This window comes from Dermacentor silvarum, chromosome 10, assembly GCF_013339745.2.
Source record: "Dermacentor silvarum isolate Dsil-2018 chromosome 10, BIME_Dsil_1.4, whole genome shotgun sequence".
NCBI classification, from domain to species: Eukaryota; Metazoa; Arthropoda; class Arachnida; order Ixodida; family Ixodidae; genus Dermacentor; species Dermacentor silvarum.
The window spans coordinates 78377455-78521633 of record NC_051163.1 but is presented as its reverse complement, the minus strand read 5'-3'; the positions used below and the strand labels follow the sequence as shown (position 1 = coordinate 78521633).

The 144179-nt window shown below is 47.0% G+C and overlaps 1 protein-coding gene across 2 annotated transcripts; it reads right to left on the bottom strand.

Moving 5' to 3' along the window:
- Nucleotides 1-65086: 65086 nt before the first annotated feature.
- Nucleotides 65087-126492, bottom strand: LOC119431654 (solute carrier family 2, facilitated glucose transporter member 12). 2 transcript variants are annotated; one of them, XM_049657767.1, is made up of 6 exons: nt 125895-126492; nt 77088-77291; nt 70751-70867; nt 68180-68370; nt 66839-66942; nt 65087-65236 (listed from the first exon to the last, which is right to left on the bottom strand). In XM_049657767.1, exons 1-6 carry the CDS (start codon nt 125944-125946, stop codon nt 65110-65112), a joined length of 795 nt encoding a protein of 264 aa, XP_049513724.1. In that variant the 5' UTR covers nt 125947-126492; the 3' UTR covers nt 65087-65109. The 2 variants fall into 2 exon arrangements, with proteins under 2 accessions (XP_049513724.1, XP_037555059.2); XM_037699131.2 differs by lacking the exon at nt 125895-126492 and adding an exon at nt 81768-84156.
- Between the last annotated feature and the right edge of the window lie 17687 nt (nt 126493-144179).

Sequence of the window (144179 nt, the reverse complement as noted above, 5' to 3'; positions counted from 1 at the left end):
AGGCCCACAAGACGAGCCAGATAGAGCGACTCAAGCTCACCAGCACGGGCAGGGACACCCTAATAAGACTGGGCTACTCAGTCGAATATGAGTCCAGAAAACAGCGGGTTCCTCTGCCCCTGAGGGAGAAGATCACGGTGGCCAGCATCCCGAGAAACATGCACCCTGAATACAACAGAGAAAGGAGGCGAGCGAGAGTGCAAGCTCTACGTAAGGCCTACGAAGGATCAAAACAAGAGAAGTCAGATACACCGACGCGGCAAAGTACAAGAACAGAGCGGCCCACGCTATCAGCGTGATCAACGGCCAAGGACAAGAGGTAGCAGCAGCCTCGGTAAGCACTTCAGACATCGACTGCGCGGAAGAAACGGCGATAGCCCTGGCAGCCACTACGGGTAAGCGAGAGGAAGATCACATCACAGTCATCACGGACTCGCAAACAGCATGCAGAAATTACCAAAAGGGCCGCATTTCGAAACAAGCCCTGAGCATCCTCGAAAAACTAGACAATTTTCAAGAACTTTACATTGTCTGGGCCCCGGGACACGAGTCCCTGGCGGGTAATGAAGCGGCTAACGCTGCTGCCCGAGATCACATTCTCCGGGCTATCCCACCGGGTTCACGAGCACCGGCAGACCAACATGATAGCGTCCCGAAAAGATACTCCGATATCCTGAGTCATTACAGACTGGGCAGGAGGATCTACCCACCCCCGCATCCCAAGCTAACAAGAGAAGAGGCAGTGATCTTCCGCAAACTACAGACCGGCACATTCCCGCACGGCACCCTGCTACACGCCATGTATCCTACGAGCTATACTCACAGATGCGCCTTCTGCTCTGCGCCCAATACCCTCTACCATATGATATGGGAATGTCAACAAAACCCATCGACACCACCCATCACCGGACCAACCGTCGAGCAGTCGGAGGCCCAGCTGACAAGCCCGAGCCCTGAAGACCAGCATCGCCTGGTGAGCAGGGCCAAGATATCGGCTCAGGCCCACGGCATCCTGGACTAGGGACGCCGCCCACCTCGGACGATTTTAGCGTCTGCTCATTTCCCTAAATAAAGTTTATTCCTCCTCCTTCCAGTTGCAGTCCTGGTTCACACAAAAATAGCTATTCAGATTTTCGTTCCATTCCAGTTCGATAACCTGGTCAGACTAGCTGTGCAACACAAAGCCTTAAAATTTCTGGATTAAGACAGGCTGACATTGGCGACTGAAACTAGCAACGTTCAACATGCAAACGCTATCAAGTGATGTTAGCCTAGCAGGGAGAATTAACAGGCTTTATCAGGAATGTCACTGGGCTTTGTGAAGTTAGGAGAGCTGGTGAGATATATAGTGCGGACTAATGGACATGTGCTCTGTGTGAGTGATGTTCTTGGCCTAGTTGGTGGGGGCAGCTGCAGATGGCGTAATATGTCCTGTACAGAAGAGTAGCTGATGATGTCAGCACAGGTCCTTGCTTTACAGGACACGTCGCGCCCTCTGCAGCAGCCCACATCAACTGGGCGAAGCACATCACTCACATTTTACTCCTGTCTGGATGACCAAGTCCCTTGGTCTGACTTGGCGTCCACAGTCACTCGGGCACGAAGTCTCGTAAGTGATGGCGAAGCGGGTGCACATGGTGTTGAAACTAAGGCTGTGTGTGGTCGACAGTAGTTTCATCTGCTGCTGGAGTGGAGGATGTCTCACCTTCAAGGCTGGACGGCAGGTGTGCCACAGGAGACCATGGTGGTACATGTAACTTGATTTGCGACACGTGCACAGTTCTTGGCTAGTTAAGCATGCAAGTTGTCATTCCCGACACGTACAGAGCCTTGAATGCGGATGCAATCAACTGCTCGGCGAGATGGTAGAGCCCTTTTAAAAAGCACGGTACCATTTTCTCGTAGGGCAGGCACACCGAGTAGTTGACTGCGTTCACATTCAAGGCTGTGCGTGTGTCAGGGATGACAACTTGCGTGCTTAACCAGCCAACAACTGTGCATGTGTCGCAAATGAAGTTTTATGTACCACCGTCATTTCCTGTGGCACACCTGTCTTCCAGCCTTGAAGGTGAGACATCCTCCACTCCAGCAACAGATGATGGAACTGCCGTCAACCAGACACAGCCCCAGTGTAAACAGCGTGTGCGCCAGCTTCCCCGTTACTTAGAAGACCTCTTGCTTGAGTAACTGTGGACACCGAGTCAAACCAAGGGACTTGGCCATCCAGACAGGGGTGGAATGTGAGTGATGTGCTTGGCCCAATCGGTGTGAGCTGTTGCAGATGGTGCAACGTGTCCGGCACAGCAAGTAGCCACACCGAAATCGTCGGCTACTCTTCCGCTTCCCTTTCTGGGAGCCTCGTCTTGTTCTGCTGTCTCCCCTTATCGACATGTTATTCAAGGCGTAGCCACTGGCATATTCAGTCGGCGTTTTTCAATGATTTGTGACCTAAACCCTTATTAAACCGTTCTTTAGCTCAGTGTCATTTTTTCATAGTTAATGTTTCTGATGAAAGGTGTTAACGCTGTTATGTTTAGAGTTTTAACACAAGGGTAGTGGAAGCTGCTCCTAATGCTCATCGACCCGTGAGGTATGATGAATCGCTTCAGTTACACATGTAATAGCAGCAAGCCATGAGCTCTCTTTTGTGTGAGTGTATGGCCTTGTTTTATAAAATTTATAGGACTTATCTACTGAGTTATCTTGAATTACGCGTATAGTTCAAAAATATTTTTACCATATTGAAATCAAGTTTTCCAGAAAATTCTCACTCCCGGTACTTCACAGAATGAATTTTGAATGTGGAATAATTGTTTCCACAGAAAGCATGAATTGTGATTGTGGAATATTTGTATAATGGATTGTGGGAAAAACACAATGCACTTCCCTGTGAATTTAAGGTTTTACAATTAACTGTCAACACAAAGCTCCCGCAACGTGCTCGCGGCGGTTATAAATAGCATGACATAGAGATGTGTGCAGGCAATTTTTTGGCTATTGGCTATAATTACTGCCTGTCCAATTGCTTTCAGTGGCCAGAGGAGCACGTGGTAAAACAGGGAGAAAGATTTGGCTTGTATTTTGGTCAGCTTGAGCAACCACACAATGAAACAGCTGTTTTCATAAAATTCTTCTGTCATTAATCTAAAGGATGCAGTTTGTTACCGAGTCTTTTCTTGTTTGTGTGGGTTTTTATGTGCGGAAACTACGATCTGTTTATGAGGTACACCACTCCGGAATATATTTGATCACCTGAGGTTCTTTAACGTACACCGAATGCATGGTACACGAGCATTTTTTACATCCCCCCCTATCGGAATGTGGCCCCCGCGACTAGGCTCGAACCCATGACCTCGATCGCTGGAGAGCAACATCATAGCCACTGGGCTACTGTGACTGCTTATTAGGTAATGCTGTGCAAAATGATACACGGGGCAAATGCAACATTTTGACTTTTCTGCCATCTATCCCTAAAACCAAGAATTACTTTCTTGGTTCCCTATTTCAACGATACGTGCCGGTAGTATCCATTCCTCTTGATAAAAAAAGTTTGTGATTGCTCCAAGAACTCAGGCGGGGGAAAATGCGCGGTGGTTGTCAGTGAGCTCGCGACCCACCAAAAAGGTGTGAAATTCTGCTCGGTGAAGTTTTTGGAGCCATGCATGAAGTTACTGCAGCGTTACTACAGCAACATAAGTATTTATATTATTGCTTTGTACCACTAGCTACATGCTGCCGAAATTTTGTTTTGTAGTTTAAGTGTGGTGGGTTAAACGGGGAATCCTTTCTTCATTAAGGCGTCTGAAAGGGGCAAAACGCGACAAGGCGTTCAATTGGCGTAATGTGTTTCGTACAAAGCCTGTCGTGTACACGCATTGTATATTATACGTTTTTGTTTAGGGTGGTCCGGATGTACAAGAGAAAGTCATCTAGAGAGTTCCTGGGCTAAAAACGACATGAAAGAAGCACTAGAAGCCCTTCAGGGCCAGACTCGCTCCATTCGTACTGCTGCGATGTTTGGTGTCCGCAAGGATGCTCTCCAGAAACGTATGAGAAAAGGGAAAGAGTTTGAAAAACAAGCGCTTCACAATTGCGTGTTGGTATTAAAATGACTAGTAGTGTTATTTGATGAACAAGAAAATTAGCTCATCGAACAAATCCTACGTAAGCAGAGCGCTTTAATGGTTCGGGATTTCGTTGGTTAGCCACCCAGGGGAATGAATCACTATGGACCACATTGGTGGATTAGTGGCGAAGGCGAAAGATTGGGCAATATCAGCATCATTACTGCGGTATTTCGAAAGCCTGGTGTGTGGCCATTTTCGATTGCTGTTCAAGATGATCCCGAGTTTGACGAGCCGCCGTCCACCAGCTTAACAGGAAATAATGTAGAACAAGATGAAGATACTAATGCTGATTTAGCCTCGTCGAGTAGCCCCAAGAACAACGAGCAAACTGAGGCGTTATTTTCCTGGATATTTCTCGAGTGCCGAAATTACGCAAAGCCAAACCAAGGAACTCCGAAGCTAGCACAGCTCTAACGTTACCGCCTCACGAAGCCAAGTTAACAATGATGAAAGCCGCGAAACGCCCGCGCAGCGCTGAATTTAGAAGATAGAAAAAAAAGGCAGAAAAGGCTCGTGAGGGCAGATCCAGCCTTCATTCGTTGAATGTGTGAATAAAGCGGAAACGTTCAACAAAGTGCAACAGTAACTAAAAGAAGGAGTGGCGGTGCACGATCTGCAAGCAGTTGTGGAGCACTATATAGCGCCACGCTTTGTTTGGATTCTGTGTATCCAGTGTAAGGAGTGGTCCCATATAGACTGCGTGGGTGCACACAGAGGGAATTCGAAGTGCCTCTCCTGCAAGAACTAAACTACTTCCCCCTTTTTTGAGACTGTCTCGTTATGTCCCACACAGCGCCTCGTTTACCACGTAGGTTGGGGCAAAATGGGACGCTTGCGACATTTCTTATTGCTTTTCTTTAACTTTCGAACAGCGGGAACATCGCCATTATTGTGTACCACAAGTCTAGTCCTCAAAAAGTTCCTGTTTTACTGATTAAGAGAACAAGAAATATACATGAACTTCAATTTTTTGTCGCATTTTGCCCTGCCATACCCCTACTCCATCTATTAGTTGCTACTGTTATTCACCATTTTGTCAAAGTGTGGAACTGCGATCACTGCATGGCCAAAATATCTGTAAAGAATATGGATAGATACGCTGCACACATGCACTTCCTAGATTATACATTTCTTGTACTTTAATCTCTGGTCAACTGTGTAAGTGACTGTTATGAACACGTACTGAACATTCTCTACCCGTAGAAACAAAACTCTAAAGGGACCGTGAACCACTTTTTATCTAAATCGATAAATACAGTTGAAGTTAAAATAGACTATTTGAGAAATAGTTTGCGACAGAAAGTACTTCAATGCGTTCACCAGAAGCGGACTTTTCTAAAATTTCATTTTATTTCAAAATACTGTGAGCCATCAATCTGGCCCAAGCAGTAGAGGCTACAATATGAAAATATGTGTTATTGGCAATCAAACACTACCTTGGCGGTGCTTCCGCTCCTTCATGGACTTGCACCATTGCCCCCTTTAGAAGATAACTGCCGTGTGAGCTGAGAAGCTGGTTCTTGCCCCTCTCCTCTTTCATCGTCTCCACCAGGTTATGGTCACTAACCAGGTTAGGCTGCGAGCGCTAGTCGCGGCGGCTGCTCAAAACTTAAATCACGTGGTGCTGCCTCCGAAATTTTAGCGGCATCTGTTGCGACCCCGGAGGCAGGACCGGCGTTATCTCGAGAAGCTATTATTGGTCGAGTGCGCCCCTGCTTCGTAATCGTCACTTCCCCCGCAACATGAAGTAGGGTAGGACGCAAGCATCGTCTCTACGTGACTACCCTGAACCACGGGAACCTCCGCTCCAATTGGAAAACTAGAGACGCGGCAGGCATCTAGTAAAGGAGACATTGCTCGCACTGTGAAGCCTACGGCGGAGCGGCGCGTTAGTACCACAAAGCTCTGCCACTCAAAGTCACCATGGCGTACAGTTCAACTGTTTTTTAGGATGTTCACGTAGACGCCACAAGTTCCGATTTTGGTGCTTATATATACGACGTGCCAAACGTGGTTGTCCTCAGTGAGCTGCAGTGCGCCGAGACAGTGGACTCGTTGCGGAACCCCGCGGCGGCCGCGGTATCTATGCTACGTAGCAGACCGTAGCTACATGCAACTGTCGTGCGTATGCGCAGCGTTTGCTTTGTGCATGACATGGCTTGAGTGCGCATTCGCACTCATGTCCCAAGCAACAACGGATATCCGTGGGACGTCCGCCACAAGTCCGAATGTCCATCCTTCTAAATATCCATCACGGACGTCCACAGGAAGTACAAGAAATGCCCATATCCTGTTAGGATGTCCAGATGACATCTTATTATCCTGTTTTCACCGTCCCCTGGCTGTGCATAAATGTGCATGCCTAGGACATAGTTAGGACATGGATCAATGCTCTAATATGAAAAGTGTATAGTTGGAAATTCTACAGGTTTTTAATTCATTTTATATTTTCATGTTTCTGCACTCTATTGAAGACATAATCTGAGTTATTCTTGCAAGGCAAAACGAGTAGCTGACACATCCTTGCCACTTAAGACGACGGTTATGCAGATTTTAATATTTGGGCAAACCCAATGTAGCATGAAACATAATGGATCTGAAAGGCTATGCGTTCAGTGAGTGCATGAGCGACACATAATAGACGCAATGTAGTGGTAGACCGCTCCGCTAAGGCTATGCTTCTGCTATAATGTTACCTGAATTCAGCTGAAGCGATTTCGGGAGTCGGAAACACCTTATATAGACGCTTGGCGTTTAGTATAGTGAACTAGTTCTCTATAGTTTTTAGACACTGCTTATTTGCAAAACAAGTAATTATTCCACTGCCTAATTTTATATATAATAAAACGTTTCAACACAATTAATCATATTTGCCTTGTGTTAGAAAGCCTTTGCAACGCATGCTGTTCGACGACAGTGTCCTGCAGCGATCCAATCCAATTTACAGTTCCGTCATTTTAAAGGCGGCAAAGCTAGCAAAGCGCCGGTAGGGCGCTTGGTGCAGTGTCGGTTCGTTTGCCGTCTCCACACAGCCTGCCCGAAGTCACCTGCTCAGTTCAGCTATTGAGGTATGACAGCTACATCTATCTCTATTAGAGCCAGTCGAGTATTGGAACGTGTTTTTTCACAGGTGCCAACAAGCCCTAAAGTGAGGGGAAAGCCGCACATAAGAAATACTTCGGATCTCGCGCCGGCAGTTAGCAGTCAATAGCGTATAGGGGCAACATCAGAAGTTAATGCCGATGATTGTAGCATGACGGGAACCCCGACCTTAGGCTTAGCAGCAATACGCTGTAGCCACTCACTAGCGCAGTGGGTATTAAATATTCTTATAGCATCAAATTGAATGCATTTATGCTTAAAGAGGTCAAGGGCAGGTATTTACACTCATGGCGGATGAAGAAACACAACTTGCCATCACTTAGCAGGGGCGCAGCCTTTCGTGCCGGAGCCAAAAGCATGGTAGGACGCTGGAGATGCCAGGTGCTGCTGCTGATCCCAGAGTGCAGCCTGACATGGTGTCATGGTTGCTCTTGCTTTTGTGGCGCCAAGTCAACAGGACAGAAAGATGGTCGGTCGGTGCTCGCAGCGTAGCGTAGTCAAGACGACGTCGGGTGCAGAGTTACGCAGGACGGCGTACGACATCAATACGGGGTTGATGCCTTGGGTCACTGTGCTTTTGCATCCGGGAACGCATGAAGGACTTCAGAGTGGCTGAAGGAGCCATAGCCAAGAGTGGCTTGCTGGGTGTTGTTGTTGTTGACTTGAGTGGTTGTGGCGCATACCCACAGTGGGGGATTGGCCATGAATCGGGTGGTTATATTCGGTGCATAAAAACAAGGGAATTAACGAATAGAATACTGGAGTTTAGAAAGGAAGATTTTGTGAGAGGAGAAGAAAAAAAACTAATTACTAGTAGGTTAAAAAGGAATAAATGAATAAAAGAAAACTATGGTGGGAAAGGTGACAATAAGTTTCGCATGGTAATCGATTTGATTCAATGAGATAATTTTGGATTGCCAAGCAAGCATTTCTGTGGATGAACCCAATAATAGAGGCTCCAAAAGATAGAATTACAGGTTCCGATAAATCTAGGCCAATATTGTGAAGCGGAATTTTCAGTAGTCTTTTCCTTATTGCAGAAAAACGCCTACAGGACACCAAGAAATTGTCTATTGTCTCCAGCTTCGCCACAGAATGAGCATAATGGTGAGCGGACCAGACCAGACCTGTGTAAGTAAAAGTTTAACCTAGGGATACGGCAGCGCAGCCTCGTGATGGCCACTTCAATTTTCCGGCTGGGTGCTAGCTCTTGTGCAGCGTCTCGTGCAGAATCGAATGCAGAAGGGCGCGTCTTCTTTTATTCGCACATAATCCTTGCACGCACGCAACAGGCATCGCTCTTGATTTTTTTTTATGAATGTGTTCATTGCTAAAAGCAACCGCACTGAGGCACTATAGTTCTCCACATATACCTTGGACAAATTTCGCACTTTCGCGAACCCTCTACGCTCGCTCAGTTGACATATATTGCAGCCGGGTGCTGAACAATAGAGGAAACTGTATTTTACGAATACAGCTTCTTTCATCAGCATTGTGTCAACAAGGGCGCGAAGATGGCATTTCTGTCGCAGAATTGGCACAGTTTCTGGTTTTTCATCTTTCGTGAGAAAGAACAAAAAAAAAAAAAACGGAAGCTGTGCAAAAGAGAAAATAAAAAAAGGTAGCCAGAAATAAATGACAGCAGATAGAGGGAATGTCATACTGGGCGGAGATCCATGATTCTCTCCGCCTCTGATGCCGATGCAATATGACCCTACGCCAGTGGCGCAACGACGGGGGGGTTCGGGTGTTGTAACCCCCCCCCCCCCCACACGCGTCCAGCCCCACCAGTCCAACCTATACCTACAGCGCTCTTTTCACAGTGTGATACAAGTCAGGAGGTGGCTTGAGGTCTAATTTTCCTGATTAACAAAACCCTCTATTATTGTCTTGTATTTACTCATTCACTCTTAAATTACTTTGAGTAAAACGCTGAAGAAATAAACATCGTCATCATCTTTGGTGTCATTACAATTATTAGGCATTTTATTTGTTGTTGGATTCCTCTGGCTAAAGCAAGGGAATTGCATATTATGCAAAGTGCTTGCTTCCCCCCCCCCCCCCAACACAATAATTGACCCCCCCCCCCGGCACTGATCCTGGGTGCGCTACTGCCCTACGCTAAGGACCTTGGTAATCATACAATCATCTCGCTACCATTATTAGAAGAGCAATGCTACTGGCAGTACAGATTCACATCGTTTCAAAATACTGTCGAGTGTGTCTCAAGCGCGCCAGCTGCATGTTTTACTTGCTTCGAATCACATACATACTTACCGGGGGTGAGGGGAAAGTATGCCACTTGACCCCCCCCCCCCCCGCACACACAGACACACTATTGAAAGCGGACACTTTTGGCTGCACGCTGGAAAGTCCTACAAGACTACAGCTGAAGCTTAATTTTCTTTCTTAATAGAGTGGCCAGGTAAGTAATGCTTTTCTTTACTATGTATCCCCTGGTTGGGAAGCAAGGATTGTCTTTTGTGCCTTCTCGGGACGCGTTGTAGTGCACGACGCGCGGGATTTGCCATACATGCTCGCATTGCAGAGAAGGCCTAGCACTGGGCAGTTCCCGCCCTAATTAATGTCTTCTTGCGCTGCTTGCATCATGCCTAGTTTTTGGGGGGCCGCTATATCCGTATTTGATGACACAATCTGTTTCCTATATTTATCCCTATCATCTTATCACCATCAAAACTCTAATCAAAACACAGGTCCAATTGTCGAATTTCATTGTGCAATCCCGACTTATCGTAGATATGTTCGTGAAAATGACCGTGGTCTAACGTGCAGAGCCATTTCAATACCATTATAACACTGCCTCGATTTTTTTCTAAAGGCATGTGTCACTGCTGACTTCGTCCATGTCATTTTCAGATTGTATCTAAGAGTTATACCATTACATGCTTCCCGGAAGGAGCAAGAACAACAAATGTTTCGTAGTTTGAAGAAACAAGGACCACATTTTGGTGACGTGTTCAGAAAACCTTTGTTTGTGTAGGTTGCCTATGTGCTCTGAAAGCAGTTACTGAATACTCGCTTTCTCCCAATTTTTATGCATTATACACGGCATTTAGTTGTCTTTTCCCGGTGTGTTCAGTAATCTGCGGGGCACGGTGTGTATATTCAAAGTGCAAAGGCTTGTTCTGAGTGACGAGCGATAAATGTTTATTCTGTATAGGTTCATTACAGCCTTTGTAGAAACTTACTCATTCAAGCGTTCCAGGGTGTCATACTTCCGTTAATCGAAAATTTTCCAAGACTCCTAAAACAGCAGCATGAGGCACGGAGTTGAAAATCCAGGAAAATAGAGAAAACATTAAGCGCTATGCGTTGGCAAAACTCTCACTTTCCTGCTTTAAATGCAGGTGTTGCAGAGCGCTCGTTTCTTCATGTTTGAACAGCGAAGCTGTTTAAGCCAGCCGTAATTGGTGGTTCATATCAAGAAACTATCATTATCAGCAATGAAGAAAAAAATAAAACACTTTCTTGCGAGGTGGATTCGAACTCGAGTACCATAGGTCCCAAGGCGTGCGCCGTAACCACTATAGCTATGCAGCCACGCTTGCAGAAGATGCATTTATGCGAACCATATGACTGCGTTCGAGCGTCGTCTTCTTCGTCCACAGCTGGCATTTTCGCACACGCTCGTGCCAATGCTCTGCGAGGTTAAGAAGAGGTTTTGCGCGCTATGCTCGGGAGAGAGATAAAAAAATGAGAGCGAGAGAGAGAGAGAGAGAAACGCATTCAAGGAGCGGTTCTGCTGGAATGCGTTGTCGGCATCGTAACACGGTAGAACGCGGTGTCGGTGTTGTAAGCTGCGCTAGGCAACGCGCAGTGACGGCCGTAAATCGGAGAGAGATACACGCATTCACGCAGCGGGTCTGCTGGAACGCGTTGTCGGTATTGGAACGTGGTGGAAAGCGGTGTCCGCATTACCGCCAGTTTTGCTGTGTCTTGAGTTTTACGCGGCCTAGTGCAAGCTTTCTGCTTCTTTTTGTGCAGCATACGATATTCGTAGTTGGTTTCTCCGGTGTCCTAGGTGAGCTAAACAAGGCAGCTTGTTTATATCTGGGAAAGTTAGGCGCATTAGGGGCAGAGTGTAGGCAATGTTCTAAATAGGTGGGGTTAATGCGCCTTAAAGCTAGGGTCCCTGAAACAGTTCAGATAAACTTTGTAGACGCGTAGGGTACAACTACAGTAAAACATTCACGTCACAATTTAAGTGAAGCATCTCGTATCAAGAGAGCTCGGACGATTACAAGCTACCCTCCTCCCTAGCCGTGCATTTCCTCCTCAACTCGTTCGCCGAGTGATCGGGGCTAAGCTCCGCCTTCGCTGGCTCTACGTCATGTTGTGACGTGTTGTCGTCTACTTCCGGTTGTCTTGGAGCCAGCGTGCGAAGGCTCTCCAACCTCTCCGCTATCCGCCCGGCCGTCGATCCCCAGCGAGAGCGATCAAGCCGCGTGCGTTGCGAGCGTTCTGTAGCAGCGCCGAGCGTGTCCGGTATTCCGGTAACTACAGGCAAGCTGGGTGTTTCGACAGATAGGCAGCGGCGTAAACTAAGGCCCCTCCATACCGCTGTGATGAAGGAGCTTCGTAGACATACGTGAGCGGCCTGATCGGCTAGAGTCACTGGAAAACATTTAGAGTATCGCATTTGTTTTCCGCGCGCCGCCGCCTGCCGCGGCCACCGGTGATTGGGGCGCTCGTGTCACTGACCTTTTGCCGCCATATCCCTTGCAAGTCCTTTCAGTTGGCACGTCGAACCCGTAGCGTACGCACCGCGCACGGAGAACACTTGGTCGTTTCGTTCAATGTTTGTGTTGCGCTTGCGAACACAGGCGTCAGAAATAACCCATCATCATGCCTGGTTGCTGCGCTTTCGGGTGTAGCAACCGAACGGAGTCCGGGAAGGCATTTTTCTGTATTCCATGCGTGAAGGACGACGGTGAACGACGTTATGCGTGGCTCCACTGAATTGGCCGCAAAAAGTTCACGCCCTCGAAGAACACCCGCTTGTGCGAGGTAAGTTTTTTGAATAACTAGTTTGCTGGACAGTTATTGCTTTCAAGCGACTGTACTTGCGTGTGAACGCTAAAGTTTACCTGTCCGGTTCACGCTAATCGCTCTGCGTGCGGCTATTGAACACTATTTAGCTAGCACACGTAGTTTTGAGTGAGCTGTTCTGTTCTCACGGCTCGCTTTGTTTCGCGCTATTGAAAATCGCCCAGTACCTATCTTTCAAATAAGCTCTTCGGTTCGCGCGGCCCGCTCTGCTTTGCTCTTTTGTTTCCTTTAAACTGCCCGCTCTGCTTTGCTCTTTTGTTTCCTTTAAACTGTTAGGTTTCGTGCTATCGAAAATCGCCCAGTACCTATCTTTCAAGTAAGCTCTCCGGTTCGCGCTGCCCGCTCGGCTTTGCGCTATTGTTTCCAGCAAACTGTTTGGTTCGCGCTGCTCGCTTTGTTTCGCGCTATTGAAAATCACCCAGTACCTATGTTTCAAGTAAGCTCCTCTACTTAGTGGTGTTAAAAACATCGTAGTACGAACTTTCTGGCAAGCTCTCCACTGTTTCATTCGGTTTGCGCGCCGCGTTTGAAGAAAACGTACATACATGTCAAGTAAGCTGCAGTGCTTAATTCGCGCGGTTCGTTGGAAACAACAAACATACATTTCAAGTGAGCAGGTTGTGCTCAGAGGGGGAGCGAAGTTGTTAAAGCATTTAGCGGATTACTGAGTGTTTATCCATTAGATAACTTCAGGGCAGGTACGACAAGACCTGCCAAATATTCGTAACTGAAATACGGCTTAGAATGCACATAAAATACTGATTTGCTTATTACGCGACGTTAGCGTGTGTACGTTTTCTCCAAAAAAATACCGCTGCGTTGTAGTGCGCTGAGCGATAGCCTTGCCACAGTAATAGCTGGTGAGAAACGGTCACCGGAAAGCGACAAACAATGCTCGTGTCAGTACAGTCGTCTGAGCTATTGGGCGATTGGCATAGCTGCATACTTCAGATGAAAACAAGGCGCGAGCGAAAAGCGCTGGTGTTTTTATTTTATCCACATCTTGTAGCCCTCTTACTCGAACTCATCAAATAGCTACAGGGTAAAACGAGACGGTTCCCATGAATAACTTGTTTTAAACAAGCACCAGGTCTATACAGAAAATGTTGCTTCTAAATGTCTTCTATATATTTCCTGACTCTGTTCTTTGCGACTACTTACACTTTGGATATTTTAAGCACTGTCACAGGGTAGGTTTATTAACATTCCTATTTTTATTTGTTTTCTCCCATGGACAAACTATAAGACCATTTCATCCCTGATGATTTTGAGAAACCAAGAGTCGATGGTAAAAAGCAGTTGAAGTGGAAGGCAATACCAAGCATTTTTGCGCATCGGCCGCAGAAAAATCCCAGAAAGCCACCAGTTTCCTAGACTCCAATACTTGCTGCAAGCAAGCACTGTCTCGCAACGAGACTGACGCCAGCCGACAACTGATATCCTGGGAGATGCAGTTGAGGCACCACAACCAACAGGGAGCCAAGGAGCACCTGAGGTCCCAGAAGACACTCCAGGTACCCAGGAAGCACCTGACTTCTAGGAGGGACTGACAGCTCTACTGTGATTGGAAATCCAGCAATGTAATGCACAACAGCAGGTACGGTGTGTATTACGCAGTTAAGCAAATTCACAGTATATTTGAAAACATAATTTCTAGTCTGAAATCCTCTGGATTGCATTTATTTGTGATAACCATTGCCTGAATGTAAAATGCCATCAACTAAAGGGAACACTCTTGTATGTGGCCTTCACTTTGCTGACATTCTTGCTACAAGTGGTGAATAAAGCTATCGCTTGTTTACCTACAGCATGATTAAAACAGACAGGACAGTAAGTAAAGGGTTAGCCGAGCACTGTGGCGAACTGTTACGGCATTGTGGCTGTCTTTTTATGCCTGAGAAAATTGTCCAGTTTTTGCCAGGCTGTGCAATCACGCGCAGATGCCTCAAGTTCAGTATTGCACAGTGCTTGCAAGAACAGACTAGGTAAAGGTTAGTGCCGCGTGGTGACCATGTTTGGAAAATTTCGCTGTCATGTGAATCATGTTACATTGGCTAGATGGGTCGATGTATCAGTAAGAGATAGCAGGAACGCTATTCTAGATTGAAGAATGCAGTTCAAGCATTTGGCTTTGTATTGATGCCTGGCCTCGACCAGAAAGCAACTCCAGCTCTGTTACAGTATCTGAAGGTGACAGACTTGACTGCCAAACTTTAGATACATTGCATCTGGCTTAGTGCATGTCAAAGTGCCATATGTCTTCTTTCACTTCCCTATTACCTTCCCCACATGTAGGGTAGGAAACTGGACAAAGTCTCTTTAACCTCGCTGCTTTTCCTTCTGTCTCTCTCTTTGTATCGGCCATGTATGCTTATTTTTTATTCTGTGTGCATTTTTGGAGGAACAAAGACGAGAAATTTGCCTCTGCCTCACAGTGGAGGCATATTAAATTTGAAAAAGCGCTGAACAATGCACAACCGAGGCATCAGTAGCGCTACACAGAAAAGAAATACACTAGCAATAAACTTGCAGCGTGAGTAAAAATGCATTGTGTGTAAACATTGACTGATGGCAAGTAAACGTCTATCAAGCAGGTTGCCACCAACCGACAACTGATAACCTGGTATGTTCAGTTGACACACTACAAGGAACAGGGAACCAAGGAGCACCTGAGGGCCCAGAGGAAACTCAAGGTATCCAGGGAGCATCTGAGAGCCTAGGAGGGACTGACAGCTCTTCTGCGACTGGAAACTCACAAATGGAATGCTCTACAGCAGATACAGGTACCATGAAGTTAAGCGCTAATTCGCAGTATATTTGCAAACATCAATTGTAGACTGAAATCCTCTGAACTGTATTCTATTGAACCGTGACCAAGCAAAGTGATAATGAGCATTGCCTGATGTAAAGTGCAGTACACTGTTAAAGTGAACACTCGTATGTGCTGTCTTCACTTTACTGGCATTTTAGCTACAGGTGGCAATTAAATCTGTCACATGTTTACCAAAGTTCAGTAGTGCTCAGTGCTTGCAAGAACAGACACAGGTAGAGATTAGTGCAGTGACCATGTTTGCGAAATTTAGCTGTCATGCGAATTGTGCACTTTGGCTAGTCTGGTTGATGTATCAACAAGAAATTGCGGGAACATTTTTTCTAGGTTGAAGAACCAATTTGGTTTTACATTGCTCATGTACACCTGCTTTTTGTTACATCTGCTTTGGAGGAACAAAAACGAAAAAGCCCACATCATAGAGGTGGCATACCAGATTGAAAAACGGTTCTTGTTTATAGTGTTGTTCTATTGTGTCTAGCGGTTTTTTGGGTGGCACTTTCAATGTTATTGGTTTGTGCATATCTGAGTGTTTTCTATTTATATGTGATTTACTCGCAAGAAATAATCTGCCTGAGTAAACACATAGGTAAACGTAGTTGCATAGGCTCACCCAACTAGCAACAGCAAAAGCAGCGAACTGCACATTTATGTAGAAAGGCGTCACTTCCATCAGCCACAAGTCATCTGCTTCAAAGCCAATTTTAGGCTTTCCAGATCAAAAACTTCACACGTGCTTTACATCCACGTAATCACTTGTGTCTTCTAGCAGGTGTGTGATGTTTTTTATCTGGATCACTGCTTTCAGCAGAGCTCTTAATTATGCCGTTAATTTACGCACTTCACCGTCAACTTCAAGATATTGCACAATATCTTGTAACCTGTCTTTACACAATCTTTGCTTCTTGTGCCAATCCAGCCTGACATTGTCTCAATTGCAGTGTTTCTGTCACGATCCAGAACATACCAACAAGCCCAACTCAATATGTTTCGTGATGCTCTTTTTCCTTCAGTGTTATAGAGCCAAATTGCGTATTTCAAGCATTGACCAAATCGCCTATAGCTTCAACCTTATCTTAAATGCTACTTCGAACACCACCTATTATCATAGTTCCACACATTCATTTTAAATCCTTATTTAAGATTCTCGAAAGATTTTATTGTTGGAATTATTTGCTAAATAACGCATTAAATTATTTTGCAGCAGAAGATGACCCAACGGATGAGGTTCTAGTTTTAAAACGGCAACTCAACTTGGAACAGAAAAAAACGAGCCAAGGCTGAAAAAGAATGCAGCAACCTGCGGCAGTCCTTCAACAAGATTTTTGCGGAAGATCAACTGCGTTATCTGCAAAAAAGCGACCATGAGGGGATCTGCGTGGACTGACAAAACAATACAGGAGTCATTAAAAGTGCGACTCGCCTGCGGATCAAGAGGTTATGAGTACCTCCGCGACAATGGATGGCCACTGCCTGCAGAGAGAACTCTCCAAAAAAACACCGTTTGGACAGATTACTTTATTAGTAAAAGTTCAGTTAGTGTTTCTCTTTAGTGTCCCTGCAGGTCTTCCTGCTATTGCAAAAAGTTTATGTTTAGAGGGTTTATATAATTGTTTGCTCTCGAGAACCTCTGGTCATAACGAATACTGTGGTATCAGTGTAGTTTATCAGCTAGAGCTTACTGTGTGAAACAAATGTGAACGTAGCTTAAGTTTTCAGAAGCAAAGTGCAAACTCGGTAGTGGACTTTCATTTCCTAGAGTAGAATGTGACAAAATTTTAAAGTGGAATATAGTTTTATGTATTAACTATGATGCTGCTTACCCAGAGCAATCGACATCTCATTCCTAGCAAGTGAAAAAGGCAGTATCACCATATTTTGCTGATTTATTGAGTTTTTATTACTATTTTAATATTGTTTATTACTGCCTATTTATTTTAATTTGTGTCAGTCGTGAAACGGTAAACCGGACGCTTGTTTACAAATTACACTTGTGTGCAATTGACTATCTCTTACTCTGTGATATGTTAAATTTGTATTGATAGATGAGTATGTCTATTTGTACTAGTCATAGTAGCTTTCCTGGCAATAATATTTGTGTACTGTAGAAATAAGTATAACCTGGAGCGTGTACTAACTCTTTAGTCCCTGCTCGTGACATGGCAGAGATTGAAATGTATAAATTCATTTTCATAACACATTTGCAGTTATTGTGCAAGTCCATAATCAATACATCTCACTCTGTCATCTTTTTAAATCCCATTTATAGACTAAGTTACATGTATTTATCCTAGTCACAGTCGCTTTCCTGGCAAGTTCATTTCTGCATTGTACAAGTAATAACCTGGAGGGTGTACCTCCAAGTTATTAAGTGCCTACTTGTGACGTTGCAGAGTGCAAAATGTATATAAGGTTTTTAACATGTCAAATGTTTGTTATTGTGCGTGTCTATGATTACTATATCTTGCTCTTTGTGATAATTTAAAATCTCATCTTCAAACATGTGTATTTGACCTAGTTACAGTAGCTTTCCTAGCAATTTTATTTCAGTACTGTAAAATAAGTAATAACCTGGAGGGTGTACCTCCAGGTTATTTAGTACCTACTTGTTACATGGCAGAGTGCAAAATCTATAAAGTTTTTTTTTCACATGTCCAATGTTTGTTAGTGTGCATGATCACTGAAACATGGGCGATATTCATGGTACAAAATCTTGATGGCGTGTTCTTTAATTAGTGTATAGTTGTGTCAATAGAGCTTCTAGACTCCCATTGTGCCAGTGTTTCTCAAAAGCATAATTCCGCAGTTCAGGCCAGATGAAAAGGGTAACAAAACATGGAGATTTGCATAACAATGGATGAATAATGGAAGCCTGAAACATTTCGACAAACATTTCGACAAGAGCATGTGTCTTTGTCGGGACCCTGACGAAGATCAAGTCCCCGTGTAGAAACGTTGACTCTAGGATGAGGCTTCCTTTTTTTGTTCCACAATTAAATCTGCAGTTGTAATGTTAAACACAGCCGTCGGGCTAGATGTTTCACTGTCAAATGCCTGCTATTGTGTGATAACTTGGTGTTGCAGTAAAGACTGTTTCTTCAGTGGCGTATATTACTGTTGTGAAATAAATATGTTGCTTGCCTCCACATCTTACTTTGTGACTGCATGCTGTTCTGAAAATGCCGATTTTGCTGACAGCATGAAGCAATTATAGGGACAAATGGTTTGGTGTCCCTTATACAGGGAGGCTGTAAAATAGTAATTTATTGCAAACCTGCTACAGCATGATTATGAATGCTTGTGAACAGGTACAGCACCTCTATAAACAGCCTCATACATCTTTTTATGCCGTGAGTGCAGTGATAAGAGCACCATTTAAAAACGGAAGTGCTCAATGTTACAATTCAGTTTCAGAAACCAAGTGTTTACCGTGTCTTCGCAACTTTTCTTTCGAAAATATCTTTTTGTGTTAATGATCCGATTCACATAAAGGGTATACAATAAAAGGAGCACGATCGAAAATAAATATAGGAAAACCGCACCACTGTTTAGTACTGGCAATGTCAACACGATACTCCAGAACACAGTAACAGATTGGAAATAAGTGCACTAAACGGTTCACGTTATCGAAGGTACAAAAATACATTCGTACACATTCTTTATAGCCGTATGTGGATACGTGCTCGAGTTTCGCGTGAATTAAAAGCTGTTAACCAGTCGTTTACAACGTTACCTTCAGAGAGCTTATTTGACAAATCGATGATACCATTACAAGCACGCATTCGCAAACACGCCAGTAGCCACAAGACGCGAAGTTTGCTTGCAGCGGCTACTGGCGTTTTATCACTGGTACGTGACAGGCAACTTTATAAATCTCCATAAAAATTACTGCTCACACTTCGCTCCGATTATACGGATAAACCAGCACAGCAGTAAGCTGTTTACATTTGCTTGCTTTGGTACTTCGAAAGGACGCGAACGAGCACAATGAAGGCAACCTGAACAACCGCTGCACATTCGGCTGTCAAGCTGCGTTTTTAGCACAAACACAACCTCAAGGCCCAGTTTTCACGTAAAAGACGTTTCAAGCGAATTCACTGGGCGCATACAAGTATGTTTGCAGCAGCTCTGCACATAGCACTTGACGCAAGACGAAGTCCATAAAGCGACACGCAGAGCATCGGTTCGCGAGCATCGGAACCATCGCCGCACATTTTATACGTGCCGTCGCGTACCGCGCTGTACGTTCATTACCGTCGATATCTCGGTGTCACAATGTCACTTGTGACATCCACTTGAAGAAAAACACAAAAATAATCCAGTTTCGTGAAACGGAACGCGAAATCTAGGGGGAAATACGTCAGTTAACTCAACGCTACTCAATGCACGCTAGCACCGCTACAGCGTGTCGGCAGTCTGGAAGGGATATGGACGCCGCCACCCAATATTGCCGGAAGCCGCGTACCTTTGCGGTACTCTGAAAAATTTTCCAGTGACCCTATGATCGGCATGCACGCTCCAACCATCTGGTGGGGCAGAGCTTAACCAGCCAAATACAGAGCTAATCGTCCTGTAACCAAGTGTAAAACATTTTAAACATATAAAAAGACAACATGTTCAAGAAGATTATGCTCCTGCCAAAAATTTAAGCCAGCAGCAAAGTAGAAAAAAAAAACTTCGTTACTACTGTATGAGCTGTGTGTTTGGTTGAGCTTGGTGCCGCCAGGTGGCTGGCACCGTGCAAGCAGTTCACGTTTGCGCCTCTGTTCATCACTTTAAACGTGGTAAATCGGCCAGTACACTTGCGCTTGCGTTTACCTGAATACCGGACCTGCTAAACTCTATTCGTAACTGAAATGAACTGCAGGGGGCGCTGCGAAAACTGGCCGCGTCTGGCTACACTGTGCAACATGGCGGATATACGGAGGTGCCTGCGTTAGGGTGGCTAGAATACCTGCGTCGCCGCAACTATGTTTGATGTGGAGTAGTTCACTGTAGTTTGATGATTGTCGGGCAGTGTGATGCCGATTTGCGCTGTTTTGTGGAAAGAAAGCGAGTAGCTTACGCCGACCAAATTATTTTAGCTGATCTGAGAGAGGCACAGTGGGTAATGAGGCTGAAGTGGTCGCACGCACGGTGTGTGCAAACATCTCGCGTGACAGCGGACCCGCCCGAGATTCTGATGAAAATCACCGATGTATTCTTGAACCTTTTGGCCGTGGAACCGAAGTACTCGTGCACTGTTGGATGGTCGGAAAAGTATAAGCACGTTTCTGCTGCTTTGATTCACTGTTAAGACGCGTATAGATAGTCCGGTGTTTCGAGCGTGCGAGACAGCAGCCGGCGAAGTTGGATACGTCACGCTGGCCTCGCCAGGATTGCCGAAATCTTACAACCTGCTCAGTTTGGCCCGTTTAACATGGCCCGCAGCAGCGCACCGACTTGCTTGATCAGCTGTTCCCGCTGTACATGCGGATAAATGCGCACCCGGCACGCACTTTCTCATTGTTGTTGCCTTAACACATTTTCGTTCGGCGAAGGCGCAAACTCTGCGCGCTCTTTCCAGTCCAGAGAGCAAGCGAATCTACAATCAAGCTTTGCACTTTATCGCCAGCATGCACTACGAATCTGTGGCGAACCTTTCCCGCTACTTTTGCATTCCTGTTGTCTATTTTACGTTCAAGATTTGTGACGTGACGGCTGCTTCGCATAGCTGTAGTTATTGCAGTAGTTGGCGCATTGTTTCTCTCGTAGAGAACAAAACGATAAATAAGAATTGGAAAGATCTGCTTACTACAATAAAAACACATTTGCACACCACAAGTATGGCTTGTGCTGCCTGGCCTGACCATGACTGATTACTCCCCGCTGTCTACGAACATGTCGCTTATAGCTGCTGTGTAAACTAATGCAATAAAACATATGTTTATGTGTAAATTAATGTCAACTAAGCTACGTACTGCATTATGAATCTAATTAATTTTCCATGTTATTCTATAATTTACGTGTCCTGCACATTAAGTGGCCAAAACTGTGTTCACCTCTGAACTGCCTATTTCCTTCAGACACTGATAGGAGATACAATTGCTTTGACAATTACGCATTTTCAAATGAGCGCCTACTAATTTGCACTAGTTAAACGAGTAGCGTCTCCATGTCGCAAGGAAGGCGTACCGCTATGCCACCCCGTAGTTATTTTGCACGCTGGCGCGTACATGTTGTGCTTACATAGAACGATTTACCGACGTTACCCGGGAGTACCTGAAACTCCGATGTACCGATTTTCGCTGATGTACCATACTCGGTAGTTCCACGTTGTACACTGCATGTATCCAATATAAAAGCTTTAATGAAGGAAAGCTTGAGTAGCGCGGCGAAATTTGCATCATAAACTGCATTACCATGCCGGCTATCAGATGAAACTGCATGTTGCAGCACGCATACGCTCAACGTTTTCACGATGGCAGTAACAAACTCAACGCAAATTCCTGAAGTTCGCTGTAGCGCTTACTGCAAACATAGTACAAGCAACAGGTTCTCTGCAGTTCTCTTGCAGAATACTTCAATTTCTCTCATACCGGTGTCACACAGCCACTTTTGATCGCGATCGAGCCCAATCTGGATCGGAATGTTCGACCACGATTGACTCCCTTCCGCAGATCAAGAAAAGAAGCCATTCGCGACCAAGAAATTTAGTCCAGATCGGACTCAATCACGATCAAAAGTGCGCCGTGTGACCCTCGTATTAGGCAATGGAATGAAGTCGTGTTTGAAAGAATAGCAAATGTAGCCTCTGCTCTGCCACTACATACGAGAAAATATTGCATCGAAGAGCTGACAATCCTCGCAATCTATTGGGGAATATACCAAAAAGGGTTTACCAAAATGCATTATTTTTGGTATGTGTGTATTGGTTCATATTAGACTGAAATGATAAGTTCTCAGGTGATGCAGGAAACCGGTGAAGCGTGAACATACCACATCGGCAGTGGTCTCGCGAAGTGTTGTGTTGTGGACACACTTAGTCCCCAAAATCGTTATTTTCCGCTGGTTGTTTGTGCACCCATGAACTGCACAGTGCTGGCCTGTAGCCTTTTGATGAGTATAAGCCATTATTTATAACCGTAAGTAATCCGTGACAAAAATAAACAGAAACATCGAAGGAAAGCTACCACTCCGCAACACAAGCGCAAAGCAAGCTCACAGTCCAGACCGAACAGGCAACACTGACACATACTCTCCACGCCAGACCGTCGGAAGCGCCCTCGTGAAAACGTCTATAGTGACGAGGGCGCAATGCGAAAACGTCTGAACACCACGTGACATCCTCGACCACCAAAGACAGGAGCGTAGGATATATGGACGCCCACACCCAAAGTTAAACAGTCAAAAGGCGAGGAATTGGCGCCGACTTCAAACACACACGCACCCAAACCTACCCAAGCACTTAGTCGTATTCACCAAACACGATACATAGACGAATGCCCGTGGTGCGGGGACACGCCAAAGTTACCGCACATCACGTGGATATGCCCCAAAAGACCAACGCATTTAAAATCCACACAACTAAAAGACAACATTTTAACAGGCAGTGGGAGGAGCGGCTTGCGGACAAGGATAGATGGATGGAAAAACTTTATTATTTATCGAGGGAGGGGAAAAGGGAAATAAGGGAAGTGGTTGGGTGAAAGGGAGCTGGTGGGTGGGTCCTTAGTGCAGGACACCAGTGATCCTTGCTACCTTCTGCGCCTGGTCCAAAAGGCCCCTTTGGGCCTCCAGCTCCGGCTGGGCGAGGAGGATCTCCCACGGATCCCTACTGTAGGTAAGTATGTGAGGCGAGTTTGCTTCCTGTGGTCTATTCGTGCATTCCCACGTCACATGTGGTAGTGACGGCCATGCACCACACCATGGACAAGCGCCGGCATGCAGTGTGGGATTCATGTGGTGTGTTCTTCCTAAGTGGGGGTACGTGTGTGTTTGTATTCTTCTGTATGCGCGGGCTTCTTGTACCCCCAGTTGCTGATGCGGGGGGGGGGGGGCAAGGCGCTCTCTTGTGCGACGTTGGTGCTCGAGGATGTCTCGGGCCGTAATTGAGCTATCTTGACAAGGGCTGTGGTTCCCTGCTCGGTTTGTGAGTTCTCGAGCTAGGGAGTGTGCCCTCTCATTGCCTGGGATGCCCTCGTGTCCTGGACACCATATGATTGCATGTTGTTCTTGGATTGCGTCGCTTATTATTCTTAGCGCGATTCGTGGCAATCTGCCTTGCATGTGCATCATGCGTGCTGCTTGAGAGTCGGAGATAACCAGTGCCGAGTGCCCGGCGCTGTCGCTGTGTTTGATTGCCATCGCGATTGCTGAGGCTTCGGCAGGGGCGGTGCAAGTTGTTTTTATTGAGGCCGTTATATCGGCTCTTTTTTGCTGTGTGTTGCGAACTGCTACTATGACGTGTCCTCTGGTGGTCCGAGCGGCGTCTGTGTATTGCACTTCTTGATTGTTTCCAAAGCTTTTGACAAGTTGCTTGGCTCGGGCTTGTCTTCTGCCTTTGTGGTATTCGGGATTCATGTTCTTTGGTATCGGTGTGGCTTGTATTTGGTTCCTGATGTAGCTTGGGATCTGGTGGATTCGGTCACTGCAATAATGCGGTCTCACCGGGTATCTTAGTTCAGTCAGTAGTTGTTGTCCTGCTTCTGTGAGACATAGGCGCTCCATCTGATTTCTCAGAAGTGCTGCCTTGAGCTCATCAAAGGTGTTGTAAACTCCTGTGTCGTGTAGTCTTTCATTTGAGGTGTTGACCGGTAATCGTAGTGCCGCTTTGTACGTGCCCCGTATGATCTGATCCACCATCTTTGTTTCTGTGCGATTTAAGTTTTGATAGAGTAGAGCCTGCTGTTATCCTGCGGATGATAAAAGCTTGAACGAGTCGTATTGTTTCGCTTTCGTGAAGGCCTCGCCCCTTCTTAGTGATTCTTCTGATTAGTCAAGGATCAAGGCAGCCAATTGGCTCTCCCGAAGCCCAGCGAGCCGCTCGCGCCTGTGGAGCCTTGGACTAGCGGCCCCAACCACGGGACCTCAAATTTTGTTTTATTCATTAAAGTTTCTCTCTCTTTGGGGAGGCTGCGTTTACGGGGGTATGAGACATTGCTCAAGGGGGTATGAGCCATTCATTGCCTTACGTGACGGACACATGTAATTTTGAAGCAATTTAATTTTGAGAATCGCAAGTGGCAATGCGAAAACGGCGGACTGGGGGCATACCGTCAGTGACCTCGTTCTATCCGTCGCAGACGAACGTGTGTGTAACCTCATTAAGAAACACAAAGACGTCACCAATAATTGAGAAAGACTTTAATGAACCGTCGGGATTAACCCAATGATAAACATCGGGGCCACACGTTTCAGCTTCACACTGTAAAAATCGGTCATGTATTGCCCCAAAAATCTATAGCTTGGAATCATTGCGTTTCACTGCTCTGGCGGTGATTTTTAAAGCGACAGCGTTAAGGGCTCCGTGTCGCAGAAAATCCGGCGTCGGTGTCGGCGTGGATGTCGGCGTCCATAAATCATCCCCAACCACCCCGAACGCGCAGGACCTCCATGTGGTACAACGTGTTAGTGAAGGAGAAAATCACCCCGAACGACCTCAACCGACCAGGCCCTCCACGCGGTGCAGGGTTTTGTGAACAAATATTTATTTTCTCTCAGTAAAATCCGTCAGAAAAATGGTAAAGTACGACATGACCACAACCTAGATACATGGTAGCGTCAGATTCTAATTTGAATGTACGAGAAAACATAATTCTATTAGGAGGAAACTCAAACACAAACCCCTTTTCCAGCATTTCTGCAATGCCAACCCGGTGCGCTCGGATAGTTTACTTGCGAAAATGCTATCCAGATGGCGCTCGCATCCTCGGCAGGTCAAATTGGGACTTCGTCTGCATAATGCGTTTTGGACACTCGCGTGCGTCGGGGAAATAGCAAACAATTAATAAAATAATAAAAAAGGTGCTAGGGCATTCACATTTTAATATAAGACGACTTATGTTGCCCCTGGAAAAACGTCTTCTCAGCAATGCACTTCTGTTTAAAAGTGAAGCCGACCTTAAGAGGATCGGTTCAAGCTTAGTCATTGTAAGCTGGCTTTCCCACGTTCTCGGTTGCGGTGAATCTCACTGAAACAAAAATGCAATGCGAACGGGGCCCGATAACGCTATAGCGTTCCACTCTTAAAGGCGAAGCTTAAGCGTCCTCCAATTTCTTTTTACTTGGCGAAAATAAAGGGCGCGTTATGGGCCACGAGTAGGTAAAAATTTCATAAACAGAGAAATAATTATGACATTTACAATAAATTACCCGTGCAAGCGATCCACAGCTTAATGAATGTGTCTTACCAAAAAAGCTGAATTTATCCCGCTAACCTGGGAGAATTGTGAACTCAACCGATATCAAATCTAGTGAAAATTTGGTGGGGGTAGGGAGGGAGGACGCCATGGTAAATGTTCTGGTGAAGTAACGTGTGTTGATGAATTACTGGCTTCTTCAAGATTCCCAACAAGAAGTGCTCCAAAGAATTACAGGCTTGTGGGGTTTAAAACGGAATAGTCATATACGGGCAACTTTATAAGGTGCGTGATATATAATTTGAAGAAACTGAAACTTTTATTGCAACTTTTCTAAAGAAACAGCTTCACTGGGAATTTGTAATTCTCTAAGGTCGCACACATCTGATGTTTTTTTCTTCTTGTGAATATTCAAAATCAGTTATGTTGCAAGTGGTGTATTACCTCGACAATACATTTGTGCTCTAGATTGAAACACCAAGTACAATTCTTTGTTGAATTATTAGAATATGTTTTGGAGCAAATGTGCATTCTTTATGTGCGCTGTACTGCTGCTACTGGGCGGGATCAGGGACCTCTGTCAGGCACTCGTGGCTTTTTGTCCCTGCATCAGCTTGAGATTTTATATAGTTGCAAGAAATAAATACAAATTCAAATAATTTTTCGGGCGCCCGGATGATTCACTATATGTGTAATTTATAAATAGGTCTATGTTGGTAAATATAAAAATAACTGTCAGGCGCATTTCTAGATTGTACTATTCGCAAGCACAAGTTTTGCAATAGAACTGACCCTTCTCTCTCTCTTTGTCTCTGTCGCTCTTTCTCTCTCTCTCTCTCTCTCTCTCTCTCTATATATATATATATATATATATATATATATATATATATTGTACTGTAAAACAAGGAGCAGTGGGGCTGTGGCTAAAAGAGGGAAAACGACGACGAGGGCGATAAACCTTGTTTGGGTATAACCACCCGATTCATGGCCAATCCCCCACTGTGGGTATGCGCCACAACCTCTCAGGTCTACAACTACAACAACTACAACTACTCGATCGGCTGTGTTACCTCTCGCTGCTCTATCGTGCTAGTCGCGAACGCTTACTTCCAAAGTGTTTCGCGACATTTGGTGGAAGGTGCTGGGCCTTTTGCAAAACTGGAACTCCGAAGCCGGATGATCCCTGTCACATCTCCCATGCCTGAGGAGACTGGTCCTCCTGATCTACCCCAGGCTCCGCCTCCGGTCGTCTGTCCTGGCGCGCCACGCCAACGGGATCCTCCCATATTCAATGGCACTGACGATCATGACGTAGATGACTGGCTGTCATTGTACAACCGAGTGAGCGCCCACAACAAATGGACTGAAGCTGACAAGCTTGGTTATGTCTCATTCTACCTTTCCAGGGTCGCCCATCTTTGGTTCCGAAACCATGAGGCTGACTTTTCCACCTGGACAGCTTTCCGAACGGCGCTTCAAGAGGTCTTCGGTCGCCCTGCTGTGCGCAAACTTCGGGCTGAACAACAGCTTCGCTGTCGTGCCCAACAAAAGGGCGAAACCTTTACCAGCTACATTGAAGATGTAGTTGACATTTGCCGGCGTATCAACCCAGATATGACCGAAGATGACAAGATCACGAACATCTTGAAAGACATAGAAGATGACGCCTTCCAAATGCTGTTGGCAAAGAATACTCAGACGGTCAACAACTTGTTAACGCTTTGCCAGAGCTATGAAGAGCTACGCAAACAACGGTTTTCTACCCGCCGAGCTCTCGCTCCGGACGTCGCGCTTTCAGCTCTGAGTGACGTTGTCATTGATCTTCCTTGCAGTTCAGCCATCTTCGACCAAATCAAGCAATTTGTACGAGAAGTGGCACGCCAACTCTCTCTTCTGCAGCAGTCAAGCGTCAGAGTGGCCGTTGGCTCCCGATCTCCGTCAGGTCATACAAGAACAAGTCGCTAACGCCGTACCACATGCTCATCAAGCGCCTCCTACGCCTGTTCCACTCACGTACGCTGCCGTTGTCGCGAATCCAAGGCCCCCATCTGCAGCTGTTCAATCCAGACCGACCAGCGCCTTTCCCTCACCTCCGCACTTAGCTGCCACATATGCTCCTACAAGCAGCTACTGGCCACCACAGCAGCCCGTGCGCCCACATCACCAATATCTCCATCAGTCTCAGCCCGCTGTTCTCAATCCATGGCGCACCCATGACAACCGCCCTATTTCTTATTCGTGCGGCCTGCCTGGGCATGTAGCACGGTTTTGCCGCCGGCAGGGATGGTACCCTTCGGATTCTCAAAGGGCACAAAGCAGCGGTTTCGACTCTCCGTTCCGTTCCGCTCCTGCCGCTCAGCACTTCGAAGCCTCACCTCCTGCTTCCCGAACCTTCAATACCCGTCGGTCTCTGTCGCCCCGTCGGCGTTCTCTGTCACCACTTGTCCGTCGCCCTGAAGCTCTCCGAGAGGAAAACTAAAGAACGCAGTTCCGGAGGCAAGAACTGCGATCTCAACGAACTCCTCAAGACCTCATTTATTTCCTGCGAACGTCGTTGAAGTTTATGCAGAACACTTTGCCGCTCATGCGCTTGTAGACACGGGTCAGCCGTATCAGTGATTTTGGACTAGCTTCGTCTTCAACTTAGAAAAGTCGCGACGCCATATTCTGCCGTTTCCTTACGTACAGCAAGCGCTGTGCGGATTGAACCCTTTGGGAAGTGTACCGTGCGTGTTGTTATAAGTGGCACTTTATACCATGTTGAGTTCGCTATTCTGCCTCGCTGCTCCCATGCCATGATTTTTGGATTGGACTTTCTGTCATCTCATCATGCCGTTATTGATTGTGCCCGTGCGGACCTCGCTCTGTCGCCATTCAGCAACCACGTTTTTGAGGATACTGACGACGCTTCCGGTCGTGTGTTCGTCACCGCCGACACCGAGATTCCTCCATACTCTGCCGCATTTGTACCTGTATCCTGCGTCGGGTTTTCCGACTCCACAGTTCTTTTCACGCCGTCTAAGCTTGTTGCTCGCCGTCATCCCTTCGTGCTTCCTTTTGCCCTTCTTGCCATTCGACAAGGTTCCAGCGCACTTTATGTCTCAAACCTGTTTCCTTGCCCTGCTCGCCTGCTCCACGATGAGTGTCTTGGTTATGCTGACGAAATCGAACCAAGCTTTCTTTATTATGTGCCATAGCGTCAACCTGAGGCTTCGCCTCAGGTTGACGCTATGGCCATTCAAGTTTCTCCTTCGACGCCGCCGTGTGACCCAACATTTTCCAGGTGTATTGATCCCAACCTCACTCCCGGTCAGCACACCCAGATAGTTGATCTTCTTGACCGCTTTCGCACGTCATTCGACCTACAACAATCTCACTTAGGCCGTACTTCAACTGTTGTCCATCACATCGACACCGGCTACCATGCGCCCTTACGCCACAGGCCGCATCGTGTATCCGCCACTGAGCGTAGCGTCATCGCAGAGCACGTTGGAGACATGCTCCAACTCCGTGTCATAGAACCTTCGCACGGTCCCTGGGCTTGTGCGGTAGCGCTGGTCAAAAAGAAAGATGGCACAATTCGCTTTTGCGTGGACTACCAGCGCCTCAAAAGATCACCCGCAAGGACGTTTATCCACTACCCCGTATTGACGACGCGCTAGACTGCCTCCAAGGCGCCGAATTCTTCTCATCTTCAGACTTACGGTCCGGGTACTGGCAAGTGCCAGTGGCTGAGTCAGACCGTCCAAAAACGGCCTTCATCACACCTGACGGTTTATTTGAATTCACCGTGATGCCATTTGGCCTGTGTAACGCGCCGGCCACATTCGAAAGAATGATGGACCACATCTTGCGCGGCCTCAAATGGCAGATATGCTTGTGTTATCTGGACGACATCGTTATTTTTCACCGGACTTTCCTTCGCATTTACTTTAACTTGAACGCGTCCTCAAATGCATCGCCGATGCTGGCGTCCAGCTTAACTTGAAGAAGTGTCGCTTCGCCGCCCGGCAGCTGATCATCCTCGGCCATGTGTCGAAAGAAGGTGTGCTCCCTGATCCGGCGAAACTACAAGCTGTTGCCCAGTTTCCACGACCACAGACCTTGAAAGAACTGCGCAGCTTCATTGGGTTAGCGTCATACTTCCGCCGTTTCATCCGCAATTTCGCCAGCATCATAGCACCTTTAACGCAGCTTCTTCATGGTGGCCACAACCTTTCGACCTGGTCACCGGATTTCGATGCCGCATTCACAAAGCTGCGTCGTCTCTTGACGTCTCCACCGATCCTGCGCCATTTCGACCCAAGCTCCAACTGAAATCCACACTGATGCCAGTGGCGTCGGCCTTGGTGCCGTTCTCGCTAAGAGAAAGGCTTGCTTCGATGAGTACGTCGTCGCCTTCGCCAGTCGTGCACTCACTAAACCGGAATCGAACTATTCTGTAACAGAACAAGAATGCCTTTCTATAATTTTGGCCATAACCAAATTCTGTCCGTATCTCTATGGCCTCCCATTTGACGTGAAAACTGATCAACATTCGTTGTGCTGGCTGTCGTCCTTAAAAGAACCATCCGGTCATCTGGCTCGATGGGCGCTTCGACTGCAGGAGTATGACATTCGAGTGCTGTACAGTTCTGGCCGAAAACACTCGGATGCGGATGCCTTGTCTCGTTCGCCACTAACAGACGACGTTAGCTCCCCGAAGGCCTCATTGTGCGAGTATTCCCTTACTGCCACGGACATTCTTCTGGAGCAGAAGAAAGACCCATGGATTGCGTCCATGCTGAGTTTCTTGTCCACCCCATCGCCACCCACTACCAATCGCTCAATACGTCGCCAAGCACACCACTTCCCCATTCGCGACGGGCTCTTGTACCGTCGTAACTACCTCCCGGACGGCCGCAAATGGTTGCTTGTCATCCCTCGGCATCTACGTTTGGATATTTGTGCAGCATTTCCTCCTTTGTAAGAAGGAAAAAAATAAACTTCACATCACTTCACATCGCATTCCACGACGACCCCCAGTGCGCGCATGCAGGTGTACTGAAGACATACGCGCGTCTACGCGTTCGTTACTACTGGCGGGGGATGTATCGATTCATCCGTCATTATGTCCGCTCCTCTCTCGTTTGCCAACGCCGCAAAGATCCTCCTCGTCGTTCAACCACTCCATTGCAGCCTTTGCCTTACCCAGCACGTGCTTTTGATCGAATCGGCATCCACATTTATGGACCCCTGCCAATCACATCCGACGGCAACCGCTGGGTAATCGTGGTCATCGACCATCTTACGCGCTATGCGGAAACTTCCACTTTGCCCAGCAGCGCTTCTGCACGTGACGTCGCCTGGTTTCTCCCGCGCCGCATCATCCTTCGCCACGGAGCTCCCAGGGAATTACTTAGCGACAGAGGCCGCGTCTTCCTCTGCGACGTCATCGAGGCTCTCCTCAAAGAATCCCGCATCATTCATCGCACCACTTCTGCATACCATCCGCAGACTAATGGCATGACCGAGTGCTTTAATCGCACTCTTGGTGACATGCTGGCCATGTACGTTGCATCCGACCAAAACAAATGGGACAATTTTCTACCATTTCTGACCTACGCTTACAATACCGCCACGCAGACTACCACGGGATTTTCGCCCTTCTTTCTACTGTACGGACGCGAACCTTTTTCCACAATGGACACTATTCTTCCGTACTGGCCTGACAACACAGAAACCACTACCTTGTCTGAAGCTGCTGCACACGCCGAAGCGTGTCGCAAGCTATCCCGTATATTTACATCAGAAGACCAGCAACGCCAGAAGAACCTTCGAGAAACTTCCCATGCTCCTGTATCCTATGCTCCTGGCTCGCTATAGTGTGGCTTTGGGTTCCAGTCCCTACCCCTGGACTGTCACCGAAACTCGCGTCGAAGTACCAGGGCCCATACCGCGTGATCAACCAATCGTCTCCAGTCAACTATATCGTGGAACCCCTCGAGCTGCCTTTGGATCATCGCCGTCGAGGACGCGAAGCTGCATATTCAACGACTCAAGCCGTACTATGATCCGCCGGTGTTGTCGTACTCATAGCTCGCCGGGACTGCTTCCTTTTCCGCGGGGGAGATAACCCTCACTGTAAAATAAGGAGCAGTGGGGCTGTGGCTAAAAGAGGGAAAACGACGACGAGGGAGATAAACCCTCTCGCTGCTCTATGGTGCTAGTCGCGAACGCTTACTTCCAAAGTGTTTCGCGACAATATATATATATATATATATATATATATATATATATATATATATATACATACACGGTAGGTCAAAATAAATCTGCGCTTCTTTTGGTACACCTAAGCCTATATATATATATATATATATATATATATAGACTGAAAGAGAGAGAAAGGTCAGTTCTATTGTTGATTGCCGCACCCCCCCGGGCCCCCCCCCCCCGCCCCGCTCGAGAAATAGTGGGTACGCCACTGCCTCAATCCAACGTCGCCGTCGCTCATGCTCGCAGTTTTCACGAAAAATAAGAGGATGGAAGGGCTCTATAACGGCTTTTCTAGTTGAGGTAATTAACCGTGCAGGAATAACGACTGCCTTCAAGTTTTTTTATATCACAGATTGTCCACGTCCCCCACCGAACTTCCGCTGGCCATTTTCTTCTGTTTGTATGACTAAACAATGCGCGCGATGTCCGCAAGTTGACGCTGGGTGTCAGCTCGAAACTCGAGCGCTGGTTCCACATGGCAGTGAGTGGCCGCAGCTTGTGTGCTAACCTAGTTTACTTCAAAAAATGTCGCAGTTTCACCCGAAAGGGGAAGCATAAATTGCAATAGCAACTTAGTAGAGAGCTATACGGAGTAAGGATAGTAGTTTTATCAGCTGTATAAACTACAACAACGACATGCAACAGCACCAGCAACGCACAGAATTGTTGTCGACGCCGTCGCCGTTTTGCCCGCGTTCGCACCGAACGCCCGCGGCGTTGGTGACTGTTTCCAGGGCCTCTGGGGGCGGCTCGGAGCTTTTCGACCAGATCAGAACGGGAAACTCGTCAAGCAGCGTCGGAAGTCTTTACCACCTTCTCGCCTCACAACGTTTTTATATACATACGCATTTGGTGCCGCAGCTAAACGTCGCTTCCCCTCGCTCCCTCCCTCCCGTCCCCCCATGGCCTTTCGCGCGATAGAAGTCGCGCTTGCTCTATCTATATGGTGATTGTATAGGAGGAAAGAGACGCTTAATTCTGCAGCCCTTCAGGGAGCACGGCGCAGAACGCGCGTGTGTTCTCCGCCGTCCGTTCGCTCCCCGTGAAAGCGCGCGTCCCTTGCCCCCTTTCACTCGCACATACAGCGTCCGGCGCGCGGCGACAATTTCATCGCCGTTGACGTCATACAGAACCTCACGGCGGCGGCGACGCCGACGGAAGAAATCCTCTTTGAGTGTCCATATAATTGCTATCGCAATAAAATGAAATAGTCCTGAATTTATTTTTTCGAAGAGGCAGCAATTCACTCAGAGCCTACTCCTCTTTCTTGGCTTAAAGGCAAATCCACTATAGTGGGTAGGAACCACATACGTCCTATGAACCACCACCAACAACAACTGCATGTGAAACGTAAAACGGCACATATTTGACAACTGTCGAAACATTTCGCATTAAATGTGCTGCATCTCAAAGAAACTGTACAATCTGTCCGGACCCCGTATAGCACGGCCAGACTGGAGCATATGAGCGCGAACACGCACTCAAGCCCGGTCGTGCACAAAGCAAACGCTGCGCATATGCACTACAGTTGCATGTAGCTGCGGTCTGCTACATAGCCTAGATACTGCGGCAGCCGCGGGGTGCCGCGAAGAGTTTGCTAGCTGAGAGCACTGCGGCTCGCTGAGGACAACCGCGTCCGGCTTACCTTTGGCGCGTCGTAGGCTCTAAAATCGGAAGTAGTGACGTCTACGGGAACATCAAAAATCAAATTTGAACTGCACACCACGGTGACATTAAGCAGGCGGAGCGTTGGGCACGCCCCGCTCCGTCGTAACCTTCGCAAGGCAAGGCCTTGAATAAAGAGCGGAAGCACCGCGAATGGCTTGTTTCATTGAGAGCAACACCGCTTAATTCTGCTGAATGCATGCACCGAAGTACTTTTCGCGGCAAAGTCTTTCTGAAATATTGTAGTTTCACTTCATATGCATTTCTTGATTTCGATAAAAAGTGGTTCAGGGTTCCTTTAAAGCGCTGGGCGGAAACAAAATTTAAGTGTCTAGGGCAGGGGTTCTCAGGTACGTTCATCCCAGGGAACCCTGCTAAGCTCCATAAAGTGCCAAGGAACCCCCCCCCCCCCCCCCCCATTTCACCGAATTATCGAGGGTATCAAGAAAACAAACAAATGCTGCACTACGTCAACACGCTTTTATTTACTCAATGAATCGTCAAATCTTGTTTCTATTTAGCGTAAGACCGGTGCGGAAGCTGAAATTCTCTTCATCTCATGACTGATTAGCGCTAGCAGCGGCGAAGGCCTCGCGACATCCTTCGCGGCGCGCGTTTTCATCTGAGACGCGCTTTGCACCAACGGGCGCACATCCCTATTATTTTTTCGCCACTCAGCTGCTCGCCAACAAATTGTCCGTCCATCGCGATGTAGCCGGTGCTTTTTATCTTTGACAGCTTTGCACTGAGTAAAAGCGAAACTACTGCTTGCCGCAACCGCTGTCGACAAAACCGCGGTTGCTATCGACGCGATCATGGACGGCGATCTTGCGGTTCAGAAGGCAGGCGGCTGACGCACGCACCAAGTCAAGACGAAAGTACCTTTCGCTGCAAGAAGTGCGGACGAAACTGCGGTCGCTATCGACGCTGCCATGGGAGGCGACTACGCAGTTGTGAAGGCACGCAGCCGACGCGCGCATCGAGTGAAAACGAAACTACTATTTGCCGCAACCGCTGCGGACGAAACTGCGGTGGTTATCGACGCGATCAGAGATAGCGACTACGCACTTACGGAGGCACGCGGCTAGCCGCCAACGCGGTGTTACGCGCGGCGATAAACGCAAGAATAAAGGCTTTAAAGGCACAATTAGGCACGAAGCGCTTCGGCGTTGCTGTCAGTCACGTGCCGCGTACGATTGCCGCTGAGGACCACGGCGATGCGGACTGCGCCGCTTCGTTTCGGTTGGACGCTACGCTGTTCTTGCTCTTCTGCGGCGCGCATTTGCGGGGCTCCGCGTTTTTTTTTTTCCTCCAACGTATAGGTCAGTGCGCACGCTATCGGCACCTACCCTATCTACAAATAGGAGAAAGGCGCATGGTGGTAAGTTACGGCCTCCGAGATTCAAGTGCGAAAGCTTAGGCGCGCTGCCCGTTCTCAGAGGTTGGGTGGCTACAAGCTGCTTGCGTATTTATTGCGCAGTTCGCGCGTTGCTGTTACGCACTGTGATGTGCTTTTCGACACTCGGGCATGGGTAATGGAGGTTCTTTGGATCAAGCGCACCTCGTGTTCGCCGTTTTAGACACTTGTCGGGAGCGGGACCAGGGAAAATTTATCAGTGGCTCGCGGAACCCCGAGCAGGGGCCTGCGGAACCCACTTTGAGAACCCATGGTCTAGGGCCAACAGAGCGTGCGACGGACCACGCAGGGCACGTTGGACACAGGCAACCACTAAGTCGATTCCATGAGTTCGCCGAGTTGCATAGAGGTACCGTACCTATTGGCAACTCCGGAATCCGTTATTCATGCTGCAGGTGACACTGTCCAAATAAACAAAGATGGCTATAACATCCAGGTTCACGGAGACTATTCGCTAATTGGTGCTGTGCTCAAGCTTATAGTTTTTGATGGCCTTATTTTAAGCGGTATCCGTGATTTCAGCGACCGCGGAAATCGTTGCGCTGTGCGTGCAAACGGCCCGCCTGCCTAGCGAGGCGCACTTTCTTTTTTAAGGACAAAGAATAGTGCTTGTGCGTAGCCGGCCCCCGAAAGGTGTAAGCACTTGTTCGCAGCGCTGCTCCACTGCTACAGGTGCGATGCTCGACTGTTGTCAACCTTCATATAAGCAAGTCCGCACTGCAAATCGTGTTTCAGTATATCACATAGCATCCCACAATTTATAAGAATTGACATCTGTCGTGCTTTCTTTCAGAAGGTAAATACGGATATTGTGCACTGATATAACGAGACGAAAACTTTTAAATTACCTGGTCAGTGTGTCTTTAGATAAAAAAAAATCAGAGTTCAATTTCTGAGTCGGGGTGCACCTTTCTCTTTATATATAGTTAGCTGATCCGTGCGGTGAGGTCGTCTGCGTCCGATGAATGGCGCTTGTTCGTGCTCGCAGTACGCAGTGTTCAAGGTAGGGTCCAGGTAGTTAACACAGCAGACACCCGCCGCCCGTATAGGATTTCATAAAGCCTGCGAAACGTGAGAAATACATAACATGCCGAAAACAGGAAATAGACGCCGACCAAGGTGAATTTTCCCCTCCTAACTGAGGTTTCGGCCCCTACACGGGAGCCTTATTCATAATGGAGAGAGAAGCAGGAAGGGAACGAGGTCATATGCGATTGAGTACATGACGTAAGGTGCGGTCGTAGATCGGATTAAGGTTTTCGTCGTTACGATTCAAAGTGCGTGCCGTTGTGTGGATATGAAGTGACTCAAGAAAAAGCCGCTCACTTAGATTTCTTTCGCTCCTTAGGATGCAGGCGCTGTCGCAGCCTATCTGGTGAACCGTGGAGTCAGCATGTTCTGCAGGGGCGCTGGAGGCCACACGGTGCTTGCTTACATCGTATCGATGCTCTCTTAGTCTTCTTTCAAAATTCCCGCTTTCACCGATATAGTTACACTGCGCGCAGGGGATAGCAGGCACGACGCCAGGGAACTTCTCGCGTTGCAGAGGGTCCTCAATGTTCACGAGGGCATTGCGAAGCTTGCGCGAGAACACGTGGGCTACCTGCTCTTTATATAGATGCATGAAACGTGCAAAGGCCTCGCTGATGTCTGGAACGTAAGGAACAGCCGCCGGTTTAAGAGATTCCGCTGTGGAAGAGTAACGCGGACGGGCCAGATGACGCTGAACGGATGCGCCTCTTCGCTATGTACTCGGGAAAGAGGCTTAGGTGCCGGCTCCGAGTAGCACAATGGGGTATTTCTTAACACTTAGACGATGGCTTCACAATACCCGGCTCTGAAGGAACTGGCTCTGGCGTCTACGGGCGACGGCGTTCCTAGCGCGTTGCAGGGGTTTGGACGCGTCGGTGTCCATGGGCGACGGCGTTCCTAGCGCATTCCTCACGCTTTTCTACGACGTTCCCAGGCAAGAGTCCTTGACCAAAGCTCCGTATATACAACCAATGCTAACGCAAACTCCTCTCACACCCCACTACTCCGTTGACCTACTTTTTTCCTACACCGCCATTGGTTGGCGCGCCGCACGCTCTCCCCCTCCAACGCGACTCCCCCGCACGCTCTCCCCCTCCAACGCTCCGCCCCGTTCTCCTTTTCATTTGCACCCTCTCAAAGCATTCTAACAGGGTTGAACTCTTCTTTTCCTCTCCTCTCCCGCTAGGTCACGTGTCTTTTCTACACGCTCCCACGATCTCCTGGAACCTAACCATGAACAGCTTCGCTGTAAAACTCCCGACACAGCTTTCTGTTTTTCAATACGTGCTTCATAAAAGTGTTTTTCCGAGCGTGAAAGAAGCCCGCGAATGCACGAAAAGTGCCTCGAGCGGTCAGTCGCGCGACAATTTTGCGTGTATTCGCGGGCTTCTTCACGCTCGGAAAAACTCCTTTATGTAGCACCTATTAAGAAACAGAAAGCTGTATCGGGAGTTTTTCACGTTGCTCTACAATTTAGTTATTGTGACACTTTTCAACTAATTATAATATTAGAGAAGATTAATTAATTAGGACTAATTAGGACGATGGCATCATTGAAAAAATGGTCCCAATCTAATCATGTGGCTGTTAATGAGAGAAAGACAAAAGCAGTAATCTTCAGGCCGGAAAATAAACCGGTTTCTCCACGCAAAGGTATTATATTTACAATAACAAATACTAACAACAGTGAAATTGTACTTGTTGACACTGATGGCCTTCCCGTACCTGCCGGGAAGTGTGCAACACTTTTAAATGAAAACTTTACCAGCAATTTTTCAGTTTTGTTGACTAGCACATCTGTTTCTTTGTCAATGCGTAATTATTTACCTATGTCTCCAATAGAGATCGAAGTGCCTGGCATTGTGAAAATGATTTAATTCCTCCGAATGCCCTCTGCTTGCGGTGTGGACAATATTAATTCAAGATTTCTTAAAGAAACAAAACTGTGCTCATCTCTTTTCTTGTGTAAAATATTTCAAAAATCTTTGGATCAAGGTGTGGTACCTCGTGCTTGGAGAGAGGCGAAGGTGGTTCCCCTGCATAAATCTGGAAGCAAACAATCTGTGATTAATTACCGACCTATTTCTCTCACTTCTATACCATGTAAGCTTCTGGAGCACATAATCTTCTCTATTCTGGTCACCTTCCTAGAATCTAACTCATTCTTTAGCAAGTCACAGCATGGATTTAGGTAATCATACTCATGTGAAACACAGTTGCTCTGCTTTACCCATTCCTCACACGTCATTCTAGAACGTGGTTCCTGGGTCGATTGTATCTTTTTGGACTTTTCCAAGGCCTTTGACAACATTAACCACCACCTATTACTCTACAAGCTTAGCGGCCTAAACATTGACAGCAGAATTCTTACGTGGATTAATTTTTTAAAGCAATCGCTCACAGTACATTGTTGCCAATAATTCCACCTCACCGTCGTCTACTGTTACCTCTGGCGTGCCCCAAGGCTCTGTATTGGGGCCTTTACTTTTCCTCATCTATATTAATGACTTACCCGACTGTATAAGCTCCTCAACTCACCTCTTCGCTAGTGACTGCGTTGTTTACCGCGAAATTTCAAGTAACCTAGACGTTAGTTCACTGCAAAACGATATCTCTAATATTGCTCATTGGTGCAGAACTTGGCACATAGAACTTCATACTAACAAATGCAAAGTTTTACGTGTTGCACGCAATAACGGACCCTCTGCTACCATTACCCTAAATAACGCTACTCTAGAATCTGTTAGTTCTTATAAATACTCGGTAATTAATATTACAACTGATCTAAGCTGGAAACATCACATTAACTACGTTATTAACAATGGTAACCGTATGCTGGGGTACCAACGACGTAACTTTAGTAGAGCTCCTGTAAGTGTGAAACTAACAATGTATAAAACACTAGTGTGCTCAAAACTTCAATATGCATGCTCCATTTGGGACCGCTTTCAATCGCACTTAACTTATTCACTTGAAATGATATAGAATAACGCATCACGTTTTATATTATCGAACTACAATCGTACTAGCAGTATCACGTCGATGAAACGCTCCCTTTCCTTGCAGTCACTTGTTTCACGTCGCAAAGCATGTCGTCTTACACTTTTCCATAAGATATATCATCATCCAGTTCTGAAAACTCAGTTAGTTACGACCCCATCTTATCGTTCAGTCCGCTTAGATCACCACCATAAGGTACACGTTACTACTTGCCGCACTAACACTTTTTGTAGCGTTAGCTACACTGGCCTAGCCAAGCCCGTTTCGCGCGGCACATCAAGAGCCGTGCTGCGCATGCGCAAGGATCAGTGATATCACACGGCTTGCCCACCGGAGCCACCGGAGCCGGCACCTCTCGCGCACTCCGCCGCCGCCGCGCGCGACTCACCGCCGCCGGTCTGCGTATTCCAGAGGAGTGACGTCGTAGCCGTGGTAGACGCACTGGCGCCGGCGCGCGCTTGCTGTGGAGTCGCCGTCTGACACTGCGCTGGAGCCGCTGCGCTTCTGACTCGCGTTTGCCAGTGTGGTATAGCCACGGAGAAGGAGAGCGCAAATGCTGCTCAACAGCGCAGAAGAACGGATAAGCTTGACTCATCGGATCCCGAAGTAGTTGCCTGGCAATTACCGGTTGAGCGTAGGAGACAACCAGGAAAGCTAAGAATAATCAGCTGAACCTTTGCTAACGCTACGTATATCCTGGCATAGCCGAGCTAAGCCACTGCAACTTTTTTTTATTCTTTCGCCCCACGCACGTCCAGTGACTAGAACCACCTTCCCTCAGATATCGTTTCCATTTCGGACCATGATCTATTTTGTGCAACCATTTACAGTCACTTATTTGATGACGCATGAAGTGTTTTTTTCCCTTAACGTGGTTCTTCGCATTGTATCTTCATTCCTACTTTTATCGTATTAGCCTAACATTGTCTCGTCCTGTGTATTGTAGATGCCATTAGAATTGTACATATTATTACATTTTGTATTTTGTTTACTATTTATGTACCCCACTCCCCTCTGTAAAGCTCTGTGCGCTTGAGGGTAAAATAAATAAATAGATAAATAAATAAATAAATAAATAAATAAATAAATAAATTAAATAAATAAATAAATAAATATTTAACTCCAAACAAATCGAAATAGTTGATCAGTTTAAATGTGTTGGTGTCGTATTTTCTTACCCGCCGTAGTTGCTTAGTGGCTATGGTGTTGGGCTGCTAAGCACGAGGTCGCGGGATCGAATCCCGGCCACGGCGGCCGAATTTCGATGGGGGCGAAATGCGATAACACCTGTGTACTTAGATTTAGGTGCACGTTAAAAAACCCCAGGTGGTCAAAATTTTCCGGAGTCTCCCACTACGGCGGGCCTCATAATCAGAACGTAGTTTCGGCACGTAACACCCCATAATCTCTCTCTCGTATTTTCTTCAACTATTTCATGGCCAGCACATGTGGACCAAGTTGTCAAGCAATTAGCTAGAATAATTGGCTGCATTATTAGTTGTTTATGACAGTTAGCTGTTTGACAGCTTTTTCTGTAGCTCCCCTGTCTGTGTTTCTTGAGGCAGAAATTAATTAATATATTACTAGTATTGTAAGGCAGCAGCACAGCTGTTGTCTCGTCGCCTTTATTTTGCTGAGCCACGCGCTGAACGAAGACGACGCGCACAGTGATGATGATTATGTACAGGTGAAGAAGATGAAGGATTAATATTTTGCTCACACTAATTACCCCCTCGCGCGAAAGCGGCCACCCTGGCCGCTGGTTATAGCGGTGCGGTACGTCGTTGGAAGGGCTTTAGGCGCGAAACGTGGACAATTTCTGTGCCACGGTAGCGGCCATCGGAAGGCGTGACAACGGGAGTGACGCGGTAGTTCACTGGCGAAGTTTGCTCTACAACAGTGTAGGGCTCTATAAAACGCGACTGAAACTTGTCGCACAGGCCAGGAACTCGAGTGGGTGTCCACAATAACACTTCATCGCCGGGGCTGAACTGAACGACGCGGTGAAATGCATCGTAGCGAGTCTTCCTATCCTGTTGACTTGCCTCGGTGTTGAGGCGGGCGCGATGGCGACACGCGGCAAGGCGAGATATTAACTGCTCACTCACTGACGCCGACGATTTCACGGGGGCATCAAAAAAGAGACGTCGAGGAGAGAGGTCGGTTGACGCCCGTAAACTAGAAAGAATGGTGAGTAGCCAGTAGTGCGCTGTGCAGCGGTGTTGTAGGCAAAAGTCACGAATGGCAGGATGGTATCCCAGTTGGTGTGGTCAGCGTTGATGTACATGGAGATCATGTCAGAGAGAGTTCGATGGAAGCGCTCTGTGAGGCCATTAGTCTGAGGATGGTAGCTGGTAGTCGTCTTATGGATGGTGTTGCATGTGCGGAGGACGTCCTCGAGTAGCTTCGACAGAAACGCCTTGCCACGGTCACTCAAAAGGACGCGTGGCGCTCCATGTAGTAGAAAGATGGCTTCCAGGAAGAAAGTCGCAATCTCCTCCGCGGATCCTGAAGGTAGCGCAGCTGTTTCGGCGTACCTGGTCAAGTGGTCAACTGCAGTGACGACCCATCTCTTGCCGCTAGCTGATAATGGCAGCGGTCCGTAGAGGTCAATCCCGATGACTGCGAATGGAGCGTCAGGACAGGGAAGAGGTTGCAGCAGTCCAGCCGGAGGTGAAGTGGGCCGTTTGCGGTGCTGACAGAGCGAGCAAGACGCGACGTATTTCGCTACGCAGGTGGCAAGTCCAGGCCAGGAAAAACGACTGCGGATGCGTTCATAGGTCTTGTGAAAGCCGAGATGTCCAGCCGTGGGATCGTCATGAAATGTCTTCAATATCTGTGCCCTGAGTGATCGAGGAGCGACAGGAACCCAACGCTGTCCTTCGGGGTGGAAGACATACCGGTAGAGGATTGATTTTTCACACTTGAAGTTCTGTAACTGGCGACGGGCTCGCGCGTTAGGAGGACGAGATGAGCCGTGAAGGCGTTCCATAATTGAGTGGCAGTAAGCGTCGTCGCGTTGGTGGGACGCGAACGTCTCAGGGTGGAAAGAAGGAAGACCGTTGAGAGCGGCGAGTGAAAGAACTGCAGAGGATGCGTTGACAGGCTCGGTGACGGATGGAGGCTGGCCGGGAACGTCGGACTGCGGTGGTAACGGACAGCGGCTGAGAGCATCTGCATCGTTGTGTTTCTTGCCGGATTTGCACGTGACGTCGAAGTCATATTCTTGCATACGAAGTATCCAGCGACCTAAACGGCCAGATAAATTCTTTAACGTCGACAACCAGCATAAAGCATGGTGGTCGGTCACGACCGTAAAGTGGCGGCCGTGTAAATACGGTCGGAATTTTGGATGGCCCAAACAACGGCGAGGCACTCCTGCTCAGTGATTGTATAATTTTTCTCGGCCGATGTTAGCGTCCGACTTGCGTATGCGACCACGCGTTCCTCAAAACGTTGTCGTTGCAAAAGAACAGCGCCGATTCCATGGCCGCTGGCATCAGTATGGAGTAGAGTGGGTGCGGACTCATCGAAATGACAAAGCACTGGCTCAGACGTGAGGGCACGCTTTAAAGTGTCAAAAGCCGCTTGGCACTCGTCTGACCATACGTATGGAGTTCCGGAAGGGAGGAGTCGGTGAAGCGGAACCGCGATGGTAGCAAAGTCACGTATGAAGCGCCGGAAGTAAGAAGCCAGGCCAAGAAAGCTGCGAAGTTCTTTGGAGCGTTGGGGCCTCGGAAAGCGTAGGACGGCGGTAATCATTTCGGGGTCAGGCCGAATGCCGTATTTGCTTACGAGGTGGCCCAGTACTTTAATAGTCTTGCTGGCAAAGTGGCACTTCTTGGTATTCAGCTGAAGACCAGCAGCAGAGAGACACGTCAGAACTTCATCGAGGCGCTGCAAGTGGAGTTGGAAGGTTGAAGAAAATATGACTATGTCGTCAAGGTAGCACAAACAAGACTTCCACTTAAGGCCCCGCAGAACAGTGTCCATCATTCGTTCGAATGTTGCTGGTGCATTGCAGAGGCCAAAAGGCATGACGTTAAATTCGTACAGTCCATCTGGTGTTGCAAAGGCAGTTTTTTCCTTGTCAGCCTCATGCATCGGAATTTGCCAACAACCCGAGCGTAAATCAAGACTGGAAAAGTATTCCGCGCCTTGCAATGAATCTAAGGCGTCGTCAATGCGAGGCAAAGGATATACGTCTTTTCGGGTTATTTTGTTCAAGGCACGGTAATCAACACAAAATCGCACTGAGCCATCTCTCTTGCGCACCAAAACGACGGGTGACGACCAAGGGCTGGCGGAGGGGCGGATGATATTTCGCTCGAGCATGTCGGCAACGTGCTTGTCGATTATCTCGCGTTCGGCGGAAGAAACGCGATATGGTCGACGGCGGACAATAGAACTTCCATCGACGTGTATGCGATGAGTTGCCGCTGAAGTCTGTCCCAAGAGAGGTGAGTGTACGTCGAAGGAAGATTTATGTTTCGACAACAAGGCCAGTAGTTGATGTGCTTGCTGTGGAGTCAGATCCTTACTGATTGCGCTGGCGAGAGCAGTAGCAGGAGCAGCAGCTGTAGGTGGGCGTGGTTCTGCAGTACCAGTACTCGAAGCCATCACCGAGACAGGCTGTGTGTCCACACCGCAAACCACGACAGCACCTTTGGGAAGCAAAATCGGCTCATTTGTGACGTTGAGTACTGTGAGAAGGGCCGTGCCGTTGATGAATCGAACGAGACTCGACGCTAGTGCAATTCCTTTGGAGAGGCAACGGGCTGATGGGGTGACTAGAACATCGCCATTGTCAATTACGTCGGAAGCAATCACAAGAAGTTGCTCGTGGCCAGGTGGGACCACACAATCGGCTACGGTTCGCAGACGGTGGCGGGACTGAGGCCCCTTGTCGGTGTCATCGGTCTCGCGCATGTGGACAAGGCGCTGTCGGCAAGAGATGAAAGCGGCAGCGGCAGAAAGAAAGTCCCAACCAAGAATGAGCATATAAGCGCAGGAAGGCAGCACTGCGAACGGAATATGGTGGCGAATCCCATCAATAAAAACTCGAACGGTACACTGTGCCGATGGCCGTATCGTAAGGTTATTCGCGCTACGTAAAGGAGTGCCATGGTAAGGTGTAGTGACCTTGCGTAAACGAGAGCACAAATCGGCATGAATAATAGAAATAGCGGCTCCCGTATCAACTAATGCTCGAACAGGCACACCTTCAGCATACACTAATAACAAATTGGCCGGGCTCTCAGGAGGTGTTGTTTGTCCTAACGATGCAGCTTCCCCTCCAAAAACTGCACCATCTAGTTTTCCGAGTGGTAGTCGGTATGGGTGACTGGCTGAAGAGGCGATGTTGAGCGTCGGAGAGGGGAAGGAGAGCGGCGGCGTCCTGGACGGTAGTTTCGAGGAGCGTCGGATGGAGCGGGTGGGGAGAAGGAACGTGTTGAAGGGCGGCGCTGGTATTGGCTCGGAAAGGACACCAGATCCCTCTCGTAAGCATCGTAGCCGCGGCGTTCGTCCTGCTGGCGCTTTCGACAAAACCGCGAGATGTGGCCTCAAATGCCACAATAATAACAGATTGGGCGGGAGGAGCGCCAGGGGGCGTAAAATGCAGGTACAGGTGCACGTGGTGTAAAGGCGGCGATGTCGTTCTGAGGAACAGGAAGGGCACGCTGAGCGACGGAAGGCTGCATGGCAGCAACTTGGGCGTACGTGAGTGGAGGATTTGGTGGTGTCGGAGGGTCAGGGCGTACAGCGGAAACCAAGGAAGACAGCTCGTCCTTGATGATGTCTCGTAGCCCAGTGGACGTAGAGTGAGCTGGAGGAGCAGCAGAGCACGACAGGCCTTGTGCTTGAAGCTCTTCGCGGATCAGAGCCCGAATCAACGTGCGCAAATCGGCATCCGGAGAAGGTCGCGTGTCACAGACGTCTGGCTGTAACCGGATGGCTTGTAGGGTATCCAGATGCTGGCAGGCAGCGATTACGTCATCTCCGGTGGTGGGGTTTTTAACTGCTAGTGCGTTAAACGCAACGTGTCCAACGCCTTTTAAAATGTGTCGAACGCGATCGGCCTCGCTCATTGCCGAGTCGACGCGGCGGCAAAAGGAAAGGACGTCTTCAATGTACGAAGTGTACGTCTCCCCTGGTTGTTGCATGCGCGCATCGAGCTGCCGCTTTGAAACTTCAGAACGGATGGATGGCGTTCCGAAAATCTTCCGGACTTGGTGCTGGAAGGTGGTCCAATCGGGCAAGGCCCTCTCGTGGTTAAAGAACCACGTCTTCGCAACATGGGACAGGTAGAAGGCGACGTGGCGAAGTTTCTGAGTGTCGTCCCAGTGGTTGTACTCACTCACCCGGTCATAGTTCACCAGCCAGTCCTCGATGTCGTCGCGCGGGAGACCAGAGAATATAGTGGGGTCACGCTGCGGTGCGGTAACGGTCCATACGGAGGCGGCTGGTTGGGGGGCAGCGGGGGTGATGCCGGAGGCTCCGGGTTGCGGTACTTGGGTCATGGCAGTGGACAGGCGGAGCAAACGGCGACCCGAACGAAGCTCCAGTGGAACTCGACGGCGTAGAGGTCTAGAGGATCGAAAGCAATCTCCACCACTTTGTAAGGCAGCAGCACAGCTGTTGTCTCGTCGCCTTTATTTTGCTGAGCCACGCGCTGAACGAAGACGACGTGCACAGTGATGATGATTATGTACAGGTGAAGAAGATGAAGGATTAATATTTTGCTCACAGTATTATTATGTAATTAGGCGGAATGCAAAAAATAACCTGATTATCTCCAAGCGACGGCAAACAAGATTACCTTGGTTCTGTCTAGCTACATGGCATTACAGATGCGCGTTGTTCGCCACTTTGTAACGCTTTCCGGTACCTCAAACGATGTCGGATAGCCAGAGACTTGCTAAATCTTTCGCATATGATCGATTCCGAGAGCGCAGGGGAACTTCAGATTATTTTCATATTTTAATGCGAACAGCATACATAAAGAACAGTTTTCGTTCCGATTAGCTAGTTATCTAGCTATATGGTTATCCTACCAAATATATGGGCCGATCCCGGAATAGTGCATTCTAAAAATCTGGGCCGCTGGCGTGGGTACGTGTATGCTACTGAGCATTTCAGTGAACCTCTTAGACGCCAACTTGGTAATGTGCGAGAGGGTGTGTGCGCCGCTCTTTGACGCCATCTTGAATCACTGTATTGATGCCACTGGGATGCTCGGAGTTCTCGGCGGCGTCGTCTGAAAGTGCACTGGGTCCCGGGGAGGAGTGCGAGAGCCAAGTCCGGCTGGAGTATACACGCCTTATACATTACGTGCTTCGACTATTCGCATACTTGGATAGTCATCGTAGATGAGTTCTTCCCAAAATTTTCGCAACGGTTGGTTTGACTCGATTTCGATCTATTCTTTCCATTTCGCACCTTCGTTTCAGCATTTGTTATTTTCACTCTCAAGAACAGTCCTTTAGCTTGCACATCCTCAAGCCACGATTTCTATGCTATGCGCTCAATTGGGTCTGTGCCTCGATAAGTTCCCGGCGGGCATCATGATCAGCTCGAGCTCGCAGCATGCAGCAGGCAGCTCCTCGTTCGATGTGGCACGCGCAGCGTCAGCCAGGCTTATGTATCGTCTCCTGAGCTCCTAGTCGGCCGCCGTACCAGTGTTACGAACCAAGTGCGACGTCACCCGATGCAGTTCCGCGGACTCCTGCTACGCTGCCACGACGTTCCTGGTTGGGGCCAAGTTTGGATCGGCGCCGACACTCTGCGCTGTTTCCCGATGAGCGGCTTTCCCCGTCGCTTACGGCTGCATTGCCAGAATCTAAGCTTGACAGGCCACGAGTTGACCCACACGGCTGAGCAAGTCGCCGCGTGCCGGCTCGGCGAGGAAAACGTATCAGTCCTTATTCAAGTGTTCCTGCAAGTGCATGCGCAGTCCGTAAACGATGGAAAACGTGGCTGGCCTCTTCCGGTCTCCCGTCCTCAGACCTTCCACGTCCCACCATCTTTCAGGCTCGAGCACCAGAGCCTACAAGCTTCGAGACCCGTCGCCGTTCAGAGGTGGGTTTTCCGTGCACTCTCACTAAAGTTGATAAGGTGAACGCGCGAGTCAAGCGCGAAGCTTGCCCACATAACTCCGTACCACCAGATCGACGTAGGGCAGCGAAAAATTCAAGGAGCAAATAGTTATCCCTACGTGGATGAATGAGAAAGCATTGCGACCACCAAAAGTTGAGTGTTCGACTCCCACCAAAGGTCGTGGGTTCAGTGCCTTAATAACTATACCTTACTTAACTAACTGTGTCTTAATAACTATATCTTACTTAATAACTAACTGTGCCTTAATTAACGTTGACCTAATTACCACCAAAGCTCGTGGTTTCGACAACCACCAGTGGTCGTGGGTTCGAGTGTCGTAATAAACCATAGCTTAATTAAACCTGCCTTAATTAACTTTGCCTTAATTGGTGTCATTAACTGCCTCGATTGGCTCACATGGGCTCCCTTTGTGGACCATCGTGATCACGCCAACGCCGAATTTTCCACTTCGTGGGGCATATAATGCATTAAAACTTTTGTTCGCGCCAGTCATCCTGGAGTGACAAGTGGCTTTTTACGATAAACAAAGAAAGGCTCTCCCATTGCCCGCCTTTACTTCCTTCTACAACAGGAGGATAGGCAGCGCACAAAGGGCGAGCGATGCGCTTTTTACGACACTTAGCCGGTTATCGATCCTCATTGGCTGTTCTGGCTTCATTGCACGAAGCTGGCGAGACGGTGCGCGGTGAATGTATGGCTTGGGTGCACGGCTTGTTATTAACTATTTCCCCAATCACGTCAATGCGTTTACATCATCGCTGCTCATAAGTTTGACATTCTATGCAGTCGAATTAACTAGCGCATCGAGTTTATGGCTGTGCGCGTTAATTTACAAGTATTGCAACGTTTCGCACGACGTTTGTGGAGTGCGGAGCAAGTGACAGAGCGATGATCCGAAATAAAAAATTCGTGGGGCGGCAACATTCATATGGGGACGGATTACAAGCGAAGCTGTTTAGGCTGCATGCAGGGTCTGTATACATTATGAAATCATACATTTTTGTTATACGGCGCCACACTACGCCGACACAATTAGCGCCGCCACCGTCACTGCACCTCTCATGCATCTGCCGCAACCGCTGCTGCAGCCGTGCCGGCAACTACTACGCGCTTGTCGTTGTAACCACAGAAGCACAGGCCACGTGCACAGGCACCGTCGCCACACGCTTTCCTCATCTCCCCCTACCAGTCTCCATCCCCGTCTACGCGCCGTGATGCGGATGTAATCCGCCCAGGATAGAACCCCCCTCCCTTTCACGTGATGCAGAAGCTGTTTGCATGTGTTCCTTCGAGTTGCACCTTTTAAGGCGGACAGCTTTGTTTGGCTCCTTCGCCCGTTTTCGTGGTCGGTGGGCGGTTTGTTGACCCAGGCCGGTGGTCGGAAATTGATCGTCATAGGTTGGAGCGCCGACGCAAAGGGGGCGCATTTGCTTGCGTTGTGGGGCGCGTTCATTGGCGAACGCCAGCTGCGATACCTCTAAAACACAGCGCGCAATGAATGACTGGGAATGAATGAGTGCTTCATTTTTCCCAATCAATTAGGGAATTTACGCTAGAGAAAAGCTACAAAAACGTAGCTTGAGGACATCTGGGGCCCAGACAACAATTACAGATATATAGTTAAACCCGGATATATCGAATCTGAAGGGGATCCCCCAAAAAGTTCGATATATAGGTAATTCGATATATAAAATTAAAAAAATTATGCAGAGATTTTCAAGGGGATCTTACTGCTGTTCGTTATACGCAATAACTTGTTATATTTAGGTTCGATATATCCGGGTTCGACTGTATCTTATACAGGGGTAGCACGCATACACAATTTATGCGCGCAGACAATGGCAAAATACCATTTAAAAAAGACACAAGATGTCATACGAAACAATGGGGAATAAAGGAGCAACAAAAATGAACACAGGAAAAATGCAAACAAATCATGTATTAGGCAACAGTACTGTATGGTCCTTTTAATAAAATATAGCCTAAACGAAGCGGAAGTATAAACTTCATCATAAACATCATGTACTGCGTCATACTTGTTTAACGTTGTAGGCAATGCATATTCTAGGCTCTGTTCACCGTAATTGGATCTTACACGCGGAACTAACCATTTATTTGTTTGTCTCGTAGAAATACATTGATATATGCGTGCCACATTAGAGAGAGCCTTAAGAATATCAGAGACACGTACTTGTCAGAGAAAACCTGAGAGAATATAATAATCTATATTAAAAAAGAATGTCCTCGCGGAGACTATTGTATTGAAGAAAAAAGTTACATGTATGCGTTCTGTAACTGCCACCAGCTATAGAAGCACGAAAATGATGGTTTTAGATGTGTTTGGCCATACCAGGGGGTTATTTTGTAAGTGTTCATCTCGTGGACATGTCCATTTCGTCTGCTATTGAAGTGCTGCTTGGCGGGGGCGCCTGTCTACTGCTCACGCCTATCCCAGCCCAGCCGATCAGAACTTCCGCAGCAGACGAAATGGACATGTCCACTGTGGGCACTTACAAAAAAAAGTGTCACTAACTGAGATGACATTTGAATATCGCATGATCCGTTTCAGTTTGGGTTGAAATTCATAGCGACGTTTTGACAACAAACCTACGGCTTTGAGCCACCACACTGACCTTCCTGAACTTACGACGAAGATTCTCTTGAAGGCCTACAAAGAACATTGCGATGCGCATACTCCAGTGACCATTAAGCAATGAGTGTTTTCAATACATAAAACAGTAGTAAAATAGCCCGATTGCAATAAAATATTCGTATCAAAAGCCGCTTTTAGTATAAGTTAAGGGGGGGGGGGGGCGAAGCAACTTTGTTTTGAATTAAAACTTTAGTCTTCATTATTTTGTTGAATATGGTAATCAAGAGCCAGGTTTTCAAACTTGTCAGTTAGGTTGCTTTGCATCCATGCAGAACGTCCGTGTGCGCTCTGTAACCTGACCTAGGCTCAATAGGGAGCGGGCCCGAGTCCGCGGCTTCAAACCGGGCCCATCCAAAAACGTCTTACCAGGCCTGGCCCAGGCCCGTGCAGGGCCGGTATTTTGTGGCGATGCGTTATGCTTTATTCTATACTAGTCTTATCATCCACCGCTCACGCCCGGCTGATCCCATTGATAGCGTGAGCGGGCCGTCGCTCTGACCACTGACCAAGCGCGATAAGCGCGAAAAGGCATTAGCATCGGAAGTGCATCACTACAAAATACCGGCCCTGTTCTCTAGGCTGTACCTTAGTGTCTAAACTAGAGCACTGCACGGGTCGATTTTTTCAGCCCGGGTCGGGCCAGGGCCCGTTTTTACGTTGGGCCTCCCGCTCGAGCCCGACCAAACGTTTTATTGCGATACACGGGCCTGTCCCGGGCCCGGAAATAATCTAGGTTACCCGCACAGCCCGACCCGCCACCCCTTTGCCTTAGGTCCGAGCCCGGCCCGAGCCCGGCTAGAAACCGGCTCGAAACCGGCCCGAACCCGAACTGAGACCGAAAAAGATCACCGAGCGGTATTAAAAAAATAAAGAAGAGAATGAAAGGAATTTATTCTTAAGGCATAAATACATGTCATATGCAATTATGAATACCATTTGAGCGGTCTGAACGCAAATACCAGCGCGCGAAGTAGTACGAATGACCCTGCCGTGCAGTATCGCCAGCAGTTTCCAACGGCGCGACCTTGATGCGGCCCAATCCACTTCTATCGCAGCGCCGCCACAGTATTTTTCCACGTCGGGCGCCTCACTGCAAAGCATGCGCCGCCCCAGCCGCTCATACCATAGAGAAACATACTACGTAAAGAGCGGACACTCCCGTAGGGCCTTGCTACAGTGTACTAGAAGGGGGCAGTGGGCTTACTCAGCGGCTCCTCTGACGCAGTCAGCATCGCATCCAACAGGTGGCGCCACTGGCAACTTCAATGGAAGCTTTGCTTGCAGAAGCTTTTATTTTCCTTGCGTTTCTGACGGTTTCAGTTCGAAGCAGTTCACACTCTTATTTGTTTTTAATTTTGACATACTTGAGAGTCTACATATCTTTAGCAAGCACTATATTTGTTTAGGCCACATGATGTTTCCCATAATAGTACCTTGTGGAAAAGGAAGACGGCAACTCTTGGGCAATTTGCTGCCCATCCTAACTCTTAAACTTTTTTTGCAAAGAGGTCGTCGCTGACGGATTTTGCTTATGTGGAAGGGGCCTTGGAATTTTCCGAATTATCGGGCAATCGTAAAAAAAATTGAAAGAAAATTTTGAATGAAAGGGACGGTGACCAAATATACGGTTTCATGCCGTGTCGACCTAATGTAAAATTTTTTCAGACAGAAAACAGTGCGCACATACTACCCAGCTGGGCTAAAAAAAAACAAAAAAACAAAAACCATCAGGCATGCTAACCAGGTTTGTGCCTTTGCTTAGCCAAAATGAATTTGTATATATGGCTTTAATATTTAATTGTTTCACTTTAGTTGTTCCATGCTTCACAGTAGCCTTCTGCGTTTATTATTAACCATCATTACGCTGGCACACATTTGTTAAATCAGATCAGGTTGATTTTTTCCATAAAGAAATGGAGGGAGGCCTGATTAAAAAGTGAAAACTAGTTCTCTTGACAATTAGGCTCAGGCCTATGCTTATTTTATGTACAGCTATATAAGGGTAAGCAAAATGAAGATAACAGGGCTGTTGCTGACACAAAGCTATTATTTGCAAGTACAGCAAGCCATTGTTTCATGCACTTCAACTCATAAGCAACGGTTCAACTTCAGCAGCTTGGCCCTCTGCCGCTTTCCTGCCTTGTCACAGTTAATTCCTTTCACATAAAAATGCAGACGAGTGAAAATGTAAAAACTAATTATTTTAGCTGTGAGGCTAAGAGCGTGCACATTGCAGCTAACTTCGAGGGGAAGCTTACTCTTAACTGCCAGCATGTCCATAACGCTGTCAGAGTGTGGCTCACTCTGACAGAAGCATTCTGTGAAAAGATCCTCTAGCTTTTTCACGAAGCCGTACAGCTGACTGTAGGGATAAAGGAGGCCTCCTCGGTCACAGAAGTTTGTTAGCCGGGCATGAAAACTTTCGCCTGGTGGCGTCATAGTAAGCAGCTTTATGCATTCTTGGCATTTTGTGCTGGAATTGACAATACATTCCCGCGCAACATAGCCTGCAATGTGTTAAGTGAGTCTCGAGTCGCTTCTGGCCACGTGCTGGTTATGGTCGTTTTAAACCCGCAGGCCCGTGCAATGCTGGGGTACCGAAAGTCCCTTAGGGGTACCACGTTTTGTGTGGCCTCTGTGGCAGTAGCGCTAGCAGCAGTTTGACTGCACTCATTTCGGTCACATATGATGCTTCGAGATCAGTGTACAAGGAGGCCAGTGTACCTTCCTCGCAGTTTCCTTCGCTAACTGACCTAACTAGACCATAAAAAGAAAGACAATTCACAGTGATCAGGAACTGCGGTGGACATGAGCACAAAACGTGGCTCGAAATGGAGCTCGCATATAGCGCTCGTGTCGTCCGGGGGCTTGTCAGCTGTGTGGAGGTTTCTTTCCCACTCTTTCCGCCTAGTTTTATCCTTCGGGACACCAAACAAGGACAACTTCGGCCAATCCTTCACATAAACATAGCCGGTTTGGCACCCAGGCGCGTAACAGTGATTTTGTCGATGCCGCGGCATGGCTCAGTTACTGCAAGGCATACTGACACGTATACATGTGAGTACGTGACAATACTAATCTCTTGCAGGCTATGTGTGAAAAAAACACTGAATAAAAAAAAAACCCTACGCGACGACGTCCACAAAAAAACACACACACACACAAAAAAAAAAAAACAACGCAGCTCTGCAACTCCAACAAATATGATCGGGCACTGGGCGGGCACTGGGCAGCTGCGCCGTCGCACCCACGCTCCATTGAAACTGACGCCAGCGCCGCCGCTTGGGCTATCGGAGAAGCTCATATCTGCGACATTCGTGGAGCCACCGCATCGCATAGCCTCCGCCGGAGAGTAAGCCCACTGCCCCCTTCTAGTACACTGTAGCCTTGCGGCCCAGCTACTGCACTGCTACCAGCGCGATCAGCGGCTGGTCAGACCGTCAGTTTTGTCTTCCGAGATTCGGGACGCCTGGTCTGGCTCTGTTTTGGTTTCGGTTTTGACAGCAGCGCTTTTTTATATGATTTACCTAGCTGTTTAAGTGTTCAACTACGTTGTCTTTAGTGAAGCTCCGGTGTTGTGTTTTTGGCATAAACAGGCGTATAAACTAGCAGATCGCAATCTTTTTACTAAACAAAAACAACCAAGGTTGTCGATGTACCATGCAAAACGGAATTTGCTCATGCCAACAGCATAAAATCATGCGGTCAGAGATTTTGTTTTTGTTCTCACTTTTTTTGCCGTTCTTCTGAATTACACATAACAGGAAGCAGTAGTGGCACAGTACAAAATGCATTATTTTTCCTTGTTTACAAGCGTACTAGCAATATCCTATTGGACACAACTAATTTCAGTACATATCCTTAAAATTGCAGGTAAAGAGCAGGCAGAACAACAAGAATGGTTTAGCAATGACAGCAACGCGTTATGTACAGCCCACGCTTACGAACCAGCCTCGGTGGGCGCCGAAGCATATATTGTATGCTACGCACGCAAAAATACACTCCATAAGCATCAATAAACATCTCTTTAACAATGTTGAACGCAAACAACTGCAAATTCTCAGTGCAGACAAAAGGATGCAACTTACCGCAGCAGCGTACCGGTGTGTTGAAAGCGCGGCGAGGTGGGCGTATCCAGCGGCACATGACAGGAGCAGCATCAACGTTTCTCCGGAGACGGGACACCGCAGAGGGGACGTCATAGAGAAATATATGACGCGTCGATGCAGCACGCTGGAGGCATGATAACCTGTCTATCTTTGAAGCGAAGTGGAAGCGCTTGTCGCTACGCCATCTGGCGGGTGGTCAGACCCTCAATTGCTCGTCCGCGAAACGGCCCCTGCGGCCACTCTTTACGTAGTATGTTTCTCTATGCTCGTACCACTCAACCGTATTCTAGTACACTATAGCCGAAGCGCAGCCACGACCGGTCGTGAGCGCAGCGCATGGATGCAGTAAATGGAGAAAGAAAGCTTCTCGTTCCTCCATGGTGCAGCGTAATGCACTGCTGCTAGGCGGTCGGTTGAGAACATGCGTACAATCATGGATGGGCGCAGTGCCATATTTCAGCCGCGTAACGAATTATCTTATGTTACCAGTCATCGTTTTACCAATTCGCCTTTGAAGAATCAGCAAGTCGCGAACGCGCTTGCACCGCGCTTAAAGCATTGATTACATTGATTTAGGTAAGGAATACAAGGGCATCCTTTGGTTTGAGGTGACTTCGGTCTTTCTGGACTTTTACATTCAGTTCAAACAGCGCAAAATACGACCGGAGAAGCGAAGTACGCAGGAGTAGTACTGCTAGCTTCCAGCTGCGCTGGGGCAACAGGTTTTTCAGAGTCGAGACGCGCGAGGATAACTCGCTGCACGTTACATGCACACCGCCAGAAAGTCCTAGCCCAGCCCCGGCCTGCGTCAAAATAGCCGAGCCTGGCCCGAGCCTGGCCGGAGCCCGTGAGAAAACTGCCCTCCGGCTCGGCTCGGCCCATGGGCTGGGCCGGGCCCGGACTTTCGGGCAAGTCCGAGCCCGTGCAGTGGTCTAAACGATGCCACCCGGCACAGCATGTGCGTTCTCGAAGCCTTGTGGCGCTGAACGCGAGCCTCAACTCGGTTTCGCGTGAGTGCACACGCCCTTGAGAGACTCCGACCACGGGTCAAGGAACGCTCGGTTTCGCGTGAGTGCAGACGCCCCTGAGAAACTTCGACCACGGGTCAAGCAACGTTACTTGCTTGAAAAGTTTGCGGAGATTTACAATTATGGCAAACAAGAAAAGAGGAGATAGAGAATTTGTTCGAAAGCACACGGGACGATGTCTGGTTTTTCGACACCCTAGCGGGCTGCCTGAGGGCAAATGACGCAGGGGCAAATATTCTTAATAGGATGTGTGTGGCATATGTGCCTTGTTGCAAGAAAAAGCTGGAGAATACTGAGCACACTTTAATGGCAATGCCAAGATGCAATGTCCAGCTAGAACGGCAATGAAATGCCCAGCGAGAGCCGTAGCGAATGTCGACATTGAGCAAGCGCAGGGGTTGAAAGCTGATAGGAGCGTTATCTTGTCAGCATATTTGCGGAACAAACTCAGAACCTACTGGCAACATGAGTGGGACGCTGAAACCCTTAAGAAGCTTCACGTGGTTAAGCCACATTTAGGGTACTGGCCATCACTGACCAACTCAAGACGAAGTGATGTCCCATTCTGTCGTCTCAGAATAGGGCACACCTATGGTACACATAGTTTTTTGCTGACTGGCGGTGAACCTCCAAAGTGTAGTAGATGTGGGGACACCCTCAGTGTTCAGCATGTCTTCCTGGAATGTTGCGAAGCACAAGCCGAAAGAAAAAGAGACTTCCCTTTAGCATACAGGCAGTGTATACCACTCCACTTGGCACTGTTTCTAGGCAGAGAACCGCTATTCGACATGAAATCCGTTTTAGCATTCTTAAATGACGCCCGTACGCTCAACATTTAATAATGCTAAAATGGATTTCATGTCGAATCATGACGTCCGTACGCTCAACTTTTAGGCCCTTTTACAGCAACGATACGTCTACCTTTCACAATTCATTGCTCCATTGTCAACTCATGAACACTGGCCTGGCGCTCTTTGGCCATACCTGGCCCTTGCGCCATTAAACACCATACATCATCATCATCCGTACGCTCAACGTATTCTGCCCAAAAAAACTCGTAGCACGGCCTCCTGCGAGAGGCCGCTGTTGCGATGTCAACCTTCGTTTATAGCACATGCCTCGGGCCCCTTGTACTCAAGGTACCTGGTGAGGCTGTTGTGCTACTCGTCAACCATCACTTTTTCATTCTTAAATACATGTTAAGTTATCACAACCTTCTTCCACCTTTCAACTCATAGCATACGCCACTTCAGTCACTATCATTATTTTATTACCTATATGTTTTACGCCATTTACAACGACAGTTTTTGGGCCCCTTTACAGCCATGTTACATCTACCATGAGAAACTCATTGACCTCGTCATAACAGCTCATCGATTACATTACCACTTGTCATGGCGCTCTTTGGCCATACCTGGCCCTTGCACCATAAAACACCACACATCATCATCATCATCGGTCTAAATAAGCAAGGCACGTTTAGAGTACTGGTTGGGAAAAAAGCAGATAACAAATGGCGGTGTTGTTACAGGCACAGATATCTTTTCAACATTAGATACAGCTCGGCAAAATATCAGACTGCAGTAGATATAGTAAAACTGTTATGATTATAGCTCACGCAGGCAATGTCACCGTTCGTCGCCCCGCCGTTTAAATGGGCATGCCAATGAAAATAATCACTAATATCCATGGAGAAGCACCTCTTGCAGTGAAAGTTGGTGCATAACATCATCGGGCTGATCATTTATCTGTTACCCATGACGGTGCATATGGTCTCTAGTAACCATCATAAGCTGTTCAACGCCGTGGCCGAAGACCTCATTCACAAATGGCAACGCATCGAGCTGAGCTAGTCCACACGGTTTGCATAAAGTCCCTATATAAGTACCGCCATCCTTTGACCAACGCCGCTTCGCTCTCTCCTGTATCTCCGATTGGACGATGATAGCACGCGCTTTGACTTCTTTATATTGTTTTTTCCCACCTCAGAGCCATGTTGAAAGTCCTCTGCGCAGCCGCAGTTGCCGGCAGCGGCGGCGGCGCGCGCCCGGCCTGAAAATTTCAACGTGGTCTTTCTAGGGCCGCCACCGTCGACTTGCTTTCGCAAGCAAAAAAAGAAAAAAAAAAGCACGCCCTTTGGGAGAGGAGACGACGGAGGAAAGAGTAGATGGCGGTACTTTTCTTATATAGAGACTTTAGGCTTGCACCGCTCCCACCGTAGACGAGCCGGGCTTGTTCACGCTGAAACAAGCGCTTGCGCACTGCTGCCTTCAAGCAACCCCGATAAATTTTGCTTAGTTCTCTCTGGCTTCAAAAGATGGCGGAGTAAAAAAAAATTAAAATTAAGGTCCCTGTATTTTTCAAAGGTAGCGCAAACTCCTCTTCTCCGCGCCGTTTCCTCCTCGCCCCCTCCCTCTAGGCCGCCATAAGTGAGCGAAGCGCGCGGCCGCTACCGCCCGCTTCATTTCGTATCGCATGCGGCGCGTTGAAGCGCTTGCTTGAAACGCGACTGTTCTGGGCGCATTTTCACAAGGCTGTTCGTACGTAAGATTTATACGTAAGATATGTAGTACCTTCAATTATCAGTAGAATCTGCGTCGCTGAGACGAGGAAAACGAAAGGTAGAAGAAGTTAAACGCAATCCTAAGCAGTCTTTATACTACTGCTGATTGTTTCTCCGAATCGAATGGTGTTATGTTCACCTGACGCATTTACGAAAACAAAGAGCTACATATAACTATGCACACACAACACGGCGGAGACACCTATGTGCTAAACACCCTCAACGTGTTTTTATTTTATTTTCAAAATGCATCCGCGCGCTTTTCTTTCCCCCTCAGCTATATGCCTTGGTTCCCATGTGTGTGCGCGTGCTTTCTGCGTTTTGCTCTTTAATTGGCGACTCTTCCATTATGCTCATTTTATGAGAAGTCATGCTGGTATTCATATTGCCGAAATGCGCCCTTTGTTCGCCTCAGAGCATAAACAGGGACTTTTTTTTTACTCGGTCGTTGGCTGATGGTGAACTCGCGAACGCACCCACCTTCCCGCGTTCATCACTAACTGGGTGAGAACAGCGATGAGAACGTCCCTCAGTAAGGACGCCTCCAAATGCTAAGAACTTTTTAATATTTTCAATGAACACACATATACACATAGTTGAAACAAAGGAAACACGATTATTGTAGCGAATAAGGAGCACTCTTTCTCGTTCACAAGTTTCCAAATATGATAACTCATTGAAACAAAGCAATAATTGCACATTGCATCTTCGCGCATTTGTAAGCATATAAAGTTAAAGACACTCTTTCACAACACAAATATATTCATAATAAGACAAAACATTCAAACAAAACAAATATTGCACATACCATCAGCATTGCATAAAGTTAAGATCGGCTTTATGAATTCCTGATATACAATAAGATAAAGACATTGCAACACAGCAATCATTGCACATTACATACTTGCACATTATAATAGTGAAAACTTGAAACAAAATTATTGCACGTTTGTAACGGCGTCCCTCATTGCAATACACCTGCTACCAGAATTTTTTGAAGCCAGTCGCATACGGTGGAGGCATATCGCTCGCCGTTTGAGGTTTTGTTGGCCACGAGGAACCGCAAGAAGCTTGCCCCCCTTGGCAATGCTACTCGACCATCCAACAGCACAGCAAGTCGGCATCGGTCTGCAGCCGAGCGCGTCTTCAAAAATGTAAAAAGTCTACGCTCACGCACAGCGCACATGTGTCCCGGTGTTTCTACGCTCACTAATGGCGCCGTTTTCCCGCGATAACGAAAGCCGCGCGGGTTATTCGTCACGTGTCAAGCCTCGTCCAATGGGATGATAAGTGGTTCTTGAGGAAAGGGAAAGGTTGACGCTATCTTCTGCAGCCCTTGAGGGAGCACGGCTCAGCGCCAAACCAATGGGAGCGGAAAACGGCGAAGAAGTCAGTAGAGGGCGGGGAGGAAAATTATCCTTTCCTATTTGAACAATGGTTTGCGCTACCTTTGGAACATACAGGGACATTAATCAAAATGCGCCCAAAGCTTGCATCTTGGCCGAAAAACGTTTTGATGCTGGCAACTGGGATTTAAAAATGGCATCCTCCCCTGTGCGTGCGCGTGCCTGCCATGGAGGAAGGAAACAAAACAGGAGAGGCCCTGACGTCACTTTTTTGAAGCCGGAAGTGCAGCCATGTTGGTGTGCCACCTCTCTTTGCGCCTCCAATCAGGGGTTCTGCAGCTCGCCGGAGCAGATGGGCGCGAACTTTGAACTTGCATTGTTACGAGCGGCCGGAAGTGTGTGCTGCCGACGCGCGTCAAAACAAAGCTTACGACACTTCTGTAGCAGGTTTTGTGAAGCAGACGCGCTCCTGTGCTTTTCCGTGGCACGTTGAAGAAGACGACGAAGACCCGCGCCGTGATTGCTTGAGTGTGTCTGTTGCTGGCCGACACTCACACTCACAGACCCAAAACACAACTTTCAAGCTTACGCACCAAACCCCAAAGTCAGCTTTTCTCGCGAACAAAAGGTGCTGCAGGAAAGACACCGGCGGAAAAATCTTATCTCACTTTTCAGAGACCGAGAGCAACAGCGAAGCTTCAGGAGTGCGGTTGTCATGGCAACGTTGACATTTGGGGTACCCATCCCAGTGCTCCTTTGCGAAAAACAGCACGTGACTTCCGCCACACCTTCTCCAATACGCTCCTGCTGGCCAGGGCCTCTCCTGGGGTTTCCTTCCTCCATGGTGCCTGCAATGGCTCCGCTTCGAAAAAAAAAAGAAAACGAAAAAAAAGTCGCAGTTTCGCCCGAAAGGCGAAGCATCGATTGCGATAGCAAATCAGTAGACAGCTGTACGAAATAAGGCTAGTAGTTTTATCGCCCGTATAAAGTTGTAAATATTCGCTCACTAACTAAATAAACAAGCACGTTGTCACGCGCGCGCAGGTAAACATGAACACATCTCGCTCTATGACCGCGGGAGCTCGTCAAAACGCTGGAGCGCGCCAGCAGCAGCGACCAAATTGACCTTCGCGCTGGCTCTCGCTTCAACGCGAACTAAACGTCGGAAGCGCAGCGCATACGAAGCTACCGGCACTCAGCGAATGCACTTTGGCCCATCGCAGATCGCTTTGAAGATGAGGCGCCTGCAGGCGCACACTTCGGCCGCATCGCAGATCGCTGTCCAGATGGCTTTGTGAGCAGCAGCCGCGTAAGCGAAACGCACCCCCCCCCCCCCTCCCCGTCTCTGTCGCCCCCTCCCCGTTCCACGCGCGTGAACGAAGACCATGTGCTTCCGGCCGCCTTCAGGCTGTTTCACATGGTGCGATTTTGCACTGCGATTTTCGCAGCTGCGATTTTCGCAGATGCGAAATTCGCAACGGCCATTTCACATGGTGCGATGTCAACAATGCGATTATGCGACGCCCAGAGTTGCTTGCTGCCAGATTTTGTCGCACACGCCGCATAAATTCGTTTAATGTAATGAAAAAGACGTGCGCGTTATAATATAATTGACCTCTCTTTATTAGGACCAAATAATACGTGCGTTTTGTAATTTAAAAACGCTTCAAAGTTTAGTTTGTTTTGGAGTGCGCAACAGCGGTTTGTGAAGTTCAATACGAGGAGAAATGGCGGACGTAAACAGCTGTTCGCTGGTGGTCGTTCAGCGTTGTGTGCTGTCTCGTGTGTGTTTTATGCCTGTGTCGTTCTACCTGCGGTTAAACAAATTACAAGAGGACCTATCAACAAGCCCCTATCGCTGTTGTCATCGCATATGCATTATTCGGAATTCGGCTGCAGCGAAGTCGTCATGTCAACGCAAAGACCCTCGCGCTACTGTGCTTAATGTCAGCTTCTGAAAAACGGATGTGTGTGTGTATTGCTCGTGATTGCGCATAAGCGGTTCCTGCTCCTAGCAATATTCTTGCACCAAACTTAGCAGCAAGCACTAACCCAGAAGCTCACGTCTGCCCCCGAAGGAAGCCGCAAATGATCTGTGTGTAATTACTGAACGTGCAATGGAATTTGTGTAGTTAACGTTAATCTTAGCGCCAGCCTGGTTCGTCCGTCTCGGCGCGTGTGCTGTAATTATTCACACAAGTGCTCTCTGAATATTTCGAAAGGCGTAAAAGCCGACACCACATTTTTTTAGGAGCTGCAGTCACTTGTGTGCGTAGTATCGTATCATTCTGGCAGACATGGGCGGCGTCTATTTTCTCGTCCTGTTTCTTGCGCTATTAGTGTGCTGTGAATCTGTATCAAGAAGCTTAAAATATGCTGCAGTACGTAGCGCAGCCGCGTAGCCACACGGCTAACATTAAAATACCTTGTTAGGAGTACGTTTGTTTGTTTAATAACAAAATCGAACGCTAAAATTTTGTATTCTTGGTGGCAAGTGTAAGGTAAGAAGCTATCGAAACTATCCGCTAATGGCATGCGTGTGCTTCTACCTGCTTCAGCACGTTATCCTTAAAGTGAGGCTGAATACACCTGATAACCAAAAACATATGCAACTGGAGCAGGTGCTATGATTCCTTTCCTGGAAATGAAAGCCAGCATCCCAGTCTGTTAAGCTAGTCATGTACTTAACCTATATTAGGCCAATGTTAGAGCATGCTAACTGGAGGCATTTCAAACTGGGTTATTTGACCAAAATAGGAAAGTGTCAAGGTACAGTCTAATCTGGTATTCCCGAACCGATTGTATTGGCAAAACTTTATGCCTCCCTGAATTGCCTGCATTAACCCAATGCTGAAAACAGGGGAAGCTGATTCCCTTTCTTGCTGCTGAAAAGCTGCTAGAATCTCAATAACAGACCACTTATGTTCTGAGAGAAAGTGAGGAGCACTGACAATATCTCTAATCTTTTGTATGAGCCTTCACCTTGAACGTAAATGGAATAAAAATATTTACCTTTGCAAGCCTCAGAATCCAAACATCCTCAAATTTTGAGGAGCCACATTAAATTTTTGAGATACAGACAATAAAAAGTGTGCCTAAGTACAAGTGCACACTGAACACACTTGAGTGGTTGAGTGGCCAGCTGCGAATGCAAAAGCGTCCATAGCTGCTACCTCGAAGGTAACTGCTAGGTTGCACTTGTGTTTCTCCTATAGCCCATGTACCTGGCAAGGGGAATGGTTATACGTAGTCCTGTGCTTTTTCTTTTTTTTTTTTTCAATAGGTGGTGGCTATCTGATTCCATCTGTTTATGTATTTATCATTTGTGTCCATCTTATGTGCATGTGTTTGTGTCATGTTCTGATTGTTATACGTGCAGTGATGCAAGCATCGTTTTTTTTTAATATATTGCACTACAGTCATTTATTAAACTTTGTGTTGAAATGTACAAAATGTGGCCGCCCAGTAATGACTAGGACAGCCAGCAGGATTGGCAAAAGATATGATGCAGATCCAATGCACTTGCTTGAATCGACATGAGGCGAAGCTTTCACGCAACGGTCAGTTGAACTCTAGAAAACTAACTGCAGTGTTTACAGTTGTCCTTATTTCACCCGATGCAACACGTACTCATAGACAATGTTTGCTTATTCACCGCACAGGTCACATAATGTAATGTATGCATAGCACGGTGAACTCACTCAAACGTTGGCTCACTAAGACTTCGAACTAACCGTGAGTCTGAGTTCGTTTGAGCCTGACTGAGTAGAATTTTGGTGAATACGAGTAAGAGCAAGCTCAGTTGAGTAAACTTTTAGTGAATATTGTCATGTGGTAGTCAGGGAAAGCTGATCCAAGTATAATTTTAGTGAATATGAGTCAAAGCAAGCTCGGCAAGTAGATTTTTGGTGAATATGACTCAGTGCAAGCTCACCTGAGTAAAAGTTTGATGAATATAGTCGGAGCAAGCTTGGCTAAGTAGATGTTGGGTGAATATGACTCGGTGCAAGCTTGCCTGAGTAGAATCTTTGTGAATATTAGTCAGATCAAGCTTGGCCAAGTACAATTTTGGTGAATATTAGTCAGAGCAAGCTCGGATAAGTAGAATTTTGGTGAATATGACTGAGCAAGCTCGATTGAGTAATGATGGGATATGGTTATACGAGTTTATGCAGTAATACATGTAAGTGCAGACTCATTAGCAACATTGCCTCCATCTTGATGGGCTATACCTACGCCTCGTGATGAGTCTGTACACTTTATGAGCTGTGGACATGCAAGACCCACCCACACTTGAAAAGATCCTATCATTCACAGGAAGGAATGCAACCGGCTGACTTCACTGCACAATTTTGATCTGCTTTTCTTTAATGTGTTATCTACTACTTATAAAAACCAGATGTATGCCTGCTTTTCGCATTATTGCATGTGTTTTACAGGAAGTAGAGACAGAGAAGCAAGAAAAGGCAAGGATGTTTATGGCTAAGTAGTTTCTTAAGAGTACTGCAATATGTTACAACCAGCATAAACAAAAGTAATTCGATGCACTGAAGTAAGCGAAATGTGCAATTACCTTTTAATGTGAGGGTTAACACAGATGCAGTACGGATACAAAGTCTGCAACACACTGAAGGTTTATTGGTTTTTTTTATTCAGGAGAAAAATGATGCATCAGAAAAATTAGAAAAGAACTGTTTAAATATTGCTTCGAAAATAAATTGGCAATACTGCTTATTCCGAGTCAAAGCGCGAAATATGCTATTGTAGAACATTCATTACGATATCCAGTTTGCACGTTCGCTTTGCGTCTCGCAGCGGAAGTAACAGTACCTTGAAATGAGATAATTCATTGGGGAAAATGCGCATGAAAGCCCTAACCAACTGACTGCAACTAAATGGTCGCGCGTATAGCGTGACCTATTGACCACAGCATTTGTCCGTAGTTGCATATTCTTTAAATTGTTCCGTCCGTAAAAGCATACCGCGATAAAACTGTGGCGTTTTCGTATATCGCGAGTTGTCTCCAGAACCAGAAAATTGGGACGACATCCGAAGGCCATGCCTTCCCGTGAGGGACACCTCGTAGTATTTACCAACTCGCAGCGCGTGTGAATAGCGGAAAATCACGCAAAAGTACGTACTATCAGCACCCGAAGCCAACCTAAAAAACAGCGTCGCCAGATTAGCAACGTAGCGTGTCAACAAACTCGTAGAAATCACAGAACCGAATCTGACCTACGAGTTTTTATCTGCACTGTTCGCGTGTCGGTGCTGATGGTACGTACCGATTGCGCAATCCAAGGCTCCACTCAATTAGTTGCACTGTTCGAGGCTCGTTGATCCAATATTTATAGACAAAAAAGTATCTATAAACGTTGCGTTGAGCGACCGCCGCCATTTTCCAAAACAGACCGCGAAATACCTCTCGGCGCAATTTCGACGGGAAAATCGCAGCGATTGCTGCGACGTTGCGACGCTGCGACCAACCGGTTGGTCGCAGCCGAAAATCGCAGAATCGGCCCTGCGACTGCGATTTTCGTCGCATGCGACGGAAATCGCACTTCCGGTGCGATAATCGCAGTGCAAAATCGCACCATGTGAAACGGCCTTAACGCACGCGAGGGAGGAAGGCGGCCGGAAGCGCGCGGTCTTCGTTCGCGCGCGAGGCACGGGGAGGAGGCCGCGGGGGGGGGGGGAGGGGGTGCGTTCAGTTCCCGCGGCTGCTGCTCACGGAGCTACCGCGCGGGCGCCGTATCTTGAAAGCGATCTGCGATGTGGCCGAAGTGTGCGCCCGTGGGGGCCTCATCTCAAAGCGATCTGCGATGGAAACAAAGTCCATGTGCTGAGTGGCGGTATTCGTATGCGCTGTGATTTCGACGTCTAGTTTGCGTTGAAGTGAGACGAGAGACAGCGCGAAGGTCAATTTGGCCGCTGCTGCTGGCGGGCTCTCTCACTCCGGCGTTTTCACAGCGAGTTCCCGCGATCATCGAGCGAGATGTGTTGATGTTTACCTGTGCGCGCGTGACACCGTGCTTGTCTATTTCGTTAGTAAGTGAATGTTTGCAACTTTATACGGCCCATTAAACTACTACCCTTGTTTCGTTTAGTTCTCTACTAATTTTTTATCGCAATCGATGCTTCGCCTTTTGGGCGAAACTGCGACTTTTTTTCCCCTTCTGTTCAGACGTCCGAAATGTTGGGCTAATTGCTATGGTTCCGTTTCTGGTGTAATGGCACCACAGAAAAAGAAAGGTACGAAAAAAATGGAGATGGTGAACAAGCACAGTTTCTACCTTTCCGTCTCATGCCTTCTTTTCTTTTCTTTTTTTGTGGCGTCATTACATACGAGTTGTTCGTTCTCTGTTTTGTGTCGTGCTGTAAAAACCTGACCTTTAAAAAGGTGCACCAACCAGCCAAAATGAGCATGCTGTGAGTACACTTGCAATATTTCTCAAGCGTAACAACGTACCTCATCGTGGCGTCCCTTGAGCACGAGGAAGTGCGGGCTCTGTGGCAGGAACAGCGTGCCCACCAGTTCCAGCAGGGCCGGCAACGTGGCGACCCCGAACATGAGCTGCCTACGGGAAAAATACCGGGGACGTCGCTATACAGCACACCGCTACTGAGGCGAAATGCGAAAACACCCGTGTACTTAGATTTAGGCACACGTTAAAAAACTCCAGGTGGTCCAAATTATTTCGGAGTCCCTCACTACGGCGTGCCTCATAATCAGATCGTAGTTTTGGCACGTAAAACCCCACAATTTCTTGCAGGCAACAGCGGATGTTGTAAGGTATAAGGCACCACTGGCACAAATTGTAACGAACTCCAATCAAAAACACATTCGCGTTTCTGCTTCCACATGACCAGCTGTGTACTCGCGCCAGTACAGCTGTGAAGCCGAAATGGGAACCATGGGCACTTCATTTATTAGCCTATAGACTGTCTCTTCTCTGTCTTTCCTGCGTATATGGCTTCGAGCGAACTTGTCACTCTTGATAATAACCTTCTTGAAGCTCGTTTCTCACTGAAAGACTATTTGTGCGGGAAGTTGGCCTTATTTTGAATGTCAATATTTTTACCTTACGGTGCTTTTCAGAACAATGCGAACAAAAATAATCGCTTAGAGTTAAAAAAATAATTATGCAACATATGATTGCGCCATGCGGATACTGGACAGTGTACAAATTCATTTGTGCTCTGAAAATTAATTAGGCGATGGAAGGGCTAATCTACGAAAGTAAACCTCACGCCTGCTCTATAGACAAGAAATGTGTCCTGGCTGGAACGCAGCACAGCTGAACCATTCACAACAATAAAAGAATATGCTACGCACTTTCCCAACAAATCCATGCACTGCTTGTCACTCACATGGTAGCTGTACGACGGCACCGCCAGATTTTCCTTAAGCAACTATATACATATAGTAGTTCTGCTGCGATGGATAGATGAGAGAGAGAGAGTGACGAGAAGGGAAATGTAAGAAGGTTAACCAAGGACGCGCCCGGTTGGCTACCCTACGCTTGGCGAGAGGGAAAGGGGAAGAATAGATAAGGAGCGAGAATATAAATAATCATAAAGAGTCAGTCATTCACACAGCCAGTCGCAGAGGAAGGTCCACTGAGTGTCTCCTTTGAAATTAGGAGGTGGCTGGTGCCCCCAAACGCGTCACACCAGCGCTTACCAGAGTTACTGTACAGCATATACACAGAAGCACTAACGCTTACCAGAGTAACGCTTACCGCTATTGCAACCTGTCCAGAGAGGACAGATGCAACAGCGCTTCGGAATTTCGGAGGACGTATACAGGAACAATGCTGTTCTTGGAGACATTTTGTGGCGCCGTTTCGAATACAGGTGTCATTGCGAGGGAGTCAACATCTTAGTTCACGTGCTTGCGTATAAACTTGTTCCTGGCCGCATAATGACCACGTAGTTTTTTTTTCTTTTTTTTCTCTCTCTCTCTCCTTCTTTCCTGAGTCAGAAGTTATGCAGCATGAACGTTTACAAGACATTGCTGTCGAATACGAGGCCACGAGATGTCGCTGACAACGCTAGGGATCTTGCTCCGGTCGTTTCATATTTCAGTATATACCGTACAATGCGTAAGTCATTGTTAATAGCACACTGTTGTACCGTTGTGCTAAGCACACTGCTGAGAGCATTGATCGTATACGAACCAGCCATTCTCGTAGGAGATGAAGGCGTAGTTGATCATGTAAGCGAACAAGAAGCCGGCGGTGATGCCCACTTCGCTCAGGGACATGAGCAGGCCGCGATGGACCTGCGATCATCGAAAACATCGGCACCTTTATTCGCCACACGTCCAAACATTGGGTTACTAATATCGTTCAAATGGTGCCAGGTGTCAATAAGCGATGCTTAAGCGTGTGGCAGTTCAGGGACAAAGCGACGTTCACACCACTGGGTTTCATAATTGAACCACTAGGGGCATTCGGGTGCTGCAACCGATAGAGTTCCTGTATATGGTCCCCAAGGGGAGCATATACAGAAACTATAGAACGTGGTAAACTGGATGCAAAGGATAGAAAAAAAAGTCGATGGAGTGTGTTACAAAGATGACAATCAAAAACATCAGGAATAAAAATTTGTACGATAACACTGAAGGTGTTAACCCTAGGCGTTCGTTGGCCAGAACTGCCCCTTGCGCCAATAAAACCCATTAATCAATCAATACAAACGGTGTCTTGCTTTTTGAGGCACTAGCATAATTGCCTGATGACAAGGACGTACACTGTACAGCAGCAATATCTGCAACAGGACAAGGAATGTGCCCGCTGGGGAAAAATAACCGGTGACGACTCGGCACGTTCTAATGAATTGCCAAGGTATTCAACCAGCCTGAACCGCGGGGAATGTCCATATGCCAGAAGCATTGGGGGTCGAGGCCGATGGGAAGCGTTAAATGGTCAGTGGTCGAGATTAAGCAAGAGATGTATACATTACTGGAGAGAAAAAAAAAAAAAAAGTTGCGAGGCGATGGTGCCTGGGGTCGTTAGATGCATAGATAATTTCACCGTGTAAAATAGAGATGGGCAAAATGCTAGACTACAATAGGAAGCCGCTCTTATCTTTCTCGCTTTATTTATGACGAGCTTTATAATCAGCTGTGCGTAACAGCTTTAGCGCGCACAGAATGGCGCTCGTTTCTTGTTTGACCAGCTCCTCAATTGACCGGAACGGCGTGTTTTCAACGGCATTACATGCATGTATAAAATGAAATGTTTCATTTTTTTTGCCAAGTGAACTCCACGCAGACAATATTTCGCTTTGTTTAGAAATCGGAAAGAGAAATATTCGATATTCGGATATCCCATTGCTCGCATATTCGTATTCGATTCGGAAATTTCGCTATTCAAGCACTCCCAGTCAAAAAGGAATATTATAAATAGAATATGATGACGAGGAAGAAGTATCACTCGTGATTGCCGCCAGTGTGGGTGCGAGTCATAGTATGAGGCCATCATCATCATCATTGCCGCCATTATAGCGGTACTTACGGCAGGCGATATCTCGGCGATGTAGGTGCACTGCGCTGTGGTCGACAGCGAGATGGCGAACCCGGTGATGAACCGCGCCGTCACGAACATGGCGAGGCCCGTGCTCACGCTCTGCAGCGCCGACCCGCCCAAGAAGAGGGCGGTGGCCAGCAGGAGCGCCCTCTTGCGTCCAAGATTGTCGACCAGGACACCTTGCAATTGAATGGGTCACGCGATTATTGATACAGTCGAACTCAGATATATCGAACTCGAACGGGATCGCGAAATAGTTCGATATATCAATAATTTGATATATAAAATAAAAATTTTAGACAAAAATTTCAAGGGGGTTCTACAGTTTGTTATAGACGGTAATTCGTTATATCCTGGATCGACTGTACCAAGATTGACGTTTATGTTGAACGAGGATCGTGTCGAAAGCTACGAGAAATAGGAACCGTAATGGCAAGCAACTAAAATGAAATTAGTAATAGCTAAATTACAGTTAATTCCCAATGCCGACTCCTGTTTGTCAAGACACACGCACCATATTAGTATATTGCATGACAACGTATACATGTTACCGCTTTCAACTACTGAAGCTGTTCTCTTCCAAACGCAGTCAAGAGGCTTACTAACTGAGGAAAGTATGGGTGTTCTGTCTGAACTTTGATAATTGCATCGTTCATAACACCCCTGTGAAAATTAAATTATTCTCAGACCAGCGTTTCAGATCAGCCTTCCCCAAAAGGCATTATTTAAAATTGAAGATACGGTGTAAAACGTGGCAGATAAAAATTAACACAACGAAATCAGTAACAGTTCTTTTTACTACCGAGCCTAGGTCATTGCGGTTCTCAAATCATGGCAGGGGCTACAGTCTAAGAGCTAAAGTAAAATGTCAACAACTCATAACTTGCAAGTCACAAGTCAGAAGCACGAAGTAGCCCATGCGTCCATTGTGTTCAACATATACTTAGATATCACTTCCGACCTTTGCGGCACTTACGCTGGAAGATGACCTATTTGTTCGTTTCAGGAGCTGATTGAGGTCGGGTTTGTAGCGAGGGAGCCAAGGTAAGGATAACTATTGAACCAACAAGAAAAAACAACGAAACTGATGCCAAATACCCCGTTCCGACAGAGGAAGTTTCTCTTGTCAAGGCAACACTGTAAACCTCGCAAGTACGATTTCGACCTTGTCATAGATCAGTCTTTAGAAGCTGCCAAGGACGGGCGCAGCATCATGCTCAATAAAAGATCATTTTCTCCAAGTTCTCGCATCGGGTGGAACTGCAGTTTGATCCTCGTCCTTTTTATAGTTTTTTCTTTGTCAAACTTACAACTATATGTGCAGTTCGCTTTAGCCTACCGCAGGGAGCACCGAAGGTATTTTTATTCAATTAATGGCTTATAAGAGTGATTTAGAGGGTTGCTAATTTACTCAGGATGTCAGTCATAATTTAGCTCAGCGGGACGGGGTAATTGCTCCGGTAGTTTCCAGAACGTGGTAAAATTTCGACGTGGCGTGCTTTCTTCTCTTACTCGTTTGGATGATAAGGTACCACACTTTATCTCCGTGATAAGAAATCATACATGAGCTTGTGATGCCGGGAAGGGCGACGCAACAGCCCGAGTTCTGCAGGTCACTTCATCAATTTCGGCGATACAGTCGAACCAGAATATATCGAATCCACATATAACGAATTATTGTGTATATGGAACAGCTGTAAAATGCCCTTGAAAATTTCTGTGTAAAGTTATTTTATATATTGAATTAGCTATACCATCACCCTTTCTACAGCGAAACCTGTTATGCGCGAACTTCTCTAGTCGTTATGTCCACCTGTGTACGTCGCTGGTACGCCACATTTTTTTTGGCAGAATTTTACACAGAAAAACATTTTCGCAGTGCCCCGGGAGGTTTAGAACAGCGATCTCCGGCGACAACGTCACAGGCGTTTCTTTTTCAGCCTCATTGGTAAATGGACGAGCTTGCTTTTTGCGTGAGGTGCAATAACTGATTTGCGCATACACAAGTCACTGGTATACATTGTACGTTTGCGGTCAATATTCAGCCGACCGTCATGTTTCCCCTTAACTCATTGAAATAGCGTTAACGCTCGCTGGAGCCGCACGTTCCTAAATTAGTCTACAATTTGAGCAGCCTGATGTGACGACACCATGATGTGACGCATTGGGTTAACCTATATTGGCGGATACACATCTGGGTTTATTGATTGATTCATTTGGTTTTGACATCTTAAAGTGACACCTAGGCTACGAGGGAGGCGATCACCTCGCATTAGTGCGAACCAGGTGTGGGCCTCTTTAACTCGCACATTCACCTAACCAAACGAAAATTTCCTTACTTATTTCTTTTTTTGTACATTACGTATCATCTACGAGAATGCGACAAAATCTGAAGTCGTAGCAGCCAGCATCGTTCCTCAAGGCTCATGAAGCACTTGCCACAACAACGGTCAAGCCCCCGCAGAGCCTAGATTGGAGCAGCTCGAGCTGTCAGTTCCAACCAGACAGACCAATTTTTTTCTAGAGGTGTATAATATAATTGTTTAGCAGTACACTCACCTCCGAAAAATGAGGTCACGAACGCGCTGAAAAACACGCTTCCGACCACCAGCTGCTGGACGTCGCACGAAAGGTCGAAGATCTCTCTAACTTGCAGCAGAGCCCCGGCTATGATCCCTGTGAAAGAGAGAAGATCAAATCACAGTCAATTGACACTAAAACAGCTCGGAGACGTAGCCACAAAGCCAGAAATCGGCTTGACAATGGACTGTGTCTCGGGGTACATGGCAGGTTGGGAACGAAACAGTAATGACTACATTATATAAATATAGAGACCACAAGAACCTATGTATTGGCGTTCCAGTAACTTTCTTAACAAAACGCTGTTTTATGCATTGAATCACAAAAGTAACTGGAACGCCAATGCATTTCCCCGCAAAGTTCGGCATTAATATCTCGAAACTGGTGTCATTCTGAGAATTCGTTCCAAGTGGATCCGCCTTGCGAACTGCACGGCTAGAATTTGTAAGTTGCAACATGGGGCATAAGGTAATTAGTTCCAAACTGAATTAGTGTTTTTTTAAATAAGTCGATTATGCATTTCAATTTTTTTGTGAAAGTAATGTCCGCCTCTTCGAGTAGACCAGCTCACGAACTAGAATGGTGCCAACTGCCACAGGCAATCTTTAAAAATTTTTGAAAGTGCTCGCTGGACCACCCTGTATACCATAAGTTGAAGCTAACGTTAGTCAATCTGTTCAAAGAAAAAAGAAAGATTTAAAAAAAATAAAAAGCACGGCCCAAGATACGATTTCAAGACCTACGATGTTTGGTCGTCAGAGACCGTAGATAAAAATGAAGGCTTCAAATGATAAATTGTGGACGAAACAAGGCACGCCTCAGTTCGTAGCCAACACAGCCCCGAGTGTCCCCGACCAAGACACGTCCCCTTCTCGAGATGTTGGCCTCGCGCTGAGGTTTCTATTGTTCCCTCGTTGTTGATCGATGCCACGTGTGTACCAAATCTACGATATGAATATAGAATTTGCATCGCACTTTATGGCCGGTACACGTATCTCACGCTGAACGCGATGTACAAGGTGCCAATTTTCGAACGCGTCGAGAAGCAAACGTTAGTTTTAGCCTTTAGCGATTGCTTTAGCCAACAGAAGAACGCTGAGTAAGCAAATGCGAATTCTATTGATGCCGGTCCGCTCCAAGGGCCGGGTGGCGTTGCGAAGGGAAAGATACGCCTCCCTAAGTATAGGTGATTGGTTAGCGGTCGTAACCGCGGCCAGGAGGGCACGCAACCTTAAATCTCTGACGGAATATGCCATTAAGCAGCGAGAAACGTGAACCATGCAATGTATTACATAAGAAACTTCTGGGGCGTGCTGTGCGCGCTGCGACGTGCCACGCGGTCGGTTGTAATTCGAGCTAAGAGCTTCACCTTATACCCGGGCGAACGAGCTAAGGAAATGGAAGAATGACAATTGCATTCCGCGCTGAATTTTTGCAGGAACGCCATAGAGAGGAACGCCCAGCCTGTTGAGAATGGTCAGATAATCTTTGCAGGGCTCAATTTAAAGAGGTTGGTCAGGAGCGGAGAACAAGAATGCCAACCTCGTCATTTTCGAGTTTCGGGCCTAAGCCGCCGCGGCGATGCGTCGGGATGCCATCCCCAATTTCGAATTAGTTTCGCGTATGTGGGCCGTCATTTATGATGAAAAAAAAAAGAAAGCCTCTTCAATCTGGCTGAGTCCACGGTTCGTTTAGAATGCAATGAAATAATTCTTGATTAGATATAAGCACCGAACTTGTTCATACCAATAAAGCCGTGTAAAAATCCATGACGTCATGGGAGAAATGACGTCACCTTGGTAACGCGTCACTATCTGCGTTTTGTGTGTGTGCGTGTGTGTGTGTGTACCTGTGTTTCCTTGCTTAACAAGCCTCTGCGCACAATTTGCAATTCCAAGAAAATTAATTTGCCAACTCAGCTTAACATTACATTCCTGCAAAGTGACTGCAGTATTGCTGAGCTAAAGGAGTCCGTGACGCAGAGGTAATATACAGTAAAAAAAAGTTAACATTTCACTATATTAACGAAATTTGAGTTTCCAGGCTGGTGCTCCCCGCACCGGCGTCACGGGCTAGGGCGTTACACTGCTAGGGCGGAGGCTTCGATTCCAAGCCAAGGCGGCCGCATACCGATGGGTGCGGAATGCAAAAACGCTCGTATGCCATGCAAGGGTCGGATGTAGAAAAAAAAATCATAGGTGGACAAATTTCATCCGGCATTTTAATACAGCGGTCCTCACAGCCCAGTGTGCCACTTCGGGAGGTTGTAAACAGCTGACAGTTGAATTTAATCATCGCGTAACTTCCTAACAGGTCCGAACAGCATCTTACGAACGTTCTTCGCCTCCCCGGAACGTGCGTAAGTGTCATCCTCGGTTCCGCAAAAAAAAAAAAAACGTATATCTGCCGTGCCACGCGCCGCCGAGCAATGCGGACGTTCGTCGTAATACAATACAAGCGGACGCAGGCGCCGACAACCTTCGGCGAACGCAGCATCCATGCCGGAAGGACGGAGCGAAAGCGATTTTCGAGGTCGCGTGCAGCCGAGTAATTGCGCGGTGTACGGGGATTAATATCGGTGCCGTCGCGCGCCCGAATGCTTGTCATAACGTGCTCCCCCCTCCTTCTTCAAGAGAGATTGCGCGCGGACTCGGAATAACATGTTCGATAACAGCGGTTGTCAAGACGCACGACTTCGTCACGTATCCTGGCCGCTTATGTGAATCGCGGCGTGCATCATATGGGCTGCACGCAAGTTGTTTTTGTTTCTTGCCGCCCGCCTTGCGCAAGGAAAAGAAACACACAAGGAAAATTAATGCTTCCGGACCCGCGCACAAAACTTAAGTGGCTGTGTACGAACGCAGCTATGCAAACATCTTCGACAGCAATCTGTCCATTCGAGCGAAAGCTAAAAAAGGCAAGGAGGGAAAAGGCATTGGGCCTCGCACTATTCGAGAGCCGTACGATCTACAGCCATCGTTTCGAAACGTGCGCGGTTATCTCCTGGGCAGGTGTGTGTGTGTGTGTGTGCTATTATCGCGTCTCCACGTCGAGATTTGACGCTGTAACATGCCCGAACTTGACCGAGGCCGTGAACGCTCGCGCGCACGTAAGCCCAGGCGTCACGCGGACCTGTTTTGTTGTTGCAAGGGCAAACCCGTACGATTACCATGACTGGGCTGACCGCTGCGCCACTACGATTTATAAAGTGGTCTCGTGCATCGCTGCTTCCGTATATCTGAGTGCTAAGTGCTTTTTTCTTTTCTCTTTTTTTTCTTTTTGTGTGCTACGGCCAAGGTCCGTGCATCATTGAATCATTTACCCGTGAGATGGGTGCATGAGCCGTGCTAGTTAACTTCTACCACACGAGATTACGGGTCAATTTGCCGGATAGCCGACAATGGGACATTTGCGAAAATATTCCGCGCTTGCGAGAGAAATGTATTTTCCAAACTATTCTAGACCTTCCGGCATTTTCCTAGAAGCGGAATGAGTCGCCGTAGATTGGTGACAACGCGGTTGTTTTTGTTTTTTCACCTTGAGACAGCATAGGCTGCTAACTATAGTGGTAAATAGTACGCGTTCTAGGCGATCTTTAGCTATCGTGAAGCGCAAGTGACTGAGATCAACTCAGCTGCCCGAGAAGCGGTCTAAGATCACCGATATAGTGATAGCGGTTGTTTTCGCAACTAAATTTTGTAGTTGGGCCGCAGTGCGGAAGCGGGCGCGCACTAATTTGAAAGTCGTCTATATAGAAGAGCGCAGCCTAATGACTTCTGCGGACATTTGCAAAAGCAAAGGTCTTCGGAGCCTGGCCTCGCAGCTCATCAGTCCAGAAAGCCATTCGAGCTTTTTCTTTCGCACCTGAAGGCGAGAGACTCTAGTGCCCGACTGTAGATGACATGCTTCACCTAGCTTTGGGCATGTGAAAGTGCGATTAAGACCCGTGTCTTAATTCTCTCTCTCTTTCTCTCACTCCCCCATCCCCCTCCCCACGTGTAGGATAGCAAACTGGACAGCGTCTGGTTAACTTCCCTGCCTTTCCTATCTCCTCTCTCTCTGCAAAGCACAGAGGAATTGAGCAGGATCTTCGTTCAGAGCCGCTGGAGTTACAGTCAAAAGGACGGCATATGCCCGGCCATTTTACTACAGCCAGGGTCGCTATCACTACAGCATCGCAGTGGGATTCATGGCCGACGTTGCATATGCAGAAGTTCGCAGGCAGTGTTTCTCGAAGTAAAAGTAGTTGTGTAACATATAGTTACGTTAAGTAATGCCGGCGGAGGCTTCGCAGCGTTCAAGTATATAAAACCAACACCGGATGCCGCGGGACGACCACTAACCGCCACTACATGGGTGACATTGCCGACACTGAACTATATCCTGTGTCGTTCCCGGTACATTGTTGGGGCGTATTGAAAGCGGCGCATCCAATTGACGCAATATCGCAGCGAAATCACTGTAGACGACGTTGCAAATTCAGTACAACCGGCGGTTTTTAAGAAAAACATTTTTTCGCAATTATAACATTTGTTCTAGCCGTGTCTCCATGCGAGGAATGAGCGTATTGTTGATGCATAGAAGAAAATGAGCACTTAACGATAAAATAAAATAAAGATAACATAACAAGGATAAGAAAGACGACAAGTCGAGTGCTGTCTTACAACTATAGCTCATTCCGGAAGGCCCGCAAATAAATACAACCTTGCCATTCGGTCACGCGCAATCGTTAATCATCGTAACACGTGGGATTCAAAGTGTCTACTAATCCTGATTATAGACATTTTCATGCCATATAATTAACACCTTAAGAAAACAATTTCATGTGGCTTGCTAATTTATTTTATTTTTATTAGCTATTAGAAGACACTGGTAGGCACTTTTATTAATCATACATATGATGACGATTAAGCTTTGTACCAGCGCGTGAATGAATGACAAGGTTGTATTTATTAGCGGGCCTTCCAACAAAAAAGAAAAAAAAATAACTACACTGTTATAACCCGTCGCCCTGTCGCCTTCTTTGTCTTCGCTCTGTCTTCATGCGGTCATTTTTCCTGTTCATACCAATTTACAAACTGGCCGAACAGCTTAATTTACTAATAGCAAATCGATCGCTGCCTATTAAGGCGAAAGCCTTAGATGGCTCATGGGTCGAAAATTTTACCGTCTGGAAAATGCAATGGCACCAAAATTGATGGCACAAAAATTGATGGAGCCACCATGCCACATGGTGCCACCATGGTGCCACCAACAAAGGTCGTGAGCTCGAGTGCCTTAGTTAACTCAATCATAATTAAGACAGAATTAATTAAGGCACTCCAACCTACGACTTTTGGTGGGAGAAAACAAGTAATAGGAAGTAGCAACGCAATCGAATGAGAATGTCAAAGCAATTGAATTAATGTCTCGTGAGCGCGCAGGCTTTCGCCTTCACCCTTTTTGGCGTATTCTAAAGCGACTGTCAACTTTTCAGAGTTACAACGTCGCATTGTCTGCCACGATCGGTAACGATGTATACAGACGACGGGGACACGCGAATCGGGGGGATTAAAGCAATTCAAGTTCGGGGTCCTGGGCCGCTATTTTGTAGCGATGCCTTCCGCTCACGATGCCTTCCGAGAGCGACGGTCCGCTCACGATATCAACGTTGATAACGCGAGCGGACCGTCGCTCTGACCACTGACAAAGCGCGATAAGCACGAAAAGGCATCATGACATTAAAGGCATCGCTACAAAATACCGGCCCTGGTTTGCACACGGTTCTCCTCCCAGATAACGCGTGCTGACGTCACCTTCCCGCTCGTCACCTCGTCTCAGAGACCGCGTGGTCTGCGCTACTTGATGCAGTTTCCCGCCTCGAGCACAACTCGCGGTGCCGGCGCTGATATCTGGCAAAGAGGGGACTGCGGGCGTCGAGCGAGTTCTAACCGGCTAAAGGGTTGTTTACGCTCGATCCGCCCACCGCCGAAAGCCGCACCGCACTCGTGCGGTCGTGCAAAACATTGCACATACGGAAAACTTGTGCACAAATTTCGGTTTACGATGCGTGCACAGTGTGAACCGCAATTTGTGCACATGATCGTGTAGCCTCGTATCTTTTCTTTATCCCGCCCTCCTCCTCCTAGGGATTTTCTGGACCCGATTTCCTTCTATACGCAGAGTAGCGTGTAGGCTATACCCATACGACGGCAGAATTCTCAGCATTTCATTGAAAAGCTCTCTCTTTGTCGTTGCCAACATCTTCAATACAATAACAAACAAGACAAAACAAATCACGCCAATCAGTGACGGCAATTTCGGTGGCCGGACTCACCGGAATCGTAGCCGAATAGGATGCCTCCCAGGGAGGCGATGCTCGCCGCCAGGAGGACCGGAAGGAAGCTTATGTCATTGGCTTTGGCTCCGGCCGTGTTTGCAGCAGCGGCCTGCTCTTGGTTGGCCTGTTGCTCTTTCTCGCTGTTGCCGGGCAGCTTCGCTGGCAGATCACAGCACACGGACTGGGCCTTCGGAGTTGCCGCTGTAGCGAGAGAGAAAGAAAGCGATACAGTCAAACCTCGTTATAACGAAACGGGATGTACACGAATAATGGATGCAAAGAAGTAAGTGAAATTCCCCTTCAAATCCCCGTAGAGATTCGCAGTGCAGTACATGCAATAATGAATATAACGAAGTAATGGATATAACGTAGTAATCTTGGCTCCTCCTTCAACTTCGTTGTAACGAGTTTTTGCAGAGATAGGCGCGATATTGAAAGCGCGTAAGCAGTGAGTGCATGAATAAACAAATTTATTCGTGTCTCTTGCGTAGACCAATATAGTTTTAACCGTGGAGGAAGAAAAGAACTGGGAGGGAGCATTAGTCATGCCCTATTGAAGCTATACGAGTCGGCCTAACACGTGATCACTATGTCAGAGTACGCGGTAGGTTTTAGTGCTCCCGATCTGCAGGCAGAACAGCTGAACAGTTGCGCATCGATTAAAAGCTACCGGGAGCCAAACATTGTCGGGCAATGCACCGAGTCTGAGACACGTGTTGGGCTGACTTTTCGAGGGTAAGAAAACGAAGGGAATTGCTTCAGGAAAAGTTGGCTTGCCAAGGCTGGTTGCATGACTTAATGATCTCTCCCAGTTTAATTTCTTCCCCTAAGATTTCAATCAACACACGACACCATCTTTGGATGCCATACAGAAGAGCCTATAATGTAACGAAATCGCTGTGATCTAAAATGCCTTCGCTGTATCGGCAGTGAAGCTTTTCACTGCAACTGTAGTGCATTATTTTTTTTCCTGTGAAATAATCATAAGCTATGGTTCATATAGACTGTCTTCTATTCATGGCCGAAGTCATCTTGAGATCTATCCTATTTGAATTAAGGAATGGTTTTATTCGTCCCAGTAAGTTATGGAATGTACCTCAGACAAAAAGCTCAAAGAAAGTAGCTTGATGACATCTTGAGCTCCGATAGCAAGCACAAGCAGACATCATAAAGTGGCGGCACGAATACATTATGTGTATTGACCAGTGCATCTTTCCTTTTGGCCGTCACTTTGCGCCGATCACTAAAGAAATTGTTAAGCTAATGGCCTCAACTGAAGCAGACATATAACATGTATGAACGAAACAGCGATCGCGCCAAATACACAAAGCATACCAATCGTGTATTTTCTCAGTGCACCTCGAATACCGCGCTGGTTGTCATTAAGTTACGCTCAGAAGCTATAAAATTCAAGGAGAATTTTTTTTATTAGCTCAAATGACAAGACAAGAGCTGTACACTGCCAGACGGATCTTTTGAGGCTGATATGCGCAGTAATTGTCCGCTACAAGATCATCCTATAGAATGTACAAGTAAGAAACGTCGGACATTAAAACAAGGGACGAATTTTAGCTCAAATCGTGCAAGTCGGAACGAAATCGTTAACAAAACTTAAGTCGAGACACTGGATTTTAGATCAAATTACCCATTATATAGAAAAAAAAACAGAAAAGAAACGGACATCTTCAGGCGTCCCTATAGGCACGCCTAACATATTCATATTATTACCATTACGAATGGGAGATGCGATTATATAGAACCAATTAATACAGCTGATCAGCTCTGCAGCGTAAACCACATTCAAGGACGCGTAATGGGTCTGATAACAATATTTAAACCAGATGGATCAAGTCTCCCTGCCAAGAAAAGTTGCCTTCTTCGGCAGGTGCCGAAAGCACGTTCCTGCTTGCCAAGCCGTCGGCGCAAGAATAAATGTTTATGATTTGCCCACAATTAGTTTTTCTTTGCACGTGATCTCGGCTGGTGGCTGCATGATTGTATGGGTCAAAACTTTCGTTATTTCGGTCCTTAAATTTGTTCTCGTTGCGGGCAAATAAAACTTGTCTGGACAGCAAACATAGGCTGCAGCGATTGTCTTGGTTTGTCAGCGTGACGGTGCACTTGTGAAGAAAAGAACGTTAAAACTGAAAATGAAAAGAGAGAGAGAGAGAGAAAAAAGAAAGAGAAAAAGAAAAAGGAAGAGAGAACGGGAGAGCAATAGTACAATAAAGCGTAAAAGAATCTCGAATGAAACGCATCGGCAGAAATAAGTCAAACGGCAAACGCGAGTGCCAAATACGTCAAAATCAAAGCGCAATGTATTCTGCTGCATTCCGAAACGTGTCATGGGGCTACAGTTATTTGAAAAGCTAATAAAAAAGAACACTCCGATTTATTAAATACTAATGAAGTGTGGATGCTATACTTAAGTGTTTACTCTGAGATTGGATGGCATACGACCGGTGGTTTACGCATTTCTGCTTCAAGCTCGCGCTTCTAATCTTTCCAGTGTAATTTAATTTCATCCTCCACCGATTAAATAATATACGTAATTGATAATGAGAACTATTTGATTCTAGGACGAAACTGAATAGCACGACATCGATTAGCCATCCAAATTTTTTATATATTCGGCCGACACATGATATACTGACTAATTCTTTTACAAGAAACATTCGATAAGAAGCAAAGTTTAACTTCCATAATGCCGATTAACTTCCGATTCCGATAACTTCCATAACTCGAGCGAGCACTCGAACTACAGCGGGAACAGCGACTGAATCTCAGCATACATGCATGCTTCACACGTTTTGCCGTTTTCGTGGGCCATTTTCACATATTTAAGGCACTAATTCGCATGAAAATTCACGTGACCACGAACCGTCGCTGCTGTTATTCGCTAAACCGGACACCACGAGTTGACATTTCATTTGGAACCATTACAGCGACGCCACCGAGACAGGTGCAAATTCAGACCCCCCCCCCCCCCCCCCTTCCTTCCGCTATTTTTTGTTTTTCTTGTTCAGTGTTTCAGTTAATCTATACCAATTGTACGCCGCTTTCTAAGTGACACATTTTCTTCATACCTCCTCGGCTCTCAGAACGCATTTATGTTTGCCCTTTTAGTCATAACGGACGTCACAGGAAGAAAATATTCTGATATATTCTGAATGCCAATGCCTACCAACTGTTAAAACAGCTGGATGCAACGGGCAATCGTTCTGTCTCTATTCGTGTAGTGCGATGCAAGACTTACATATGCTCTGAAGGGCTTACGAAAACTTAGATGGCAGTGCTTGAAGAATGAAATCTGCAGCGAAAAATGATAGCACGAACGGTGATACGGTGCGTACAGGGATATACGAACGATGTCCTTGAGTCTCGTAAGATGCACTTGAAATCGTGCAATCCATTTACGCCCGCGCTCCGACATAGAAATTATAATGCACGGGAACATTCGCTTCCGTGTAACGCACCCCTAATTACATTCCGTAATCACGCTTCCTGCAGAACCAAGCGATGAGTTTTAAGCAATGAGGGTGAATTGAGATGGATATGAGCGTTGTACGCAGAGAGTTTCCCACAAAAATTACTATATAGGGACCTCTGACTCTTCAATCATTGGCTGATGGGTATATGATTGCATTTGTCTAATCTGTTCTTGTGGTCTTAGATAATTTTGTGCCGTTGTTTTGTTACGTTTTATCTTTCTAAAGTTTCGTCCAACCCTATACCTCACTATACCCAACACCTCACTCGTCCAACCCTATAGATCTGTAAACACGACAAGGCGGTAAGTATCATCTCGCATGCATAATTATTTTTGAAAATGACCAATTTACAAAGTCACGTATAGCCATCTCAAGCCAGGAGGACGAATACTTCCACAGACACTGGCACCGGAGTTCCAACCCAGTAATTTTTTTTTTCACGAAACTCCATGATTGCACTGTCAAAACAAATTCGGGGGCAAACTATTCTGAAAGTACTCCGATGCGTTGTTAGGATTTGTTGGGCTGCTAAGCACGAGGTCGCGGGATCAAATCCCCGCCACGGCGGCCGCATTTCGATGGGGGCAAAATGCGAAAACGCCCGTGTACTTAGATTTAGCAGGTGCACGTTAAAGAGGACCAGGTGGTCCAAATTATTCCCGAGTCCCCCACTACGGCGTGCCTCATAATCAGATCGTGGTTTTGGCACGTAAAACCGCATATATATATATATATATATATATATATATATATATATATATATATAATGCAGAAAAGAGAGTACAAAATTATTCTGCAAATCGAATGTACATGCACGTCGTACCCTCTTTTCTTCATTATACTACTATCAGGGCCAGCGTGATATATATATATATATATATATATATATATATATATATATATATATATTACACCTCTAGGTTCACCTGCATTTGTAACAGTTTCCCAACTAAGGCTCCAAAACATACACTAAGGACTGTTCCATGCTTCAATACCGACGACAGGACGATGACGCGTTGCACTTGCATCTGTAATTACGCGTTAACTGGCCTTCTGATCGGTTAATTTCCCGTTCGCAATGAAATTTCCGCTCACGGCACGCGCTTTTCGAGCGTACAGCGGGCGTGGAAATCAGCGTCAAACCCAGCCCCTCCCGTCACCCACCCCCTGCGGGCATTTCACTCACCGACTCCTAAAAACGGCTCGCTCGCCCGGTAGTCGTCGAAGACGCACGGCGACCCGGCGGCGGCCGCGGCCGCGTCGGCGCGAGCGTCCATGTCTCGCAGCTGGCGCGAAGCCCTCGACGCAAATTGCGAGGCTTAGCCGCGTGGCAGCAGAGTGAAAGGCGACAGATGCACAACACAGTTGTTGCGAGCTTCGTCGGTCTTCCCTGCAGCGTCGGCGGCGTGGCCGCGCACTTCGCTTCCCAGCGACGTCGGTGCTTGCAGGTGGCTTTAGGCGGCGAAATAATGGGCAACCGCTGTCTTCGATCAATCTTGATGATTTTTGTTTAAGCTCCCGGACTCTTCTCCTTGGTCGCTCGCCAGAGCGTACGGGAGAATCCCGACCTTGCACGGCGGCTGCGCCTAACTGTGTGGTTCTGCTGTGTGGCTTGCCTAATCTTTCATCGAGGTCTTCGAGCGCGTGATGGACGAGTGTGCGCAAGTTCTCGCGTTTCTTTCTCGCTACAGTCTGAGCTGTGACGAGCGACGTTACGTGTCGTCACCCAGTAATAGTCGAGATGGTCATGCGAGGGGCTCTTTCGCAAAGCGGGGTAGTCCAGCGGGATAATCGACGTCTTCGGTCAGCCTCGGAAGCACGTTTCTTGCGGCGAAGCGCTTCTGTCTGGAAGTATCTATCTCCCTTCCCTATAGTCTTGCGTCGTTGCCAAACGTGACTGACTGCATTTGTCAATCCTTTTTGTCTTGCTTTGTAGAACGGGACGCGGGTGGGGTGGTTTTCTATATTCTGAAAACGTAAGCACACCTTCCAATTCAGTTTGCGGCTGCGTAGGTCTCTCGAACTTGGGTTTGAGTAGCGCAAGACGCTGTTGTAACGGGGTTATGCTTCGTTATGGGCCCAATGAGTGATAGAGGCACTAAAAAAATATCCTTCTAGTACCGTTGATCTAAAAGCACGTGCCGCAAGCGCTGTGGTTCCGGTGCCTCTCGCGGTCCTTGCACTATCGCCGTTTTCGGCAATGAAGAAGGCCAGCCACCTCTTAGAACCTTTACATATCGTCCGGTCGACTGCCACAGTAACGCTGTCGTTCACTCGGCGATGCAGTTCGCTGGACCCGAAGCCGTTGCCCCACCAACTCGTGTCTTCCTTCGCTCCTTGGGTCGAGCACCTTTTCGACGAGTGGACATTCTCAAGGCGGCTCTCTTTTTACGAGTTGCCCCCTCGGACAACTGTATATCTCTTCAATTGCGTCTCAAGGACAATTTGAAACGCTACAGCTGCCGCTGATGCTTTGCCCGGCCACTTCTATTTCGAGGTCTCTCTTACAGCGCAACCTCTTCAGTGCACTTTATCCATTGGCGCTCGAGATTCCTGCGGCGTTTCACGACCTTTCGCGAGGAGTCGTGACCGTGGGGACACTTGAGGAACGTGGCCGCCGTTTCTTCGCTAGACAAGCAGGCTAATAGCGGAGCTCACCCTTCTGAGCTTACTCGCTGAAGTGTCTTGGCTTGGCTAAAGGAATTCTTCAAAGCACGCGTCTTCGCACACGAGATTGTTCTTAGCCACAACCTTGCTCACAGTTCACCGAATTTGAATTTACTTCAAATTTGGTCAACTCTCTCTCTCTCCTTTCACCGGTCACTTGAGTATTGCGGTGGTCTGCTCCACTGATGCCTCCACACGTAGTGCTTCCAACGCTCTCCCGCAATCGTTGCCACGGCACGTGAGCTCGAACGACCTGGTCGTACTTGAAAACACAGACTTGTTGCGCAGCACGCCACCAACACCTCACTGGCAACTCTTCACCATCTTCTTCTTCTTGTTTCCTCGCGCCCCACGTGAAAAAAGAAATCGCGATGCCAGCAGCGTGTAACGGAAGCACTGGCTCTGCAAGCAACCGTTGTCGGTGGTGATCGCAGTTCGGCGACGGTCTCCCGAGCAGCTAATAGCCTCGTCGTTCGGTAGCGTTTCAACTGGCGCCTTCGGCGCTAGGGTGCCTTCACACACAAGACACGCTCAGGCGCTGTATCGGCGCGACTGCGTTGGCGACGAATATAGAAAGGAAGTCGAGACGTTCGAGCGATGTAACGGTGCTCCTGAACGCGTTCCTTGCGCCATATCGCGAAGGTCTTTCTTTCTATCTATCTTTTTTCTTTCTTTCGTTTCTTGTTTCGTTGCTTCTTTGTGCTGCATTCGTCTTTTTTCTCCTGGCACTTACACGACCGAGTGAGAGCCCATATCAGCTTGGCGGAGCCGAAGAGGAGAGGTCTCCAGAGAACGCGAGCTTGGCGCGGCGTAGTCAGTGCATCGGGGCATCGGTCAAGCGGCTGGAGAAAGGACGCCGCTCAAGGAGGTTGGAGACACGCAGATGCAGCGGAGACGACGTGGCATGCAAAGCAGGAGATATACAGCGAGGCATCTGTTTCGCTCTATATGCAAGAGACATATCGGTTTATAACGTTGCGGCATCGTCTGCGTTTCGTCTACGTTGACGACAGAGTTTGATCTACTGGCGGATCCAGAGAGGGTGAGGGGGGGGGGATGACACCCGGCAAGGGGCAAGGGGCTATAGTGCCTCTCTTCCCCGGGTAACCTTCATCCCCCGTACATACACACACACATGCTGATACTTATGCGTTGGCAAAAATGAGCGCCCTAACCAGTTATACGTCCTGCTGCATATGATCTGGGGACACCAATCGAAGCAATATAACGTCTCGCAAGGCTGAACAGCGCATATGGCAGGTTTTTATATATGTATACAGGGTGTCCCAACTATGTGGCACCAAGACTTTAATATATGCCAGTGCCACGTATATGGACAGAACTAAGGCAATGTTTGCCGTCGCTTGGAGATACTCGCATTATTTTTTGCATTCCGCCTGATTACATACGTGTAATTAGTCTTAATTATTTATTGATCAACTTCTAAGATATTGTAATTACATGACAAGTGTCAATGACAAAGTTGTAGAGCACCATGAAAAACTGCGGATACAGCTTTCTGTTGCTCAATACGTGCTACTTAAACGCGTCTTTCCGAGTGTGAAAGAAGCCCGCGAATACCCGCAATGTTCCTCGAGCGGTCAGTCACGCGGCAATTCGCACGGACGGACGGACGGTACATGTTTTGTGTACTAACACTTTAAAAGAAGATATGCATTTACCGCCGCTTCATTCTGGGTCAAATTGCTCAACAAGATCCCATCTCCCCCCCCCCCCCCCCCCCCCCCCCCAAAAAAAAAAAAAAAAAAAAAAAAACACATTCGATAAAACACATCGCACAGTTGTTTACCTGGCTCGTCTAGACTCTTTCGGTTCCTTCAGGCGGCGTGACAGTTTTACGCCGCTGAAACAGCACTTCGCAACTCAAACTCCGAGGTGGGCATACAATGGGTTCTTTAGAATTTTTATTCTGACACGACAGGAGAGCAGAAACACCCGAATGCTTTATTGAGCGCTGCATCAGAAAAAAAGAAAAAAAAACTAAAAAAAGAGGAGACGTGGTTGCTGCACAATTTGAGTCACAAAAATGCAGCGGCGAGCCCAAAGTCTCCATCAGAGCTGTTAGAAAAAAAAAAAAAAAACACAAACTAGCGCGCACTGAGCGTTTTCACTCGTCTCGGTAGTGATGTGCTTATGAAATGCAGGAAATGACGAAGTACAAACGTCTACGTATGGGCGCCCACCAAGCTACGTCAGAGATAATTACATTTGCATGCAAAATGAATCGCATGTCGTGTAGGTATACATTCAAAGCACATGCGCGTCTTAGACGCCCTCAGCGCGCGAACGTCTGAGCGATGCATACTTCTAGAAGTGTACTTCAGCGGTTTATTTCCGCATGCACGCAGGTACGCGGGCACCCGGAGCCGAGTGACTCTAGTACACGTGATCCTCTAAACAAGGAACCATCACGTGACCCGAACCTCCTTTAGTTTTTATTTTCATTGTTCCCTTTATTTCTTTTGTTTGCAAATGGTCGTCTGTTCCTGGCAATGCTAGCCCTCGCCAGAGCACGTTTCGTTGAACCTTGGACTGAGTCCCAATGATGGTGGTGTTAGTGTTTCGGCAAAGCCCGGTGTGCAAACCGCTTGCTATTTATTCTCTTACGCACCGCTTCGCACTTTGCGCACCCGTATCAACAGCGTGAAAACACCGCGAGAAAAACAAAAACAAGAAAATAACATGAAAACATGCTTTCGTAGAAGTTCTGAGAGATCCATGTCCGTGTTTTACCAATAAACCATCCGTTATCCTTGACATCCCCGCAGTTCTGTGATACCAGTGCGAAGGGTGGCTCTCGCTGATTATACAGTGTTTTAATTTTTTCTTTTTTGCTGCGAACACTTTTTTCTCTATAGAAAGCTCACAAAAGCTACTCGAATCACCTCGCTACATATAATTCAAGTGCCCAGGAAGACATCATTTGAAAAACAAAAAATATTTCACTATTTCAACTTATTACAATAATTTACTATACATACTAACAAACTCTACGACAAATGTTTATGTCGGAAAGTTGAAGGAAATCGTCATAAAGGTCTAGTTCCGTGTTTCAACCCTTCAACCCCGTAGGTAGCTTTTCTCTTGCGTGATAGTACAAAGCCAGCAAATGACACTTTCTTTTTTCTTTCCTTCTAATCTCCGATTCCCCGTGTCATCGTTGTCATCGTGGTCAACAGCGGAACCTGGAGCCAACTTATCGTAAAAAAAAAAAAAAAAAAAAATGACTCGCCTTCGGGTACTGGTTGGGTTAGTTGGTGATTGATATAGCTTACGATGGATATTCTCGAACCAAATGACCACACACACGAATTTACCCGGGACGAGTGCTAATTAACAACTGTTTTAATCTCATAATACAGATCCCGCATATACGGGGTGTCCCAGCTAACGTTAGCCTTTCTTTTTCGAGTGGACTGGACACAATCTTGAGCAGCGAGAACGTCGCCCTGATAGCGATGCTGAAAATCAGTTCGAGGCACCGCGACGAATTGCTGCCCAGTAGGCGTAATTCTGCTTTCAATAAATCAATCTATCGTTCGCTTCTATTCTTCACTGGATATCCTGCTAAGACTCCTTCTACAGACATTGCCTTCTAGATTTATTAAAATAAATGCACTCACATGTCATTACGCACAATATTCATTCTGGGTATAAAGTACGTACGGTACATTTGTAATTGTAAAGAACTGGTTTACTTATATTCTTGTCATTTGTTTTTGAGGAATTTGACACTCAATTGATCTAGGCCTCTGTGTCGTCCCAGACGGCCGAAAGTAAATTTTAGGTGTGTTTCGAAAACACTGAGATTGCGTGAAAATACCGGACGCACCAGCAGCATGACAATGTACTACATGTAGTTCCATCTTCATCTTTGCGTTTAAGCAATGAAATGCAGTTTTTATTACAGCAAACATGAGGAGATGAGGAGATGTACACGGAGACGCAGTTTCTGGCATCTAACCGTGGTATTTAAATTTTAAAAATAGTTTTTTCAAGTTCACAACATAACAGTAGACAATAAAAACCACCTTAATGAGCGATTATATCACACAGTTGTGTTCGGGTCTCAGGAGGATATAATAAATACGTATATAACGAAGGCATTACAAAGGAAGGGAGGAAATAGTGGAGAAGGAAAGGCAGGGAGGTTAACCAATTGAGCGCAACCGATTTGCTACTCTACACATGGGAGCGGGATGGGGGAGAATGAAATGTGGCGAGGAGAGAGAGAGAGAGAGAGAGAGCACATAGCACAGCACACACATCGTCAGTCACAGTCCGACACTCTTGCGTGGTACGTGACATCAATGTCACAGCCGCTTGTCCAAGCCCGCTTCTTTCAAAAACCTTAGTCCCAAGGCATGACAAAACACTTCGTCTAAGTTCGGTATAGGGTAGTTTGTTTCCTTCGGATTACTTCATATGTCGATATATATTTAGCGTATAAGCATTTTCCTTGTAACAGCGTTCAACTGTGCCAACGAAGCATTACTCACACTCGCAAATGTAACAGCACGCGTACGAGAATCGCGTTTCGTTTAGCTTTCACTCGTCTACTAGGTGTCAGGCTGTTGTAACCGCTGTCGCGGGCAAACGTTAGCTATGAGCAAGTTGCGTTGTCAGGGCGTGTGACGCTATCTCGGCTTGGTTCGTGCAATGCAGCGTGTCACTGGCGACGACTTTACGACCTCCCTTGTCTGGGTTGCAGACAATAAAGAAATTACCTTTATGAGGGCGTGTATAGGCCAAGAACAGGATGCGCAGAATCGCGTCTTACACTGCGATTTTGTAAGACCCCTCTACTATTTTTGTTGTAACGAACTTCGTAACTCATTCATTGTTTACAAGGAGAGAAAGCGGGGAGAAATCGTGAATAGACAGGGAGGAGGCCGAAGCCTGTCGAGCTTAAAGCCTAACTGAATCCGGTTTGCTTGACGGATGCCGCTCCCCTGGTTTTCGCGTACCTTTACGGTTTGTGCAGTGCTTGCGTAACCCTTAAACGTGTTCGTAAATTATCTGCTTAGGGATCACGGGTTGTATTAGTAGTGTTTAACTAGTAGGCGTGGCATTCTTTGTCCGCAGTCCCGTAACGACGAGAATCGCGAAAAGCTGACGCGAGCAAAAGGTGGAAATGTAGCTTAGCGTCCATTCAAACTTTGTAAAGTGAAGGTGATTCGGTGAAGAAAAGCCATCTCGATCACTCGGCGACTTCACCTTTTCAGATGTGGACACCGTAACGTGCACTGCAACCGCCGAACAACCTACGCCTGCAGTAATATGCCTGGATGAGCGACGACAAGACACGGCATCATACTCGGAAATCCTGTTTACACACGTGGAAACTTTTGTGAATCGATGAACGTTGGGCTAGCCATTTTCGTTCCAGTGATGAAACATCTCGCGTTTGTTTCGCTTGTTAGAGACACGCAAACATGCATATACGTGATGTTTAAGTATCGAAAGCACTCACTGTGGGATTTATGCTTAATGCCCAGAGCCCGTAACGCCCAGTTCACGACGTACCAGCCTAACCATTTGTGTTTATCTATTTTATAACAGGTTCCTCTACTCGGCGGCACATATTTCATACGACTTGTGATCAAACTAGTACCCCTGAAGCCGAGCAGAACTCATTGTACCTTCTGAAGCAGCTTGTGTCAAGGCTGCTTGAAAATCTTTCGAATCGTGGAACGTGATGGGCGATACGTTGGCTGGTTTTGTAGGCAGTGGCGTAGGAACAGCTGGGGTATGAATGAATGAATGAATGAATGAATGAATGAATGAATGAATGAATGAATGAATGAATGAATGAATGAAAGCTTGGTTCATTTTCATTCATTAATTCATTCATTGCCCCTAGCTCCCTACTACAACTTCTCGTAACTTCGAGAGAACACCCATTAAATTTACGCACTACGCCAGACACCACAGTGGCGAGAAAGTGACACCTGTTCACCGCCTTAATCTCCTGTCTCGAAAACACCAAGTGTTCCGTAATCTTTTGTAGTGTATGCTTCGGTGATTCGTTCAGCCCGAATCACTATGGCTCCGTCGAGGAATGCCTGTTTCTTTTTTAAAAATTCTAGATGTGTAAACACGGAGAGGTAAGCAACGTTAACTCCCGCTATCCCTAAATCCCAAATCAGTTATAATTAGGCAACGCTGAAGAAGAGAAATCAAGAAGAAAATATCAACCAGTGCTATACACACGCGAAGGCCAGCACACGGAGTCTCGTCTCTAGGGGCACCGTCACCAAAAGCCTATTCCTGTGCGCGGTCGTCGTTGTTGCGGTTGTCTAAAATCATAGCTCATACTCGCGAGGTGGATGGGACACACTGCAGGTGATTGTGCTTAGACGTTGCCTTCACGCCTCACTTCTTATGTCGCATCCGAAGAAGTAAGCCCCAACATGGTAGTTACTGCTCCAGCTTCAACGCTTCAGTGGATCATTTTATCATGGAATGTCGTCAGAATGACCAACCGTGGTTTCGCCCGCGTGACGCCTTGAACATACTTTGCCAGACGCCCTCTCACTGAAAGGACCTGCCCTGATAACCATGGGCAGATAAGCATGCTCTGATAAGCACGCCCTGATAAGCCGAGGTGTGCCGCGAGTGTTTCTCACGATTTTTTTAGCGGTCGGTAATCTTATGGACTGCGTATAAGTGACATTACAATGTTGTCTCTTCAACACTGTGCTTCTTTCACTTCTGCCTAATGGGTGACCATCCTTTAGTTACTGGACTGTGCTTTCGGTGCTGGTGCCCGGCATGATACATTCTTTGTGCGTTTATGTTCGTGTGTGTATGATTACTTTGTATATATTGTCTTCTTTCTTTTTTCTTTTTTATTGTTGCCTGAGTAATGAATTTGGGAATTTGGTATAGCCGTCTCTAATGTAGCCTACCTTCCCATGTTTCTACGTGAAAATAAAATGAAAGAGTACACAGAGCAAAAACAAATGAAGGAAAACCAAACAAACAGGGAATGTTACGTAAGATATGGACTTCAGAATTCGGATAGAGCATACTTCGCAAGAAAAAAAAAAGTTAACGTACACTGCGGTCGGCACCCGGTCCTAACAGCGTATCCTTCTGGACGATTTGAACAGTGAACTTAATGAACTGTTGTTATTATATTAGTGAGCAGTGAACAGGGCTGCTATTATGGACTTGAGGCTGGTACCCAACTGAGAAGTAGCAAAGGACAATAGCGCGGTAAAGTTAAGGGCCCATGTCGCAGAAAATTCGGTGCCGACGCTGGCGTCGGCGGAGCAGTCCATGAGCTAAAATTTCTGTATACATTTCGGTATATGTAAATGCCACGCCTTGCTGTATGACATGCGGTATGTGCGGGTTATAATGCCGCACCATTCTATCACTAAAGTTGATCATATATTCCTTGTCTTGCATTCTTTACAAAGTTATATTCCTTGGAATTTTGAGGATGACAGCCCACAAACAAATGTCATGAAGCAAAACACCGACAGCGCATGCCTTTTATGTTGAATCTTCACGGACTGAAATATTCAAAGTGCGAAACAATAACAGAAACCTTAAAATGATGTCAGTTATTTTTGGCGCGGCCGTGCACAACCTCCGGGATCGGCCCACGCATGAGGCCGCGTTTCTACCAGGACGCTCGCCTTCGAGCATAGCGTTCGCCGCCAGCGTTTCCCGGCAAACATCGCGGTCACATAAGCAGCAGTTGCCAGGAAGCGTGAGAAGCAGTCGGGGGATCTTTGAATGGTATCGCGTTCCACTTCCAAGACTTGGGGCCCGTGCCATTTCAGTTCATTTCCCCATAACCAGTCGCTTTCTTCTCCCAGCTGCCGGGAAGCTGGGTCGTTTCTGGTGATTATCTAATGACGAGATCCCGTGAAAATAGGCCACCGATGGGCCGACTATCCACATCACCAACAATAAACTTCTGCAAGAAAGCTATTGCAAAAAGAAACAAAGGTAGAAAGGAAAATGGCTGAGGAATAAGTCATCCCATAAGCTAGGCTAGTGGCATATCCAGGGCGCGACTTAGTGGCAGAATAGTCACTACAGAATAGTCACTAGCCGAATAGCCAACATGCGTAAAACCAAAGAAAAAGAAAGACCCAAAGATATCACTTCAAGTACTGTTTTTAAGACATGGGCAGAGTACACTTCAGCGAAGAAAGCACCGAGGATTAGTGCAAGTTCGCATGATTGTGCGCGAAGTGAGATTACGAACACGGGCACAACAGATTGTCAAAGAAGGCTGCGTGTTTGTGAGTTTGAAAGCACCGTGTCCTTGCAAGGGGAGTTCGCGGGGCACCTCCACAAGGTGTTTTCTTGAATCTAGGTGTGGCTCGCAAAGTCGTCGAAGGAATTCTTGAAGATTATAATTTCTTACATCGCATGTTGTCCGGGGAAAAGATATACAAAGAAGGCTTCGTGGCTTCCAAAACCGGCATCAGACATGGTAGGAACCAGGTATAGAAAGGGTTAGCTGCGAATGAAATTGTTTCATTTGAGAGAGAAATATAAATTCTACTGACTCTAGGTAGCAGAATTTTGATTTAGGTCTGGAATATTTCACAAGAATTCCCCGAAATTGGCAGGTAAAAAAAATTCAAGCAGGAAGTTTACAAATTCGTGACTCTGTACCTAAAAGAGATATTTCAGTTTTCTAACCTGAATCTGTTAGAGCATCACAAGAGAACAAATTTGATCTATCAACTTTTAGTTTACGCGAAATTGTTACGGTGTTTACGAGGGTTCCGCAAAAGCCCTGCTCGCAATTTTGTGGTATTTTACATTATGAATTTTATTGTCTTTAGATGTACGGGTACAGTTTACAGAATTCTGATATCAATTTTTATTAAGGTACAGAGTTGTAAAATTTATACTGCAGTTTTTTTTAATCAAATTTGCAACTTTCAACAGCTTTTGCAAAAGATTGACAGCCTAAATAAAAAATCCGCTTGCGGTCACTAGAGTTTAAGCTTTTCTTTTAAATGAAACAGACTTCATCAAATTCGGTGCAGTAATTGCCGTGAAAGAATATTTAGACGTTCCTATGTACTTAGACAGGAGCTCGTGAGCTAAAGCTTCCTCTTAGCACGCAAGCAATGAAAAAAGAAGAAAAAAAAATGACACGCTGTGAATTAACTGAAAAATTGTGACTAAAGTACATATTCTAGTTTTCGGAGATCCGCGAGCACAGGTGTCAGTTCAAACACGTTCTTGTGGCAATAAACGTAACAGTTTGAGGTGTAGCATTCTGTTGCTCTTGAATTCACGACGAAATCTAGTGGAGATAATTCAATAAGCGGAGTGCGAATCTAGACAATGGACGTGCGTCCCCTCATTCTACGTAACTTCCAACGACACATAACGATCAACTGAATTGAACTCAACTGAAGACGAACGACAAAAATACATTTGAATCAAGGGGAGGACAACGTTGCACAATGAACAGCTGTACTAGACTGAAGACCAGCAACACACAACACGTGAACTGGACTGGTGACCAACGACACATAGAACTAGCACATTGATTTGGACTAAAGGACAACGCCACAGAACGTTTAAAACTTGACTGTAAACCAACGACGTATAGCCCTTGAACTGGATTGATGACGAACGACTCTTAAACCTTGAGCTGGACTAAAGGCCAACGTCCCACAGCAATTTAGACTCAGAATGTAGACCAGCAACACATGGCATTTGAACTGGGCTGATGACGAACGGCATGTCACTAACACTTGAGCCGGACTGAAGGCGAAGGTGACGGAACGAGCATATAAACTAGACTAATGACTAACGAGGCACATGACTTAAGCCAAACCATGAACACTTGAACTATATACTGAAGACCAATCATACGTAATCAACACTTGGCCTGGTCTGAAGGCAAACTACCCACCAAAAACATTTGAACTGGCCTGAAGTGCTGCTTGATGTAGCAAAACTTACGGAACAGTCGAAGCTCGGTTCACAGGGGTCGTCTTGATGAAAATCTCGTTTACAAAGGCGCCGAAGCATGTATAGCAATGTATCCACGTGAGTAGGTGCTTTGCACGGAAACCGAGACATAAAAGGCATAAGTGCGGTAATTGTGAGCGAGCAAATTCGCACCGCTCATGTTGACGCAATTATGAAAGAACTCTTATTTAAATTTCTTGTTTAGATTTCTTTCGCTCTATCGCGCGTTTTCATGATCGGAGGTTACACCGGTGTCACGCGGTGCACTTTCAATCAAGCCCGATCCTGGATCAAAATTCTCGACCGGAATGAGTTCCCTGCCGCAGCTGGCGCACATGAACCAATCGCAACCGAGAAATTCCATCGCGATCGAGCTCGATCGGGATCGAAAGTGCACCGTGGCACAACCGCTTTCACCGCTGATACACAGGCGGCGATGCAAATGCGTTTGCTTTTGCACATGCGAGTTGCGGGGCGCATTGTCGCCGAACGTGAACTTTTATCAAGACGCACTTGCTATCACAGTAACGGTTCTGTTGTTTACGAAATTGCCCAAGGAAACAACGAACGTTACCCAAGTATTTACACAGTCAACGGCATCATACCTTCAAACAAGCGAATAGCTCTCTAAAAGCGTTCGGCTATCGATTATATTGACAATCACGTTGATTCCCCAAACAAATACTTTATTTTGTTGTATATCCGTAGCAATATAATAAATAATAAAATAAAAGCTTAATGTTTCTGACAAAAGGAATCACTTTGGCCTAGACAGCGATAGCGTGGTCTTCCTTAAAGTTTGCCTGGATGTTTACGCTTTTGTCTGAAAACTTGTGACAGAAATTTAAACGTACGGAGCAAGTCATATACTACAATGAAATGCCCTAAAGGGTTTTACATAAGCACGTACGGTGTACCATGATTTTGCAGTCCGGGCTCTGTTGAAGGTAGAATGCAGTCAACGGACGGAACAACTCTTTCCAAAGAGTTAAACAGCGATCATTATTGAATGCATAGCGACTTATAATGCTCTATAAAAGCAAACCTTTTTAAAGCGTTCGCATTAAGAGTGTAAACGTTGAAAAAAAATTAAGCCAGTTCCGCGCTTGTGAAATCTGATGAAACAGCGGAGCTCTGCAAGCGTAGGTGGTTGTTGCCATAAAACGTCTACAAAAAGTGTATAGCGTAGTGGGTCTGACGCTCGCCTTCGGACCGTGAGTACCCGGGTTCAAATCCCGCCTCTCCCTCTCCTCCTTTCTTTTCTCTTTCTCTCGCCCACAACAAGCTGTGTTACAATCGTCGGTACAACGCAATCATATGGTTCCCATAAATGCATGTTCTGCAAGCGTGGCTGTATAGGCTTCTGTGAAGCCTTTTCAAGCCACATACACTGGCTGAGTTGTGGCTGGTGTATTTAGAATATGTACATGTGTATCTGATAATGGTGTTTGTGTTTGTGAAATGGCATTAAAGAAAATGTTGTATAGCCTAGTGGTTATGACGCTCGCATTCGGACCGTGGGTACCCGGGTTCGAATTCCGCCTCCCCAAGAAAGTTTATTTTGTTTTCCTTATTTCTCTCGCTCTCTGTCTGTCTCTGTTTCTTTCTTTCTCTCTCTGCACCTCCTCTCCTCATTTAACAATCTCTCCACTTCGCTCGAAACTGCGAACACCATCGCTCCGTAGGGAAAAACCTCGACCTTAAACAGCTGCGCTGTTAAAAGTGTATTGAAAATGGGGAAGGTGGTCACGGTCGTAAAGGTATGCATGTATATATGCAGTGCAACTGACGATAGTCGGCTCCGGACCACCGTCAGTTCCACTTCGCTCGTCCAAGAGGCAGGAAGTTGTGTCGATTGAGCTTTTGAACAACACTTTGCATTGTGGTGAACGCGTTTAAGTCATGCATCCGGGACCTCTAAGAGGTGCGCCGTTATGCTAACGCAGTTCTCTCGCATTTACGGCGAAGTGGCCACTGATTCTTTTCAACTCTTTCCCCTTTTCTGCGTGGACAGTTGTCTGGCCAATAAATTGGGCCGATCTCGGAGGCATTGTAACCAAAGGTGGGTCGACATTGGAACCTGGTGGGCCGACTCTGATAACAGTGCACGGCATGTGTCTTCGCTAGTCTTTCAATGTGGCTTGTTGAGCGCGCCGATCCCGGGGGCTGCGCAACTGATTAGAATTGCAAGTGAGGCCAATTCGGTAACCGAAACATCTTCAATTGGGGACACTTATGACAGGGTACTGTCGTAAGTGGGAAGTATCGAGAGCGCAGTGCATGTGGTGTTGAAATATAAATCGGCACAGCGCATGTCCTGTGTTCCTTGCTCGTCCCTGTCGCAAGGGGGGGCTATCGAAGACGGCTGTGCGACGTGAGAGCTCCAACACGCCTCATACCATTAACCTACACAGCTAACCAGCAAGTGTCCCCGGCGGCATATCTCCGCAGGTTTACCGCGAAGCTATCGCTTGATTTGATGGAACATGGTTATAACGGCGCGTTTGAGGACGGGACACAGAAAGAATGCACGGAGGACAATCGCCGAGCATTCCTTCTGTGTCCCGTACTCAAACGCGTCATTATAACCATGTTCCATAAAGCCAGCGACCAACTAGCCTAAGTCTCTTAATCGCTGTCGCTTCACTTTGACCACCATCTTCCCATGGGATTTTGACAATTTCTTTAAGTGTATCATTTCATATAAATTTACGGGCTGAAATAAATTGGTCGCTACATCTTCCTGTGTAGAACTAGTGCAGATCGCGTGCCCATGGTTGAATAAACATTATTTCTACGCGGTAACGCTTCTTCCTGCCCGTGGTAAGATGTATAGTTGGTCCAGTTACACATTTGGGAATGTCTGCTCTACATGAGAAAAGCTTTGTTTCAAACCTTCATGGTAATTCTGTGTAGCAGTCGTCGTCATCCATTTCTTTCCATTTATTTTCTTTTTATGAGCTGCGGTAAAATTCTCGCGCAGTCGAGAAACTGCGTGGGGCAGCGTGGCGGTAAGGAACGAAAAAAAAAAAAAAACCCAGCGCACGATACTCGACGCATACGAATGGTCTGAAACATTGCGGCATGGTTAACTGTTGTTGTTAACAGCACCTGAGGTCTGTGGCTGATTATCCAAACTACCACTGCGAGCAAGGCTAAAGATTGTTAGCAGCGCGTATTATATGTTAGGCCCGAACGTCGTGACTTGAAGCCAATCCGACCAAGAAAATCCCAGCTTGGAAGTCTTTTAGAGCGCACTGAAGAAATGTATGAGCAATTTTTGCTCCCGCTATTAAAACGACGCATGCCCGTTTATCAGCCGAATTACCCTAATATAGCCTTGATCAGCGCTATTTATCTCAACACCGGTCACGTTCGGTCGATGGGTCTCCGTTTTGTTATCGTTATCATAGCTTTCATTCTCTCTGCTCTAAAGATGAACTTTTAAGCTCATAACGATTAGGGCTTGTTCTTTCTGGTAATATGCAATAAACGGCACGATGTACCTAACGGCAGATAAGTGGTGGATGCAACATGCACGCATTAACAAATGGTTTCTCGATTGATTCGCACATACAGGTTTTCTTAACACGCAGCCGCCATTAGGATACGTGTTTCAACGGGCAGTAGAAACACCCGAAAATGAGAGGAACTGAAACGCCAATTACGCGGCAGAGACACCTCAGAATGTCGACATCGGCAGGTTGGGAGAACAGTAAAAAGAAAGCAATGAAAGAGAAAGTAATTGATGGCCTGCAGACTGATTATTCGACCGGTTTGTCAGTTTGTGGCTGTTAATAGCCAACTTGGGACACTAGATGTACTTTGGTACCGCAACATAACGTATCAAATCTTCCAAGGATGGTAGCGGCGGTGGTCGTGTTGCCATTGGCTGGATTGGCCTGGCAGACCTGGCCGTCCATTGCTCCGGCTGAGCGTCTCTATTAGCGTCATAAACATGCGTCACCATGACACAATCACTACATTCTCTCGCGGATGTATGTGAGTATAGAATGCGCGAAACCTAAATGGCGAATTTTTCGCCTGTCTTTACGGTAAAAATAATTGCTCTGCCCACTCGCGAGGAAACTCTCCTCTTCTCATGCTGTCCAGAAGCCTCTACTTCCTTTCGTAACAGAACCGCTTGTAGAACCAGATCAAGTGCTCCAAATCACCAACTTCTTTGCACTCGCTGCAATGGAGAGAGGCACCACGGTCGACCTTAAGCGCCCATGCCACAAAGTGTAAGCCGATCATGTTCTTACGCTGCGTGGAAAAGTCGCCGTTTTCTTTTAACCGAGCGCCAGAGCGGCGAGCCCAAAGTGTACTTAACTAGCGACGAATCATCATTGGGGGGTTGGTGACTCAGCGGATCTCCCACTGTTGACTGGCTTCATCGGCAAGAGCTATTTACCAGCTCCACCAGCATGAGAAGGCATTTCCACTAGAACATTACCCTTATCCTTTGTCGTTTCTTTCTTTCTTCTTTCTTTCTCGTTTTTTTTTTGGGGGGGGGGGGAGGGAGGGGTGAAGGGATTTTTTTTTAAGTGGAGCCAGAAACTGATGGAAGAACGTATTTGGAGGCAGGTCACGAAATGTTGCTGCGCTGTCGGCTTCGAATCCGAGTGCATGACGGCGTTCTGTCAGAGTCTGTTCTCTAGTACGCGAGTAGAAGCAGCAATAGCGGCCCTTTCTGCAACAGTCCAAGAGACCAGGCAGTCCAAACGGTCAAACCATGCAATAACGAAAGAAGAGAACCAATACGCAGTCCCGGCAAAACTATCAGAATCCACGCTCCCCGATTCGTCCATGTAGGCATGGATGAAATTTAGGTAATTTGAATACAGTTGCTCGAGCCTCACACAGCCGGCCTCGGAAGATGATGCCAAACGCTTGTAGTGCAACCCAGGAATAATAAGGTAGAAAATGGCGTCCTCGGACGTCCTAGGCAGACCTATATTTCGTTTCCGGCTGTTGAGGCCGAGTACGCCTAGAGTATTTAGTGCCGCGTAGAAGTGGCATCGATGACTAGTGCTGAGTCTCCCGAGAAGGGCCTTGGCGGGGAAGGGCTCGCCCCGTCGGGTGAAACTATGTCAACAGCGCTTGACAGGCCAAGGATACGTGTAGTGATAGAGACTGGTAGATAAAGAGTGCGCCAGCAATACGACAATCCAGCGCATTACTGGCGTGCGCAACCAAGGTCTGAGGTAACCACACAAGGTCTGTGGTCACGCCATACGCCACTCTAAGGGCCAGCTGGACGTTGCACCAACTGCCGCTGACGTGTCCGTCGGAGAGCCGATGTGAACGTCGATGGAGTATATATAGGAAGGGTCTCTGCTTGTCATCGGGCCTTAATCAGGCAGCCTCAAAAAGCAAAACGCGTATTCGTTCCGTTTTGCAATGGCCGGTACACTAATGCGCGACACCCGTGGTTCTGAAGAAACCATTGAAGACCTTTTGAGCACTTGCCCTCAATACGATGCCCGACCCAGATCTTGACATACCGCGCTAAGCAAACTGAACTCTAGCAGGACCTTTTCTGAAACAAATATTCCAAGAACTCATTCTCTTTCTCTCCCTATTTTTTCTCTTTCTGTTCCTCCCTTCCCTTACCCCCAGTGTAGGGCAGCAAACCGAGCGTTCTTCTGGTTGGCCTCCCTGCCTTTCCTCTCTACGCTTTCTCTCTCTCCCTCTCTCAAGAAACGAAGTAAGGCATGAAGCTTCCGAGGGCTGTCACCGGGCCAGCTTCAGCCACCCTACCACCTTTCTCACTTTTTTGTTTTCTTTATGTGGCGAGACTTCCGCTGCTTAACGTAGCTAGACAATATCGGAACTGGAGAAAAAAAAAGAGGCGATAGACAAGCTGCCGAAAGCGTCATCACATGAAGAGGTAGCGGTGCTGCCGTCACATTCATCAGCAACAACGACGACAACAGCGACCAAATGAACGACAGTTCAGACCAACTAATGGCGTGAATTTTCCCTGCAGGCAAGGTTAATGCACATGCGCTGTTGAAAATTAGAGACGCATTTCGAAAGCTTGCATGGGGCGAGTAACAGAGGGCGTTAGGGTAAGGTGGCATTCATATGCGCGCCAATGATTTACAATAGGTGTCCAAACTCATGCCCCAGTGACGGTTGCCTCTGAGTAACAGAAACAGATCTCGAAGGCTATGCTTTTACAGAAGGCATGTGTCAGAAGTGTTTGTAGAGCCAGAAATACGTCACGGTCACCATGTTTCAGACATCGCCTATTGTAGCTTGAGGTCCGCCATATTGGATAGTTTAGACGAGGTGCGTGGAGAAGCGTACTTGTGTGTTTAGCATACCTCTGTTTTGGGAGTGATGTCTGAAGGGCTAAACGTCTGGCTCGTTGCGGGCTGCTATACAGACGGTGCGTGACTAAGGCATTCGCTTCTTCCTTCCACATATCTCTATAGATGCTAAGTACAGACGCTAGAGACACTCAACAGAAAGATCCAAAAACGTCAGTATATGGACAAAGCTCCACGTTCGTTAGCCAAGAGGGAGACAAATCGTTAGAATAACGACCTTTTCAAAGTAACTTTCGAGCTGTTAACGGGGAGCTCAGCCATCATGATTAGTGCAAGTTAGATTCAGATTGTGGGGTTTTGACGTCTCTAAACTGCACAGTGAGTTGTGACAGACGCCGCAGTGGAGGACTACGAATTAATTTTGACCGCCTGATGTTCTTCTACGTGCACCTACACCTCAATGCACGAGTGTTTTTTTTTAATATTTTTTTAAATTTTGCCCGCATCGGTATGCGGCTGCCGCGGCGAGGAATCGAACCCCCGACCTCGTGCTCAGCAGCACAACGCCGTAGACATTTAGTGGCCACGGCCGGTTACGGTATTTCGGTTACACTATCTTGCTTACGGAATTAGCTCATTAAAGTGTGTTAAAATGTGTAATTAGGCATTTGAAGCACGTTGCGAATGTTTCAAGGTCCTGCACCATTTACGAACCTTCTTCAATTAGAAAAATAAGTAGCGATTAGATCTGTGCACAAGGATTATATATTATGCCGAAAGTGCGCAAGAAAATCAACGCAGAATAAGAAATTTTGGACGTTCATGGCAACATCGGCATGTCGTGTGAACGTTTTCCGGTTAATTTGCTCATTTTAGCAGTAACGCTTTATGCTGGGCCCGTCGCTGAAATTGCTAGGACGGTTCCCTTTTATTGCGATAGCAATTATATGGACACTTCAACGGGATTTCTGCCATCGGCGTCGCCGTCGCCGTGAGGTTCCGTATAGATTCCAAGGGCGATAAAATCGTCGCTGCGCGGCGTATGCGCGAGCGCGGGGGACGCACGCTATCACGGAGGGCGAACTCCCCCGCGCGCTATCACGGAGAGCGAACGCACGGTGGAAAGCAAACGCGACCGTCGCGCGAAAGGCCGTGGGGGTATGGGAGGGAGGGAGGGAGGGAGGGAGGGAAGGAGGGAGGCGCTGTGCTCCGGCACCAAAGGCGTATCTTGCCACTCAATCTCCCATGCGAAAGCAAGAAAGCGGGAAGGCAGCGCGGGAAGGAGGGGGGGGGGCAGCTTCTCCTCTGCCAACAACTTCTCTGCACAACTCCTCTGCACTTTGCCCTGCGTTGGCGGTCGCGCGCACCATCTCTTATCACCACACGGCTCTGACTTTTGTATGCGCTGTGCATTCGCCGCTCAGTTTCCGTTGAAGCGATAGACCGCGTGAGCCTTCGCCCGCTGCGGCGTTTTGACAGTCGTTGTCTGCGGTCATTCAGTGTGATCTATTCATGTTTGATTGTGCGCGCTGACACCACGATTGTTAATTCAGTTAGTAAGCGAATGTGTCCAAGTTTATGCAGCCGATAAAACCACTAATCCCTACTGCGAATAGCTCTCTACTAATTTGCTATCGCAATCGATGCTTCGCCTTTCGGGCGAAACTGCGACATTTTTTTCTACTTTTTTTCATTGTGTAGCATTATATGGTTAGTCGGTCAAAAATTCCACGCGAAGCCATAAAACCCCTTCCCCAGTACAGGACGAGAATGCGCAGTTTAAGCCCATTGTGTGCACGGTTCATATCTGTCATCCGGAGCGCAGTGACAGACGGCCCATTGTCAGCGATGACAAAAGGCTGACCGGCTCAAAGTATTCCACGAGCCCATCCGCGTTCGCCGTTCCCCATACGCCATGCATAGAAAGCAAGTGGTAAACCTAAGAAATTCGGACTTCCTACTGACATAGTGAGCTACGCCGAAAATTTGTTTCATCGACTTCGATGAACGCCCACCTCTTCCTACACAAAATACGGATCTTCAAGGCCTTGCGGTGAACCAGATGAAGACATCAGGCATGTGCTATTAACTTCTCCGATTTATGAGCAGTAATGTCGGGAAGGGAAATGTGTGTCAACTTTAGAATGACAAGGAGTCTGGTGCTCTTTTAAGAACTCTTCTTGGACCGTGGACTTCTCCAGACATTGCAAAGAGGACATTATGTGCTGTGCGGAATGCTTCTTCTTTCGTTTCGTGCATCCTTGCTTCAAAGTACTCAGTGTATATGTGTTTGAACTTTTTCTTTTTTTTTTCAACCTCGCGCGGTGACATTCTATCACCTACTATTTAGTCCTTTTTTATCTTTTACACGTTAGTCAGCCTTTGTTCCGCGTAATCTTCATCACGCATAACGCCTGAGGCCATATATAAATAAAATTTATTAAACGGAAGCACCTCACCCCAAGATCCTCTAGCTAAATATAATCTAATGTGAGGCCTAAAATTTCGCTAAATCGGAGTAAAATCTACAGAGATCCAACAAATGCACCTGTAGTGCCTGGTGTCGGGTTACCGCAAGTATAAAATGACATTTAGCGCTGAAGTGAAGCGTACATTGCCACTGTTAATTTCAATAACGTGGATGCTGTGTTCAGACCAAACAAAATATAACCGAAACATCCAAACTTGCTCGGCTCTTGCCGTTAATTACGGTAAAAAACCGTCGCAATTATAGAACCGTTGAGAACGTGCACTTTCTTTATAAACATTACCGTTTTGAATTGTAGGCATGCACGGACTGTATTCAAATACTATGTAAAGAAAAAAGCCTTCGAAGATGTATGGAAGTCCGAGTAATTAACTCATGCATAAAAGACGGCGAAGCTAAGCGAGGGAGTTCTCAAAGCCGTCGAATGTCCTATACGCGTCTGGTTTGTCACCGGCAGAAATGCATACCTAAGACTTTCAGAACTCTTTACGGTATACGGTGCAATTCCTACGTTATGCCTGAGTGTTCAAAGGCTTCACCATACATCCGAGCTTAGTATCTCTATGCCCTCCACTATACTCGACGTATGTCCTGTATAAAGCGCCGGCTCTACTTAATACGATGCCTCCTCGATACCAACCACCCCAGCACACGTTTCTGCGGCAAAAAGACGGCAGCGGAGCTCCTCCATTCAGATCCGCCATAAAAAAATCAATAAAGAATGGTTATGCATCTTACCTCTTTCCAGCGCCATTTGAGCGAACAGTCCCGCCGATCTTTTTTTACCGCTATGCACCTCGACTCCCGATGGCACAGTTGAACGGAGAACGCGAGAGGAGCACCGATCCATCCATTGTGGTTTTTATTGCCCTCACTGAATGCTTCCGCAATGATACGCTATACCAGGATCGCCGTCTCTCCGTTCTCCCCTTTCCTCCTTTCCACCCCGCCCCCCTGGCATTCACTCGGGATCTCCCGGTATACGCGAATAGCATCCTGCTCATTGCACAAGGAGTGTGGCTTGGTGTGTTGTCGGTACGTACGCTACGGCGGCAGGGCAGAGTGTGTACGCGGAATGGATTGTCTACACACACTTGTCTCGACTAAGATATACGTCCAGCGTGCATGCAGTAGTAGCGTGCATGATCTTGTAAGAGGAAACGAAGAAAGACACCCCCACCGAGTACGCGTGACACGCCCCCGGCTCGCTTAACTCGCAGCCTCGATGACACTTCTCCGAAACGAAAGAAATAATCCACGGCCGCGAGTGGCTGGGCGGATGCGACGTTTCCCAGCTCAATGAACGCGAGGTCGCCGGTTCGTTTCCCGGTCAAGGCGGCTGTATTGCGTAGGGTCACAATGCGAGCAGAAAAAAAAAATCGCTCGTGGGTCGATACATTGGTGTAGGGCAAAAGATGGCAGAAGGAAAACGCTAAACGCTTGTTGAATTCATGCACACAACAAAACCCAGGCCTTACATAGTAGAGGTGGCACGTATCAAGCAAAGTGACCAGTCTGATCGACAGGGGCCGAACAAGGGAAGTCCCAGGATGGGACTTCCCTTGCTAACTACCTAACGTTTCTAACGTTCCGACGAGTCTCCTTGTCGAGACCAAGGAGGTCGATACGTTGGCTCCGGCCGCATATCCTTCGTTGGACCACTGTTGGTGATTTCGATCCTCAATCTTCCTGTTTTATCTCTGTCTCGTTCGGACTTATCAGACGCACCTTACGGGCAGCTTCCATGGATTCTTCTTTTATGCTCCTTTTACTAAAAAGTGAATGCTCCGCCACAACAGTTATTCATTCGAAGAAAACGAAGAAATTTCGCGCACGTAAACTGGTGCTAATAATTGCGAGTGTTTGGATTCAGGCAAAATAATCTTTGCGCACTTGAAAGATAGCCTTCACAAACAGTTGAGAATTTCAACCCTGAATGCGCAGACGTAACTGAAGCGTGTACGGATTCAGGATACGTGAAATCACACGTCACGCGAATGTGCTGAATGAGCGGAGCTAGGCAGACTAGCCGCGTTTCTTATTTGTTAACCCGAAAGTGTTTTATCCCGGGTTTCACGACTAATTTCCGGCAATGGATACAACAGTCGCCATGTAGAAGCGGTGAAGCGAAGCACTGCATTGTGACACTAACGAGCGCCGACAGGGAGCGCTTCGGTAGTCACACCACAGCGGAGTGTCCAACGCGGCGTATAGCCGTAGAATAAACAACCAATATAGCCTCATGCATAGTTTCATACAGTAATTATACAATAAATATCGTACAATGAAAAAATCACTGCATATCCACGAAGTGAATGATGATGAGTGGGCGAAGCATCATTGTAACCGACCCCCGTATTGCCTGTGACACAGCAGCACGGCGACGCCGGCAGCGCCGACAGCGAGAGCGCGGGAAGCGACGGCAAAACGCCGGAAGCGTTCTCTACCTGGTTGGTGGCGCCGATGCTCGGTTCAAGCGCGAGCTTCACGAGCGCTCCGGGTCCCCTTGCCGGCGTTGCCGTGCTGCTGCAGTGTCCAACTCCGGGTCGGCGTTTGCCGTTTTGCTGCAGCTTCCCGCGCCCTAGACTCCGGGTCCGCTTGTTGTCTGCGTCGCCGTGCTGCAAGCTTTACAGCCCTCGACTCTGTTTGCAGTATGAGCCGCCACTCTCGCCTTTTCATCCATAGCGGGCGCGCCGCTTCAGAAGCGACCGTCATATGGCTATCGGGAACGACCGCAGCGCCCCTAGAGGACTCTATGCAAACCAGAGATACGGACGACGAGGGAGGGACAAGGCTCGGTCCTAAGGTGCTTCGCCCCTAAAACATTATTAATACTGTCTGACGGCGGGATTCGACCATAGGAACTCTGGAAGAGAAACCCAATGTTGAAACCATTACGCCACGGACGAACCCCTCGACACGCGACATAAAACGCCCTTATGAATTTCTCGTGGGCACGCCTATTGAGACGCTTCGCGCGTTTCGATTTTGCCGCCTCGACAAGCTCAACCATTGTAATTAGTAGCGATTGTGCGTGTTTGCAGCGTCTTCTGCACTTCGAAAAAGTATAGATTGTTCTTAAATTTACGACACTGAAGGCATATAAAGTGCAACAAACAAAGCTACAAAAACGTCTAAACCCACAAGCACGAAGATCAGACAAATACATGAACTCCTGTGGCCTCGTGTAGGCAGTTAGCATCGGATTAGCCTGTGGCGCCTCGTCGCCTACGGATTGCGGCTTCAACGTGCATTAGCAGTGCATCGCCTGTAGCTGATTCGCTTGAGATGGCACCACCTAAGAAAACTGCTGCGCTAAAAGGCGGAGATAGGCAACGACGTCGCCGGGCGAATCTCGCTTTGCTCCGGCGAGAGACACGCCAGCGTGAAGCAGAACGCCTTCGCGCGTTCGCGGCGCACGGTGTGAACTCTGCCACTGGCATTCCTGCAGCTGTGCGCGTCGCAGCTCGACTGGCTGCAGCCGTAGCCACTACGGAGCCGGACCAGAATGCTCGCACCTTCGCCGAAGCCACTCGCCAGCAGGACGGCGCGCGCCAACAAACCTGCAACATGGTCGCCGGCCCGCAAATCGTGCGCCTTTCGCTGCAGTGGACAGCGAGTTCTCGAAGCAAACATTGCAACAGCATCTGTGAAGACACGTTTCACTTTCGTGTTCTACCGATTCCCGTGAAAGAGGGATCGAGCGTGATTTTTTAAATTTTATTTCCTTATGCGCTGAGTTTGATACCTCAAAGTTGTGACTTAAGCCCTGGAAAGTTAACGGAACGCCTACAGTGGCGGTTATGACGCGCGGTATAGCAAAGTTTCAGTCGGCCATATTTAGGAGAAATCAATTATAAATCATTTACTACACCAATGCGTTTTTATAACTGAGATAAAGTTGAACTGTTCTAATACGAAAATACCCTCAATGTGCAGAGTGCACAACCGTCAACAAGGTGTTCTTATGTTTATTATTATGTTCTTATGTTATTATGTTAGTGTTCTTATGTTCTTAAACATTATTCCATTTTACATGCAGTAATGTTTAGGCTTTGTGGCTTTAAACGAACCTTAAAACTGCGACTGGTGACAAGTCGAGAGGGCAGGAACGGCTTCTCCCAAAGAAAAGCAAGATGCGTCTACTGGTCACTCCTCCGCGCTTCAAAAATAGTTCCCTTACATAAATAGTTCCCCCAGTTATTCAGAAATAGTGAGCATTCCGTGGTCATGCACGAGTTGCCGAAATCGCCAGGTGTGGGCACTAAGACAGATCACAGTTCAGATGGGTCGTTTGAATGAAGATTACGTTTTGCCTGACATCCTGTCTGCCCAGGAACATTTAGACATGAAGTGACTAAGAGTAACTGAGAAACGGACTTCTCAAGTTGGAATCAATGTTATGCGGTCTTCCTCAGGGATGCCGGACAAAAACAAGTCTCCGTGTCCAAACGTTGGGCCCCAAGCTGACCGGACCTGTTCGGTTGTGGACCGGATCGCTCTGTTTGATTCGGTTTTAGAATTGAATAATCGTTATTCGCAAGCACAAATATTGCTTGATTATTTCTAATTGCCAGCTGTGCGCGACCAAACACAAAATTCAAACAAATTTGCGACAAGTTAAATAACGATGTCCATAGCAGACATAAAAAACACGACATGTTACAGTGTAGCTCACTACGTCGCTAAGGGAGTCACATATTTACCGGCTAAACTGCCATCACGTGCACTAACGAACAAATCATGAGTATGCGTATTAACTGCGCATTTGGTTCTAATACTCCATTTGCGCTTTCCATAAAGAACCATTCATGAAGTACAGTGTAATCACAGAAACTTGCTAACGTTGTGAATGCACTGGGAGTTGAACATAGTTTCATATTAATGGTGAAAGGAGCTGCTAATTATTCGAAAACTATTTAATAAGTATTCGATATTCGATTCGATTAGTACTCGCAAGTGACAGAATCGCTATTCGCACGCCCCTAGTTGCGACATACATCGCGAAAGTCTGAATGACCCGGTTGTTCCTTTCGCAGTGGGCATCAATCGCATTCGACGAACAAGAAGCTCTCCCAGTAGGATGCGAAGTTTCACTGGCTTCGATACAGCGCATACCCTGAACGAGGAATGAATGAAAGAATCCTGGTTCAAGGAATTAACAATCATTAACACCGAATCCCCGAACACCGGCTATAACGAAGTAGTTGCATCAGATTTAGCGAAGCGTTTGCGAAGACTGCAGTGCATTCTGGGTAGTTTCCTAAAGGGTCGCCAAAACTGTTTGAAAAAATCTTGTAGGCGCGTAGCTTACAGCTGCAGCAAAACATTCGCGCCACAATTTAAGTGAAGCTTCCCAAATTAAGAGAGCTATGACGATTACAAGTTACCCTCCTCCCTAGCCGTGATTTTCCTCTTTAACGATGGTCATGGCTGTAACTTCGGTCAGGCGGCATAATCCGTGTACTAACCATCAGTGCGAGGAATTAAGTATAATGCGCAAAATTCAACCTGAGGACGTAGTCAGGGACACGGACAAGCGCTTGTCCGTGCCCCTTACTACGTCCTTGCGTCGAACTTTGCGCAGTATATTTATTTCCTCGCAGTATGAACCAACTCGCCCAACCACAAATTTTATTGAACCATCTCTGTCATGCTAGACAGTAGCGCCGCAGTTCCCCCTAGTGTGAATTTTGTAGGAAACTCTACGGCTCGCCGCAACGTCGGCCGCTTTCGAGCGGACGATAATTACACGCCTCGCCGGCTCAAAGCAGCTCAACCATCTCCTCCATTTCGGTGCCAGCAGCGAGTGACGGCTTCTTCTCCTGATCGGCTCCGCCTAAACTCCAAATTGTGACAAGAGAGACGGTCTTCTCCGTCGCCCGTCGTGCGTGAATGATGGACTGCCGAGGGACGACGCAATAAACAAGGCGGTTATATATAAGTGCGTCACGCTTGTCGGTAGGCTACGTCGTATTACTACATGAGCGAGAGTGCGTGCCATATTGCACTACCTGGGCACTCGGTCACACCGGCGCAGAGCTGCTCATGCACGCGATTACTCTGTATAGTCGAACATCCGCATACGCAGGCGAAATCACTTGAGCGCTGCTAAGCACTTTACCGTCTTCGTGTATGGACGTGCCTTCGCTTCCTGCGTGTTGCCTTTCTAGTATAGAAGTCAACACGTAAACACGCTAGAAGGGGCCGAGCGCCGGCACTTACGATTGTGCAACTGATAGGACAAGTCTAGACACGCAAAAATTTTCCTTTAAAAATTACCAAGGGGGCGCTGGTGTTTGTCTACGGGAACTGAAAGTATGGTGGTTCGCGTACGAACGCCGTCTGTGACGCATAAAAAGGCAGCAATATGCAAATTATTCCTCTCTAAACCCTTCTATGCTAACGTCACAGCTGCTATGGAGAATTGAGAGTTCTTTCCTTCGCACTCATAACGTCCAGTGAAGCGCGATCAACTTTGCTAGCTTACGCAGAAAACGCTACCAAAAGGCGGGAGACAGTAAAAAAAAATATTTGGATAATCTATCATATCAATTCACGCACGCGTGTATTTGTTTTCCCCAAGTTAGAGCACGCGCACAGAACTTTTCCGGCTTCTTCACTTAAGGCCAGCACGTGCCTCTCGCAAACATTAGCCTGTGGCACAATGGTTTCAGACTACGTCGGCCTGTTGCGCCGGAATAACTCTCGAGCTTCAATGTCAGCTTCGGCAAAACAGCTTACTATATAGCCCAGCATTTTGACCCACAATTTAGGGTCAGTGAGCGAACGTGTGTTCTTCATATATAAATCTCGCGATATATAAGTGTAGTGGGCTCTTACGGACTTCTAGAGCACACGGACCTGTTAATATAAGACCGCGTGGTATTTAACGGTTTCACTATAGATGCTGTAATGCCCCCAAGTTCATGTTAGTCACAACAACACCCTGGAAACGAAGGCGACGGAAGGCCGACTAATAACAAACTTTCAGTTTTCTGCAGCCCTCTTCAACGCGCAAGTTCTTGTAAAGCACCACATATGAACTCGCCACACTAGCTAAGCATATGTAAATAAGAGCTCAAGTGATTAAATTATGACATGAAAGCACCACGCTAGGCGTGCATGCATTGGAAGCGACTGTAAAAAAAAAAAAAAAAAAAAAAAAAAAAAGAACTGTAAGCCCTTCCATTGGGGTGGAGATGGAAGACCAGCGAATTATTAAAGAGTGAGACATTTCTAAATAAAGGAAATGCGCGTTGTGCATTAAGAATGTATACTGTTATTTTGTGCTACTTAAAGAGCGAATATTATTGGAAAATTGGCTTAAATGCGAACAAATAGCTTGTTCAGATTTGCGCGTTTCTGCGGAATATAACTTCGGCTTGCCTAGGCCGCGCCAACGTTTGAACTTTTTTTTCTCGTAGGCGTTTTCTGTGTAACAACGTATCCCTTCGTTAGCCTATTGGGGCTTCAATTTATTGCGACGCCAAGCGACTGTGCAAATTTCGCGGCCCCGAGTGCTCGCGAATCGAGGACTTCGGGCCCCATTCGCGGGTATAAAACTTCGCAATTTAGCGCCTAATTGTGCCGTGCGGTTCAATTGCGCAGCTTGGTGCGGGAACGCTCCTTTACGTTTTTATTGTGTTTTACAACAGCGAGACTCTAAACACGCAAAAACTTTATATGCCTGTTTTCACAGTTTTTTTCACAGTGCATATTTTAGGAGCAATATGCAGAGAATTGTTTAAAGTGTGCGTTAATAAGGCATTAAAATGAAAATTGCTAGCCCCTTGTTTCCGGCCTACTAAGAGGCGTTATATGAAACGCCAACAAAATCAGCGACTTCATGTTTAAAGGAACGGAAGGCCACTCCATAGGTGACATGTAATGCACGTTTGAAATGTGCAGGGTTATTATGTGCCCTCGAAATTACTGTCTATTAATGTTTTCCCAATTATCATGCGCAGTGCGAGGCTTGCGCTAATTGCAGCCATTGTAGAAAATTACTTAATGAAGAGTTCCAGTGTCATAGTGGTGTTACCCTCTACTATTCTGCCGGACTCCTACAAGAACTGCACAAGACACGGAGTTCGCATTATGTGGAAATGGGGAACTGGGGCATTTAAAATGTAAAAAGGAGCGAGACTTTCATCATCTGGGCTTAATTAGAAGCGTTGCAAATAATTACTCGTTTTTTTCTCCTGATTTTTGTGCGCTATGTGCGAGGTTTGTAGATGGTTTTATTTGTACTCTCGATGAGCTAAACTAGGCCCGTTATCTATATTTGGTGAAAATAAGGGCTGCAGGTTATGTATGACGTGTATGCAAAGTTCAAAGTCAGTGGATTCAGTGCGGCCTTTGCAATACATTACGTGTACAAGCGCTCCGGAGCGTTATGAGTGTGTTTTATGAGCGGTGCCGAACTTAGCTCATTGCCCTGGTAGAACTAAAGATGCTGCCACGATCAAATTTATCGAACATGGGGGCAACGCTGCGGTGAATTTGTGTGCGAAGGCAAATATCAATGGATCAACTACAGGTTCTGTAAAAAAAAAAGCAAAAACACGCAAGTGTTCGAAAATGTCATACGGTGGTTATCAGTTATGTTTCCCAGTGACCCGAGGAAACTACATTAAATCGAATAAGATATTTCTTAAGTTCTCGAAAACGCTATATGCGGGTGAGGTTTCCTATGTGGGCAACGTTTTAAAGTATCATCCTCATCAGCCTATATTTATGTCTACTGCAGGACAAAGACCTCTCCTTGCGATCTCCATTTACCCCTGTCTTGCGCTAACTGATTCCAATTGGCACCTGCAAATTTCCTAACTTCATCACTCCACCTAGTTTTCTGCCGTTCTGGACTGCGCTTCCCTTCTCTTGGTATATCCATTCTGTAACTCTAATTGTCCACCGATTATCCGTGCTACGCATTGCATGGCCGGCTCAGCTCCATTTTTTTCCTCTTAATGTCAAATAGAACATCGGCTATCCCCGTTTGCTCTGATCCACACCGCTCTCTTCCTGTCTCTTAACGTTAGGCCTAACATTTTTCGTTCCATCGTTCTTTGTGCAGCCCTTAACTTCTTTTCGAGCTTCTTTATTAACCTCAAAGTTTCTACCCCATATGTTAGCACCGGTAGAATGCAATGATTGTACACTTTTCTTTTCAACGACATTGGCAAGCTCCCAGTCAGGATTTGGCAATGCCTGCCGTATCCACTCCAACCCAATTTATTCGTTTGCAAATTTCTTTCTCCTGATCAGGGTCCCCTGTGAGTAATTGACCTAGATAAAAGTACTCCTTTACAGACTCTATAGAGCCTGACTGGCGATCCTGAGTTCTTGTTCCCTTGCCAGGCTATTGAACATAATCTTTGTTTTCTGCATATTCATCTTCCACCCCACTCTCGCACACGCACACACGCCGAGATACCTGAGGCATCGGCAGCATGCATCGCTGAATGCAACACGGAATCAGTTTAACCTCATAAAGTATTATTCCTAAAGTAATCTTCCTTCGTTAATTTCGCGGTAATAGAATGATTAGTAGGGAGAAACGAAGGTCAGAGTTACATTTTCTTTATTTCGCGCCGAAACCCCATCGCGATCGACCGAGTGCCTGATTAATCGATTGATTGACGGATTTATTTCCAATACCAATCTTAACGAGTGGCTAATGAACAACACAGTTCCTTACCATCACGGGACTCCTTCTACCCAAAAACAAAACTTACACTGAAAGGCCCACTAAAGGGGGGGTTTCAGTTACGCGGCACTATAGCAATTAAATTATGCTTCTGTAATAGCAAAGCGTCCAGCCTCACCATGCTAGGAGGCTTGTCACCTCATGGCGATATCAGTTAGTCGGTCAGTGACATCGTAACTGTTGACTGCCATGACATCCTGATTGACTGATTGATTGATTGCTTGATCGATCGACGACAATTAATTGCACCCTGTCACCCATTCGCTCGTCCGTTTCTGCCCTGGGTGATCAACGACTGGCGAGGGAGCGTCTGTCGGCCGACCCACCACTCGACAAAAAACTAGGAACTGCAACGCAACTGTCGCGACTGTCCGCGCTAGACAGTCGCCAGACAGCATTACGCCCCTTCTTCCACAGCGCTTTCGTTCGCGCCTGACCGCCGGTCCCGTTCCGTCGGCAACCGTGCGTAATAAATACTGTGGCTGGAAAAATACCGGCGCTGTTCGTTGCGGTTCCGCTCCGGAAGCCTGTGCGGTTCACTTCACGCCCCTACGAGCAGCGCGCCAGTGCAACTTCGCACGCCGTTCGACCGTGCACGCCAACACCACCACATCGCGTTCGGGGTAAGGAGAGCGCAGCGCATAATATGTGGGCCGAGGACCGCACGAACGCCCTTACATTCCATTAGCGGCGCGGAGCAATGCCGACAAGCGACAAGTCAGTGTTCCGACACTCTGGGCGACAACGTTTCCAGGGAACCCTTGCACGATCGGCCATGATCGGTAATTAACGCTCGCGCGTGGTTGCTCCAGATGAATCTGCCGTAGCGACTGGGCCAAGGACTTAACCTAACGACGGCACAACTAGCAGAACGCTACTTGTCGGGAGGGTCCCGGAAGGACGCGAGCGATATTGATAGCCCGGACCATGAGCATAGCATCAGTCCTGTGTTGCACATATGTGCCTCAGATTGTTCTCCGAGCATCATGGATGCCCACTTTCGCCTCAACTTATACGCTGCAATACCGAAGGCGTTACGGTCGCGTTTTTGTTCGGTAGACACTTCCGTTAGTTGTTAGCAATTCTCTCTCTACGTTTCTTTGTCTCTCTCGCTATGAAGTTTCGTTTTTCTTTCTTTCTTTCTTTCTTTCTTTCTTTCTTTCTTTCTTTCTTTCTTTCTTTCTTTCTTTCTTTCTTTCTTTCTTTCTTTCTTTCTTTCTTTCTTTCATACCTTTACCTTTCCACCTCTCTCTCTTATTGCAGTCTATTTTCACTTTCATTTCAGTTCTTGCTTCATATTTCTCCTTTTCCTCAAACTCACATCATGAGAATGTAAACAAACATGCATTTCAAGTAAACACCACTACGCCAGATAGAGAGAGAGAGAGATAAAAAAAAACTGCAACAGGAAGGTTAACCAGACGATAGCTCCTGTTGGCTACCCTGTACTAGGAAACGGGTATGAAAGAAAGGAGCGAAACAGAAAAGAAAGGCAAGCGAATGAAAGAATGAACAATGTAGAACTTTTTGTCTGAGCGCTGTCGCACAATCTGTGTCCGTAAAGGCGCCACATAGACATGAACAATGTCAATGTCCCACCGAGACATAAAACGCCAAGTCACGCATTTTTTCTTCCCGCGAAAATTTTGCCACTGTAAGAACTTGCAGGTAGTGAAAAAAGTTTTCGAAGCTCCGAAGACAACCCAGTGACACGCACGCAGTAATCCACTGAAGCTAAACATTTGTAACGAGTTGCGACGAGAACCAAGCGGCTACGAATGTCAATACGACCAATGCCCACTACAGAAACTCAGTATGTCGTCATCGCCGTATCATCACCCGCGCGTTTAAGCCATCAAAGTACAAAGACTTATCGCAGAAATCTGAAACTTCTCTCGTCCTACGCCCGCCGAAGTCGTCATAACGCCAAGAGCTTTCCTAATGTCATCTTTCCATCTAATCATCAGCCGCCATCGACTGTTCGCCTCTCCGTCGACCTCCATTGCGTCGTGCAAACAAATCACCAGTTATATTTTCTGGCAACTACGTGTCAGGCGCCACTCGACTCCTTCCTTTTGACCTCGGCTAGTCTGTTATCTGCTATCGTTTTATTCACGTTTCAAAGTACTGTTTTATGCTTCTCAACGTGTCGCCACTGATTTCCAGTTCCGCGTCTCATAACGGGGTCCTCAGCTCCCTCACCAAGTCATTTGTCGATCATCAAGTTTCCGTCCGCTCTGTGGACTAATGCTCCAAGAATGTAGTTATTACACACGTTTCTTTCCACTGATGCCGGTAGGTCGGTGCTCATTATCTTGCAACGCTTCCACGTAATATCCATCGCGTGCTGCTTGAGCTGCCGTCCGCTCAAGGCTACGACAGACACTAGCATCAAATTTCCCTCCGGGAATTTAATGTAGGCACGGAGCATCAGGTGTCTTCTTATAAACGTCGTCGAAGCTCACGTCTCATAATTCTTTCCGGCTCATCGGAACGAATGGGAACACGCCGGCGATTCTGCCTCCGGGAATCCCGCCCGGGAACATCCGAACGGGATTCCCGGAGGGCCACCGGAAATCCCGTTCCTCTGAGACACTTGTCACGGACTCCGGGATCCCTTGCGCCACATTGCAACCTCAGAGGTGCCAAGTCAGTACCGGGCGCGGTCCCAAAATTTGAATCCCATTTGTAACTCATTATAGATCAGCAACGAAAAGAGAAATATATACAGTTTCGCCGCTCACGCGTTTATATTTTAACGGACTCCGGTAATATTTTATCCACGAATTCTCATCGACTCGAGCACGAGTGCTGAAGGTACACGCTCGACAGTGTGTAGCAATCTTAGCGATTTTCCAAAGTTGGCCCACGAAGCATCGGGTTTTTAATGCAGAGAGCAAACAGTGCCATATATAGCTAACATGAGCACGCGCTCTTGCATACAAACGACTCCTTGTTGCCAATTTACATTCTATCTCATCGCTTATCGACAAGGCAGGCGCGCGCGCCCAGGCGCATATTGTGCGTGCTGGCCATACAGATGCGAGGAACCACAGATGTCGATCAGCACATTGAAGTTGCCTTGGGGGTAAGAGGGCTATGAGTTGGGCCCGTTCGAAATCGTTTCTTAAGTGCCAGCGCTTTACGTTTTTAACGCGGGTTGTTCATCTCTTTGCTTTGTCTAGCACCTGGCTTATGAAATAATCTGCAGATGTTACTTCGCATATTGCACAGCGGCAAGTTTGAATACGACACCGTGGGAAGTAATGGTTTACCGCATATCATGTGCCAATTGCGTGCACGGCGCCAATATCTTAATACCGTATCTCTCAGGCCATTACAACGGTCGTCACCGCAAAAAAATATTGGGGCATATTGTTTTGATTTTGTTTTCCCGTCTGTTTATTATTATTTATTTATTTGCTTATTTCGCGTAGTTGGACATTAAAAATTAGGGGGGATGGCGTGAGCGCGAAAGTCTTGTCTTATCAGGTGACGCGCGCGCTACGCATGCGCTGTACATTCTCGAATGTAATGGAGCACAAGCGATTATTACCCTATAGGGCATCGTGATACATGCATAAATATTGGTGGACGCGTACACTTTTTTTGACCCGTGATTACAGATTCGATGACGGACGACTGTGCTCGGCGCTGTCGTCTATGGCGGCTTGAGCGTTCCTCGTTTTTCTGGGTACAAGTTTTCCCCACAAATAGTTAGATTCCGAACTCACACGTCTGGCAGTGTTTGCTGCCCCACCATCAGCGCAACGTGAGAATACGCTGCAACCCTTGCTGTGCCTAAAAAACACCCACAACTGAGGTCGACGACCTCGCCGCGTGCTTCGAAGCCCTCTGAAATTACAGTACGTTTATCTAGGTCAATTACTCACAGGGGACCCTGATCACGAGAAAGAAATTTACAGTAGAATAAAATTGGGTTGGAGTGCATACGGCAGGCATTGCCAAATCCTAACTGGGAGCTTACCACTGTCGTTGAAAAGAAAAGTGTACAATCATTGCATTCTACCGGTGCCTACATATGGGGCAGAAACTTGGAGGTTAGCAAAGAATCTCGAGAACAAAGTTAAAGACCGCACAAAGAGCGACGGAACGAAAAATCTTAGGACTAACGTTAAGAGACAGGAAGAGAGCGGTGTGGATCAGAGAACAAACGGGGATAGCCGATATTCTAGTTGACATTAAGCGGAAGAAATGGAGCTGGGCAGGTCATATAATGCGTAGGATGGATAACCGGGGGACCATTAGGGTTACAGAATGGATACCAAGTGAAGGGAAGCGCAGTCGAGGTCGGCAGAAAACCAGATGGGATGATGAAGTTAGGAAATTTGCAGGCGCAAGTTGGAATACGCTAGCACAAGACAGGGGTAATTGGAGATCGAAGGGAGAGGCCTTCGTCCTGAAGTGGACATAAAACAGGCTGATGACGATGATGAAAGTACAGTCATTGGCAAAGAAAACAAAGCGACGCGGACCTTCTCGGCGGGGCTCGCTCTGCGTGTCATTGGTTTCACCTGTCTGCCTCGTGATGTTACGACGGACGTCCGGAGCAGACTTGTTTTCCGATCACGTGTTGCCGCGGGGGTGATGTCACGTCTGACACGAGGTGTTGTATTTCAGTACATTGGATCGCACAGAGCGGGCCCACTGTTAAAAGGAATGCACGGGTGCTGAGCACGTGCAATTTCTTTTTTTTTCCCCTCTAGCGACGGTGGCAATCGGCCCGCTTTGCAGTTACGTGACTGACTCGGTCGTTGGGGGGCTACTGGAAGCTCCATGCATACACTGCAGCAGTGCGCTATACTTTGGACTATGTGACGTTGTTGCGCAGCTTAGTTGAAGTGAAGATCAAGACGAGGATAGAGAGGAAACAAGACAACACAACCGCTGTGTTGTCTACTTTCCTGTCTGTACCCAAGTGGTGTACCGTGTGTTCAGTCCACAAGCGCATGTACTTCCTGTCCAGTTCATTAACGCATAGATTCACCCTGCACTTGCATCACGGAGTGCCAGCAAAGCAAAAGCCGCACGTTCGGTTGTTCCCTTTCAGAATGGACCAGCGCACTGTTCACAGCACCTACTGTCTTTAATTTTGCTTGAAGAAGATGACCTTAATGTATCGTCTTTGTCATCATACCATCATCATCATCACCACCACCAACACCAGCAGCAGCAGCAGCAGCATGGTCTTCATCATCAGTGGGCATTATGTCTTCGCGTCATCGTGCGAGGATGGTTGCACCGACACATGCAAATGGCCGAGCTCCAAACCAAGTTTCCTAGATAAAGTTATCTAGTGACTTTGCATCAGAGAGCATTATGGCTCATTATACGGTGCTCTATCTTCGCATAGAGGCCAGTAATCCAGATTTAGCAAGTCGGGCAAGGGTTAGGCGTAGGAACGCTTTCTCATTTAAAGTATATCGCGGTCGCTAGGACTGCCGGTGTAAGAAGAGCGGTCGTGAAACTTTAAGTTTTATTCACAGAAGGAGCGTGGCCATTAGTCACACAAACATAAATACCGGTTAATTACTCAATAAAGTAAAATCTACATGCCCATCAGCCAAGTGTGGCTCACCGATTATAAAATACCATTTCGCTTCTGCCTATCGATGAAGTCTACTGCGATAGCACGTTTGCAGCCGCTGGAAGGTATATATTTGCCGTCTCGACGCGACGAATAAATAGTTGGCAATTGGCGCCAGTGTGCGTGTTGGGCCTCAAAGCACGTAATCCCCTCATTTCCCGCGTTGTTAACTAATTCATTAGAGCATCCCCGAGGTTGGTTCGCGTTTCCTGTCGTGTGTGCCTGCTGCTGACCGCCTGCTCTTCCTCTTGCAAGCTACGCCTGCAAGGAAGTGATCAGCGCCAATCTTCTCGTCTCTCTTTCTACACAGTAAAGATGTTTTGCACCCTGAAGTGGGTTTGGCTTCTGCCACTGTCCATGTACGCAATGTTTAGTCGAACCTAATTCTGCCCAGGCACGCCAGTGGCACGCGCGGCGCGCGTGCTCCGATGTGACTGGTTGGCCTATTCGGCAAGAGAGTAGCCAGGCCGCAGGCACGGTCACGTAACCCGGAGATGTTCGCAAAGAAATGCTTCGCTTTTAAAAAGTGAACGTGTCGGCAGGTTCGTTGAACATCTTGAATTAGTTATCTAATTCAAATCTAAAGCAAATAGAAGAATCTGTTGGGAACGATAGGGCGAAACAATGCAGGACGACGCCTTGATAGATCTGAAGAGGGTTGATGTCGCCTCGCAAAAGCATGCGTGAAAGCTACCACGAACCCAACAATCTCTTGAATGATCAGGCAAACCTGTGGGCATATTCGTTCCCAGTGGGAAAGGTGGCGTCAGATGAAGTTCGCTTCCCGAGGCTAGCTGAGTGACGTCATGCTCCATCCTAGTTTTTGTTTCCCTTCCATTTTACAGCGAAAGCTGTGTATGGCTAGGCTATGGTGGCTATAGCTAGGCGAAAAGAAAAACCGTTCGTCCTATGTTTCGCTAAACGTCTCCATTGGCTGCGCCCTCAGTTACGTCGTCCTCTACGTCGCACCCAAGAGCACGCGCCATTGGCAGCGCGTTAGTGACGTCGTTAGCGAACGCGTTCCAGCCATTGCCATGTTGGCGCTGATCCGCCTGCAACGTCGCCTCCTCGACTCGCCGTTGTCGCATGCGTTCGATATCTCGCGTTAGCTCGGCGTCGTGGTTTGCAGCATCCGCCCGCCATTGGCGCTTGCGTTCCACTAGAAATACCAACTTGTAACCACTAATTGAGAAACGCTTCAATACAGCGTCGGGATTAACCCACTGCTAAATACCGCGGCCGCACGTTTCAGCTTCGCTAGTTAACCATCTGTACGGAGTGCTTGGGCGTTTTTTTTTCTCGTTACCACATAAAGTTGTCCGCGACTAACATCAGTGTGTTGGTAACAACAGAAAGCATCCGCTCGCGGGTTTTTGCCACCCAAGTTTGATCTCAAAAACAGAACTGTTTTTGTCCCATAAGTTGACGGCTGGCATATGCTGATGAGTGCACATATAAGACACACGCTCCGAGCGTTGAGCACATGTATGCAGCTTTTTTTTTTTGTGCACTTGGGAGTAAAATTCACATGTTAAACAATGTTTCAACTGCATCAAAGCTGGTGCCGGTTGGAGAGTCCCATGCATTTGGATGCTATTGCAACATGCATGATTTGCATCACGCGCGAAATTGGAAGAGATCGCTTCAATGTTGATGAGAACTGGTTAAGCTTAAACAGAGTAGGTGAGTGACTGCGCCGAACAACTTACCAAACGAGAAGTGACATATATATTACCGTTTAACAATGGTACATGTGGAAGAAAGCGGCACGAATCTAGTCGCCTTATACAGAATTCGCAGTTGCTTCAGGTATACTGCCTCATCATACGGTAGCCTTGAGAACGCGGCGTGAAGTACAGTCATGTGACCTCGCCTCATGCAGAGACGCGCTCGCGCGTTCGTCGTCGTCTTCTTCCACAGCTGGCTCCGATGCCGCTCATCATGCCCCCCCCCCCTCCCCCCTCAAAAAAAAAGAAGAAAAAAAGGCGTAGTTAAGATTGAGATAATTCAGGCACTGGCACCCCCGACCTTCTTTGAGAGTCGAACCCGCCACCTTTGGTGTTAAGGTGAAGTTAATTAAGTCACGGTTAATTAATGTAGAGTTAATTGAGGCACTCGACCCCACGACCTAGGGGGAGCGCGACCCACGACCTCTGGTGTTAATGAAGGCGAAGTTAATTAAGGCAGAGTTAATTAAGGTAGCGTCAATTAAGGCACTCGTACCCACGACCTTTGGTGGGAGAAAACAAGTAATAAGAAGTAACAACGCATTCGTGTGAGAATGTCAAGTAATTTAATGAATGGCTCTTGAGCGCGCAGGCTTTCGCCTTCACCCTGTTTGGCGTATGCTAAAGTGACTGTCAATTTTTCCCAGTATGCATTAAATACTCGTTTAAAATGTGCACTACTAAAAACAGCTAAGAATATTTTTAATGTTATTTAATTTAACCAAAAATAGTCGGTTACCTGAATATGTGTTCGATATTGTAAGCGGCGCGATTCCAATGGGTCTTGCGCGGACGACGATCAAATGGGATCAATAAGAAAGAGACCGAGTAATTGTTTATTCATATAATTCAGCCCGGAGATTGACGAGAACGTACGGGGATCACGTCACAATCACGTGAATATACTTCAGTGAAACAGATGTACGCTACATTTTGGTCGCAAAATGTAAATTTCGGCTAGTTGTCCTTTGCATGACAGGTGAAACACGGCCACGCTGTAATCACGCGCATTAGACAAAGGACGACCGCAGAGACGAGACAAACAGTGTTCAGTGTTACATGCAGTGCTTAGAAGAGCAGTCTGACACTTGCGAAACATGCCATATTATTAAAGCCAAGCTTTTTTTGCCTTAAACCCTTCGAGGTTTGGTGTAAGTACGTAGAACAGTAACGTTTCCCCCCTATTAGACGACTCGTACGTTTCTTTTTTTTATCGTTAACAGTATTAAAAAAATTATCCGTTGCATGTAGTGCAATTTTACCACATTAGCTGGATTACTCTCACAGGTGTACATTATTAGCACTAGACATAAAATGCTTATTTATAAAATGTTATTTATAAAATGTCGCACAGACAGCAGGGGCAACTGGGTTGTGTGACCGAAAAGACAACTTGCACTCCCCAATTGCATAACATAAAAGTAATCTTTAAAATCTCTTGCTGTAATGAATTACCCATCACCAAACTACATGTGCACCACCACTTGAATGCTAATCGCATTATCGTAGATAACCATCCTTAAAGGATGCGTTCTGCCTGATTAAAATGTTTTTTTTTATGGTCTTGATGGAAGAATCGTGTTTTAGAATGATGGCGGTGATCGCGGTTTCACCCGTTAAGCAAGAAAATGAATTTTTTTGAAGAGCCACATGATGCCACGAAGAGGTTACGTTATAATCGACTAGTAATAATGTACACACTGCAGTGAAAACAGCAGAAGTTACCTTTTTGCTCGCATTGGCACTTCGTCTCTCTCTCTGTCTTTATCTTTATCTGTCTCGCTGTTTCTTGTGCGTGTGCGTGTGCGCGCGCGCTCTTGACAACTGTGCAGATAACATTTGCTGAAAGGTGGTGCTGGCTTAACGTCACGTCACGTAACGTAACGTCCGCCTACTGCAGGCAATGCAGTGTCAATTACCGCTCACTCGTTTCAGTTCCGACACTTTCAACGCTCGATATGATCGTCGCGAGGAATTGCTTTCGCGTAAGAGAAAAAAAAAACAGTAAGAAGAAAGTGTCCTGACAGGTTAGAGACAGGACGTGGGACTCGCGTAAAATTAGGGAAAATTAGGGACTCGGTAAAATTAGTCCCGCAGTATCCGGGTTGACTTGCGTCCCTATAGTCGTGAATACTGTGAAAGAAAGTGCTACGCATCGATCATAAAAAGTGAATGAGGCTGTACTGAATGCGCGTGTAAATGTGAAGGCGGCTTTGATCATTCAAACCACTTGACAGTGATTTAATTCATTCAAATCATCATCATGATCATCATAGTCATCAGCCTATATATTATGTCCACTGCAGGACGAAGGCCTCTCCTTGCGATCTCCAATTACCCCTGTCTTGCGCTAGCTGATTCCAACTTGCGCCTGCAAATTTCCTAACTTCATCATCCCACCTAGTGTGAGTAGATATGAGTGTGTCTGAGCATATAGCCCGAAGAAAATAGCGGTGAGTGAGTATCGGTGAGTGTCCACTCATTCTGTCGACCTATTCATCTTCGTTTACTTGTCCCGTCATCTGCTTCGTTGGCCTTGTTGAACTAAACTGACTATCCCAGCTTAGAACCATCGGGTATACTCCAGTTGTGCTCGCCTATAGTGAGGAGGTACATAAGTACACCGTAACGACGCAGCTAGCCCGGCGTTAGACTTACGCAGTGTGTTAGCACGAAATCGTGCCGCATGCGTCAAAGTATGAGCGGAGTATGCGCACTTTCCCGCACAACTCGCGCCCTAATGACGCCGATGTGAGTAAGTTATTCCGTATCCACAGTGTTTCATACTAACATAAGTAGAGGGAGACTTGAGAATCAAGTCATTCAGCTAATTGGTGGTAGTATGTGGATTTTGTACGATTTCGCATGGATCAGCTGACCCACTGCGTTACAGCATTTAACTCAAGTTGGCCGGTTCCCTCCACATTGCGCGCGCTGTCTTGCTGAGTATAGTGGTGAAAAGCATTTATTCTTGGCGAAGAGAGGTGAGTAGGCAACTTGTGGCACTAACTACGAGCCTGCATAGACAAATAGAACAAGAAGCAAGAAGCGATGAAGTCGGGCAAAAAAAAAAAGGCAGCCGAGTGTGAAGAAGGAAGTGAAGCGAACTCAAAATTTCTGAATAGTGCTTCTTTTTAGACTCGTATAATCATTTTTTTTCTTAAATCACCCGATTACTGGCCAATCCCCCGCAGTGGGTATGAGACACTCTCGGAGGCAAGCAAGCAAGCAAAGTAGGACCAGGGCGTGAATTGAACGCTATAAGCTACAGAGAAGTGGGGAAAATAAGAACAATAATAATTTAAGAAAATGTCTACAACAGAATATTGGAGCAGTCGCCTGCAAAAACCATGCCTGAATATACATTCACATTGCGTCATTTCGCACAAACATTCCCGTCATTAGCGTCACGTTTGTATAACATTTGCTTTAACATTTGTTAAAAAAAAAAGCTTCGCTCAACCCCGACTCCCGCATAAGCGCGTGCTGCAAGTATTTTTCTTCTTAAATTAAAAAAAAATTATATCGCATCGCATAAAGAAGAATCAGAACCTCTCGTCATACCCCGCCTCGAAGGTCGCAGAATATTCTCGTGCATGTAGGTGGGAAGCACACCTAAAGCACTGCTCCCTCTGTCACAGTTATGCAGGTTAAGCAAAGAACAAATCAGAGACTTGCAGACAAGCGTAAACAACATCGAAAGGTCCTCTCCTCTGCCGCAAAGGAGCGCGGTAAAATGAAAACAGTCTACCTCACTACGTGACCTAACGTTTTGTTTGTTCGCCTGCTTGCTTGTTTTCTTGCTTTCTTACGAGCTTGTTTTTTCTTTCTTTTTTTGTGTTGCTGAGTGACGGCATTGCGCCATTCTCTGTGTTCACTCCTTCTCGTGGTCGTGCGTCATGTGTTGTCGTATTTCACATTTTCACGAATTTTCTTACTTTTTTCAATCATTTTCTCAGACCGATGTGACTATTATCCGTGTGACGTTATTTAGTTATTTACTTGTTTATTTATGTATTCATTTATTTCGTTCATTTCTTTATTTCTTTCAACATTTCGTAAGACTAACTTAAAATCTCAGCGCTCCGATAACATCTTTGCAGACTTCGCCCGATTTTCACGATACAATCAGGGAAAGGACACCAGAGCGAACAGAACTTCTCAACAAACATATTTTTTGATAACCCAGTCTGCCCAACGCAATGCGTCCCCATGGCGGAGCAAAATATTTACCAAGCGCACACGAATACGTACAGTGGCTGCTGACAGGCAGGACTGCAGCACAAAACTACAGTAGGCGACGCAAACGTTTTCGCAGTCCGGTCAGAAGAGAGAGAGAGAGAGAGAGAGAGAGAGAAAAGACAGCGACAGAGAAATCGATACTACCGCATGAATATTAAGATCTTTCGCATCTAAATACTGCAACAACGCTGCCTTCGGCGATAGGCACGTCTATATAGGCACAAGTCGCGACTCAGGTGACTCCTCAAAATCGCCGACGCGCGGTTTTATTCTCAAGAATACGAAAGGGACAACACCGTCCGAATCCCAATTCTTTAAACGCGTCCTGTTTTCGCGAGGATATACAGGGTGTCCCGCGTAATTTTAGCCAAACTTTAAAAATATGCAAATAACACGTAGCTGGACGGAACCAAGGAAATGTTGTTTGCCGTCGCTTGGAGATACTCAGATTATTTTTTTGCATTCCGCTTAATTACATAAGTAGTCTTAATTAATCAACTTCTGAATTATTGTACTTATATGAACAGTGTCGATGAGAAAGTTGTACAGCGACATGAGAAACTCCCGATACAGCTTTCTGTTGCTCAACATGTGCTGCATGAGGATGTTTTTCCGAGCGCGAAAGAAGCCCGCGAGTACACGCAAAAAAAAAGAAAAAAAAAAAGAAAAGCTTTTAAGCCAACGCGATTTAACGGCGATAGCCGAGTGGCGACCCATTGGCCTTGCTTATAACTACGTTTACGCAGGCACCTCACGAATGGTTTATGTAGTGTGCATTCAGATGACGTCATATTGCGACTACTAGAGGCTGCTCGTTCGCCGACTTTTTTCTGAGGCGAGTGTTTAAGGTTTATCATTCGCGAGGAATGTGACTGCATGCGCACTCAAAGGAATCTGCCTTCTCACTGTCTCGCATAGAGTTTCACGACGAGCAACGCCAGACTGTACATTCATTCGCGAATCACGCATAAAATTACGCTTCTCATTGCCTTGCGGTACGTGCCTGGCGCTGCATAGCACCGATTTTATACTATTCCGTTACTTCAACGTAACCGTCTAAGTGCAGTTGACGCACTATAAGTGTTATGGATAAACTGGTCAGAATGAAAGGATACTGATTTGTATCATGCATGGTTGGAATTCATAGCGTGCACAATGTAGCGCAAGCTATTACTATTACAACTAGCCAACAAGAAGTACTCCTCGCTCAAGCCTTATAACTAAATGGTTCGTTTGCTGCGACCTCATTGTGTTGTTTTTGCAGTAAACGAAAGAAAACAAGAAAATGCCGCTTTACGATGCTTAGATCACCTGACACGCAACCCAACAGGCGTGAGTTCGAAACCATCTGGCAACAAAATGTTTTCTTCTACAACAATGACTCTTTTTTTTTGACGACAGCTCAACAGACGATAACGAACTGTTTTATCTCTTTCTCTTCGATCCTTCGCCCATTTTATCCATTAGCAATCTGTAGAGCAGCCGCCAACATTAAAATGATGCCTCCGGATGGCCCGGAAAGAAATATTTGAATTTCTTAAGAATGACCGAAGTTCTTAAGTGTGCCTGTGCAGCAAGCACCGGGGAGTTTCCGCAAAGTGCGGAGTTACGTCAGTCATGCTCGTAGCGACACAACTTGCGCGACTGCTATTAATAAAATATGCTATTACATAATGCTAAGAAAGCGTGATCCCAACTGACAGGAGAGCTAAACACGAATGCAAAGCCACGGTTACCTTGTTTTTTGTACTCAACATTCTTCTATGTGAGCAGTGTTATGAGGTTCAAAGCCACAACTCCCTCCTTAGAGTTCGCACACTACGGCGCCGTAAGTGAATGTCAGTTGAAAAATAACGACATCAGGAAAAAGCGAGGTAATGCACCGCCGTTCCGTTGCATGATGCGTGACACGCCAACTTTTAGTTTATACATAACGTTTCTCAGCAGTCAAGCGGCACAAACTTCGTACCAACGCTTTAACTTGATCGCCTATCGAGTTTTGCGGCAACCCTTTACCGCGTATGAAACTGTGGTAGAACGCACTGGCATCCACTGGTTCAGCGTGGAACGACCAGCGAAAGTGAAGTACGTGCAGAACGCACAAACGAGGCAAGCAGTTAACCCTTCGAAGAAAACTGGCAGCGAATCAAAGTTTGCTTGTTGTCTCTGAATAACTGCAAACAAACGGAAAGGTAGGCTACACTAGGACCGGCTATTCAAATACACAGCTAAGAAGCTGAAACTACAAATTGTTCCATAAATACGCACGCATGCACCACTAGTACACAAACATATCTCCCCCCAAAAAAATGTTTACAAGATAAAAAGCAAACAAACAAACCAGGATGAGCGACCGATATCTACCCGCGTTAAGTAAGAGAAGTAGGATTCGGAGGGTCTATAATGTCCATTGGGCACTAGAAAGAAACTCATCTATGCGCGTAATCCACGAATGTCATTATTCGAGTAGTCTTGACATCAAACACTCAGTATACATAGAGTTCGTAAGAATTTACACGTTAAATCAAACTAGTTTAGCTCGCTGTCCACCAAGGAAATCCCGTAAAGAACTGTCTCCCCCTGCAAGCAGAGTACAAAGGATCTTACTTGAATTCTTGCCGGAGGTCATCGCAATAGGAATGACGAACGTGGTCGCCATCTCATGCGTGGGGAGGCGCGGACTCTTGTCACTTTTCACCGTCGTCGACTGGCCTCCTTCTTGTCACCGAAACCGAATACCAGAGTCCAGAAAAAACAAAATAAAAATGCCGAGAACCACAAGATGGGACACTGGTCAGTCAATGCGGGACGTCTCCTCCGCGAAACTCCTGGCCGTCTCCGAGAAAAACTGTCGGCGAACTGAAGCCGGCGTCTCTGTACTAGCGACCCTTTAAAGTCCCGCTCGAGCTCTGCGCGTCACAACAGCACCGCAGCGAACGGAGCTACGCAGCATCGGCTCGGAGTCGGCGACAAAGGGTAGACGGCAACATCCATCAGGCGAACCGACGACGCGAGACTGTAAAACCGCGCGTTTTCTCTTTCGCTCCGGTCATTCGAGCGATTCCTAAACGCACTCCTTTTTTCACTCTCCCAAAAGAAAAGAAGCTCTTCTCCAATGACTGTATACCGGCCCGGGACGTTGAGTGCACGCGCCGTATTAGTGCCAACCTGCCACTATGCTTGTCTTGGCCATGCTCGCCTTCCCGAACCTCCGTCCGGCCTCTCCACTATAACACACTCTTCCACGTTTTCCAATGCGATTGCCTCATCGCGGCCCGCTCTGTGCACCTCCCCCTTCAACTGGCTCTCTCTTTCTCACCCTTTCTCTCTCGCTTCATTTCTGTTGGCTCCGTGCACGCGCCGCGCATTGTGAACGTCGTGTCGTCCTTTTTTTTTCTTTTTTCTCTTCTCGTTCTTCCTTCTAAGTATAGGAAACGCTCGGCGCGAGGCCCCCCTGCTGAGGAGGCCGCCTCCTCGTACAAGGAGGCGATGCCGGAGCTCATTGAGTCGCAGAACATGAACGACAACGATGCTACTACGCGGCCACATACGGTACACAGTCGTTGCGCAACCCTCGGACTGCACCAGTCTCAAGGTCCCTCTATACATGTGCCATGATCATGAACTTTCGTATAACCTCCAAATGGATATGTCTCAATAAAAGAAGAATGGCAGTAGCGTGTAATTATTCATTGGTCCGCGGCCCCTAAAGCGGCATCTAGGTAGCCTTCTCTCCCCCCCCTCCCCCCTCCCTTCCCCTTCCCAGGCTGCGCTCCGGGTCGTTTCGCTCCCCTTGGTAGGAATCCTTCAGGCCAGGCCTTGCGGTGAAGCGCAGGAAAAAAAAAACTTTTTCTACAAAAGTTAGTGGAAAAATAATATACAGAAGAAGCACGCCTCCGTGCTAAGCAACACCTGGTAGGGCGGAGCATGCGCAGAGGGGTCCTTCTGTGACTTACTGTTAGGGGTGTGGAAATATTCGAAATTTTCGAATAGCGAATCCAACAGCGTCCTATTCGATTCGTTCTTCGAATCGTAGTCACTATCCGTGAATGCGAATATTTTTCGAATGTTTTTCGAATATTTCAAAACGTCAACTGCGGCCAATTAAACATTAAATTGGAGCAAAAGTGCGGTAAATTTTCACCTCCGCAGGCATAGTATCGAAATAAAACACGAGAACTTGCGCAGTGCAGCAGGCTACGTCACATAGGTAGCCATACTTTACAGGTTATACCGCAATCATTCGCACCCTCTGAAGAGTCCTGTGCATGCGAAGAAATTAACTCCTAATGCAATATTTCTGCTATTATTTATCAACGCTTCGTAACGTACAATGTAATGACAGAAAATTGATAACTTTAAGAGAACTCGGTTGTGAACATTGTTTTATAATGTTTTCTTCTTCTGTTGTTTTCCTTGAACATTGTTTTCCTCTTCTGAAGGCATGGGACGACGACGCATTGGGGAGAGAGAGCGCCGACGTGGTGACGGAGATCGTCGGTCGAAGGACGCTTGACGATCAGGAGCTCTTGGAGGTGATGCTGGAGTGTAGCGGAGCGGTGGCTGGTCGGCATAGCGAGTCGTTGGTTCATAGCCATATGAGACGGCCAACGGCATGCGGCGGCGACAGTAGCGAGCGATATGTCCGGGGCGGCCACAGGCAAAGCAAATTGGTTTGTCGTCAGGAGTACGCCAAGGGTTTGCGGCCATGGGGCCAGCGCCAGGGGCGCGGGGTGGGGTCGGCGCGTGCAGTGGTTGACGCGGTGTGAAAGCAGGGTGCGTTCGAGGCCGTGCGACGACGTCGGCGTACGTGAGAGGAGCAGCTACCGGATGCGAATTAGGGGACACTGGCACAGCGTCGGCAATTTCTGCTTCGATCGCCTGCCGAATAACGGGTGACAGGTAAGGAGCAGGACGGGGCTGGAGCTGTTGCTGAACAAACTGCACCAGTGAGAGCTGCCGAGCTACTTCCTCGCGTATGAACGCCTGGAGCTGTGACAGCAGTGTTGACTGGTCCGAGTGGACGGCCAGGCCTGCGAGGCTGTCGTCGTTAGTAACCAGGCGACGAGTCAAGGCCCGCTGTTTCCGGAGTTCATCGTAGCTCTGACACAGTTTGATGAGTTCCGCTACGCTGGTCGGGCTTTTTGCAAGAAGCATCTGAAAGACGTCATCGTCAATGCCTTTCAAGATGTGCTTGATTCTGTCAGACTCGGGCATCGAGGCACTGACGCGCTTCGAGAGGTCGAGAACGTCCTCAATGTAGCTTGTGAACGACTCGCTCGGCTGCTGGGCGCGCTGGCGCAAACGCTGTTCAGCGCGCAACTGGCGCACGGCGGGGCGTCCGAACACATCTATGAGGGCGTCCTTGAATGGAGACCATGTGGTAAAATCTTTCTCGTGGTTTTTAAACCACAGATGAGCCACATTTGAAAGGTAGAAGAGGACATTGTTCAGTTTGGCGGTGTCATCCCATCGGTTGTGGACGCTTACCCTATCGTAAGTCGATAGCCAGTCTTCCACATCACTGTCGTCGGTGCCGCTGAAGACCACCGGATCCCTCAGGTAAGGCACCCCGGAGCAGATGACGGGTGGAGGAGGCGTGGGCGGAGCGGCCGTGGACGGCGGGGCCGTGGATGGCGGGGCCGTGGATGGCAGGGCCGTAGATGGCGGGGCCGTGGACGGTGGGGGTGTGGTTGCGTCTTCGGGCATAGCGGGACGAAGCGTACGGGTGCGGAGTTCCAGGATGGAAGCTAGGCAGGTCGTATCCAGCACCTCCACCAATTGAAATGAGGTTTATTGATGCAGGCGTAGATGTAGGTCCTTCGGATATACTGGCACAGAACGGGCGGCTAAACAGTTACGTCGGGCAGCGCTCTTAGCGGTAACTTCGGCGTCGTCTTTTGCGGAGCGATCACGATGCTGCTACTGTTGGTGGTGTGCATCATCTGCAGAACATGTTGCCCGTCTTCTTCATCACAATTGGGATAATGGCTGTTCATTCTTCGATTACTATTCCAGAACTATTCGAGAACTATTCGATATTCGATTCGATTCGCTTCTGGCCCTATTCGATTCGTATTCGATTCGATCTCTAACATCACTATTCGCAAAACCCCAAGGCTATTGTGAAGAACCTTTCCAGTTCAGGGTATACTCAACCGGGCCGGTTAAGCTCCGTCCTGGATAACCTCCGTCCTGGTCAACCTCCATCCTGGTTTACCTTCCCGCGTTACACATTTAGGTTTTTCGCGCTGTCTATCTCTGTTGCCGGTTCTGTATGGCATCGCCTGCACCTGTAGTCATTCGTTTCACGCAGTATGCAGGCTTCCTACTGGACGAATTCGTGGCATTTTCTGCATTCACGGGAAAGGTGGCGATGATGTCTCACAGCAGGTTGCCGGTTCTGCACGAACAAGAACAGGCACTGAACTGGCGCGAAGTAGTTCACGAAGTTCAGAGTTGAATAATCGAACGGACCTTCTTATAGAACTCAGGCATTCAGAGCACGGTTGATTTTAGATTTTAGAAGAGAGTTTGGAACTGTGCAGCTCTATATTTCTATATCGAGCAACGGTCTAATCGAAACACAAAGAAAAGCAGCGGGCATGGAGCTCCTTCCCTTGTCCAATTCATTAGTTTATATCAAACGGTTTTCTTTCTTTCTTTTTTTTGAATGCTAGTTCTCTGTGTCTCGGTATCTTTATAGTATTCTTGCTACACTGCGTACGTGACTTGGCTACACTTAAACAGCAGAGGATTTCGCTTCGACTTCCGTGTGAAAGCAGATTCTACAATGCATGTATTATAGCGCAGGTCTTTTCGTTTCTTCGCTGCACGGCCCTGACCTTTGGGGTTAACACTGCACACGGTCGCGACGAGTGTCGTAAGCTGTGGTTGCAAGAAGGTCCGGTTTTGCGCAATCGTGCTCGTTGTGACGCATAGCGATGGTGCACTGCATTCGCGCGTCTTTTGTTTTAATCGTGTATATTTAGTTCACGAGTCCGGCGTGGTTTATGATATGGGACAGAGGCAACAGCTTCCCCGCTCGTTAACGATTAGTCCAGGACCTGACCAGGCTGTCAGTCTGACCTGACAATGAGGATCATGGTCACGAAGGAGCAGGGATATAGGACATAAAAGTTTTGAACATCTATGCGCGCATATGAAACTGGCGAGCCAGGCTCGAAATGAATCTATTGTTTCCCAAAGATACACGTAGCTCGCTAGAGATTCGTAATGGAGTGGTTCGGATTACTGTATGCCAAATCGGGGTTTTAAATGCGTAAGCATTTATATATGCCTACCCAACGAGGAAACCCGTCCGTATACGTCACGTAAGGAGAATAGATATAAATAAATTAACGTATAAAACAAAAATTCGAAAGAAAGAACGTTGGCGGTGGTGAGTTGCGAACCTACAATCGCCCGCTCAGAAGCCGAATGTCTTACCCACTAGGCTAAACACCACGCTTGTGGACGGTGAATATATCTGAACCTTATGAATGTGTTGTACCGGTGGTAGAAAACAAGTGTCAAAGGAGAACAGTTTCTATGAAGGCTTTGTTGAAATATTTGGTGATGGTAGAATGAAAACCATCTCTAGGACCACATGTAGAGCCCACTAGGAGCGTCGTAGACAGAAAATTTAATGCCAAAAAACACGCCACATCCGGGATGCCTTTGTGTGGTCGCTGGATGCGCCTTCAGTTGGGCGTTCCTTCACCTACCTAAATGCAACCGATCTCTGAGGGCTCATGCGCTTCATCTACCACATCCTATAAAAGTAGTCAATGAGTTGATAAGGATGATAAGGAGTGTTGAGGGGTTATATAGGTCTCATCACGGTTGTTAATGGTTCGACGCGGATGGATAAGGTGCTAAAGAGCGATAAGGGCTTATAATGGTCGCAGCAGTTCTGATAAGGCTAATAAGCACCGATAAGGGTTGATAAAGGTCGGATAAAGTCCGATAAGGCTGAAAACAATCGATAAGAGTTGGTAAGGGTCGGATCATGTCCGATAAAGTTGATAAGAACAGATAAGGGTCGATAACAATCAGATTGATCGCGATAAGGTTGATGCCGACAGATAAGGCTTGATACGGCTCGGATCAAGTCCAATAAGGTTGACAACAACCGATTAGGGTTCTTAAGAGTCGGATCTAGTCCGATAAAGTTGATAACGACCAATAAGGGTTGATAAGCATTTTTACTGGTCAGATGAAGTTTCATAACATTGATAACGACACCGGACTGCGTGGAAATGTGCAAGTGGCACAATGCTTACGCATACTTCGACAACTCCCAGAGCGAGTTGTTTTAGTATGTCTAAGTTTCTGCGTGAATTTTTTTAACGTGCATGAGACTATTTGTGTTTTGCTCTGTTCTGTCTGTGTATCCGTCATTCCTCCTATTTTCGTTTCCTCTATTGCCTCCTCCTGAAAGAGTATGCTGGCATTGTGTACCTCTCAGTGGCAATTGTAAAGTTGCTCCCACCCTGTTTCCTTCGTGTCCTTGTGTGTATATGCGTACATACCAAATAATAATAATAATAATAATAATAATAATAATAATAATAATAATAATAATAATAATAATAATATATAATAATAATAATAATAAAATAATATAATGATAATAATAATAATAATAATTTAATAATTACATTTAGCAGAGATACCATCAGACTGGCGTAAGGCAAGAGTTGTCCCAATTCATAAAAAGGGTGATCGCCTTACAGTGTCAAATTATCGTCCTGTTTCTATTACAAGCACATGCAGCAAATTGTTAGAGCACATTGTCGCCGGCTTTATTCGTCAGTATTTAACAGATCACAATATCCTATCTCCACTTCAGCATGGGTTCAGAAAGGGATTATCGACTTCAACTCAGCTTGTGTCAGTCGTTCACAAAATCTCTGAAGTACTTGACTCGTCCGGACAAGTTGACATGCTCTTTTTTGATTTTAGTAAAGCGTTCGATAAGGTACCCCATGGAAAATTAATCCCCAAGCTTGAGTGCATTGGTCTTCCTTCAAATATTATATCATGGATCCAGGCCTATCTCCGACATAGGCAGCAGTTCGTAGAAATTAATAAATGTTCCTCAAGTGTCCGTCAGGTAACTTCGGGCGTACCGCAAGGCAGCGTATTAGGACCCCTTTTATTTTTGATCTATATTAATGATATAATAGACGAAATCCCCGATGATGTGCATGTTAATTTATTTGCAGATGACTGTGTCATATTTAAAAAAATACCTTCACGGAACAATCACGCATGCTTGCAGAAGTCAGTTATTGCAATTTCCGATTGGTGTAAACTTTGGGGCATGGAAATAAATGTACATAAAACAGTCTTGCTGCGAGTAACACGGAAAAAGGAACCTAGTATATTTTCTTATGTTCTAAACGATACAAAAATAACTGATGTTGAAAAATACAAATACTTAGGCGTCACATTCACTAACAGATTCTCCTGGTCAGACCATATTTCTCTTACATGTTCAGCAGCTTTGCGCAAATTATGGTTCTGGAAAAGAAAACTTAAAAAGGCACCGATAAGCACCAAAATTTTAGCATATAACACATTCGTGCGATCGAAACTTGAATACGCGGCAGTTGTATGGGATCCTCATACCAAGAATGACATCATGAGTTTGGAACGTGTACAAAGGAAGGCCGTTAGATTTATCTTTGGAAAATATAAAAGAGAGGATTCCCCGTCCCTACTAATGCTTAGAAATAAAATCAGTTCACTAGAACACAGGCGTAAAGTTAGTCGTCTCCAGTTTTTACATAACATCATAAATGGAAAAATTGGGCTTCAATTGCCTCCTTATGTAACGCCTCTTAATGCTCGAACAACAAGACATAGACACAACTTTTCCCTTACGCCAATATTTGCTGAAACAAAATCTCACATGAATAGTTTTTATCCGCGTACTATAAACGAATGGAATTCCCTCCCTGTTGATGTACTACAATCAGCGAACTTCACAAATGAGTTAGAAAACTATTTGTCACATAAATTATTACAACCATAAGCAGTATTTGTACCTATTTTCTCGTTTATTTATGCGAAATTTTGTGTATTTAGTTATGTCTAGTGCCCGATTGTTGTTGGCACAGCTTTTTTTTTTTTCATCCACGTATAAATTCAAATGTGCGGTTCTTTTTCTTGTAGTTACGTATTACATTTTGATTTTATAACGTGGCCATGGGCTGCATCCTTTTCATGCACTGTTTAAATTTTCCTATTTTTGTCTGTTTTTTGTCATTTCTTGTCAACTGTATTGCCCCTCCTGCATGGGCCAGTATGATGGCCTGCAGTATGTAGAATAAATAAATAAATAAATAAATAATAAATAAATAAATAAATAAATAAATAAATAAATAAATAAATAAATAAATAAATAAATAAATAAATAAATAAATAAATAAACCTCGGTATTATTGCGTTCCGCCTCCATCAGAATCCGGCCACAATGACAGCGATCGAAGCCATGACCTCGCGCAGAGCAGCACCACACAGCTGCGGAGTCAGCCTGACGTGCGTGTAACGATCGCGCTTAATTACTTTGTTATCATAAGGTCAAGTGGAAGCGTTTCTCAATTAACAAGTGGCGATAGCCACGGTGGGTGAAACATATGCAGCGAAGAATCCTGAAACAGTCCGATGCCGTATAAATTAGGCAGAAATAATCGGGGGATGGTTGTTCAAGTATAATTAATTGTATTTACAGTTTCAGTGTATGAAATTGCATTGCGCGAATGTTCACCTGTACAAGTATCCTTGTCAGGCTTTGCCCACGTAGCTATTGCTCCACTTTGTTCTGTATTGAAAAGAAAGAATAAATTTCTTCAATCAATCAATCAATCAATCAATCAATCAATCAATCAATCAATGGAGTGATAACATAGTGTGACGACATAACGATGACGGCACGATAACGAAAGGGTAGTGTTGGATTGACGATAGGTCTGGCGGCGTGAACGCTTACGCCACCTGTAAGTTATCTCGCGGAGCTCCACAGAATGTCCAGCCCCCCCCCCCCCCCCCCCCCCCCAGAAAAAAAAAAAAAAAAACCCTGAAAAGTTGCCGGTCTCATACATGGCGATGTTTCCATATCGAAATCTTAATGCGTCGCACCACGTTGAGGACCCGGATTCGGGATGGAAGCCCCGTTAACCACATTGCAAAGGAGCTCACTCATTGTTTGGGAGCTCTCTCGATACACGTCCAGAGCAAACCGCCGTCAATTTGCACTTCGCTCCTCGAAAATGCAATGCATATATATATAATATGCACTACGTGACCAGCTTGCCTCACTTGACACGCATGCACTTATTTCCACCTTGACACTCCTAAAGCTGACGCCTGCAAAGTTGAACAACTTGGACATTTAATCGAGCTGCTTAAGAAAAGATGTGGCTCCTGACTTAGGTCCAAAAATGCAACCGCGGATTGCACAAGGCTGATGTTTACGATCGCGAAATGTTTTAGCGCTTTTTCCAGTTCAGTCTCTGCCACTTCGAAAACACTTGTGGGCAGGTGTGCACGCCCTGAGGGTGCGTCATTTCAGGAAGGACCATCAGCGTCAACAGTGTCAACGGCCCACGCCGCGGTGTCTCGTGCGTGACAAAACAATGCGACCGCTTGCATGAGCTCACCCGAGCTTTGACGGGCGGCTGTCGTAGTGCGCCGTTTTAATAGACACTTTTAAAATAGTGGCCCCAAACGTTTTTGGGCCCCAAAGAAATAGCCTCGAAGCCACTGCACATGCGCGAGACCCAAACTGTGTTTGGGTTTTGCGTCGGGCACGCTATTTCACTGATTTAGAGGGAGCCCCAAAAAGCTGCCCCAAAAGCTTTGCGTCAACAAACATGGCGGCACCCGTCGAAGCGACGGCTGTAACCGAGCACCAAACTGGGCTCGATTCGTGGTAACGCGTGAAGTTCGTAAGCTAGGAGAAGTGACTGCGGTTATTGCTTTCTCTCAACTAACGTGTGTAATGAAGATCGATTCATTAGACGCCGCTGATTCTGAATTCGAATGTCGATTTCATGGCTCGTAGGCCTAACATGGATTAGCTTGGCTGGTGAGGGCACGTAAAGGTGGTTACTCAAAATTATGCCCAGCAAATCGCTTGCTGCTAACAGAATAACCTCTAAATTGTAATTAAACGCGAGAACCCGAAATTCAAAATTACTTTTCTAATCATAAAATGCATAGAATAGTTTATTATTTATAGTAGTGTTTCTTTGACACCTTAGTGGCGCTGCAAGCGCAATACGCTATTCGCAAACGCCCAAAGCCCTATTCCAAAGCTCTTCAACCCTGCATGCCCCAACGCTAACACCCGGAAAGCTCTGTGGGGCCCCGAATTTTTGGGACCCCTATTCTAAAACTCTCCAATAATAATGCTGTGCTCCTGTACCTGTGGCCCATGTAGCGGCTCTTGATGTTGCGCCGCCTAGGCCGAGGTCGTGGTTTCGATTCCCGTCCATGGAGGCCGCATTTCACTCGGGGGAGAGCTGAAGGATGCTAGGTGCACCTTGGTTGCTTTTAATGCGCTTAGAATTATGAGTGTCAATGAATTATGAGAGTCAATTTTTTTAAAGGTGGTCTCACGTGCTCGTTAACAGCAGCGAACCTGCGGCCCCAAAGAAACTTCCGGTCCCGTGTGCACGCCTTTGTAGACTACAGGGCGGCTACGAAAAAAGCGTTTTAAAGTTGTTTGCATGCACAGAAATGCCTTCTTTTTACGTTTTAAGATAAAAGGAAGTCTCTTGATGCCTCGAAACTATGTTGAAAGTGAGAGGGATTCTGTTTTTACGCACGCTTGTCCATTCATTCTTATTTCTAACTCCCCAAATTTAGCGGGCCATCCAGGGACTGTGCCATCCAAAAGCGGGTCATCCAAAACCATTCAGGGTCTGTGCTTCTAAACACCGAAAGGGTATCGTGCTTTGGGTGCAAATTAAAGAGTACCAAAAATTATTTGCCAGCCCTCGACTACGGCGTCCCTCATAATGCACGGTGCGGTTTTGCGACGCGGAACCTCTTAATTTGCCTTATAGTTCAAAGGGTGGCATGTGTTCGCTAGCTACAGCAGAGTGGGTGACGTTTCTGCTTTTGTATGACTGTACTGTGTTTTCCAACTAAGGGCACGCTACGGAGGGTGCTTCTGCAACGTGAAAGAGAGGAGGAGGAGGGAAAACTTTATTTTCGTCAGATGCAGAGTTATTTAAATTATTGGGTTTCTTCTGCTAGGCGGCGTGAAGTGGCCGTAAGCCCTTGACTTTCGGCGACCTCCAAAGCCCAGTCGACGGTCCGGAGCTGGACCGCGGGATCCGAGCTGGACACCGCTACCTCCCAGTCTGAAGTGTTATAAGTTCGAGTTCCGCCCTAGGTTTGAGCCCGGGGCAGTCGCTCAATATATGTGTCAGGTCCGCTTTATAGGCGTCGCAGTTCTTGCATTTAGGTGAGAAGCAGCCCGGATATATTAGTGAATACTTGTAAGGGTTGGCAAATGAGCCAGTCTGCAACTGTCTCCAGGTCACCTGTTGCAGTTTATTCAGTGATTTATGCGGAGGGGGGTATTTTTGTCTACCTTCGCGGTAGTGCATAGTAATTTCATGGAATGTCACCATGCGATCCCTCGCTGAACCCAGGTCGAGGCCTTCCACCGCCCGGCTGACGAAACCTCGGGCATAGTTGGGGGCAGCCTCATTTCCTGGGTGCGAGGAATGTGCCGGGACCCAGATGATTTGAATCTGGCGATCAGGTGGTGGATATTTGTTTAGAATTTGCATGGCCAGTTTGTGGATTTTGCCACTGGCAAAGTTTCTAACTGCGGTTTTGGAATCGCTAAAAATGAATTCCGCGGTGGTGCCATTTATAGCCAGAGCTATAGCTGCCTCTTCTGCTTCCTCTGCATGCATGCAACAAATTGTTGCTGCGGAGTGGGCCTGACCTTGATTGTTGACTATGCCTATAGAGAAGGCATCTCGACTTGGGTATTCCGCAACGTCGACGTGGACTATGTCCTGCAGACCCGAGTAGTGTTTATGTAGAGCTTTAGCTCTTGCTCTCCTTCTGTCCTTGTGATGTTCAGGATGCATGTTTTTTTGGTATTGGGTCTATCCTTAAATTTCTGTGGTATATTAGGGGACGTTTACATATTGAGGTGTGTGTGGATCCGTATCGGATCTCCAGGTCCTCCAGTCTGTGTCTTCCTACTTGAGTTTTGGATAGCCTCTCCAGTTGGGCTAGTCTGTGTGCCTCGACCAGCTCCTCTAGGGTATTGTGAATTCCCAATTCAAGGAGCTTCTCATTAGCCGTGTATCTAGGTAGGTGAAGGGCTGATTTGTATGATTGTCTAATTAGGCAATAGATTTTCTTCTTTTCAGCCCGGTAGAGGTGCAGGTAAGGAAGGGAATATACTATGCGGCTCAGGACGAAGGCTTGGACAAGTTGCCTGAGATCCGCTTCCTTCACGCCTTTATGCTTGTTTGCTACTCGCCTAATTAGCCTGTTTGTTTGGCTAACGCATCCTATGATTTTGCTCAGGGTGAATGCGTTCTTTCCATTGTTTTGTACGTGCATCCCCAGAATTATAAGGGTCTGCACCTCTTGAACGTACGTGTCATCTACCATCACCTTGATTTCCGGGTGAGGTGTCTTTGCTGGTGGTTGAGCCCTTATAATCAGAAGTTCTGGCTTTTAGGGGGAGCATGACAGGCCTATTTGATTCGCATGATATCACACTCGATCTGCTCCTGCTTGTAGTGTTTCCTCTATCTCACTATCACTTCCAGTATTAGCCCATAATTATATGCAACGTGAAAGAAATTCGACGGTGAGATAGAATTGATGCATGGGGCACACTAACGACAACCAATTAGTGTAGCGCTTGACCCGGGACAGATTTCCGGGACCAGCTCTGATCAGAAAGAAAAAAGAATTGTGCATGAGCCGTCGGCTCGGCGATTGTCTATGTAAATGAATAACCTAACGATTCGAGAAAGCAATTCGCTTTGAACTAAATTAGCGGTGCGCGTAAATGCGTGCGTTTGTTGCAGTTACAATATTCAGGGAGCGTTTGTTGCGTAATTTCGCAGTGAATAGAGCCGTTAACTAGCACATCTGTCGCTTTTGCATTAGGTGACTGTACATATAAACTGATTCGTCATGTGTGTGTTTTGTCTTCAGCGGTGGCAGCGTCTGCATGGAAGGTGACTGCCGGCATCCGCTCGCGCTGCCGGAACCCTCTACCGCTTTCCCCCACTCCCCGCAGGGGAGGGGGTGGTGGTAGGCTGTTCTTCTCCAGCGCACCACAAAAGCATCGAAACGTTCAGACGCCCCAAAGCTTACCAAAGCTCTCTGTAAGTACACTCGCGCGCTAAAACTTTTATTTTTTTTTTGCTGTAGGCGGATGGTCGTCGGGCTAGAGTTTATCTATCTCCCTCGTCGTCAGTGGGGTAGTGAGAAAATGTATTTCGGGGCATTTGCCCTTTGCATCGACGATGAAAGCACGACCAACACCGACCGCCGCAAGAACGGGCGATACAGCCAAAAAAAAAAAGCTATATAAATATTCAGTGACGAATTAGCGGTAAATGCGAAAAGAAATGCGTTAGCTTTGCGTCGCACATCTAAGAGGTACGGGATCCATCATGTAAACAACGCTCACTGCATGGCAAAGTGTTGTTCCCGCGACACACGTCCTGCCTCGTTGAAGAGGGAAGTGCAACTGGCGGTGGCAGACTACCGTCAGTTGCACTACATCATAATCATCATCATCATCATCATCATCATCATCATCATCACCAGCCTATATTTTATGTCCACTGCAGGACGAAGGCCTCTCCCTGCGATCTCCAATTACCCGGCCCTGTCTGTATATATATATTATATTTATATGCTTCTACCACGTGATGGGCTTCTCACACTTCCCACACATACACATTCTCTTTCCACTTTGACACTCCTAATTTTAACGCATAAGAAAAAAGGAGGTCAGAGAAAAACAATTTGACTCGCCATCTCGGCTCCGCAAAAGCAGATGTCCAATGAAGCCGTTGTAAAAACACCACACCTGTTGATGGCTCTATGCAATGGTATATTACGTTGGAGTAACGGTAGCGATAATTGCTTTGTGGTGGCTGCGGTTCCTCGGGAGCGATGAACTCTGCGTGGCCTACCCATAGCAGTGCTGCAACGGGAGTATCTACGAGAGCTGCCATCGGGGGCGGCTCGGCCGGCATGGGAATCATGGGAAGTTCGTGGATTTGCCTAAACTTTGTCCTTCTGGCTTCAAACGGCTTCGCGACTTGTTGAACTCGTCGTTTTCAACAAAGTACTGTGTAATAAATAAATAAATAAATAAATAAATAAATAAATAAATAAATAAATAAATAAATAAATAAATAAATAAATAAATAAATAAATAAATAAAATTAACAATGTTCGACGGAAGGATCCGAGTGCATCACCTTTAGTACAGAAGCCCGATATCGAAACCATTACGCCACGGACGCACGCATCGAGAAGCGGCCTATAGAACGCCCTTATGAATTTTTTGCGGGGGAGTCATCAAATATGTGGCTCGGATGCTTCCTTTGTGCTTGTTCTTTACTGAAACGAATGCTGTTCTCTACGCTGGATGCGTAATCGCAAAGAACGCATGCACTTTTCGCTCCACTTTGCTTAGTGCTTGAAGTCTGCTTCATATCCGCCGCGGGCCGGCCCGCTATTACACTACCTCCAGGATCGGCCCACATATTAAGCGCGAAGCGCTTTCGGGGCCTGGGCTGTCGGCGTCTAATGTGATGTCGTGTCATCATGGTTTACGCGCAAAACAACATCTGCCGAAAACTCGCGTCTCGTTCACTTGGTATATACCAAAATTGGCATGGAAGGGTACGAATGTACGACTAACCTGATAGATCATGACATCAATAACATCACATGCTCGTCAGTTACGTCACGATTAACGGCAATAAAATCACGCGTTGCGCATACCCGCATTGGATATGCGGGTATGAGCCAGGGATATGCGGGAATTAGCAGAAACTCGTGAAAATAGCTTCCGAAACGCCAGTCTGGTACAAGCGCAGCGCAAGAGAGGGCGCCACCACTCCACAAGCGCTCGATTCCGCCTCACCTGTGCAAGAATAGCACAAGAATAACATAATGGAAACACCGGCGCATCACTGCTTCGCACTTCCCCAGGTTTCACGTTAGTGCAGCTGCATTAGCGCTGGATTTGAATTACATAAGCGCAGAATTTGAGCAGGATTAGAGCTACATTAGGCGCAGGATTTGAGCTAGGTTTGAACTGCACAAGCGCAGGACTTTTTCTCCTCTGCAGAGCCTGCTCATGTGGGCGAGCCAGTACCGGTATAAAACAATTTATGACAAATTATGGCAAACTGATGCTGATTTTCCTTTGCAAAATTTACTGAATGATTTTTAACAAGGCATTGCTGATGTAGCATCCTTTTTCCACAACGAACTCTGTGCTTTCTTTGTATGACAGCCACAGGAGGCAAAAAAGTCTTCAAGCCTTTCATCAAAATAGCTTTTTGTTGGTGCTCCTGGCATCATGTCATGATTTTAAATAAACTGAATTGATTTGAAAAAAGTCACAGCGTAAGCTGGTGGAGCGGCTCAAGAGTAGCTCCAATTTGGACACCACGCACAACAGGGTCTTCGCGGCAGTCTGTTCGCCTAGTTTTGACGAGAACGATCAGAATCGCCCGCCCGGCGTCGATGGCGAGCTGCGGCTGGTAATGCTCTCTGTACAGCAGCCTGCTGAGCCCGATCAAGCCTTACAACTGCAACTTACATGTCAGGCATGCTGCGTTTGCAGGCATCTTAACTAGATGGCGCCACCATACTGGCGGAGGCTCAGCAGCTCGGGCAGCTCGGAATCGCGTTGAATGCGCGCCTCGTCTGAATCGCATCTCGTCGTCTGCGCCTGCGCATTACGTTGGCAGGCACCTTACCTAGATGGCGCCACCATGCTGGCGAAGGCTCGGGTCGTCTGCCCCTACGCGCTTGCCTTATAGGGCATTTTCCGCTGCCCGATAGCAAGCGCTGTGGCTCAGTGGTAGAGTATCTGGCTCCCACGCAGCGGGCGCGGGTGTGATCCTGGTGGGAATCAGGTAATTTTTTCACATTTCCGGCGATAGCGGTTATGACGGCGTACGCCATCGTCGGCGGCATCATCGCGATCCGAAACGGCTATTGGAATGAGCCCATAGCAGCTTAGGCTGTAAAAAAAAAACAAAGTGCATTCATCGTCAAGGAGAACGTATTAAGAGGAAGCTTTACCTCAGGGTGTTCCAGTACGATACAGCTGAAACGCAGATATTCTCAGATCAAACAACTAATGAAATAGTCGCAGTTTCTCCCGACACTGCCAAAGCATCGATTGCGATAGCAAACTATTAGACAGTTATACGAAGTACAGATCGTAGTCTTTATTACCGCCAGTATAAATTTGTAAACACTCGCCTACTAACTAAAGTAACAAAAATGGTGTCACGCGCGCACAAGCAAACATGAACACGTCTCACTCGATTAACGCGGTCACTCGCTGTCAGAGCGCTGGCGTGAGGAAGCGTGACAGCAGCAGCGAGCGAATTGACCTTCGTGCTGCCTCTCGCGTCAGCGCAAACTATGCGGCGAAAAGAACACAGCGCACGCGAAGCTATCAGCCCTCGGCGCACTATGTCCCCATCGTAGACCGCTTTCAAGGTATACGGCCCGCGCAGCCGCGCTCAGCTGCGCGCCAAAGCAGCCTCCGCCACAGTAGAAGCCCCAGCTGCCCGGTGCTTGCGCGCGATGGAAGATGGCGCGCTTCCTCCCTTACGCGCACGAAATTGAGCCACCATCCTCGGCTTACCGTCAGCACGCTTTCTCTCGCACATAAAGCATACGGCGCGCGGACACTGTGTTATCGCACTTGGACTTTATACGGAACATCACGGCGACGCCGATGGCGACGATTTCGGTGGAAACGCGCCTGAAGTGTGCATATAATTATTATCGCAATAAAATAGTTGACTGACAGTAGTTGCCATTTAGGAGAGAAAGGCTGAATGCGGGTGAATGTAAGAAGCAGAATTTTGATTTGAGTGAGTGAGTGATATAACTTCTATTGAAGGTCCGGCGAGGACGCGAACTCGTCGTGCACCCGGTAAGTCCCACGTCGGGACCGGCAGGTCTAGCCCACGGGCCCAGGTCGCGGGCACGTCGGACAGCCAGGATTTCCTTGTCTAGAGCGGGGCTACGCAAAAGCGAGTCCCACTCATCCTTGCTGAACGTGGGGTATCTCGACCCGCACTCGCAGAGAATGTGTGCTAGAGTGGAGGTCTGCCCGCAGGACGGGCAGGCGTCGTCGCGATATGAGTCAGGGTAAACTTCGTGTAAAATGGCCAGACACGGATATGTGCCGGTCTGTAAAAGTCTAAGCGAAATTTTGATTTAGGGTCTCAATCATTTTACGAAAAGGCCAAATATAGGGGAGAGTAATGGATATTGAATTACGACGTTTAGTATTCTGTGACCCTGCACAAATATCAAGTATTCCGATTCCGAACGGCAACTGTTGGAGCAGTTCAAGCTCGAAAAATGTGATATACGAGTTAAGAACTAATTCGAAATTGTCACAACGCTTCCGAGTTTTGCAAAGCTTGAAATTGGTGATAAGTTTGAGAGTGGTGCACAATGCATCAATTTTTCCGCTTTTGTCTTCAAAGCCGTGCTCTCCGACTATCTTCCTTGAAGCTGGGCCGTCCGAGAAGACGGCGCTCTCATAGCATGTTGCGCGAAATTCTTTCACTTATAAGCGCATCAGTAGTGCCTCGTAAAGCCACCAATGTCGTGGGGGACTGTACTCTAACAGCGTTGTCGTTGCGGCATGGGGAGGTCACGCGGGTTGAAACCCGCGCTGCCGTGGGAAGACTTGTGCCGAACCCAGGTTGATGTGACATCTTTTGGAAACTAACGGGGCTCGGGTAGGAGCCACGGAGTCATGTTCGGCCTCTGGAGGCCGGAAGGGGACCCGATTGCCCATGGAGCAGAATCGCTCCTTTCTCCTGAAAAGTACGGAGGAAGGTTCCGGCATGTTCCGACCAGGGCCGCGTGCTCGGAGCAAGTGAAAGACGGCCGATGCCTTGCTCGAGTGCGCGCATGCGCCCAGCGAGCGTGCGTGCCAAGGCGTACGTCACTGGGAGGGTCCCTCGTCGTCCGCATCTAGAGAGGGAGAGAAAAGCGCACGCCGGACTTTCGCCATTCCCGACCCGTTCAGGCATTTCAAAATGGTACGCCCCACAGAAATGGGTTGTGTTACACGTATACACGCACGTCAGGGTTTTGGAGCGTGATTCGTTTCATGCTTTATGATTCCTTCCGAGCTACCAAGGAAAACGCCATAGCAAAAGAAGCCACGGTGTTTGGTGTTCGGAGATGAACGGTTCCGCAACCTTCTCATTGCGCTTTGTAGCTTGCTGGGGAGCTGTTCCGGCAATTACAACGTAATTGTAGTGTTTGCTTTTTAAAGCGATGATCTCATTTCCTCCTCCTTTCCACCGCTGTCGTACAGAGTAGACAACGCCTTGGGCGAGTGGGTATGTGCAACTGGACATATGTGCTCATGGTGCACATAACCATGAGCACATAACCACATAATTTTATGTGTCTGCTATAATCTAAACTTAAAACTACCGTCTAAGCCATCTAAGCCATCTGCGTCGCGGACACAGTCCGTCGTGCGCTGTGTTTTCGCATCTTAGTTCGCGTTGATGCGAGACGCAGCACGAAAGCCAATTCTCTCGCCGCCACGCTTCCTCACTCCAGCGTTTTGACAGCGAGTTTCCGCGG

Coding starts and splice junctions, on each gene's coding strand:
- LOC119431654 (XM_037699131.2), bottom strand. CDS start 81,858: ATGGACGCTCGCGCCGACGCGGCCGCGGCCGCCGCCGGGTCGCCGTGC. Junction 70,868..77,087: donor CCTATTCGGCTACGATTCCG/GTGAGTCCGGCC, acceptor TCTCTTTCACAG/GGATCATAGCCGGGGCTCTG. Junction 66,943..68,179: donor TCGCCGAGATATCGCCTGCC/GTAAGTACCGCT, acceptor CGATGATCGCAG/GTCCATCGCGGCCTGCTCAT.